Source organism: Crassostrea angulata, chromosome 8 (genome assembly GCF_025612915.1).
Source record: "Crassostrea angulata isolate pt1a10 chromosome 8, ASM2561291v2, whole genome shotgun sequence".
NCBI classification, from domain to species: domain Eukaryota; kingdom Metazoa; phylum Mollusca; class Bivalvia; order Ostreida; family Ostreidae; genus Magallana; species Magallana angulata.
Genome location: NC_069118.1, coordinates 28,676,683 through 28,798,578, shown reverse-complemented (window position 1 = coordinate 28,798,578; position 121,896 = coordinate 28,676,683). Strand labels below are relative to the sequence as shown.

At 33.3% G+C, this 121,896-nt stretch overlaps 8 protein-coding genes, 1 non-coding gene and 1 pseudogene across 11 annotated transcripts; 6 read left to right on the top strand and 4 right to left on the bottom strand.

The window, feature by feature from the left end:
* Nucleotides 1-2,754: 2,754 nt before the first annotated feature.
* On the bottom strand, nucleotides 2,755-35,794 carry LOC128158558 (GRIP1-associated protein 1-like). Its single transcript, XM_052821437.1, has 26 exons — nucleotides 35,730-35,794; nucleotides 35,493-35,559; nucleotides 34,144-34,205; nucleotides 34,005-34,031; nucleotides 32,967-33,074; nucleotides 30,091-30,247; nucleotides 29,640-29,705; nucleotides 29,351-29,421; nucleotides 29,146-29,225; nucleotides 28,992-29,039; nucleotides 28,673-28,772; nucleotides 28,214-28,291; nucleotides 27,520-27,654; nucleotides 27,003-27,098; nucleotides 26,185-26,331; nucleotides 25,607-25,720; nucleotides 25,031-25,174; nucleotides 24,584-24,658; nucleotides 24,131-24,187; nucleotides 23,708-23,813; nucleotides 23,419-23,470; nucleotides 23,001-23,067; nucleotides 22,596-22,706; nucleotides 21,758-21,851; nucleotides 12,246-12,397; nucleotides 2,755-5,016 (listed from the first exon to the last, which is right to left on the bottom strand). The coding sequence occupies exons 1-26, from the start codon at nucleotides 35,769-35,771 to the stop codon at nucleotides 4,924-4,926; spliced, it is 2,349 nt and encodes a 782-aa protein (XP_052677397.1). The 5' UTR covers nucleotides 35,772-35,794; the 3' UTR covers nucleotides 2,755-4,923.
* A 973-nt stretch (nucleotides 35,795-36,767) lies between these two features.
* On the top strand, nucleotides 36,768-38,403 carry LOC128158565 (leucine-rich repeat-containing protein 40-like). Its single transcript, XM_052821443.1, has 2 exons — nucleotides 36,768-36,812; nucleotides 37,011-38,403. Exons 1-2 carry the CDS (start codon nucleotides 36,807-36,809, stop codon nucleotides 38,364-38,366), a joined length of 1,362 nt encoding a protein of 453 aa, XP_052677403.1. The 5' UTR covers nucleotides 36,768-36,806; the 3' UTR covers nucleotides 38,367-38,403.
* Nucleotides 38,404-40,098: 1,695 nt separating this feature from the next.
* On the top strand, nucleotides 40,099-41,233 carry LOC128158566 (leucine-rich repeat and IQ domain-containing protein 4-like). The gene is made up of 2 exons (XM_052821444.1): nucleotides 40,099-40,141; nucleotides 40,246-41,233. Exons 1-2 carry the CDS (start codon nucleotides 40,136-40,138, stop codon nucleotides 41,137-41,139), a joined length of 900 nt encoding a protein of 299 aa, XP_052677404.1. The 5' UTR covers nucleotides 40,099-40,135; the 3' UTR covers nucleotides 41,140-41,233.
* Nucleotides 41,234-43,795: 2,562 nt separating this feature from the next.
* LOC128158568 (uncharacterized) lies at nucleotides 43,796-50,700 on the top strand. Of its 3 annotated transcripts, none has more exons than XM_052821447.1 (5): nucleotides 43,796-44,119; nucleotides 47,227-47,431; nucleotides 48,544-48,769; nucleotides 49,036-49,146; nucleotides 49,405-50,700. In XM_052821447.1, exons 2-5 carry the CDS (start codon nucleotides 47,315-47,317, stop codon nucleotides 49,815-49,817), a joined length of 867 nt encoding a protein of 288 aa, XP_052677407.1. In that variant the 5' UTR covers nucleotides 43,796-44,119; nucleotides 47,227-47,314; the 3' UTR covers nucleotides 49,818-50,700. The 3 variants fall into 3 exon arrangements, with proteins under 3 accessions (XP_052677407.1, XP_052677408.1, XP_052677409.1); XM_052821448.1 differs by lacking the exon at nucleotides 43,796-44,119 and adding an exon at nucleotides 46,058-46,196; XM_052821449.1 differs by lacking the exon at nucleotides 43,796-44,119 and adding an exon at nucleotides 47,050-47,073.
* A 3,083-nt stretch (nucleotides 50,701-53,783) lies between these two features.
* LOC128158567 (protein rolling stone-like) lies at nucleotides 53,784-59,614 on the top strand. Its single transcript, XM_052821446.1, has 4 exons — nucleotides 53,784-54,049; nucleotides 55,725-55,953; nucleotides 58,140-58,247; nucleotides 58,665-59,614. The coding sequence occupies exons 1-4, from the start codon at nucleotides 53,972-53,974 to the stop codon at nucleotides 59,132-59,134; spliced, it is 885 nt and encodes a 294-aa protein (XP_052677406.1). The 5' UTR covers nucleotides 53,784-53,971; the 3' UTR covers nucleotides 59,135-59,614.
* Nucleotides 59,615-63,217: 3,603 nt separating this feature from the next.
* On the top strand, nucleotides 63,218-65,174 carry LOC128160867 (protein PopC-like). Its single transcript, XM_052824175.1, has 2 exons — nucleotides 63,218-63,223; nucleotides 63,511-65,174. The coding sequence occupies exons 1-2, from the start codon at nucleotides 63,218-63,220 to the stop codon at nucleotides 64,861-64,863; spliced, it is 1,359 nt and encodes a 452-aa protein (XP_052680135.1). The 3' UTR covers nucleotides 64,864-65,174.
* Nucleotides 65,175-72,582: 7,408 nt separating this feature from the next.
* On the top strand, nucleotides 72,583-96,863 carry LOC128158570 (uncharacterized). The gene is made up of 20 exons (XM_052821451.1): nucleotides 72,583-72,861; nucleotides 73,381-73,461; nucleotides 82,475-82,584; nucleotides 82,820-82,891; nucleotides 83,946-84,071; nucleotides 87,425-87,502; nucleotides 87,703-87,784; nucleotides 88,384-88,445; nucleotides 88,860-88,930; nucleotides 89,131-89,200; nucleotides 89,581-89,869; nucleotides 90,226-90,325; nucleotides 90,671-90,782; nucleotides 91,450-91,522; nucleotides 92,990-93,057; nucleotides 93,446-93,506; nucleotides 93,638-95,089; nucleotides 95,292-95,488; nucleotides 95,668-95,714; nucleotides 96,227-96,863. The coding sequence occupies exons 1-20, from the start codon at nucleotides 72,795-72,797 to the stop codon at nucleotides 96,303-96,305; spliced, it is 3,297 nt and encodes a 1,098-aa protein (XP_052677411.1). The 5' UTR covers nucleotides 72,583-72,794; the 3' UTR covers nucleotides 96,306-96,863.
* On the bottom strand, nucleotides 73,660-82,450 carry LOC128158571 (uncharacterized). The gene is made up of 2 exons (XM_052821452.1): nucleotides 80,984-82,450; nucleotides 73,660-75,325 (listed from the first exon to the last, which is right to left on the bottom strand). Exons 1-2 carry the CDS (start codon nucleotides 81,258-81,260, stop codon nucleotides 74,838-74,840), a joined length of 765 nt encoding a protein of 254 aa, XP_052677412.1. The 5' UTR covers nucleotides 81,261-82,450; the 3' UTR covers nucleotides 73,660-74,837.
* Trnag-ucc (transfer RNA glycine (anticodon UCC)) lies at nucleotides 87,156-87,227 on the bottom strand. The gene has a single exon. It is a non-coding gene; the product is annotated as a tRNA-Gly (tRNA).
* Nucleotides 96,864-96,985: 122 nt separating the features above from the next.
* On the bottom strand, nucleotides 96,986-101,040 carry LOC128158564 (uncharacterized; annotated as a pseudogene).
* Nucleotides 101,041-121,896: the final 20,856 nt, after the last annotated feature.

The following is a 121,896-nucleotide window of genomic DNA, read 5'->3' as shown; positions in this document are numbered from 1 at the left end:
CCCCCCAACTTTGAACATCTGCATTAGTTCAAAGTCAATGTTTTAACAATATGGGATTTACACAAATTGAAAATATCTCAAATTGTAGCAATGTAGTTGTTGAGAAGATTTATAAACAATTTCTCTTTAAATATCTATGTTGAACATTGAACCCTAAGGCTTCCTGTTTCCCTTCAAATATCGGTTCGGGGATCACGGTTCGAGAAAATTAGAATCTACAATATAAAAAGACACTTCATACTTATTTCACATAGCAATTGCATTACAATTCTTAAGAATTTTTTTTAAACATTTATCTCCCCTTTAAATAGGGTTTGGTCCTTTTATCTTCCCTTATCTTATCTGATTATCTTCCCTTTGAAGAGGATTTGCATTGTGTCCTATGTTTTGATAATACAGAATCCGCATAACATATACGGAGGCTTTCCACTATGTTTTTAAAATTTATTCCAGAGAATTTTTAGAGAAGAATTTAAACATATGTGAAAAGTTAACAGATGGACGGACGAAAAAAGGTTATTGACCTTAGAATCAAATGAGCTAAAAAGTGTTTGTCCTCTCTCGACCGCAGGGTAAAAAGTACCAGAATCAAGGTAGAAATTTGGTAGACATTTTTTTTTCGAAATTTTACTTAACTAAAAAATTCTCACAGACCATTTTAACAAATCTGTTCAGGAATGGGGTAAACAAATATCTCTATAAAGATGGCCTAAGCATGAATAATTATGTTGAAATACAAATTCATTTTGGTGAGAGCAGATCGGAGCATACTCTTATCTTGAATTCTTAATTTACACCCCAGTGTGATTAAATATAGTATATGATGATTAAATATAGCATAGCAAATAACCCACCAAATGTTTTATTGCATTTTGATGCCAGTCATAAAAAACATTATGTAAGCTCTATTTATACACAAGTGCTTTCTACACAGTCTAATGAATTATAGGTTGAAAATGTTTAAATTCATTCACATCTGCTTTTAAAAATGTTTATATACTAGTACTAAAATCCCATTAAGAAAGCACATATGGTATTATATGGAATCTATATTGATCGATTTAAAGTTTTCTATCCTCTCTACTTCTCAGAAGCTGTATACAAATATCCTAGCTAAAGTGAGCTATTTGAAACTGAACATTTTATATAAAGGAACATAAAGATTTCTCTTTAAAATGGTTAGCTAATATTAAGAAACATGTATTAGCATATACTAATTATACACATATATATCTAATAAAACCATATTTATTCATAATTGCTTATTATTAAAGGGGCATGGTCACGATTTTGGTCAACAATTATTTTTTCGATTTTAATGTTTAAAGTGCTTCAGGAAGGCATTTTTAATAGGCAACCAACATTTGAGTGTCATTTGTTGAGTTATAAGCGAGTTACTGAGCTTACAATTCCTCGCTATGTAAACAAAGCTTTTGTTTACATTTTGAACGTTGAAGTGAAAATTCAAGTTTTAGACGAAAAATGAATGTGTTAATCGTTTGGAACTGTTTATTTATGCTTTAAATGAATAAGGATATAGACAAATCATCTTGAAAAAGATTTTTACTGGTATATTGAACCTATGGAAACAAAAACTGGGCACGAGCTCGAGCCTTGTTTACATGACGAAGAATTGTGAGCCCTGTATCTTATTTAAAACTCATCGACGGGCACCCAAACTTCATTTGATCAATAGAAATGCATACATAAATCATTGTAAATAATAAAAACAGAAAAATAAATTATGACCAAAATCGTGACCATGCCCCTTTAAGGATGACCTCAACTACCAAAAATGTGTTGTCTTCGATTACCAAAAGATTTTTTTTTTCAGAATCAAAAACTGAATCCACTTTAAACAAAAGGTCTAGGGGCCATCTCGCTCATGAGGCAAAATATCCATTAAATCTGCTTTATACATGTATTATCAAATACAAAACATCGGGACAATTTAGTAGATCTTGTTTACAAAGATTTTCAAATTTCTCCAAAGATAAGCATCATGCCCCTTTGTTGATTCAGTTTTTTTTAAAAGATTATTCTCTGGTTATTCCAATACTATAATTCAACCCTTCACTGTGGCCCAATCCTATCCCCGGGGATCAACACTTTCATAAATTGAATTAACACTTATTTGAGAATGCTTCCATACCTTTCAGCTTTTCTAGCTAAATGTTTTTTAAGAAAAATATTTTTTTTTAAATACCATCATATGTTATATGAGTCATCATTATCAATCTCTGAGAAAGGGCGTGGCCTTTCATTTTAACAAACTTGAATCCCCTTCACTTGAATCCTTTCCACTTGGGATGTTTTGAACCAAGATTGGTTGAAATTGGCCGTGTGGTTCTGGAGAAGGAAGACAAAAATTTAAAAGGGGTTCAGTTGGACGAACAGACAAACTAAAGCGGGCGAATAGGGATCAGAAGAGATCATATATCAAAGAAACTTATCAATGTTCCTTTTTTGGTATTTTGTAGCATCACTTGATCAAAACAATACTTTGATCTTGTTTTATCCACCAAGAGCAAAAAGTCGACAAAAGTGCGTGATACATGGAGTGAAAAAACCAATGTACAGTGCGGTATCATAGTCTAAGCCCAAAATTCCTTTGTGAGAATGCATTGTTTTCAGTATTCAATATTTAAGGGAAGGCCTCAACATCGAAACTTCGCCATTACTCGAGTTTTGCAATAAATTATTACATTGCAAAGACAAGCAATGTGATGATGCACAAAGAAACACAAATAATCTCAATATTTATTGTTTTCATACAAACTTAAAATATACAGAACATCAAAAGAGTATTTTTCAATACTATGCAGAATTCATTAAAATATTTATAAACATACAAACCAAAAACTAAAACCCCCTCTCTCTCTCTCTCTCTCTCTCTCTCTCTCTCTCTCTCTCTCTCTCTCTCTCTCTCTCTTAAATAGGAATGATAATAGCATGAATAAATATCAAAATTACGAATTTGCATTTTTTCCGAATACTTTCTGAATAGAAAATGCCCGTGGCTCCTTTTTACGACCTTTTAACAAAAACGTATCACTAGATAAATAAGCTTATTTACGGTTTTAAAACTGAGAAAACTGAGTTTGAAGGTTAATTCAAAGATTAGAGCTGACATGAATTCATAAATACGCATTATTTCCTTTTTTATCTCCGACTACCGCCATATTAATTGTCGATTTCTATTGTTCTGCCCATCGCTAAACAACCCCTATCAAAGACCGAGAGCGTTATTCATGCTTCACCGCATTCAGTTATTTCATACACCCGAACACAATACCTTGGACGAAAAGACGTTCAGAAACGCGTCTTGAACAAAAATGATATAACAACCACTACACTGGCAAGGAATATCCAATGAACGACAAAACAAGACAGACTGAAATCCAGGCACATATAATTCAAAAAATCCTCGATGATTGTAGACCGTTTTCCTGTGTATGTTATGACACCGCACTAAGGAAACCATACATTGTGGCAGATCGAGCAATGTCGCATGGATTTTAGAAACGGGACGTTTTTGCATAAACCGATGGAAACGATGCTAAGTTGTTACTTTCTTGGATTTTTTTATCATTTAGCTACTGTGTTGGATGTAGTGCCGCCGGGGTTTTCAAAAATATGCAGCCGCTATGCACTCTCTATGAACGACACACGTGTTCGATGTGCATGCGAAGTACCAGTAAGACAGCACTATCTGTGCCAAAGTATACGGGTACCTTGGAAATTCTCTCTACAAATACATGTAAATATATATTGAGTTTTATTGATTGTTGTTTCCTTCATTCTTTATTACAAACAATTTTACTACAATGTGTAGTTCATGCATTTAGAAGGCCGTGCAACCTGAATGCCTCGATCGAAAAACAACCGACCGTAACATTCTCAACCGGTTTACATACCCCAGTGGCAGTAGCGGAGCGATCGAAACTAATATGGTGACCAAATGCTTTTATGAATTCATGTCAGCTTAAAGCATTTTATATCTTCGAGATGAATCAAACGCAGTATTCTATAATGAGAGAAGAATACAACAAACATCTGAAATATAATCACCGCCTTAAACAATTTAATTAAAATTTAATTATTTTATTTAATGTAATTAAATATTCATAAATATGTTTATGGATATCTCGTCAGATGTGTTAAAATATTGTAATACAGCAAAGCTGTTTCTCAAAATCTTTGAAATATTATTACTATTGTGGATACGATGTGTACAAACTTTAAGGTTTCATTTGACTGATTGCATAATGTAAAAGTTCATTTTAAAGTATGCCGAAAATTGAATGTGTCTAACCTTCCTTGACTGGGATTCAATATAAGATAAACAACTGAAAGTTTTCTATTAAAAGTCAACCCATATACCATTTGTAAGCTGAAGACAAAAAAATGTTAAAGAAAGTATTTATGCCTAGTTTACGAACGACAAGCCAATGGAAGACAAAGTGAGGATAACAAAGAATTAAACAAAGAGTCTCTTTATGAACTCTGCTGAACATATTTCCATACTGAAAGTATAACAGTACAAGAGTGCATCGCTACAACCTGTAACCGTCGATGGTATTCCGTACGGTTTGTATAGTTTACGATTATGACCGTGGTTCATGGTTGTTTTATAGGATAACAAGTCAGAAATCTTCAACACTAGCATCAATAGCAAAACGAAAATTCCTGACCTGCAACCCATAAATATTCCCCAACATAGTTTGGGAAATAGTACATATTTTATCACCAATTGTTGGCTTTTTTATTCCCATTGCAAAGCATACCACAGATTCTTACCACTTCGCTCGCTTGTTATACATTTTAAGAGCACTATTTTCATATTCTTACTGTCTCAAAGCCTTTTTTCTCTCTGGCACACAAGTTCACATACATATCTATTGCACTTAGTGATGAAAAGGGTCACGACCCCGTTGCACTAGCACCAGATTCGTCCTTTGACGTCGGTTGTATTTTACTCAGGCGTACAACCTCTTGAGACATCATCTCCAAATTCTACAAATAAACGTTAAACAAACTTATGTCAATATTTTCATTTAATTTACCACACTACCCTTACATCCCCAAAATGACCTTAACACATAAAGGACAAATGATCTTGAATTGAGCAGCACTGTATAAACTTTATCATTTGTATTCTACATTAAACTTCAAAGTATAACACATGCACATGCAATCTACAGCAATGACAGGAGCAACTATAGCACAAGAAGCAAACAGACGATTGTTAAGGCTACATTTCGAAAAGTCGTAAGGTTATACGTCATTATTTCTACGGTAACATAGCTGCACGAATTATTCTCAGAAGAGTATACGCACACATAAATAAATTCAATTCTTACTATCTCAATTCTTACAAAGAAATATTGCACTATAATTCTGTATTTAACAAATCGGAATGAAAACAAAAATGAATATACTGGGGTTCTAGCAATTTAATTATTCATATTCCTTATCCAATGAGAGCCTCTTAAAGTATGCCTGTTTCACACCGTAATGTAGGTCTGCACGAATCACAAAGAAAAACTGACCTACAGACTACAATTGGACATAAAATAAGTTACCAACCAAGACAATCTGCGGAGGCTAAAAGGGTTTAACGGCTCGAGCCGATTACGCCGTACCGGGCGTTGAATCTGTAAGCAACATCAGTTAATTGGTATTCTCGCCTTTCTCCGTAAACGGAGGTGTTGCTTCAAAATGCAACGGGACAGCTGTAAGTTGATTAATGTAATTGATTTAGTCTCTTCTGCCCAATTTTGCCACCATTGACGGCCGGTCAGCAATGTTCGATATAGCCATCATCAGTGTTATCCGCCGTGAATCACAATTGGTGAGGGCTTTTCAAAGTTCAAGCGGATACTTTATTACGGCATAAAAAAAATCTTCAGCTTGTTGCTCTATTTATAGCACTGCCAATATCCAGCAAGAACTAGGTAAAGTGATCTTTTTTATCCGATTGTAAGGCCATGGGCTTTTTGGTGATATATTACATACAGAATTTTAAAAAAAAATTGAATATAGTTTGGTATACAAATACATTCAATACCAAACTTTTTTCAAAAAAAAAATATCCAACAGCCGAGAAAATGACTAAGAAACGAACAAGTACATCCCATGATCTCCAATTTCATCAAGAACTTTTTTTTCTCTAGTCGGGAAAACGCAAAAACCAAAAGAAAAAGATCAAGACAAGTTGGTGAGTTTATGTTTAATAAAAAGAGAGCGTGCTATATCTATGGAACTAAGCTGTGAATTAAGAGACCGTTAAGTGAAGCGACATCCATTTTTCTCGGGGCTAACACTGATGAAAGTGTCACTCTCCCGACAGCAAATTTAATCAAACTTTTTTTGGGCTCTCTCTCTCTAAAATGCCGCATTTCCAAATCGAAATCAGCATCGTCTTCAAACTCTGACGTGTCTTTTTTTATTGTTTCCAGTATCAATTGATTTCCAAAAAGGGTCTTCATCACGAAGGGGCTTAACCAACATCAGAATGCAATAAGGCAGTTCATTTATCCAGCAAGTTTGAAGTTTGCGTCTATGATGGAATACTTAATAAACTGAAACAAATACGTCAACCATGCTGCATTTGGAGAAAAAAAATAATGGTTGAAGAAAAATTGTCATTTGGAGACAAAATAAGTGAGGTAAAAATCGATGCAAACCCAATGCCGAGAAAACGTATAATATTTTATTCGTTAAGCTTTAATTAAGCTTGGTATCCTTTTTTTTCAAATAAAATCTATTCTCAGATATCGAAAAAATACGCTTCACGTACTTAAATTTAAAAATCGATGCCCCAACTCCACGTAGAGATCTGAATTTCAAAGACAAATAATCCTATTAGTAGTAACACACATCAAATAAAAAAAATTAAAAAAAATCAAAATTGAGTATGCAATAGACACGGGAGAGTGAGAATCATGCTACGCTAAAACCATATTGAGGTGTTTAGCAATTAAGACAGGCGCCGACGATGACAACACGGGAGTTTGTACCATAGGATAAAGAGAATGTTGACACTAAAGAGAGGAGGAGAAGGTGTTATAAGTGGAAACTAATTTAAAAGGAAAACAAAACTAATATGCTGTAAATGTGTTTGCCAGTGTCAAAAGGTAAAAGAATTGTTAAAAAAAAATTCAATTGTGTGTGCATCATGGCTTCATTCATGCTTTGTCAACACCGAAACGGTCTTATGGTATTGTTAACATAAGTAGCACATTACGTTTTATGGTGTTTTTGATGATGAAAAACCTTACGATATTCTGACCGGTACCTTTTCTTTCTTGCTAAATTTTACAATAATTTTTTTTTCTAAATTTAAAAGAAATCTCAAATCATGAACATATGCGGGATAACTCTTATTAGAACAATCATAGAAACCATCAACATGTGTGTGCACTTTAAAGTGTTACAAAACTGAGGTTTTACAAGATAAATCGAGTCATTAAAGAAGTAAAGATAAAATCATTTGGAAAAGGTCAGAAGTACGATAATAAATGTGTGAAGTAATAACATGTCAAAAGGAGACGAATATGTATTGGATAGAAGAATAATGACGTCATTGATTTCTTTGTTTGGTCTACGACTTATACAGATGTTGTCTTTGCTTTACACACCAATCATTTTTACAAGTAGCTATGCACTGCAACATAAATGATAGGTTCCTGAATTCTTTTTCCACTTGCAAAGAAACTGGAACATTCCAAAGCACCTCCTAAATAACTGCAAGAGCTCGCCTCCTCCATTGCAGCAAGGGAGTCGAGGGAATCGTAATGTAAGTGAAATAGTACCCACTAAAAACCTCCACTGATTAACAGGCGTCTGAATAGTTCATATTCCATTGCCTATTCAATCAGACAGCTTTTGAAGCATTGATTTTTTATGGATTTCTATTCGTTGTCGACCTTGCGCTCTCCTACCTCCTACAGTCCGAGATCACACAGAGAGAAGAGATTTATCTCAACTCGCAGTATCTGATAGGTCTTAATGAACATAAGTGTACCGCAGTCGACCAAGTAAGTAAGACGACAACGTGGATTGGTGACTTGGTTAACCATTCCCGATAGTAGCTTCCGATCCATGACCACAAAGCAAGAAAAGCCCTATATGCTTCAGAGAGGTCGATTTATCACTTTAATGAAGTCGTGTCGGACTTGGAAAGAATAGCGCCTTAGCAGACTCCTGCAATATGACATTATTAATCATTCTACCAGCAGCTAATCAGAAATGTCGTTACAAACGTCTGTCACATAAGTCTTCTCTCAGGATGTTCGAAAGGAAACTCGAGAAGAGAGATTAAAACTTCCATTTCTAAACATTGCATAACACTTCATCAATCTATGTTTAGAGTATTCTCCGTGGAACCTAAATGAATTAGTTTCTGTACGGAATTCGATAAAGGATGCAACTATCTTGCACTTCGTAATAGTGACATAACGAGAAATAACGGGAAAAACTGTTTTTCCGGTCCTTCTATTTTTGACATCTATTTTTTTTACAGGAAAAAAGCAAATTTTGTCTCGTCTGTTGGTCTGTTCAGCATAACATGTGACCGTAATTTGTACACCATCTTATGTCATATTCTTGTTTCATTTGACAAAACTGTTTAGAAACCATGGGACACGAAACATTTTAGTTGGTTTTTATCGCTGTAGTAGTTCAGGAACAATTTTGATGGTAAAGAGATTCCGAGTTTAAAGAAATATTATGCTAGTATCTCCATACATTTGAAAACATTATTTATTTCTGTCAAAATTCTTTACACTGGCTTTTAACACTTTAAATATTCGAAAAAATCTTTCAAACATTCATCGATTTTCTTGATTATTTTTCGATTTCGACCAGAACAATTATAGGCCTTTTAATACATGTATCGTGGTTTCATCCATTTTTGATTGTCTATTTTCGTGAATTTCGTTGTTAATAATAAGTTAAATTCCTATCAGAATTTGTAAAACTTATGACTGTTCTCTTGAAATTATTGTTACCTCTTGTTAAATCTATGATTAAAATAAAAAATGTCAGTTTTAAAAAATATTTTTAAAAAATCTAAATCTATATTTCAAAATCAAGAATTATATAAAAATGTCTTCTTTTTTTTACCCCATACAATGGAAAGCCAAACATTAACTCAACAATTCTATGGCGGTTAGTACATGTACTAACAAATCGTACGCAATCAACACGTGATCAACTTTCGTCGTTGTAACTCCACGTCATTATGCAATTGTTCGGATGCTTCAGTGCACCCTATCCCAACGATTGCATTTCGTTGTAAAGATCTTGAAAGAGGAAGGTGCCATTTCCTCGTAAGTGCCGATTTACATTAAAACTTTATTTCGTTTTCCATTCTTAATCGTTGTACTTTTGGAGTAATTAGGTCAGGTTTTGAGCTGCGATCGTTTTTCATATCAGCGTACGGTACGATGTTCCCAGAAACCAATTTTCAGAAAAATAGTACGTCCTACATTCTATTTGCTTCTGCATGAGTGACGTCATTTTTATCGTCTTTGTAATTCAAAGAGGCAATGCATTCTCTGCAATCATCTTCTATAATCGTTAACCGTGATAAAAACTTATTCATTGCGCCCTGTTAGTTTCTTCATTAAATCTTATCTTTTAAAAGATGGGACAAAGAGGGGATTAATGACGCATTCTTTCAATCTCATTTTACATGTATCACTTGTTTGTTATAGAGCGGTATTTTGGTCCTTATCATCTTGCACAGGCGCTTAAAATAGCAAAATACCCGAAAGAAAATAACTAATAAATTGGAAAAAGAAAGAGGTGATAATATCGACAGCTTTTCTTAGTCCCTTGTTCATCAAAAATGTACATGCAAGAACATTCTTGTGAATCTCTACGTACATACTTTCTAAACAAATTAGCTAATATTTTTTTGGAGAACAAAATAAAATAATTTACTTTTTTGTACCATTTTCCTCCTCCAATTACATGACAGATAACTCCGTAATGTGCTCAGGGACATTGTTTGGCTTTGCCATAACGCTCAATTTCAAAGAACTTGGTCATGCAATTGCGGAACATTTTTCGCTATTTAGGAAACGAACAGAAATAATTGATTTCCCGGTCCCGTTTCGGGTTCTTTGTAGTATTTGCTGAACACGCTACATGTTATCCAAAGATAAGACACTTAACATCATCACAATATAAACGAAGTTAATTCTTTTTTTAAAAAAATGTCTGAGTGGTTGACCGCGGCCTGGGTTTTGCAAGACCAGCACGTTCGCATCCAAGAACCTTTCATCAGAGACAAATATAGAAAATCGTAGAAAAAAAAGAAAGCCAAATTTAGAACTAATCATGATATGAGGCATTTGTTGCTTATCAGCCTGCAGTATGTACCATTTGGATATTGAGCGGTTCCAACAAATTATAGCATTTACTCTCGGGCCATTAAGTAATTAGTAGAATTGTTACGTCATGCACTTATGTGAACCACGTCATCAAATATTGGTGCTATGTAAAAAAAATGCATGTTATCTGGAAAATTTGTGATTCGCAATCACTAACAAAAATAATGTGTCTATGCTATATTAATCTTCGTTTTTGAAATCGACAGGCGTCGACTCATTTCAATGCACGATTGTTTTTTTAAGATGTCTCAGAAAACGAAAATCAACAGGTAGGGTGAGTGTCATAACACATTTCGAGTAAAACAGGCTAAACAATTCCTCTGTAATGTTCCAGATATTTTTTGGTCAAGTGGCATATCTTAATCAAGATTAAACTTTCATCAAGGCTACCTTTTTATCGATTTTTTAAAGAATATTGCTTACGAAAAACGACGGGAGTCCTTGGTATATAGAAAATTCTAGAAAGACAGTCTGTAAACGTGACAGAGACGACCAAACGCGCAAGTCTATAGAGCAAACGTAAGGATTCAATTTTATTTTTTTAAAATTCAAACCCTAAAAAGGGAACCTATATCTATTCTGCGTACTTTTACATAAACATTATCGAAAACCGGCAGCTATAAAATAGATCTTAGGGAGTCTAAATAAAGGCACATGACAGGGAGTTGTTTAAGATTGGCAGACGGCCGCAACAATGTGCTTCCGCCGTAAGCTCCGGTCGTTTCCGGACACAATTAGCAGTGATAGTCATAACGGGAAGCTTTAAAGGTCTTAAGGATGCTGTCTGACTGACAGATAAGATTCTCACCGCTGATGGATGAATTTGACCAAAGTATCACGTGCGTTGGTCGCCTGCTATCGATTCCCGCGCTTTTCACATTAGAGAATTCGACTTCTGCAATGAAGCATTTCTCATTACCAAAATCCACTTATGAACTTCCCACAACAGCAATTTCTTCTCTGTTCCAAGAATTCTGAACTCTAGCAAACGTTCCGTGATTTCGGGAAATGTTTTAATGGCAGGAAACTTTTGGACAGCTTGAATGTGATTCTAACAAGGGCTCCAGAATTATCAATTGATGATCGCTGAACGAACCATTTACTCTTCTGATGATGTTATACACTTATTTCTTGGTCCCAATCCTGACATGCATGCTTTATAATTTATTGAAATGTACCCTCCATTTAACAACAGCAAAAACAGAGAAAATGCGTTATGATGCCTCACTGAGAGTAGTACATATATATACTTATTCATCTTTCAATATGTTATTTCCTAATTAATATTGAATTCTTTCAAACAATATTCCTTCCAATTCTTATTTTTGTGAAACAGTAATAACAATTTAATACTATACTATAGTTTTCATAACTCTGTCATACTGTGATCACTTCACATATATTAGCCAATGAAAGCGGTTGCGTTCTACATGTATTTACAACTTACTGTATGAAAAAGAAATAGTAAACATTTAAGTTGACAAATATCATAAAAAATGAAAGTGCGTTAAAATGACCGATTAATAAACTAGAGGGGGAAAAATCTGTACCAATAAGCAAATGCACATTTTCAATGGATGTACTTCACGTGCACACTGCAAACTTGATCTGATTTTCATTAATTATAAAGCAGAGGAGGTAAATACGAAAATTGGGCTATTTCATAGCCAAATATCTTGAAAGGAAACTTATATTCTAGGAAATTCTCCAAACATGTTGGATAAAAAAAATCATAGAGGAAACAGAAGGAGAGAAAAAGAAAGAGAGATTTTGAGAAAAATACAATTACACTTGAATCAAAAGAAATTGTGCGCGATTGTAAATCTTGGATAACAACCTTACCTCTTGTAGATGCATGTTTTTGGTAAGTGTCTCTTCCAGGACATTCTGCAGTTTTCGATTCATCTCCTTCAGATTTTGATCGTCATGTTTGTTCACTAGGTCTATCACTTTTTTAAGAGTTAATTTGTCTTCCTGCACTGGTTGTTTGGTTTCTAGAAGACAAAATAACAAATTGCAACATGTCAGGTTTAAAATGGCTTTTCAGGGGTTCTTTTCCCATTCATCAGAGAAAAAACTTCACAAACAGCTAATGGTGGTTTGCTTTGGGTTCTTTTTCTAAATGCCTTTTATCTCCTATATAATTATCTTTACCAAAGAAAAATTATGTTCTTTTAATTTTCATATATTTCAATATTTGATTTTTCATAGTGATTTTTTCTTCATTTAATCAATTAATATAATTCAAATAATGTTGCTAACTGATTATGTCATCATTACGTCAAAAGAAATTTATTTATTTTCAGACGTCTAGAATTATTTTTTATTATTTCATATCGTGATTTTGTTATTTCTTTGGTTTTTTTTTTTTTGGTTTTTTTTTAATTTCTTTGTTTTCATCAACTGTCACAAACTGACAGTCATAGATAATGTAAATATATCACATCAATTACTATATTAAATCTCCAGTAAAACAAAACAAGAGGCCCATGGGCCACATCGCTCACCTGAGGAACAATAGGTATGATAAAATCAGCTCAATAGAGTCATAATACAAACTATCTGGACAATATACAATAATTCATGTAAATCCTGTATAAATAAAATCTATTTTCCCCTGGATATTCTTATGTTTATAATCATTAGTCCCTTTTCTAACAGGATGATTTTATAGTCATATCATGTGTTGAGTATTGCAGTTCTCAAAAAGATCCCTAACAATAGTTTATATATGGGATATAAACGTACAGTAAACTCTCAACCTTCTCGTGAGGCCAAAGAATTGTCCTGGGGCCAAAGTCTTAACAATTATAAAGAATCATCTGGCTGATTAGTTTCTGAGAAGATTTTTAAAGATTTACCCTATAAATTCCTTTGTTAAACTTTGACCCCCCCCCCCATTGTTGCCCCACCCTACCCCTGGGGATCATTATTTTCACAACTTTGAATCTACACTACCTGAGGATGCTTTCACACAAGTTCCAGCTTTCCTGGCTGATTAGTTTCTGAGAAGAAGATTTTTAAAGATGACTCTGTTTATTCCTATGTAAAACATCGACCTCCCATTGTGGCCCAAACCTACCCCCAGGGGTCATGCTTTTCACAAATTTGAATCTACACTAACTGAGGATGCTTCCACACAAGTTTTAGCTTTCCTGGCTAATTAGTTTCTGAGAAGAAGATTTTTAAAGATTTACTGTATATAATCATATGTTTAACTTCAATCCCCCATTGTGGCCCCAACCTACCCCCAGGGGTCATGATTTTCACAACTTTGAATCTTCACTACCTGAGGATGCTTCCACACAAGTTTTAGCTTTGCCTTCGAACTAGTTACTGAGAAGAAGATTTTTAAAGATTTACTGTATATATTCCTATGATAAACTTCGATCCCCCATTGTGGCCCAACCCTACCCCCGGAGGTCATGATTTTTACAACTTTGAATTTACACTACCTGAGGATGCATCCACACAAGTGTCAGCTTTCCTGGCTGATTAGTTTCTGAGAAGAAGATTTTTAAAGATTAACTGTGTATATTCCTATGTAAAACGTCGATCTCCCATTGTGGCCCAAACCTACCCCCGGGGGTCATGATTTTCACAAATTTGAATCTTCACTACATAAGGATGCATCCACACAAGTGTCAGCTTTCCTGGCCAATTAGTTTCTGAGAAGAAGATTTTTAAAGATTTACTTTTTATATTCATATGTTAAACTTCGACCCTCCATTGTGGCCCCACCCTATCCCCAGGGGTCATGATTTTCACATCTTTGAATCTACACTACCTGAGGATGCTTCCACACAAGTTTCAGCTTTCCTGGCCGATTAGTTTCTGAGAAGAGGATTTCTAAAGATTTACTCTATATATTCATTTGTTAAACTTCGACCCCCAATTGTGGCCCCATTCTCAGGTGAGCTAAAAAGGTTAAAGACCGGACCTTGGGTATAAATAGCAGCCAATCACGAAAATGGAGGAAATTTCAATTTTCTTGCCACCTTTCACTTCAGAGAAGACATTCTTGAATTTAAACTTTAATCAACAAAAAGCAATAAATAAATTTTGCTACAGAGCTAAAGTCCACTGAAAGGCATCTTTTGGTAGAAAAAAATCAATTATTGATATTATATTTCTTCTGAAATTTTCATTTAAAATTATGAAGTGATCAAGAAATTCAAATTTCCTGAGAATGATTGACAGATTCGAGAACCGGCATTATGTTTACATTTCTACCGGAAATGCTCATTGCTATAGACGCATAAAAATGGCTGACAGCATGTCTTACCTTAAAACTAAATACATGTAACACAAGATAATCCGTTTTATTGGTTTATTGCTATGATATCACTCTGCTGATCATAAATAAAGAGAACACGAGGAACATACACATGCTCCAATGATAGTTATCCCCGCGGATTTACTCCCATACTGATAGTATCAAGTTTCTCTCTGAACTATATAAAAGCCGGCCTTTGTTAACATTCACAGACAAACAATTGACTGCGTATAAATCACATAATTTAGAATAAAATCGTTTTCAAAAACACTGGGATTACTTCCAGTAATAGATGATCTATGCACGGCACATTATTTTGGATTATCAGGTCATAATCTTCGTATAAATAGTGGACCATCCCATCACTGCAAATGATATAGGCACTCAGTCTTTAACTTGGGTAAAATTTATATTAGTATCATAAAAACCCATCTGTGGCACAGCATCGTCCAGATTTGTAATGCTGGGTCTGTGTAAATAATGGAGACGTAACATATTCCTCAACATTCCAGAGCCGCGACCTGTCTTGGAATGACTGAAATATTTCTTCAAACTTTTCTTGCGAGTCATTACTTTTGTTGGTTAATCAGCATTTCTTCTATATTCCAATCAAAATGTTGATATCTTTGTAATTGCTTAAATATCCTCCATGTTAATTACTCCTTTCGATGTTTTTCCGCCATAATTTCATTTTGGAGGGAACTTTATCGGGACCGAGGCAATTCAAAAGGAAACTCGTTATATAAACATGCAACTATTGCATGTACAACAATCATAAAATAGTTATATCGTGTATTATTAAACAAACTACTAAAAAAAATTGGATAAAGAAAATATTTCTATGCAAAAGTTTAAAAACTTCAGAGTAAATAAATGAGGTAAATAACATAAACCTCTATGGAACCTCTTTCACAAGTTCCCAGACTTGGTATCTGATTTATTGACATTTGGCGGGAGGGACTCCCCACAAACCATGTGCAGCTGAAACCAACATAGGGGTGATTGATAATAAAGTTGACCTCAATGAAGTAAAATTGTGAACTTAATTTGATTTTGTAACACAACTTTTAATATTTTAATGTGAGAATGCTTTAAGCATTCAAAATTAAAACAATTAATTTACACTTCCTTTGAGCACATTTAAAAACATTAATGCAGGCATATAAATAATCACTTTGAACTTGATTATTCTTCACTCCCAAAGGTGGCCCATGTAGGTCACATTTTCTGGATTTGGAAACCAACCTCTGACACATTTTAAAACACAATTTGGCATGATGTCTCTACGATGATATACAAAGTTTCTATATCTAGGTCTCTCTGAAGTGCGCTCATTTTTTTCTGAATGTAATTAGGATGGTTCCAAACATTCCGATGGTACATCATAGTCCAAAACCTTTTGTACGTTTCTTTACGTAAATTTTTATTACGTGCATGACCTGGATGGGGTTCATCTTCCCACCAAAGTTGTTTGTTTACTACATCAGTAATGCATGGTTTGCAAAAGCAGTGCGGGCACTCATCGAAGTTCTCGTCTTGTTGAATTCTAAAAGGTTCATAATCTTCATGGTTTTCCTCAGTGTTATCAGATACTTCATCAGGTTTACATATTGCTGTTGTTTGTGTTTCAGCATCCACAGATGAACTGTTCTCATTAACAACCACACTATCAAAATCCCAACCAAAATGATAGAAAACACCTCTTAAATTATCCAATTGGTCATCACTTAATTGTAAAGTTATTTCTTTTGCCTGTGTCATTTTCTTATTTCCATTCCATATGTCAATTTCAAGAGTTGAGATAGGACATTTGGCGGGTAAATGCCAAACCAATGTGATTTAATGCCCATTAGCAGCTTTTGCTGGTGCAGATGCCTTACTGAGATTGAGATTGAGGTTTATACTCATACACATTGTAATACCAACAAAAATGAAGAGAAAATATAATTAAATTTATTTTATTTCATAAATTAAATAGGTACAACGTAAATATTTTGATCTTTATTTTTTTTGCAAATGAAGATTTATCAATTTGATGCAAAATTTAGAAAATACTTCATTACACCTCTATGTCCCTCAAATGTCAGAGGGGCGCAGCAAGGTTTGTGACTTGGTACATTTATCTCATTTTTCAAATAAATGGAATCAAAATTTACACTTTGACATTGATCAGAAATATTGAAAAATATTCTAAATATTAAGAGATACCTGCTGAAAAGTAGAAAGTAGAAGTATCCATTGAAATTTAAGTACCCCTGTCTGGACCTCATCAGTTCCTGAGAGAGATTTCCCGCACTGATGTCAGTTTTGGGCTATTTCATTATATGATCCAGGGACATTTACATGTATCAATTTGAAAAACCAGTGATTATTTCTGTTTTCCTACTGAAAAACAAAATTTGAAGGGAAATTCTAATCTGATATTAAACAAATCAATTTATGGCCTTGAAAAACACTTAAAAGATTCCACAAAAAAATATAAGTTTATAATCTGACCCCTTGTCCGTTGAATTGGAACATTCCATAATGGTCCCGAAACACAACATTACATGAATTTTTTTCTCTCTGTAAAGTTCTGAGCATGGAAGCTACTACGAAAAAACGACCACCATCATTTAAAATATCCATTCCTGGAGATGAAGAAAGGAAAACTTTGATACTTGGACTACTCAATGATGTTCGAGAAGTATTAGTCAGGCAATTAGATCATCCTGTATATAATGCGGATATTATTGAAAAATCATTGAAACTATTTTTGGAGAAGTTTGAAATAAGAAATGAAGCACACCACGAACCACTGGATTTTAACACCTATATCCAAGTTCCAGCAAAGGGGTCTGAACAGAAAATATTTTTGACAGCTGAAACGTCACTTAAACGTTTAGTGAAAGTTGTGGAAAATCACGCCAAAGTTTGTGATGGGAGTCTTGTCTGTAAAAAAGTGAATGAAAAAGGACATGTTGCAGCAGTGAGATTCAACTGCAGTTCCAACAAAACTCACAGTTTGCTTTGGTCCTCTTCACCCTACCTTCCTAATAATGAATACCTTGTGAACAGAAGAGTGATGCATGGCTTTGCTTGCAGTGGTATGTTACCCGTTCATTATACCAGATTTGTCAAAGGAGCAAAAATTGGCATTATACACCAAAAGAATAGAGATAAGTGTATGCAAAGTATCAACACTGAAATAGAAGAAGAATATAAGGAAAGCATTGACCTAGCTCTGTGGGGAGAAGTAGGATGTCAAGGTGAGGATGAGGATGGAATCACCATAATGACCGATGCCCGACATGGATGGCGTAAAAACGCAAAAGATTCAAGTGTGGTTGCAATTGGTGAAAAGACACACAGAGTCATCAAGTGTGAAAATGTGACCAAACAAGATGACATCGTCTCACAGAGACATGAAAAAATTGGAACAGAGAGAATTTATAAATATCTAGAAGATCAAGGAATAGCCATTAACGTCCACATTCATGACAGAAACCTATCCATTAACAAATTTGTCAAAGATTTGCGAGGCCCTGTTAATCAAAACGATTCCTGGCACGGAGTGAAACCAATCAAAGAAAAAATGAAAAAAATTTCAAGTGGACCAGCGTATTTAAAAGGTAAAAATTGGTCTGAACACCTTTACGACAAAATAGAACCTGTTGCAACCCACTGCCACTGGGCACTAAGAAACTGTGAGCAAAATCCAGAAAAACTGAAAAAGCTCTTAGTGAACATAGTTGAACACTACAAAAATAACCATTCTGAGTGTCATCATTCTTCGAGATGTAAGAAGGACAAAAATTACGAACCATCAAGACTGGTCATTGCAGACAAATTCTCAGAAAAATTACTGCTAGGTGTCATAACAGGTTCCAACCTCTACAAATATCCAGAGGATTATGTTTTAGCTAAGGACACCTACTATGTAGAAAGTTTTAATAACACTATGAATATGTTCCAAGATAAAAGGATAGCATTCGGTGACCAAGCCTACAGAACAAGATCATTTCTGGCTGTCTGTCACTGGAATGAAAATGTGGACAGAGCCTTTACTTCCGTTTGGAATCCAGTGAGACCAAATGCACCACGCAGTAGAAAGGGAAAAAAGGTTTATAAGGCCCCAATATATCATTATAGAGAGGGGATATGGAAGAGACAAATGGCTGTTCTATATTAAAATGTGTGTCCTGAGAGCTCTGTGTATTTAAAAATTAACAAACTTTAAAAGTCTTTGTTTTCTCTTTAAAATAATATGTATAATTGTAGAGTGTATTAAACAATCACTGCACTGAAATCTTATCAGTTTCGTCTGCTACAAAGGAGCACGTGTAGGATGCAAGCAATGCTGATAACAAGTTCTAAATTTAAACTGCTTCTGAGTAAGCCCTGCCCCTCTTGCCATATCGGCTTAATTGCTGTAGGGGTGTAAAATTTTCTAGGTCACTCTCGGCCTTTAAGTTTACAATTCGATAAGTTGGTTTCTGGAAGAACAGATTTTGAAAATTTTCGTAATAAATATTGACAATTTTTTTTACTTTTTAAAGCGCTAAGCATAGCTCAGTCCTTTATTGTCGTTAGACTTCAACTTCCGGTGCATCGAATAACCGCCCCCTCTAAGCAAAAGTATACATCATTTAAACTGGTTAGGGAACCAGTTTCAGGGGTTTATGCACATAATTGCACGGGCTATTGTGAATCTAATTTACGGGTTATTGTGAAATTAATGTACGGGGCTTACATACATCATTGCAGGGACTGTCATGCAGTGATGAGGAAATATAGTGCGTATACAGAAGCTGAAATGCTATATACATATATGTTATATACATACAGAAGCTGGGTTAGCGCTTTTCAGTACTATCAGTACTTTGATTTAATCTTTAGCTTTTAAGATCTGTGTACAAACATAGAATTGTTAGCAAATCTCTGTATCTTGCTTATAATTCGAAGCAAACACTCAAAAATGGTTAGTAAATAGAAATTGTTAACAATTAAACACAAGAAACATGCACTACATGTATAACAAATAATGAACACAATTTATTTTTTCGAAATGAATCATATATCTATACATGTATATACCTACATATTTCCGTAAGCGATATCAAACTCTATTTAAACTGAATAAACTAGAGAAAATGCCGAGCATCTCAACAAAAACCTATTGCAATAATCTACCATTACGCAAAAAATAATGCCGAATTACCGATAGAATGAATTGTATTTCAGTACTCCTACATCAGATTTTGCTTAATTTGCGCAGGTAAACAGTTAACGTAACTGTTTGATTTACCGAAGTCTCTGTTTGATTTGATACGTAAAAATCACGAAATACAGACGACAGTTTCCAGGTTACAAAGCATAAATAATGAAAACGAAACGAAAATTAGAACAAGCTAACATCAACGTCATGTGTGAAAACTGTCAACGCATTGAAATATTTAGCCTCAATTTACTTCACAAAATCGGCACCAATATATTTTTCATGTTTCAAAAATTTCCCTTCATACGCGAACTGTTGCACAACAAGCAAATTCATCATAGTCAGATCGACCCTTTTTCGTATAATGTCATGGCTGCTTTAAACAAAGAACCTCGTTTTAGAAGTATGGAATACGAGTCTTGGTAAAATGGGTAAGCAAAACCGGGCCGTGGCAAAATAAAAGCCGGGGCAGATCGGCAATCGTCAATTCCAAATACGCATTATTTTGCAGCAATATTTACAGCAAATACAAATATACTGGTCCATCAAATATCCTGAGATTTTAATGAGATTGGCAGATTAATAACTGCTTATCTTTTGTTTTGCCCAGGCCAAGTCTTGTCTACCCATTTTACCGGATGCCGAATCCGAGGCTATTAAACTGATTGAAACACGCCTTTCCTTTATCATTATTTTCGTAATAACTCAGATTTGAAACAGAATTAGACCTTAATTTTTGCAATTTATATTTTCCTTCCCATAAGGATAATTTATGCTAAACTACGTTGAATTGGAATAAGTAGTTCTTGAGAAGAAGATTTTTAAAAATGCACCCCCCTTTTTCTACAGTTTCAAGGTTTTCTCCGCTTTGAATACAGATCAGACTTTTATTTCTGCAATTTATATTCGCCCTCCCATAAGGATGCTTTGTGCCAAATTTGGTTGAAATTGGATAAGCGGTTTTAGAGAAGAAGTTCAAAATGTAAAATGTTTACAGACGGACAGACAGACGGACAGACGGACGGACGGACGGACGGACGACGGACAAAAAGTGATCAGAATAGCTCACTTGAGCTTTCAGCTCAGGTGAGCTAAAAAGATAGACAGAAGGTAATATAGAATACTGAATCCTACATAATCTGTACAAGTCTTTGACAAATGGAGGCTGACAGAAATTCAGTGTGATTGATCCCAAGAAAATCCACACTGGATCTCTCACAGTGTCAAAGGAATCCCCAGGTTCTGTGACATTAACACTAATTTAGACATTTGGCTTTGGACGTAATAAAAGCCTACAAGTTATAAAGCCTCGGAATTCTTTACCATCTTTACCCTCAGAACAGTACAAAGGCTCTAGAAAACTGCATGAAGGACATTACAAAAGATGAGTTATCTTGCCAAAGAGGTCAACATTTTCCTCTATCATGTAAAGAATTGTAGGAAACTTCATATTTCAAAGCATATATATAATTTATATATTTATATTGGTATATATACTATCTTAAAACCAACACTTTGCATTTTGATTCTGTGGAATCATTAATATTTGCTCCATATCCATGAATAAACATTCCAAATAAATTATCATAAGTAATGAAATACGGTCTTTATTTATGATAACACACTAAATTAAGGCCCCAAAAAAGAATGACATAAGGTAAACCAGATTTTATACACATCATTGTTTTTCAGGAACAGTTGATGATTGATTACAGTAATCCATGACCAATAACTTTTATGAGCAAGTATTTATATCTAAATTTCACTATATACAATAGATGATCTGAAATGATAGAAATTGCAATCAAAGTTTACTCATATATCTTGCAGATATTTACTGCAAGCATACTACGTGTATACATATTTTACAGTATTCTGTACCTCTCCTTTGCTCCATGACGTAGTGTTGAATGATCTGACTCTTCTGTATCAAATCGTCGGCCATTGCTGCAGTGCTGTTCTCTAGATGCCTCACCTAATGCCATGCAAGCAAAACTCAACAGTAGCTAAATCTACACCAGTTTTTCTCTCTAGTAAATAAGTTAATGTAAACCAACTTTTATTCGCGACAACATTTTTTCACGATTAACTGGATACAAACTGTTTTGCGACGACTAATTTTCGCGAGTAAGCCTTATACAGACCTGTTTTGTTATTACAAACACATGACAAGGGATGATTCACGGCGAGAAATATTCGCGACGACGAGGCTCTTGTGTACTTCGCGAAAATTTCTCACTCACGAATAAAAGTTGGTCTACAGTATAATGTTTAAAAACTTTCTGAATGAGTTGATAGTTGAAACACGAGAGGTAACTTATCTAGGGCCTTTGTCTAATCAGAGTTTTATCTTTTAAATAATTTGACCAAATATATTGTATGAATGTTTGACTTTGAGACAACCAAAAATGAAATGATGTTGATGACAATCTTAAAAGTTCTGAATACTGTTATAGAACATGTTAACCTGATATTCGGAATTTATTAATTTCTTTAATTTCTTTGCCAATATTCATCAACAAAATCTATTCTCAAACAATGCATAGTTATATGCTAAAATGCAGTCTGATACAAAGAAGTTAAATCCCTATGAAACCATTTCAGACCACAAATTAGTGAAATTTTCTATCCCCCGTGAAAATTTCAGCTTTTATTGTATTTAACATTGACACCCTTCTCTCCACCTTTCATCCCTCCCACTTTTTTCTCTCCCACAAACCTTTTCCTCCAGATACCACTTCTCCTGCTGAATGTCTGTCAGCCTGGCCAATAACTCGCTGTGTTCCTGGTCCAGCTCCGTGGCATCCGCTCCGAAAGACTTGTCAGGGCTCTAACAGGGAATAAAAGACTCTCAAGTTAAAAGCTTTCATCTTCTGCCTTTTAGGGAAAAATTTGTCATTGACATCAAGTCAAACATACATGTACATCTGGGAAAATCCTTAAAAAATAATATGACAGTCAATGTAAATGCTTGATGAAAGTATCACTTAGGTGAGGTAAAAAAAAAAATCAAATTATCAGACATTTAAAACGTATCACTTAAAGAGGTAGTGCAGTATAATACACATTTCTTGTTCTATGTAGAGCAACAGACGTTATTATATGCAAAGTCAAACTGTCAAACCTGTGGCGAGCTCAAGATACTGTTGTCCCTGACATTACTGTTGGCAGCACTCCATGAGGAAAGAGAGCTAATGGAGGAAAAAAACCACAACGTTTTATTCCAACATTTCCAGAACATTCCAATCTTTTCAATATAGCATACTATTTGTAGTGCAAAGAGAAACAAGAATATGGTCAAGATGTTGATTTGATCATCAATCTTTTTCATTTTTTGAAAGTTTTTCTGTCTTTAACCACCAACTGACTTTGAGGATCATCCAACTCTAACTTGCATAGTTTAAATGCATCTTTTCAAAATTATTGATTAATTCAAAAAATTACAATGATATCTTTCTCCAAGCCAAAAGTTGAGTTTCAGATCATATGTCATATAAATATGAATATGAGTACAACACAGAGTACAACAATATGATACAGACCTTCTGTCCAGAGATTCATTGCCATCGTTTCCAGCCAATAAATCCTCAACACCTGGTAATGAAAAATAAAAACTTACAATAAAACATATTTTTGGATCTACATGCACAAAGATATTTAAGAGAATATTTAATCAAATTGCCTAGTATATACTAATGGTGCAAATACAGATTTTTATGGTTCAGATAACAAATGAATCATTATGGCCATTTTGGTATGAAATATCTTTGGGTACAAAATGGTCATAGTACCAAATGACTATAGTTTGACATTGAAATCCTCTTGACCTACTTTTGGTACATGTATTGCGGCTGTCTGACAGTACTTCCTGAAGGCGATCCTGTAATTTCTCAGCTCTCCGTCTCTCCGACACTAGCTGTCTCTTCAGATCTTTCATCTAGTTTTAAAACAAAGGAAGTACAATGTACATGTGTAGCTAGATTATAAAACATATCAATCAAAATTTTATGTCAACAACTTTAAAACTTGTTTGTAAAATAGAGGATTCCATTTGGTAAAAATTAAGATTGATTAATATCTAAAGCATTTTTTAACAAAACATCTCATTTATGGGAACACTAACCCATCCTTTTTGGTAAAAAATGTTCATTATTTCAATTTGTGAACAGATGGGTCTTTTAAAAGAAGTCCATATCTTAATGTTTAAACATATTCATTTAATTAATGACAAACACTAAAAAAATAATGGCTGACCATAGTCTGTCCCTTCTTCTCATGCAACTTTTTATCTTCCGTACCATCTTTGATTTCCTGCAAAGATTATATGACATTGGAGCATTTAATTTATTTTAGATACTTATTCTGCATCAGTCCAAAATTATCTAAGAAATCAAATAGTTTGGAGCATGTGACAATTATACATAATTATTATATATAACTTGCATGAACCTAAAAAATTGTTTGCTGCTAAAGCAACTTTAATATCAAACATTCTTTTTTAATATTTTGTAATCGATTCATACATTATGTATATGTTTCAAAATATCATTCCTCTATTTACTCATATACAATTTTTTAAACGTAAAGTTGATTTTACCATACAAATCCAACTCCTGTGAAATACACAAGTCCCCTTTTAAAGAGAAATTAAAAAACGAGGAGTTATCTTTCTTTCTAGATGGTCAATTGACCTTAAACACTCGGTACCTGTTTAAGTTTGGAGACTTCCCCTTGACTTGCTGCTAGTTCCTGTCTGAGAGATTCTTCAATATCACAGCACTCCTGATTAAAAACAAAATGAACACATGTATATGAAATTTCTGTGTATTAATAGACTACTATTAAGTCATTATTTATAAAAGTAATACTCAAGTAGAAAAAATCTTTTATCTGATATTAAGCTTGTTAATATTAATGCACCAATTGTCATTCAAATTTTCAAGCTGATGCATTTTGTTTACAATAAAAACCATTTGACTACAAGATCTACATGTATTATACATGTATGACTGAACTCACCAATCCCCCATATACTAAGTCTATTACTTACATACATGGCACATGTATCTAATATATACTTTCATATGAACAAGACACTATAGCCCTGGGTATTTTTTTCTAAGATTCTAAATAATACATATAAATAAAACTTACCTGAATTTTGGCTTTATGTTCATTTGACATTTCTTGCATTTTTTTAGAATGCTCTACAGTAAGTTTTTCCACCATCTCCTCATGGTCTTGTTTCAGTTGTTCTGTTTTCTTCTCATTCTCTGATAAGTGATTTTGTAAAGACTCCTGTGAGTTAGAGAAAACATTTTGATAAATATTCACCGCTCAATATTTACAAATTTCACAGCTCTCGTCTAGGAATTTCTTTTTTTAACAAATCATAAATAAATCAAAGACTTAATTCATTTTTTCATGCAGTAAATTCAGAAAATGACATTCCCATGAACCTGAGGAAAAAATCAGATTCTAGGAAAACTGACTACAAATGCATATAAATGTTTCCATGTAGTATGCTACCCATGAGAACTTTTTATTTTCTAGATTCATTCAAATTTGAGGGTGCCAATTTTTGTTAATATCCTATTTTTTTAAAGTACATGGAGACATAATTCAGTAGTATTTTTTCAATTTAAAATGAGTAAAGACTCTATTGAGGGATGTAAACTTGTTGCCCCCATGAGAATTAATGATTTAACAGTATAACCCCCGTCCGTGTACCTCGGTCTCCTTGAGGCGGCGCTCCAGCCAGGACTTGGCCTCCTCCAGAGACAGTTTGTCTTTCTTCACCTCCTCCAGTTCCCGCTTGATTTTATCAAGCTCTGTATTTCTAGTCTGTAAGGAGATAAATATTGCTTGATACCCACATACCATACTAATGTGATGCAAACATTGCAGCCATGAAGTTGAAACAAATTAACAAATTTTTTACACACATTTGTTGTACCCGTATCTCTTCTACAGCAATTTACTGGTAACCATTATGATTAAAACAATTCAAATTTTATTTTCGATAGCAGAAAATTGGTGATAAACATTGTACATCACAATAAAGTTTCTGTACACAAAGTTATTTTGCTTCTCTTTTATATCATCTTATTTAAAAACACCCTTTATTTATTATTACTTAAAAGAGAACTGGACTTAATGAAACAAATGAATGTATTAAAAGACAAACTTTGGTAAAAACTACATTAGGAAGAAAAGGTAAAATATGTCATTGGATGACATAATCAAAAGGTAGATTTACCCCTGCATTATAAATCATGCATTTTTTCAGTTAACTTGAGTTGTCTGACCTTTTCACTCTCTGCGGCTTCTCGGAGAGCCTGTACGTGAGCTTGGTTCTCTTCCTGTAGGAGGCGGAGCTTCTCTTGATAGCCTGCATTATCTCTCTGATACGTGTTAGCCAGCTCGTCTAACATCGTCTTCCTCTTCTCTGCAACCTGCAAAAGGAAAACATTGAATTTTGTTTAATGAAAAAAAAAATTAGACTTTAATAATATAATGTGGCAGGCAGGTATATTTTTATTTTTTTTCAGATCAAGATTTGCAAAGGGAATTCTGTAACTCCATTTTTAAAATTTAAACTTAAAATTTCAAAAATTGAGTTATTTCCCTTTTCAATACAGCAATGCAAATAATCAATGAGGAGGCATTAAATTGACCTGATGCAGCTCTGCCTCAGTACCTAAACACTAGGTTTTTTGGCCTTACTGTTTTGACTGACTGTAGGTTTCTAGCAAGATGCTAAAGAATTTGAATTCAATGATCATTGAATCTACCATGCAATGTACATGCATATTTAGGCTTCTTGATTAGAAAGAAACATCTAACATACTTAATATTGTCAAATTGTTTTGGTTTTTTTGTTGTTTTTTTTTGGGGGGGGGGGGGGGGGATCATGACTCCATTTGTAGGGACCATGCCTAAAAGTTAAACCATCAAACCATCAAAAGTGGAATCACCATGACAAAACAAGTCATTGAGATTATATATTAAACTTAAAAGCAATGTCAAAACATCTCTTTCTAAATATAATTATTTTGAAATAAATAAATTCTATTTTTATTGAATCAGTTTGATACTTGTCACATATTTCTACTATGGTACTTACTTTGTTGATTTCCTGCCATTCTTCTATCCTCTTGTCTCGTTCTTTTTGTAAGGCCAGGAGTTGGTCTGAGGTTTCTTGTTGAGCGGTTTTACTTGCCTGTAAAAGTGCAGACAGAACTATCAGATCACACTCTCTGATAATGATGATAATAATACATATGGCATCACAAACACAGTACACATTAAGAAAATTGAGCTGAAAACTCAACATTCTACAAGTCACTCAAAGATTCTCCATTAATTTTTGATATATGCAAGTTAAAATAAATATGAAAATTTCATCACAACTCTTCACACACACACAAAGAAACTTTCTCTATCTTTAGACCCTATAATGCTCTTGTTCTCTCTTGCCTTATCTCTCTATACTTTTCTCTCTTGGCCAATATACATTTGTTTAACATCTTTCTTTTTTCCTGGCCACTTAACTATACAAGTTTTTTTTATCTCTCCTGGCCCCTAGACAATTATAAACGATTCTCTCTCTCTCTCTCTCTCTCTCTCTCTCTCTCTCTGACCTGTAGCTGCACGGAGAGGTCATCCCTGGCCTGGGTCAGACCCAGCACCTGCCCCTGGAGCTGCTGTATCTGCTGCTGTAGTCTGTCTGTCTGTTCCTTCACATGCTGACTCTCCACAATATTAGCTGCACTCACCTACCCAACACAAATAAAAAAAAAATCATATTCACCAGTGCTAGAGTATATTAATACACTGTGATTCATTAACATTTGTGGACTTATATTTTCAGTTTTCAGTGAGAATTTTAGCTTCAAGAAATGGCCAATGATCCTGTCAATACAATAAGTTATATGATATTGCACTTCAATGAACATTTAATATCAAGGATCAACTGAACAATGAAATCCAAGAATATTGGTAGTGAACGAATTTTGATGAAACTACAGCATACAAGTTATATACCATGTACAATGTATATATCGTAGAAGGAATAGGGACATTTTATGAACAAATCATTGGTGTGATAAATTATGAAAAGTACAGTTGAATACATAAAATGTTCATCATCAGATATACATTAAAGGAAATTGCAAATTGATCTTCATTTAACCTAACACCATTTAAAGATGCATTAAGATAATCATCAACCTTTACTCTAATGAATTTGCAAACACACACACAAAAATGAGTGAGAAAGACATAAAAGGTAAGATTTTTTTTTAAAGAGGTGAGACCACCTATTCTTGTACAGACCTGTTGCTGTAGAGAGGCAATGGTCTGTTCCGATTGGGTTCTCTGTTTACCCACTTCCTCTTCTAGCTCCACCATGGACTGAAATCATTACAGGAAATACAATTTATCTACCATCCACCAAAATACTGTGGATTTCTAATAAATCACAAGGAATCAATATCCAAGATTAATTGCAAGAAGCACACCTTGCAGATATTTAAAATCTTGCTTTGATTTTTCTGATAGGTGTGAACTATATGAAACTATGGTAAAATATTCCCCCATTTACATTTCAATATTCTCATGATCTGTTGCAAACTGCAGAATTGCAAAAAGAAATACTTGCCAACAATAAGGATGAACATTATTATAATTTGTGTTGATAATTTTGCTCTTGACTTTTCTCTAGTCTTTGCTGTAATTTACATATTTGTTCTGAACAGTACATACTTATTCTAATGTAATAGAGATGATTTATACCTTTTTACTTTTCTCTAATTCCTGCTGGAGTTTATTTATCTGTTCGGTATAGTATTTTTGGTCCCTGTCTCTTGCACCTTGGAGATCTTCCAATTTCTTACTGTAAATTAAATACGAAATCATCCAGTGTAAATGTAAAAGAAAAATCAATTCTAAATCAGGAATAGTAAAGTTATATACCGTGTCTTGAAAACATCATCCTTTATTTATCTTTGCCAAATCTCTTCACTATGAATTCGCTGGAGACAATTTTTTAATACTAGATAACATCAGGATGTAAGTTAACTTTAAAATTATTTTCTTACTGAAAAATATTTACCTATACTCAGTGAATACACCCTCTTTTTCAGCATGTAGTTGCAAGTAACTGAAAATATACAAAACAAAATCAAAATCAAATTTCCCTTTGAAATATCAAAAAAAAAGTTTCATGCATGTTATTTTCAGTAGAATTTTACAAGTCTTGGAGTTACCTCTCTTGCTTTTTCTTCAGTTTGTCTGCACTTTTTTCAACCTCTTCCTCTAAGCCCTGGATTTTTTCTTTCAAGGATTTCTACAAGACAAACCATTTCTTTATACAAAAGGAATCCTCATATTGTTAGAGAACTAGCTTCTAAATTTATCTGTAAATTTTATTCAAAGATTACATCTTGCAAGTCTTTTAATAATAGTAACTACCTCCATGGTAGAGAGTTGTTCCTGTAATAACTTATTCTCCTCTTTCTCTGTGGCCAGACTCAGACTTAACTCTAGCAAATAAAAAAAAAAAATCATAACTCTGAAACAGTATTCCACTCTACTGGCATTCACTAAACACACACATGAGCCTAAAATTTTCTAAATTCAATTTTTCATTTATAATAACATAACAAAAGCAGCTCAAAGAAATTACTCATTAAAGACATAATCATACCCATGAATAGAGTAATCAGACTGTATATTTAATGTTTGATAGCAAAGCTTATACCATTAACATTGGGGGCTCCATCAGTAGTATCCTTTGCTTCATCACCCTCACCCTTCTCCCCGGAATCTGTTGGAGGAAAATGTGCATGTAATTACAGTATTTTAAAATATTGTGATTAAATTACATTAATGCAAACATTAATGCAAAAAAACCACATCATCTTAGATTTGTTGGAAGTTGTATTTGAACAATTTTATTTCATAAATTTACAAAATAGTTTTACAACTATGGTTTTTAATTTGTCTTTTGTTGTATATCTACATGTACATGATTGTATCTACGTTGTTTATTTTAAAAAATAACGAAAAAGGCAAAAGGAGATTAAATTACATGTACAATATGATTTACAATTTCCTTCAAATGTGTTTTCTAATTAATTTATTCTAATACTCAATACAATACATTTTTGTTTTGCTGCTAAATTTTGTAATTTGTTATCAAATATGTATACCTGAACATTTTTTCTGCAGGGCTGCATTTTCAGCCTGTAGCCGCCTGATCTGACCCTCAAGCTCTGCCCGGTCATTTTGTTTCCCAGAATCCTCTAAGGGTCTATTCTCTTTTAGAGCTGTGATTTCTTTCTCGTAATTCTCATTGGCTGAAATAACCTGAAAAAATAAATATCATGAAGTTCCATTACACCATATTTTAAGAGCTGCCAAGTAAATAACCATAACGCAAAGAAGCATTTATCTATTTTTAAAGTATCAAATTTGCAAAATTGTCAACTTGAAGATCTCAGTCTTTTTGTCAATTCTTTTCTAATAGCTTAAAGAGGATATTGCAATGTGGAATCTCTCTCTCTCTCTTTCTCTCTCTCTCTCTCCCCTTCTCTCTCTCTCTCTCTCTCTCTCTCTCTCTCTCTCTCTCTCTCTCTCTCTCTCTCTCTCTCTCTCTGACTGGACCCTAGCTGTGGTAAGCACTGCCACTGCATGCAGCACTGATACCTATGAGTCAATCAAAACATCGGGTCAGCCACCAAGACTGAGAAACAACAAAGTCTCAAATACTCAGCCACATGAATCATAAAAGTGAAGTAGGATACACTAAGACCTAAACAACATCCTGAGTCTGCCTCTAAGTGGGATTTCTATTTTGGTCACCAACTTTCATTCTTAATGTTTTTAGGCAAGCTAGAATGAGTTTATAAATATATACATAACATAAATCATTTTCCCTGGTCTTATTTGATGAAGTTGGATGTTTTTAAAAAAGCAATATTACATGTACATGCAAGAATGAAAAGTACTACACTTTGAAGCATATGAAAGCAATGAAAAGAATTTAAGATTATGAATAATTTTCTTTTCTCTTCCCATGTTTGTTGACATGTTGAGAGTAGTGTCTGCAGTCATGAAGAGTAAAACAGTGCAATGTATTGTGCAAATCTGTGTCACCATAGCCATATTAAACTTAAAGAATATGAGCTGTATTTTTTAGAATTTTATTATGCTGCAAAAACCTGCTAGTATGATAAGTCTAATGTAACTTAAACTTTTATGATAGATAAGATTTGAAAAAGTCATTAAGTTCTGCCAGAGGAAAGATTTCTATTATAAGGAATATATAGCAGATCAATTTTTGTACAGGACGACAAAAATTCACTTTTGCTCAAATAAAGGCTTCTAACCGGCCTTTTCCACAAAAATACAGCTAACAGAAATTAAAAAGCTTCGATATTTTTTGTCATTTTAGTTGAAAATAACATTTTTGTAAACAAAATTTCAACATGAAAATTGCAGCTCATATTGCTTTAACCTTTCAAGAGTCTAAATACACATTTGACCTGCAGTTTATTATTTACATTTCAGTTCCCTGTTAAAGTACAATAATGTGTACTTTACTTTTATAACTTTCATTTACACATGCAAAAACATGGGTCTTTAAAATACTTGTGAGAATACTGTATACTTATCTTATTTACCACAGCAAAAACATCATCATGTAATACATGTATTGAATACATGTATTACATGATGATGTTTTTCCTGTGGTAAAGAAGATCAGTAAATGTTGTGTAAATGTATTTGCATGTAACTTGGAATGGGTTTCCATGTATTTAAAATATGTAACATAATTACAGACATAAGCCTCAACAGATTCGCTGTGAACCAATAGATAAGGGACTATATAATTTTCAAAATAACACTTGAACAAATAGTCTATACTGCTATACTGTTTCTGGATGTTCAGTAAAAATCTTGAACACCTAGTTTATTTCCTGTGGAGAGCTCCAATCTTATTAAAATTAGATTCTTCACGCTCTTGTACTTGATATGTCGCTGTTTTAATTAGATTGTGGAAAGCTCCTGCATGTTCACTACCAATCTTTGAAGACCAAAATCACTTACAGTGGAGAGTTCCTTCTATTGAACAACATCAATTTAAGGTACCTCACTACACCTTGAAATAGTTTCTCAAATCAGCAGAAATTTACTTGATTACGATAGAAAGAATGTTGGATAAGAATTATATATATCAAAGAGGCGAGAAAATGTACAATTTTAGATAAAAAATGATATTTTCAAAAATGTCATTCAGTAAACATGAACAAAAGCCCCAGGTGGATTCGAACTCATGACCTGCGATTCACAAGCCTGATACTTTAACCACTAGCTGAGCTATGACGATATACATCTGAATCGATTGATACAAACAGATTAACAAAACATTTAAATCGCCATTTCGTGACGTAGTGTCTTAAAAAGTATAAGTCTCGGTGTAGTGAAGTACCTTAATGCCCATTTAACTTTACACTGTGGAGACACTGGAGAGTTCTTGTAAGTTCATCAACAACCCAGTGAACCTGGTTCACGTACTGTTGAGAGAACTTGAATGTTTATGAATAACACCTCAATCGTTTACTGTGGAGAGTTTCTGCATGTTCATCAACAACAATCTTAAACACCCCATTTGTTTACTGTGGAGAATTTCTGTATGTTCAACAACAACAACCCTTGAACACGGATAGCACGTTCATCAATAATCATGAACACCTGGTTCACTTACCGTTGAGAGCTCCTGCATGTTCATCAATAACTACGAACACCTAGTTCACTTACGGTTGAGAGCTCCTGCATGTTCATCAATAACTACGAACACCTAGTTCACTTAAGGTTGAGAGCACCTGCATGTTCATCAATAACTACGAACACCTAGTTCACTTAAGGTTGAGAGCTCCTGCATGTTCATCAATAACTACGAACACCTAGTTCACTTAAGGTTGAGAGCTCCTGCATGTTCATCAATAACTACGAACACCTAGTTCACTTATGGTTGAGAGCTTCTGCATGTTCATCAATAACCATGAACACCTAGTTCACTTACAGTTGAGAGCTCCTGCATGAGGGTCTGGTTCTGGAGCCTGAACTCCTCCTCCTGACTGTGGAGTTTCCTCTGAAGCTGGTCATTCTCCTGGATCAGTAACTCGACTTCCTGGTGAAAAAATGTAATCAAGTAAATTTATTTTCATAGAACCCTTTCAAAATTTTCTTTTAAGAAGAATATGCCATAAGATAGATTGATAAACCATTGTTCAACCTCGAGCTCTTTATGAACATCCATGATGTAAATAAGCCCTTTAACAAAATGTTAGGCAATCTCCCTTTTTTAAAACATAGTACATTTGTATATAAATCAGCCGTTTTACAAAATTTTACACAACCTCACTTTTTAAAAGATTACTATTCAATATCAATAATCAGAGCACTAGAAGCCAAACATCTTTTATTACATGTATGTTTTATAATAAAGGTAATTTGGAGCAATTTTTTAAAAATATTAACATAATTTACACATTCTGAATTTAATAACTAAGCCATATATATGAATAAAAGATGCACGAGAAACCTCATTATATAACAAATCCTGTTATAATTGTATGCTGTAAACCAGCTTTTTTTGGCATGCGAAAAATTTTCGAGAGGTTTGCAAGGGCAACATCGTCATGAATACTACGGTATTTCTTGCGATGTTGTAACAGCAAGGCTAAGGACTTTAATATAAAAACTAGTTTTTGTGAACCAGTTTATCCCAAGTAAATCACAAAATGAACTTGTCATGAATAAAAGTTTACAGTTACTGTATTTAAATGACATGGTATCTGAATACTGTAAAGGCAGAAATATTCGTTGAGAAATTAATTTCGTTGTAAATTTTCAACTCGAGTATCAATGAATACAAAGAGACGAAATCAAATGCCAACAAAATTTCATTTGGTTTAAAAACGACGAAATTGTAACCCAACAAAAATATGTGCTTCAATCTACAGTATATTCAAAAACAGTGCAAGTAATTTGACTTTAAATGTGTGCTTATATCAGTAATTCAGAGAGATATTTGCATCATCACTTCCTATATACATACTTTGGCCTTCTTGCTTTTCTGAATGGCCTGAAAAAAATAAAAAAGATTTAGTAAGTAAAAGATTATTCTATAATCTTGTGATTCATTTATTAAAAAATTTAACTTAATATGTTTGTAAAACAGAATTCTCAAATCAGACCTTGTTTGCTTTCTGTAACTCTTTGTCCAAGGTTTCAGTCCTGTCTCTCAATAATTGGTTTTCTATATGAATATAAGACATGAACAAAATTGATACATCCAATTTAATGTATGTTTATATACATGAAGGTAAAATTTTATTATATAAATCCTCAAATGGAAACTGGACATGTGCTATTCATTGTGAAGGTATCAGGTTCATTCACACTAATGTACCTTTTCCCAGAGTATGTTCTGCCCATGATAGATACTGATTTTCTTAAGGGATGAAAAATAACTTGTTAGATAATAGATCTCTGACTATCCAAGTTTTGTATAATGTGAGGTCATTTGAATACTGTAGACGTACTTTTGTCCGCGTGGTATTAATTTACGCTATGAACGCGGGCACAAATTTTCTGCGGAATTTTTCCCCAGTGTACTTAAAGTGCATTTTGGAATGAAATTTTGAAATTGCATTACATGAATAAGGATAATCGGAAGTTACTACATTATATAACACTTGCATATACGTGTACCCAATGTTTATCGTTTTTATCTATGCAAACTGTCAAACAAATTTGTATTGAGAATTCACATAATAAATAATTTAATCTCCTAAAGATTTGAATTTTCCGTAAATTTACTTGCATGAAATTTAAACTTCTCCCAGCTTGAGATAACGGCACGTGTCTGACAACAAATAGCCCCAAGCGGGTCTGTCTTTCAATGACCCAATTAACTACCCGCTAAGACCCGTGTTTTTACTGCAATTTTTAGATCCCTTTGTGCTCTGACTTTTAAATGATAAAACTGATCAACTCATAATTTAAACTACATGTGAACCCATAAATTGATAGTTAATTAAAGATGTGGTGTTTCACAAGACGATTTAAGCGAGCATCGTAACATTTTATCGGCTAACTAATGACTACCGATCAGTGCACATCTGATAATCACTGTTCACTGTGAACCATCCTTACAATTTAAGTCCAAAGTTGGACAAATTCTAGGTAATAAAAATCGCTCAGAACTAAATTTAATAACTATTATTCAAATAATTTCTTTTCATTCAAAGAATCCGCGTAAATTTTTACCCTGCGGATTAAATTGATATTGTGATTCCGCGGAATTATGACCCCGTGGAAAAAAATACGTCTACAGTATTTGATGCATGTTGTTTCAGATGGGAGTGAAAAGGCCCTGGCCTTGATTTTTAAAGCAAGTAACGTCGAAGAGGAATTTTTCCAAAAGTTTGTTTTGAATGTATAACATTTAATACTGTAATGATTGTTGTGTCTTCTGTACATGTAGTTTACTCAAGCAGTCAAAAACTAGATTTAAAAAAACTAAGATTTTATATAAACATACCTCTTTCTTGCTTTTTACATTGTCCATCAAGTTCATAATTAGTTGTTCTTAGTTCCAACAATTGAATCTGTGAAGAAAATCAAATTTGACAGTTGGAGGAAATTCGAGTAAAATCTCTATACCCTTCAGCTACACACAAACACCAAAGGCACGCCAACCAATGTTGTGCGGACGATTACATAACCTTCGTTTATGCTATTCAATATATAGATATAGCAAAACATTTTGAAATTATACCTGCATTCGATGAAATTCATCTTCGGAAAGGGAGGAAGACATTGTTTTTCTTACATCCTTTGACCTTATTAATAAAAACCGAGAAATCCGAAAGAAATTGTTGTTAACCCGTTCGTAGAAATAACCATACGTTTTAAATCCAAATGTTTTTTCTTGAGGAGTGAAAACTTTTGATTTATGGCATTAAGTTTTGGGTTATTTAAAAAAAAAATAATCTGCATTAAGTCAAGATAGTAACGCACATGAATCATTACGTCACAGTGTAGAGAGCTGGAAAGGGGGAGGGATTCTGAGGTTTAGCTTAATGCACATTCTCCAAAAACAGATATTGAAATCCTCTTTTCCGACCCCATGAGATAAGGATCCTCTCGAAATCCTCAGTGGACAAAATGCTCAGAGCGCAACTATACCTTACTATTAATATTAAAATTTGAATTACGACAAAAATTTAGATTCTAAATTCATATTGATCTATTATATAAAATATGTCTTTTTCTTTTTTTTTCAAAATTCAACACTAGTTTAATTAATGATTTAATTTATATGTATGTACTAAGGTTCGTTTACTGCATTGTTATAACAGAGAAGTTACACAGTAAAAAGGAATTACCGGTACACATTTGTTTGATTGCATGCACTTAACTTGATTTCTAACCGAGTAGGAACCCCCGAGACAGACTTGACATTTTACATGTACTCATTTTGTAGGAGTACGTGAAAATAAAAGGGGGAACTTTATTTTTAAGATTATGATAAATGATGTACCGTTAAATTACCACGCCCTCCCACTATGGATTAATTTAATTTTTCATGACAAACTTTGTGTTGGGCTTGTCAAGATTTTGGGAAAAGTATCTTCTGCTGATAATAAAAATGTTCTTGTATGACATTATATTCAATTGATTCAATAACGATCGATGTGTCGATCTTCTACTTCAAATTTCTACGCGACAAAATATGTAAATGTAGAGTTGGACCTTATTGTAGGACAAGCAAGATTGCAAGAATTCAATGTTGGTCGAGATAAAGATAGAGCATTCGTATGTAAAAGTAAATATATGTAGGTCACTTTAGAATATGAAGGTATATTCTCTCTCTCTGTCTGTCTGTCTCTCTCTCTCTCTCTCTCTCTCTCTCTCTCTCTCTCTCTCTCTCTCTCTCTCTCTCTCCTTGAGATTTATTTAAGCAATAGATGTACAGAGAATATGAAATATGAAATACATGTATATGTTATATGTATACTATGTTGTTAAACAATATATATTGAAATTAATATTACAGGCACATCCGGTACCCATCTACGCATACGTTCTCCTTCCGCTCCTCATTTCCTGTTTTGCTTGTCCGTTCCCGCCACCATGTCAATGTTCCTTCAGGTACCCAAACGCTCTCTGTGTTGGTCTAAATCTAACATCGATTCCAAAAATCTTCCCGACCCCTTACGGCGGATGGGGTGTGAATTTTCTGGACAACAGATTGAGGCATATACCTGCAAATGCATTTGAAGGAATCAAGTTGCAAATGTTGGTACTAAGTGAAAATGTAATTGAAACGATTGATGACCAAGCCTTCAGTGGGAGTGAAAACTCGATTACTGATTTAGAGATAGTGGGAAATAAACTGACGTCATTGCCGACAGCTTTTGGCAAGCTTCAGAACCTACAGGCACTATCATTATCCAAAAACCCTCTGCGCGATTTTGATCAGGAAATCATGAAAAACATTTCGAAATTATTAACCTATATTGATTTTGGATCACGTGAGCTCCGACAATGGCCAACCGGAATGAAGTATCTCACAAAGTTATCCATGCTCGTCATCACAAATACATCCTTTGATAGTCTTCCAGGCGACGCTTTCTCTTCGTTTAAGGCCTCTTTGCAATATCTTGAAATCAACAATACACCTTTGAAAACGCTTCATTATTCTTCGATGAATAAACTTTACCATCTCCAGGAACTGAAACTTAATGGAAACACTAATCTAACCGCAGAGGCAATAAATGATTCGACGAAGCCTGATGGGCTACCGGGTCTTGTACAAGTCACCTTCCAAAACAATGGTTTGACAACGCTTCCAGACGTTTTCCAGAACGCCAGCCAACTCTACAGCATTACTGTTTTAGACGAGCCTATTGTGTCTTTGGATGACAACTTGTTCACATCAAACTTCAGCAGCGAGTTCCAGTCTCTTACCATGAATAACACCAAACTGTCCCATGTTCCAAAGTGTGTCTCCAAAGTAAATAGTATTACTGGGCTTCAAATAACAAACAGTAACATTTCATCCATAAATGAAAACGATTTTTTTGGCATGATGAATCTTCTCAACTTGGACTTGTCAGGTAATCCAATTTGGAATGTTTCGGACGATGCTTTTCGAAAGAACAATGCACTGAAGTATTTGCATTTTGGGAACACAAGGTTGCAAGATATACCTCGAAGTATTCAAAACCTGAAATCTCCGAAATATCTGAGTTTATCAGGTTGTCCCATTGTGTGTAGCTGTGACAATCTTGGATGGATCAAGAATTGGAAAACTAGACCAGAAAGTCTACAAATAGATGGCAAGTGCATCAATATCAAAATGGACTTGATGGAGTATATAAAAAATGAAATTCCAAAATGCATCGATTAATTAATGAAATTAGAAAACAGTTAATAAATATTACGGTCGGGAAAGTTTTCTTCTTTTATACTATTAGCAAATGCAAGACGCAAATGTAAATTTACCATCTGGTAGCACGTATAGCCAAAGTTTGCCTTATTTAAGGAATAAAAAAAAATTCTTTGAGTATTATGAGGTCATCAAATTGGATACGTTCGAGGGTTATCAAATCCAATAAAGTCTAAAAGGCTTTATGATATATATAGTTTTGATCGTGCTCAAGCATATTTGATCACCTCATAATATTTAAAGAATTATTACTTGTTACTTATATTTATATTATTACCAGCAATTGTCCGATTACATAATCAATTGCAAATTAGTAATTGATGACATGTATTGGAACTTGTATTACACAATCGATTCGTAGTGTTATCACAGACAAAGACACTGAAAAATGTAAATGTTAAAGTATAAAATCACAAAAAGTAAGCAGAGAGAAGCACATGCGTAAAATGAACAAATCAAAACTAAATGCAGCTCTGATATATTCAATTTGTTTAAAAGGGTCGAGGTGTTAAAATATAGTATGTGAATCGATAAAACATCTAAATAATTGAAAGGAAATAAATCTTTTGGTTTCCGCGAAATGGAATTCAAATTAAAGAGAACCAAAATCATTATAACGGTATATTATATCTAATTTTCCAATTTAATTTTTCTAATATAATTTTTTTTAATTGGGAAAATAAATAGATATTGATTGTGTCGTTGTACTGAATGCAAGTACATGTATGTATAGTGAACTAAAAACACAAGCAGTTTTATCATTCTTCTTGTTATCTTGTTAAGAATTTTCAGTGGATATAATTCTTGTATATATATAAAAATGCAATGCAAAACTTACTCGTATAAAAGTACCACAGTGACTGTCTTTGTTGTATTCTTATTACAGACAGAAAGAAGAGAACTGCAAACAAGTTGTTTTTACTTAAAAATGTACATATGAATATAAAATTATAATTTTTACACTATTCAGAGTATATCAGTGTTAAATGTGTAAAATTTAGATACTAGTATTAAGCTATACATTTTGCAAATAATTGGATTTGCCCTTTTCTGTATATAGTAAATAAGAGTCACTTATAGAATTTTTGAGAAAATAAGCTGATATTGCGAATCAAAGATTAAAAACCTCTTCTCCAATGTCTTTAATAGACTAATATTGAATAAATTTGTTAACTTTTTCTTTTTTCTGAATACCGGTATTTAGACCTTTTTAAATTATAATGACACAATCTGAAGTTATAACATATACATTTTACAGAAATAACAACTCCTCCTTTTTTTTGTAATTAAAAATAGTGTTCGCATTGTCTACAGTTCGACCTGTTCTTCATAGTTATTACATAAGAGGAAATAAAGGTCATATTCGAATCCAGAATACAAAAAAAAAAACTTTGTGGCATGCATATCAAAATGAGCTATTCCTGCATGTTTCGGGGCCCTATTTTAAAAACGTTTTATCTTTTCCCATGTCTGTAAATTAAAGGTTAAATTATACTCATTCAAACATAGGAAACAGTGCTATTTCTCAAAATACACACACAAACACCTCCAATCTGACTACCAACCAGGCCATTTTTATATGCCACAAAACGTTAAAGAGGGCTAAAAGTAATAGATTGTAAGAATCTAATGTGTTGATAGAGATAAGGAAAGTCAGGCAATTCGTATGCATTACAATCTTAACTACTGTACTATCAAAGCAAAGGTGTCAAGCTTTCGTCCACTGGATAATGAAGGTTTCTTTCTCTTTTCTTCTTTCTCTCTCTCTTTCTCTCTCTCTCATAAAATTTAAATTTACATGTAGCAATATTATTGCACTGTACTGTGATTTATATTTCAGGCACTTGCGGTATCAATCTTTGTTCTTCTTTCGTTCATCATTTCCTGTTTGTCTTGTCCGTTCCTGCCACCATGTGAATGCGACTCCAAATCTTCAACCGTGTACTGTAGAAATCTAAATCTAACCTCAATTCCGAAAATTATGCCGACAAACGGTTCATGGACAGTATTTTTGAATAACAATAGATTAAGGCAAATACCTGGAAATGTATTTATGGGGATAAAGTTGCATATGTTGGTACTAGATAATAATGAAATAGAAACGATTGGCGATCAAGCCTTCATTGGGAGTGAAAAATCGATAATCTTTCTAGACATGGTGGGAAATAAATTGACGTCACTGCCAACAGCCATTGGCAAGCTTCAAAATATAATGTCGCTCTCTGTATCTGGAAACCCGTTGCCTGATTTAGATAACGAGATCATGAAGAACGTTTCGAAATCTTTGCTATTTATAGATTTTGGATCACGTGATCTCCAAGCATGGCCAACCAGTTTGAAATGTCTCACAAAATTAGCCTCGATAGACATTTCAGGTGTGTCCTTTATTAGTCTGCCAGAAGACGTTTTCTCTCCGTACAAGGACTCTTTGCAACATCTTGGAATCCACGACACGAATTTGACAAGACTTCCTTCTTCGATGAATGAACTTCACAATCTCCAGGATCTGAAACTAGATGGAAATACCAATCTTACCGCGGAAGCGATACAGAAGTCAATGCCTGAAGGTCTACCGGGTCTTATAGAGGTCACTTTCCAAAACAATGGACTTACAAAGCTTCCAGAAATTCTCCTGAACGCCAGCCATCTTTACAGCGTCACAGTTTTGGACGAACCTGTCGTGTCGTTTGGTGAAAACTTGTTCACATCAAACTTCAGCGACAGTTATAAATAACACCAAATTGTCCCATGTTCCAAAGTGTGTCTCGAAAGTGAATAGCATTACACAACTTCAAATAACCAGCAGTAATATTTCATCCATACACGAAGACGATTTTTATGGCATGAAAAATCTTAATATCCTTGACTTGTCCGAAAATCCTCTTTGGAATATCTCGGACAGTGCTTTCATGAAGAACAATGCGTTAAGGTATGTAAAATTTGTTGGGACGAAATTGGAAATTATACCTCGAAGTATTCAAAATCTGAAGTCTCCTCAGTATCTGGACTTATCAAGGTGTCCCATCCTGTGTAGCTGTGATAATCTTGGATGGATCAAGAATTGGAAGAGTAGACCTAGTTATTTTCAAATAGCCGGAGAGTGCAACAATCTCAAAATGAACTTGATGGCGTATATTAATAATGAAATTCAAAAATGCATCGGGCATGATTAATTAATTGAGAATAAATAAAGGAAACAATTTTAGAAGAAAAAAAGCATATACTTTACAAATTCAAAAAAGGGCTCTATAGATCAGATGGTATAAAGCCCAACTCGGTCATATAAAAGAGTAAATAACAATACAAAAACAAAAAGCACGTTGAAAGAACAACAATTGAAATGAACTAAAACACTTCTATATGCAATTGTAAAATATTTTTCTAAAACGGCCGAGATGTGTAAATATTGGATGTGAATGGTAAAATATAGAAACATTTCATGTGCAAACAACTGTAAATGGTTCTGAGTTTTGGAATTTCGTCCATTTCAAAATCGCATAACAAAGCTTCTCACGATGATTGTAATTTACGTATATTACGCCAATACTCATGTTGGTAATGCTGAACTTTCTTTACAAATTAATAGAACTACAGGGTACTAAATATCAAGAGTTGCTTTCATTTATATTTTCATAGCTATTAGAATATATCAGAGTTTGGGAAGAATGCATTACATTAATGTGTTACTCCTCAATGAATAATCAGTAATATAAAATGTAGTCACGGAAAATAATTTTGAATGAATTAAATATGAATTTATTTACTATGATTTAATATATTTCGATGTATAGGATAATTATCAATATTGATATATCGCAATGCAATAATCAATATAATTTTGACCTTGTAAACAATTCAGTCGGAAGCAAATTGAAAAGCAAAGGGCTAAACTTATAAGAAATCTTGACAAAGCAAAAAAAAAGTCTCTAGCCCTAAGCCCACCCCCCTCTTTCCCCGGTTCCGACGCCTATGAAATTAACAAAAGATTTTTTGAAGATCATGCTGAAACATTATAAAAAAACGTGTGATTTTAACATTTGCAAACATTTTTAAAAAAATGATACCAATTTAATTATCAATAGCGAAAGCGTTCATGAAAACGAGTTTGTATTATTATATTAGTAAACATTAACATGAATATATGTGCTTATGCGAAGAAATTTAAGATTATATTGTTTTCACCTAATCAACATTTTTCTTTTTATTGAAGAGAAAAATATATAACCCATTTTTTTTAAGCTTCAATATTCGATAGACTGCAAATACATCGGCCATAAAAGATAAATTTTGAAACAATTTCAAATATCTATTTGATACACATCATATTTTGTATAGGCAAATATATTTTTCATGCATGTGTACAAAACGTATTGATTTTAACAATGACTATAATTAAAAGTTTTTCAAGAATATGTACTTGTGCCTGATTTAGTGACAATTAAAAATTGTGAAATACAAGTGTCTGGCTGTCTATCTCAAGTACACTTTAGAAAATGGAGTATATAGGCAGTGTCTTTTTTAAACAATCATGCATTTTTATTATCAGTTTTTGGCAGAAATTATATCTTCTATTCTCCATTCCATTTTTTTTAAGTGAAAGGATTACCGAAAATCTTAAAATTTTTATATGATCGCATGAATCATTGAGGTTCGAAAAACTTTAAGACCAATTATTTGAATAAAGTCATGTAAATATCAGCACGAATCTTAGAGGACAATACGTCTTAGACGTCTTATCACCAATAACATTACAAATATTCTTGTCAGATATGGAGATAAGAATACGAGGAAAATACAACAAGAAAACCCCACAACCACGGAGATCTGATATCATAGATTCTTTTATTTAAAAGAGCCCCCCCCCCCTCCAATATAAAATTAATTGTATTGTTCAAGTTTGCGAAAGTTTGGGTAAGATAAACGGCGTGATTCATTTAGGAAAGAAACAATGCATGATCGAGTAGAGCCAGTGCTCCTTTAAGTTTCTTCCTCAGAATGAGACAATCTGATAGTATCAGCCGTAGTCTGTCCACAGATCTATGATCTAATCTGTAAACGACCAATCGAATAATTACACAGACAAAAAGACAACAAAAATGTGAAACATTGTCACCACGACCCACTATATACAAAGCCCACTCCAGCGAGCGGAGACCCCGGCACTGTGTCATTCATCGTATAAATGATGACAGTGAGTCAATCAGGTGTAAAACGTGTTTATATAGATTATTTAAGGAAGGATTCCATTCAAAGTCAAGACTTCAAAGACTCATATTTGATCTGAATTTAAAAACTATGAACTTTTTAATAATGAAGATCAAGTGGCGATTACAGTATACATTTAAATATCCGTACCCCCAGGTCATATTAGTAGTAATCCTGTCCTTCCTTCTATAGGTCACAATATACTTTTTCTTAGTATGAGTTTCGTTCGCGTTCTTCTTAACCGCTAAATCCGGAAACGAATCTCCACCGTTTTTTGAGTGTGTAAGGCGGTCCTTGCACTATAAGTATTATATAAAGTTCCTCGACCCCCTTAATTTTGCGTCAGTTATCGAATTATTTGCACATCTTAAGTATACTATAGTTAAATGCTGCGAGGGTTTGGAGGTGTATATATAGACATATTTAATGAATGAATGACAATTGCGTTTTTAATGCATACCTGTCAAGAGCTTTAAGTGGATAGTAGCTATTTTCGTCTTATGTACAAGGTAAGGAAAAATGGTTACTTTTAATATTATGATTTAATGTACTTGAATGACATTATGTTGTTCTAAAAGAGAAGAAAATGTCTGGCATTTAATTTTAATTACCTACTTTTTGATACTGAGAAATGTTTGGTACACTGAATCTGTAATAATTTAACATGATTGGAATGTATTTTGATATAAGTATTTGTAATGAGCATCTATCGTATTCGAATCATTAATCAGGGACTAACTGGTCATTTTTAAGTCATAGGAAACAATATAGAGTACTTGATATACTATATCTTTCACAAATATTCAATTTTAACGGCCATTTGGTGTTGATTGATAATTTCTCATGTATAGTTTACGAAATTATATTTAGAAGAGAAAATCTGTATGTTCGATGAATTTGTATTAAGAAGAAGACTCTGAATTAAAGTTAAAAAAAACCCAGAATGATATTTTCAGATATTTTTGAAGGACATAAAAATTTAAAAAAAACCCCCTGATTTAAGTAGTTCAAACACATCCGAATCAAAATTAAAAACATCAATGGGTTCAGTCATGAAGTAAACGTGAGGCATTGCTCTACATTTCAATCTTTCATACAACCCTCTCTGTGTGTGAAATAAAATATAAACTTTGTAATATAATCATTTCAATAGCTATTTACTAGTGGAATTTCTAGAGCAGAGAGAAAGAGGGCAATTAAAAGCGAATTTTGCACTTTGATACGTGTACAGTCGACACTGTATTAATTATGTACCACCAAACTGCATTAAATGTATAAAGCTTTGCTGATGTTTTTCACTCCCAGAAATAAGTTTCTAGCTACTCCAGAGCATGCAGTTGATAAATTTTATTGCACAAAGTTTCGCGGAATGCGTTGCTAATTTTAACAAAAATCAATGGAAAACCTGTAGAGAATATGCGTTTGCTTATCTAAAGCAGTCAGACTGGAAATTTAATAAAAATCTTGAGGGAGAAAGTTTTCAATTACGATAAAACCTCCCGATGATGGGTTTATCATGAAATTCATAAGTCATCTCTTTCATTATTGGCTTCTCTTCTATTTCTGTGCCTATTAAACGGACTGAATTGAAGACTGACAGCTAATTAGATGCCACATCTCTCTCTCTCTCTCTCTCTCTCTCTCTCTCCTGACCGGGGGGAGCAAAATTAAAAATTTCAGTAAACTCTCTATAGAAATAGAGGTACAAGGATGAACAAAATCCAACGAAGTCGTATCTGGTACTGAGTATATAAGTGTCGATACGAGACACTAGTTCTAAATCAGGTCAAGTTAAGTATAATTGTTTACATTTACATGTTCTTATGAATACTTAAATTATATATATATATATATATATATATATATATATATATATATATATATATATATATATATATATATATATATATATATATATATATATATATATATACTAGTTTCCTACATAACTAAATACTCGTACAAATGATTGGACCAACTCTATGCAACTTGTTTAAAATCTGCTTCGGATAATGATTGTGTCTACTCTTCTCAAACAAATGCAAGAGAGTAGGGAAAAAAAATAAAAGGTGCATGTACAATTGCACGCAATTTATAAATGAAGGGATCACAACTTGGATAATGTACTCTCCTTTCGACTCAAGTTAAAAACTTCAATTGCGAACGCCTAATTTAATCAAAAGATTCGCCCCTCCTTTGGCAAATTGGATACAGGAGGTGATACATCATCTGGAACTAGCTTTTTCACCTCTTGAACGCATGTACAAACGTCCATTGTAAGTTAATTCATACCAATTCATCTCTGGATTTCTCTTTCCCTCCCAAACATTTCCCCTTGACCACCAAATGACCGTGTAATTGATGTGCATAATTAGAGAGCATTTCCTCAGCGTCTTCTATTGACGATAGACCATAAATTTCACCGGGATGGATATGTGTATATATGTGGGCAGCCCTATATTTATTTGGGGGGAAAAGGTAAAGAATGAGATAGATCATGCCTTCTAGGTGTGGGGTTATTAGAATGTTAAGATACTCCGCCTTTTCCGGACCAAATCATTACTTGATCGATCACAACACTTTTTGGTTTGTACATTTTTTTTCTCAATAGCATTATTACTAGTTTTAGTTGTTTAATAAGAATTAGTATTTTTGATAAGCTAGCACTTATCTTGATTAATTGATGAGAAGTATCATTTTGTTTCATTTTTAAATAATTATGGTTCGGACAACCAATGTAGATGTCAATTGGATTTCATTGTTGGGCAGAGAAGTTGATTATTTGAAAATAGTTGGTCGGGGTGCATTAAATTTTGATAAACAACTTAAGTTTGTGAGAATTTTCGAAATTACAACATGACCTGATTTTAACTGTTTTGACGGAAAAGGGTGTTACAGAAATAATTATATGAAATACTCGTGTTTCTTCATTGAATAACTAAAATTCCATTTTGTCCTTTACTAATGACGTTAATGCAAAATATTATTCAATTTTCTTTGTTGATGTTGTGAAACAACGTTAATACATTTTCATAATACACTTATTATTTCATGATATGAATACTTAGGCTAAAGTCTTAGGTATAGGGAAAGTTTTAAATTTAACCTTTACAATTAAGTATTAATGGATTAAAATATAAAAAGCCGGAACAAAGCCCCAGTCATGATTACCAGGTGGTTAGGAGTTTTAAAGAATTCAATTTAAAGTTCATTTGTAATACGTTGCATAAACAAACAAATATACACCATGTCCAAATAAAATATTTTACGTATTTATAAATCGTGCTTTAAAAAGATATTTAAAAAAAAACCCACACACTTTGATCTGTAACCGTCTTGATCAATGGTAAAAGATGATTTAAAAGTAATAAAATTGATTTTAAAACCACGTTGCGAATTACCTAGTTTTTACTTTTAATAAAACATAAATTGGGATTGAACAGACGGCGGCGTGATATATCGGGTAGTTAAAACTTAATTTTGGGAAAGAATGACGTCAACTATTTTTTGAAAATTTTAAGTGTATTGTATTACGTTTGATCGGAAACATTAAAGAGTGTTTACCGATCTCTTATGACTTTATATCATCCTTTAAAAATCTCTTTTTTCCAATCAGAGAGTGTAATAGTGAGCGACCCCAAGCGGAATTTCCCCTACAACACAGGAAGTGTTTCCACTCAGCAGACGATTGACGAATTGACGAGATGCAGACGACAGTATTGTGCGATAAGAGTGACGGTCGAGTCACGTGCTTCAGGAAACTCCACATCAAAGAGTGTGGACTGGCCCACAGGAATCCCAAACGTTTTGTCGCCCTAGAAGTGAGTATAACCGAATTTCAACTTCAAGCTTTTAAAAGAAAGGACTTGTAAATTATGTACTTAAGACCTCATATAACACTAGATTGGTCAACGCTACTTCCTATTTTGTTGCTATAAAAAAAAATCCCCCTTAAATTTGAATAAATACAATACTTAAAATATAATATAACTTAAGAATTGATAAAATTTACTTTCTAATTTGCTTGTCATATTTTCTTCCTCCAAACATCGAAATATTTAAAGGTTATACAATCAAACACTGTAATAAAATATTTATTATTTTACATAGTAAAAAAATTATAAAAGATAAATGAATGTATGCTGTAACGACAGCAGGAAACATCCAATGACATTGCACATTCTTTTTGAAACACGATCTTTTTAAAAGTGCTTGCTCTTTTACATATGAAACTCAATTTAATTAAGAAGTATCACGTCCTCTTATTTTTCCATACAATCATGGTACATTGTCATTTTGGTTTAAGTTTCAATTCATGTATTTAACGTCGTAATGAAAAACTGTAGCATATATACGTCTTCAGTTCTTCTCAAATTAATTGAAGTGACAAGAATGAGAGATAAAAACGTATACCAAACCCCTGAACTATTATGTACGTATTGATAAATGATATACCTTTTTTGCTAGGACACGCAAAAGTTTTTTTTAACGATGAAACACGATACCCAGATTAAGATGTAATGGATGATAATGTACATCTTAACATAATATAACATTAAATCATTGTAACAAGAAAAGCAGGAAGGGAAATAATTACCTTACACTCCAATTTTAGCACCAGACCTCACTTAATTTTTTTAAAAACGATTTGTTTAGCTATTAACCGTGATATTTAATAAGGAAAAGTTCCATAAGTTTTAGCGTTAAAATCTAAGTGTTTGCCTATATTTTTATACAAAGCTCTTTTTATAAAGGAGATTTATATAGTGTAAATATGGCCACGTCCATGCAACCCTTTTAACAACGGAAAATATCCAGTTAAAAACCCATCAAAATAAGTTCTTCGCAAAAAATATCAATCAATGATCCATTAGGTTTTTTTCCATAAGTGAAGGTTTTTAATTGGTCACACTATCAATTTTCTCTCATACAGTTTGGTCGCCCCATTCTATACCTACCATGGGCCATCTTTTGGGCGCTCTATCATTGTGTGTGGATCGCGCTGGAGGCTTACTGGTGGTCCTTGAAGACCCACCGAGCACCACTGGAGTGGCTACTAAAACTGACCAACGTTGGATACATCCTTTTGACAGCGGTGGCAGTTACGGAATGCATAAATGCTGTTTATACCTACTGTTTTCATACTTCGAAAGAACTAGGTAGGTCATGAAGATTTTAATGTAAAAATCGTTCTTTAACCGATCAAGGCAACATTATATAAATAGTGCCTGTTTGGGAGGGTAACAGTTGAAATTGACACCCCGAGGAAACCATTGTCAACCGACGCGAAGCGCATGGAGATCTAGCTTTAATATAATAACTTCTAGTGGTGGAAAATCGTAATCACTATCTTAAATTAGCACTAAGATAATAAGTTATGTTTAGCGATATCTTTGTTCATTTTTTTTTTGGTTTATCTCTTTAGAAACGAAGACAGGCATGCCCTGGTATTATAAACTGTCATGGGTTCTACACAATATGTCGCACACCACGGCATTGTTAATCGCATTGTCATATTGGACCATCCTCGCAGGACGTAAGTATATTTGGTTATCCATTGTGTGTATGCACAGGTTTCATCCGACAATGAACAGTACTTCCATGTATATGTGTACACTTTACTGTGATTTGTTTGGCATGTAGCATTTCATATTTCTATCTTTAATTTTCATAAAATCAAATTTATTAAAATTATAATATATATTTCTATCAATAAAAGATGAAAGCTGACGCATGATGGAAACATTATCATGATAAATAATATAATGTAATACATTCATTGCTTTTATTACAGATTATACAATCAAAATATGGACCATCAATAAACATGGGGTGAATCTACTGTATACTCTTCTAGTCGTGATCTTGACCACAAAACCAATCAAATTTCAACACGTGTACATTCCAATGGCATTCAGTTTTGTCTACGTCTTATTTACATGGATATATTTTCTTGCCACAGACGAACTTATATATTCGTTTCTAAATTGGAATAAGCCAGGGAAATCCATTCTCCTCACCTTTCTCTTTGTATTCGTCTGTACGCCTTTGGCCCATTTCTTCTTCTTTGGACTCTATAAACTAAAACAATACATAAAGCAATCTTGTTCATCGAAGAGAGATTTGGAATCTACAGAAAACAGAGACAAGGAATCAAAGGAAGAAATGTTAAATCACGAGAAAACCAATTTGAAAGAAACGCCCTGATTGTAATGGAGAGATATCATCACAGTGGCGGAACTACCGTGATCACTTGAATCTAAGAAAACACAACAGTTTATTGATTACGGGCAGATCGAGTCGATGAAAATTGCAAATTTTCTAAAAGTAGACCACTTTCCATGTAACTTTGTTACTTAGATCTAAAGTGAGGATACACAACAATACACAAGAATTTCTTTGTTTTTCAAGATTTTTTGACTTGTCTTTATAATTCTATTTTATGACTTTTATGACAAGTTATCCGGCGCATGTGCATGCATGTAGACGGCGTAATCATTTATGTTACAAAATCAGTTTCTTTATTCTGTGAATATTGTATCATTTACCGTACAAAAGTCTAGTACATACCTGTACATGTCTATGGTTTGAACGCATATGTGTATATATATATATATATATATATATATATATATATATATATATATATATATATATATATATATATATATATACACTATGCGGCGGTAGACATATAAATGTAAATGTTGAACGTTGTATGTGTAATACTAGGTTGTGATCAGTATTTCAATGCATATATCGATTGCTTTCAGACAATTTAGTTGTCTAATTGCATGTTGTATATTTAATATGTGCAATAGCTTTGAAAAGCGCCTCTGCAATATTGATAAACACCTTCTATTGATATTTATTTTATTTATTTTTATATACAAAGTTTTCACGACATAACAATTAATGATGTCTTATATTTATTGACAATTGTAAGAGAATTACTTTGTATGAAGATGTACTTGTACTAGTATGTTAAATTGTACGATGGATATAAATTTATATGTACATGAATTGTTGATTCAACACATATGAATAGAATAATTGAGAGAAATAAATCAAAATTACCGAATGAATTTCATTTTATGTGATATATACTTAAATGTAAATCAATGAACTGTTGGATGATATAATACACTCAACTTGGGCGTCTTTCAAAATAAAATCCCTCCCTTTATGAAACGGTAGCTTAAAAATAAACCGATATGTGAATGGAACACCCTTGATAGTATGACTAAATCGCTTCTCAGAACTTTAATTGGTAATATTCGAAAACGCCCATTTAATACAGAACTTCCTGTCATGACTTTTATTCTTTTTCTTATAGAATACACCTACAACAAACGTTCAATTTGAATTTAATGGTTTATCGTCAAGACGAATGCATTCATAATACAATTAACGCAAATACAAGCCCCCAGAATATTTCTCACACCTAACAAATCAATAAAGGTTGTTCTCTGTTATTTATATTTGCAAATCACAGGTGTAGTTACACATGAAATATGAGTGGAAAAAATATTACTCATTAAGAATTACTACATAAAATTCTGGAAAGATATATCGACGTCATTTGTAATGGAACGATCTTAGCTCTTTAAAGTATTTTTAATGGTTGAGCAAAGAAGTAGGACATAAAATTTGAATAATACACTGCATTTAAAATCACCCCAGACCGCCCCCGCTCTCAAAACAAAAATAACCCAAGAAATAATAATAAAATGGAAAGAAAACCAAAACAAACAAACCACACACACACAAACAAACGGGCAGATAAGAAATATTAAGACATCGGTCGATTAATGCAAGAGAAATGCCACTACCACAACATTGACTCCATCCTATGTATATACCATATACCGGCGGCGGGGGGGGGGGGGTATTACATTTTATTTACTATGTACTCATAGCTTACATCAGGAAACATTTTGCAGTTCTTATTTTAAAATATTTTCGCATTGAAAAAATGTCAAATGTTAAGATACTCTTTTCAATGAATTTCAGAATTCAAACATTTACATACTAGTAAGCAAAATTAGATCAAAACGTTTTTGAAAAAATATAAATATTTTATTTTTCTATGAATCGATATGCTAAATTTATCAATTAATTTGTTTCAATGTTGATTGATTAAATCAAGATTGTTCTTTTTAAACAATGAAAGGATGAGTGTTCATCTAAAAATATCATAATTTTTTTATAACAATGTTATCATTTGCTATCATTGTTATCTTAAACAGTTGATATTGTCTATTCCAGGTAATACCCCGATATCAAACTGATAAGATCAAATATCTATTAATTGTCCATTGTTACAAGTTGGGTTTCAGTATTAGTTTCTCTGATTGTTTGTTTTGTTTTCTGTATCGTTTTTTTGGTCACTGATAATTACCTACCTTATTAATTAATTGACCCATTTTATTACAGCACGACACATAAACTTGAGGCGTATATTATAATTATATACACGCAAGCATATATCTCTAGGTTAACGGATAAGTATTAATTATGAAGACTTCGATTGAAGAAACCTTTATACATGGACAAGTATCACTGCGAGCCCTATCAAATAATTTCTGTAAATTCACATTTCAAAGGGATGATGGACGCATTGTTCATTAAAAGTGATATTTTGGACAGAAGAAATTAATCAGCATTATTAGTTGTGTTGGTATACATACCTATGTGGCGGCATGCTTATAATAAGATGTTGGTTCATCGTCAGGTCAGTGAGATACAGTTGTATGGTATAGGTAAAGAATAAGCAGATTTTATCTCACGTAAGTACTAAAAATACTAATAACAACCGAAAGTGAAAACTGTTACAATCGAACAATATTATCCAAAGAGATTCAGTTCCTTTGGGGTGAGGGGTGGGGTGGGGGTGGAGGTGGAGGTGTGGTGGGACGGGGTTATTCTTTTTATTTGGGGGGGGGGGGGTTCAAATTGAACATGTATGTCAACATTCTAATGGGTTTTTTTCCTTTAGAAAAATTGGTTTAAAAGAATCAATATCAACTTCTCCAAATAAAATTAAGTTTTATTTCTGTCATATTTTAAGCTCAACGTACCGGTAATTATCATTACTTAACGAACGACAAGATCCTCACAGAAATTCATCATAATTAACTAAAGGTTTTCACCTTGTTTTAACCCATGATAAAATGCGTATATCATTTAGAGTTAAATTTGATTTATAGTCAAAGAAATATTTCTTTATCGGATAATGTCATTTACATGTATGATTTTTTTTTTTTGCGCCTCGCCTAGGTTATATTGATTACATATAAATACATGTAATAATAGATCCGTGTTATGAATAAAGGTCCATTGCAGGCCATATTGGTGAAGCCAAATACGCGGGCAATAATTATAAGGTAAGAAGTAACGTAAAAGAATAAAAGTTAATTTTAAAGTATGTTTTTACATTCACAATTAAGACATTTTTATGCTTGAATTTTTAATTCTGTTTGTTTTTTGCTGTAGCTTTTATCATTATCATTTGGTTTTATTTATCTTTTGGATGGAGAGGGGTTGGTGTACAGTTTCGGGGGGGGGGGGGGTCTCAGGGAATGCAGAGAATGTATTTTTGAAAAGAACAATGAACGATTGAAAAATGCACGTATTGTACAAATACATAAAGCCTATTTATATTTTGACATTTTGGCAGATTTTACAAACTTCTATTGATTATTGAATATATAAATATATATATATATATATATATATATATATATATATATATATATATATATATATATATATATATATATATATATATATATATATATATTTATATATTCAATAATCAATAGGACATACATGTATTTAGATAAGAACATTAAACTAACAAATAAAAAAAACACTTCCTTGCACAAAATGTTCATACCAACCATTTCACCTTATCACAATGAACTTCCTCAATGCAGAACTTTTTGCGCTGATATAAATTCAATAACCCTTGTACATATACACATATATTTTCAAAAATTCATGTATTTATAGAAACACGTTACAAATGAACTTTATTACAAGTGAAGACTTACTAATGAAATTAGGGAAGCGGTGAATTGGCAGAGTTCTTGACTTCCCACGATCGGAAGAAAAATCCCACACATATTACTGAGAGAGAGAGAGAGAGAGAGAGAGAGAGAGAGAGAGAGAGAGAGAGAGAGAGAGAGAGAGAGAGAGATGTGACCTGTGTACTCTCCTCTGCTTGTGGTCTTTCTGATGTGTCATTTCATTAATGATAATAACAAGGGGATATCAAATCGAAGTGGTCTTCCCGGAAAACCAGTTACAGTATAATACTATGGGTATGAGGAGGAGGCACAACAGATAAAAATGCTAGGATGGCTTGTAAACAACACTTTAAGCCGAGAGAGTTTGGACTTTCTCATGGATTCCCGGGAGCTTTCCTGCGACTCGAGGTATGTAGCACGATTTGAAGAATCGATATGCAAAAATTGAAAAGTTTTTTTTTTTTATTTTTTAAAAAGGAAGTTCTTGTTTTGAATTATGATTATTTTCCTCCAGCTTTTTTGTCAAATGTTCGAAAGGCTGAATTTAAGCTACATGGAAAAATTTGAATTGATAACCTGAATCTACGTTGAAAATTGTGCATGACTTTGAAACGATATATATATATATATATATATATATATATATATATATATATATATATATATATATATATATATATATATATATATATATATATATATTGTAAACAAAACTTTTTAGACATTACTTAGTAACAAAATGTGTACAATGCACGTCGGAAAATGATGAAATTCTGTTTGATCTCTGATAAAAATAAACTTACGTATATTTTGTACATGAGTAGTTTGTTGTTGAAAAGTTCTTTTCATCGCATCTTTCAATTTACTTTGTATGTATATTTTGATATTAACGTTGTATTCATGCATAGTTTGAACTGCATGAACTGGTGACATGCACTAGTACATTATATTGGTAAAAAAGTTTAAAAACTGTAACCAGTATTTTATTTTCAAAAGAATAGTATAAACAAAAGTTCCTTTTTTGGTTTTTAATAGCAGGGATGTGATCATGCAAGCAATGATGTCATTCAATAGATCACTCCAAAACTCACAAAACGTCGTATAATTAAAACACCAGAAACATCCATATTATATAATCATATTACGTGCGTATATAACTTGAATTATTTATGTAAACATTTAAACATTGAGGTATATGTACATGTATAATGACTCTCTCCCTCATTCTCCGTGTACATCACTTACTAAGTCCATGTATATATACATTGGCTATATAAGTGTTACATTGGCTATATAAGTGTTGGATTAGCAGTTTCCGGTCTGTATTGTTCACCGGAATCGATAGTCTCAATCCCGGAAGTGGCCAATGTGCCCTGAAGAGGTATTAGGTCATTAGACTGCTCTTATAGAGCTCCCAAGTACTTTGATGTCCCATCGCCATAAACATGTGGGCAGCCACAGGTCAGAATACAACTTAAAAAAGACTCACATGTATCATCGTTTCCTCTAGATTCGGGTGAATTTGTAGATGGTATACCTTCTGTGCGTTAACTTAGTTTGTTAAGTTCGTTAAATAATGTTTCATGAAATTACGTTTACTTAGTGTTAACGTTAATTGCAAATATTCAGCCACGGTACCCATCTTCAGACGCTTGACGTGTGCACACACTGCATGTTCCCTCAAACCTTAAAAGTTGTATATATGACAGTTTAGTTTATTATGTTGCAACATCAATTGTCTGTAACGTTTTGTTATTAAAAAAAAGTGATTTAAGTTGTTGTTTTCTCTAGAGAGTGTTGTTTAGTTTTGATGAGCACATAGACACATGTGTATTTATAGCGTAAAGTAGTGTTAATATTCTAAATAGTGGCTCAGACAAATATAATAATATTGTACAAATGAACATCATCTGGTTTTTTATCGATAAAACAATTTTTTGCAAATACTATTTTCTACATTTAAGGCATGCCGTAATCGCCGGAATAGGGACGGGATAAACAAAAAAATATTTTATATGATCATAAATACAATTTGATTATAATCAGCTGTATGGCGATTTACTAATGGTTTGTCTTCTTACAGTTTGGTCGCCCGCTCTTGTATTTGCCGTGGTCTGCAGCATGGGCCCTCTACCACTTTATCTGGGTGTGTCTCGAGGGGTACTGGTGGTCACTGAAGTCTCATTACGTCACGCTCGACTGGTTCCGGCAACTCAGCAACGTTGGTTACACTGTTCTGACGGCATTCGCCCTCGTCGACTTCTTCATTGCGCTTTATGCGTACTGTCTCGCGCCTAGATTAGCACATGTTGGTAAGCAAACTCATAACGCACGCAATCAAAATTCTAAAAACAGAAAATAAAAAAAAAACCAAACAAACAACCAATCAAACAAAACACAATTTAAAAAAAACAACAACAAAAAACATGCAGATCCTTAGTGCAATATTAAAAAATGTTTAAAAATTCGTACATGTAAACTTGTAGATCAGAATATAAAATCGTGTTAGCGAGTGAGTATGAGTGTGAATGTGTGTAATTCTGATCGTGTAACCCATAAAAATCAGGCATTAACACTCTAAAGTTGACTCGTAATTACTTATATAGACCTTCAATCTAATTCTCCTTACAGCTTTAAGATGTTTTATTTTTGAATTTTTTTACAGTTTACTGCATTTTCTGAAGTAGTACAGCTGACATGTAAGAAATCAACAAATGTAAAGTTTACAAGTTTTTTTTTTTGACGTAACCTCAATATGGAAACAGTGATTGTATATAAAAGTATGCCGTAATCGCCGGAATAGGGATGGAATAAAAAAAAAAGATATATTAATCATATTACAGTTTTATTAAAATCAGCTGTTTTGATACGCTACCGGTAGAACAGCGGAATTTCATCAGATTGATCATATTATCTCTGAATAACACTATATGTTTTAGAAACTACGATTTTTCAAAAAAAAAAATTATGAACTCGTTGTACATTATATCGGGTAAATGTATACAAAAGGTGCGAGTGAAGTATTCGGTCGACAGCTGATATACCGGGTATCTTCATAGATCTGGAAAATGTTATATATGACTCTGTTTAAATTTTTATCTTCGAGTACATGTAACAAATTGTTAAAGTATAGAGCATACACGAGTTCGGCTGAATAAGTAAAATATCACCAAATTTATCCTCAACGCTACCACTATGTTGGAACCTCCACTCACTCACAAATTTTTAGCATTCAGAAGTAATGATGCTACATGGGGCCTCACGGCGGTCTCCAAACCCCATGTCGCTCAAGACATATTCACACCCATCATTCATTTATTGATTCGTCTCATTTCTACAAAAGAGTAGGTATTCAGCTTAATATATTTTTCAGGTTGAATGACATGTCAAATTAATTTTTTTTAAAGATATTAGATATAAGGCATTTTTTTAGTTAAAGTTACCCCTTATCGTTTTTAAATACCATTGCAATTTTATTACAAAAACTAGCCCATTCCCCACACCAGCATCGATTTTTACTTGCACTTCTTAATATTTGGTGAAGTTTTAATCATACCTCAATATCGTTTTCTGAGAATAATAATTTCAATCTAAAGAAAATAGTGTTGTTCATTTAAAGCTTATTAAAACAGTTTGACTGAATATTACATGTATATTTATTTTGGTCCATTCCGGCGACTACGACATGCCTTTTTTCTGCAGCAAGCATTTGCCATACATGTTTATACATGTAGGATCATGTCAAAGTTCGATAAACTTGTAAATTGTAGACTTAGTTTTTTTTTTACATACCGGTATGTGGATTTGTAACTTGCCAGATGAGCTAAAAAAAATCCTGCAAACTGTGCATTATGCGAAGAAACTGAGTCAAGTCTGATGTGTTTAAGCCTGAGTTTTATAGGTTATAAAGTTTATAGAATTACACAATCATGTATGCAGGCCCACACATCAACACGACTGCATGTTCGGATTTACAAGTTAATATGTCTGGTCAGTTTGAACACGATTGCCCTCAATATGTGCAATGGCCATTGTCGTATCAAAGTTGGTATTTGCCAGTAGGACATGTATTCTATGATTATAGATCCATTATAATTATGAAGAATATTGAAAATTTCCGTATTCTAAAATTATAATTATCTGTTTGTTACGTATTATTTGTAGTGTATTCAATTCCTGTTAATAAAGTAAACAGCTTAATCTTGACTTTATAGGTAAATTTTTGAAATACTAAAGTCAAATTATATGATCAACTCATTTTATCTATTATAAAACCCTACATTTATGTGTGATTTTGTAAAAATAATATTCTCATGTGAATGTCATGATTATTATTTTAAAAAAAATTTCACAAGAATTCAACAGCTGCACTCTCAATAAAGTGTTTAGGGAAAAACTGTTTTTAGCTATCGTCCATCATATGTTTTGTATATCAAATAATTGCTATAAACAAAGAATATTGCTGTAGGAAATGTCCCTCTTTTTTCCTTATTTGCAGAACCGGAAGTCATGCAGTGGTACCACAAGTTTTCCTGGGTTTTGTACAATATTACCATAACTACCGCATTTTCGGTCACCGTCACGTACTGGGCGTTTCTTTCTGGAGGTAAGTTTGCAAAATATTTTAAGGAGGCTGGGTTGTAAACATAATTGCGGTCCTTATACCACTTTTACTTCATCAACTTACCGATCACGCATTACTCAATGAATTCAAATTAGTATATTGGCTCAGTAAAAATAACTGGTTAACTGCTTGATTATTAACTTAATTCATTATGATGTAGATATATTAAGTTAAAATCTTCTTTTGCTCTAAAAGGAGAAAAAAAAATCATAAATTGGATGCGACCATTTAACTTCCTTATGAAGACTTATTGGGATATACTAAGTCTAATACAATATTTTCTCTTTATTTTTTTTACTTTTTCATAATATTTAAATGCATTTATTGATTTTAATACAACATTCATTTTTTATCAGTAATTGTTTTCATACTATTATCGTCATATAAATATGATTTCAGACGGTTCAATGAAGGGAAGTACTATCAACAAACATGGCATAAATTTTCTGTACTCCATATTAATCATCATTGCATCCAGAAAGCCCATCAAGCTACAACATGTGTACATGCCAGTCCTGTTCAGTCTCTGCTACATGATATTCACAGTGATTTACTTTGCTGCCACGAAAATCAAAGTATATCCAATACTTGACTGGGATAAGCCAGGGAAAGCCATTAAATGGGTTGTTTTATATACATTTGTGTGCGTACCGATCGTGCATCTGCTGTTGTTCGGGTTATACAGGTTAAAACTATATCTAAAAGACAAATTGTCGAAAGCGAAAGACAAACCCAACGACGCTCAATCTCAACGGCCCGGAAGTGACGCAAATCAGAATGAGATTACCGGCGAGGCCTCCACGGCTCAACTTTTGCCGGTCTCAAGTGATAATGATGATCAGGGACTGACCAATCTTAATAGTGTCTAAGGAAACTATCTATTTATACATCACCTCATTTTCATCTTCATTTGCTGTTTCTTAATATATATTTTATATCTTATATATATGACAAAGATTTTTCATGTTTTATATACATATAATAATGTTAATATTTAAATGTCTAATCTCCGTATCGGAGTATAATGTCGTCATTACGATGCTCATTTTTAATTGTATGTTTTAAGATATATATTATTTTGTTTATTGTTTCTATTTTGATCAGTAAACGTTTCAATTTTTTTAAGTCTGTTTTTAATCCAATTTATCAATGTTGCAATATGTGAAAATCCTGTTTGAAAAGGTCATTCAATTAATTTTTTAACCTTATGTCATAGACATTTGAAGTACATTTGTATTGTCTGGTTAAAAAAATAATAACACAGAAACGTTGAATTAAATTGTACACGATCAGATAAAAAATCTCATTAACATGATAATAATTAATAAATTTTAATTCTGACATCTAAATACATGTACTTGTATTTTTTTTCTGCTAAATACACTACTGGGGTTTATATTAAACGATTCATTCATTTGAGTGTCAAATTAATGCACAATGAATTCAAAATAATAATTTCCGACATTTAAATCCAAGCTCATATCGCTTTGAACAAACAAACTCGTTTTGAAACGATTTCTATTTCTAAAAAACGCGGCCGCGTGTTTTGATTTAAAAGTTAAAACTATAATCTAAAGTGACACTTCCTGAATTAACTTTGATTATTTTTAAATAATTGATTTTAAAACCGACAGTTATCGAGCACGTGTTATTGAAGTATAAACAATGTTGAATTTCCTTATAATAAATAAAATCAATTTTTACTAGAGATAATGAATAATCCAAAAGTTAGTTTTGTTACAGTTACTCGTTTTTAATTAATGGATCCTAATTAATATCTACCACATAGATATTCATAAACTTGATAATACCTTGTTGTTAATCGATCAAATCATTTACTTATCTTTATTCTATTGTAATGCTAGAAGTGATTTATTTTTCATCTTTTGGTCCGAGATCTGAGATGTTCAGTGTGAGTTTTGGAGTTTGATTATTTATCACATTATTAGCTCCATGTGCAGAATTTTATTGTTACAACGTCGTTCACATATTAATTTACAATATGATGTGTCTTTACTGATTTAGTATGCTTTATTTTTTGACACGATCTATTAAATACTATTCGTTTACTGAAATTGTGTCGTTAAAAAAATTATTTCCTGGGTTCTAATTGGAGCTTTTAAGCTTTACATGTGTGTGCTCGAACCCTGAAAAGTGGGAGCGGACATGGCCTTTGATGCTCATGTGCTCGACATTTCGTCCGACACTAATTAATTTTCTGTATTTGAACATGTTTTGACATTTTGAAAAAAAATGGGCTTTAAAATCAGACTACCTAGACTATACAATTTCATTTGTTTAATCAGATGAGTTTTCGTATGCATGTATTTATCATAGTGATGATCTACGAGTATAATATGGAAGGGAATTACCGCCAAAATTCTATGTATCTTGCTTTTATTCTTATTATGCTTACTTCTTTATTCTTCAGTACATTTAGATTTGCATGTCACTTTATTGTTTTCATATTCATGCTTATCTAATTTCACTTTGATTCTCTTTAATTCTTTATTGCTTGCTTATTTCTATGTTGCAATATTTTCTTTTTATTCGTGTAAATTCTTTCTTCTATCTCTGTCATAAACGTGAATTCAAACACGCAAACCGTAAGGCACTTTCAATAAAGACGAATACAAGTTGTATGAATTGAATGCTGCATTATGACGCCAGGCGGCAGTGTGTGCGCTACAATTGCTGCTCCCGAAGATTTATTAAAATGAAACTAACAAATGGCATAAATTTAATAAATTCGTGAAAACATCTCAAATTAAGGGCTTAGTATAGGAATATGAAATACATGTTAATATAGTCAACTTTTAACAAGCCACGATATACGCAGACTCAAAAAGATACGGGTTTATTTGTATACATGTAAAATGTCTCCGCGTCGTTTTAAAAAAAATCATAAGGGGGGGGGGGGGGGGGAGGGGGTCTGACAGATAATTTTGTATCAATTTTTTAAAATGATTAAATAAGTGTGAATTTTCCATTGGGGGGTGGATCTGATCTCATTCTAGATCCGCATTGCAATGTATTATATATATATGCAGTAACAATTTTTTTGCAAATTATTTGCTGGAACGGTTAATTTTTAGAAGAGGAACATGTCATTAGTACTTGTCGACAGGACTTTATTTTCACTTGAGGTGAAAAGAGGTGGGGTGATGCACGGTTCTGTCCAGAGGTACTCGTGGAACATGTAGATGAAAAAGAAATAAATTTAAACCAATTTTAAAGATTTTTTGAAAAACAGTAAAAGTACTGGGATACGAAATGCTTAGAAGTAGCTTTTCCTGTACTCTAGTACGTGTGAAAATTATCACTTGCATGAATCACTATGTACCTCTCGTAAGGCTACAGTACTGTGTACCCCTGATTAAATGCGATGAATTAATATCCACGTGAAATTCCAGGTTAAAAAACTTAAAACTGCAGGTTTTAAAATCATGGCTCACTTATTTTTCTAACAGCTTTGAACTTGTGATATGAAAACAAAGTTTGGTGCACGCGATTTTATATTCTTGCGATTCGGCACAGAACGGTGGAATCGCAGAAGTAAATATACGTATACGCGGTAAAATTAACGAATCTGAATTATCAGTGCCTAATAATTACACAATAAGTAAACGAAAACAAATCAGGCAAAGAGATTAAAATACGGTATGTGATATATAACTGTTTATACGTTTTGGTTTAAAATCTAAATCAAATCTTAATAAAAATTAATAGAAATATTTTTTTCTTTCCAAAATACAAAACATAAATAATGTATGCTTCTTATTTACACAAATTTTCGAAGTGATAAAAATGTGTTTGTATCATTCACAGCCATGCTTATTGTAGGTTAACTTTGTTTATTTTAATATAAATCATGTACATGTAACTGAATGTCCATGTTTAGATTTGAAGGTGTTTATATAAGCTATGATACATGTAACTTAGAGACATGAACCTCATACATGTCTACCTGTCAACTGGTCTTGATTAAATGAAGAGTTGAATTGACCGACTTCCATATCAAGCTTGCGATGATGATAATTATGATACGGGTGCTAATTATGAGAACTGTAAGATTATATCGTCTCATGTAAATAACTGATGCGCAGACTTAGAATTTTATTTTATTTTAGGAGGGGGGTCCAGTCACCCCACCACCCTTGAAAATTCAAACTTTTTTAAATTCACATAGTAAACCTACTGAAAATAGAACTCGACCTACTCCCCCCCCCCCCCCCCCCCCTCTCCCCGGCAAACAAAATTATTAATTATCCCTTAGTACATAAACCTCCCCTCCATTTCTTGATCTGAACACATAAACATTGGAGCGAAATGTCATGGTGCGAAACATCCCACATTTAGCAAGCTACGTTGTTTTTTTTTCAGGGAGCAGCAATTGTAGCGCGCATACTGCCGCCTGGCGTCATAATGCAGCATTCAATTCATGCAGCATTCAATTCATACAACGTGTATTCGTCTTTATTGAAAGTGCTTTATGGTTTGCGTGTTTGAATTCACGTTTGTAACAGAGAAAGAAGAGAGAATTAACACGAATAAGAAGAGAATGTTGCAACATAGAATTAAGCAAACAACGAAGGATCAAAAAGAATCAAAGTGAAATTAAATAAGCAAGAATATGAAAACAATAAAGTGACAGTGTAAATGTAAAGAAGAATAAAGAAGTAAGCATAATAAGAATAAAAGCAAGATACATAGAATTTTGGTGGTAATTTCCTTCCATAGTATACAGTAACTCTTAAACTCTTATATTTTTTTTGAAATAAACAGTAAATGAATTTTACAGTGTAAGGTTGAAGTTAGTAGAGGTTCATTTTATCTGTATTTTAAAAAAAACTTACGATCAACTCGATTCGGAATAATCTTCATCGATTTCTCGCCACAGTACGGTTGCCATTATCTATTAAAGATAAGCGGTCATTGATAATAACAGAACAATGCGTGTACGTAAGTATATAAATTATTATTATGCACTCATATTCCATTATCTCGATTTTGACTTTCTGAATCATCAGAAAACCTAAGCATAAAAAGTAAACGTACTAAAGATAATGCCACGGATGCACATACCATGCATGCTTCAAGATAAAAAAAATTGCGCACATGTTTTGTTGAACAGTGGAAAAATACATTATTTGTTGCATATTTCAATTGTTTTCAACTATTCACAATATTAACCGTTTAAAAGTAAAATGTTCTTTACATATGCTTTTTATGTTTCCTTAAATAGATCCAGTATCTAACCTTTTTTCTGGTATTACATGTGAATCCCTGCGTGCCGTCTGGTTATGACGTCATTTGTCCACTTCCGCCGCCGTGTGAATGTGACAGAGATGACCCAATCGTGTACTGCAGGGATAAAAACCTAACAGCTGTTCCCACCGTCACAAAGGCGGACGGCTTGTGGACATTTTATCTGGGCGCCAACCAAATCAGACACGTTGCCTCGAGAAATTTTGTGGGGGTAACACTTCAAATGTTGATTCTTGACAGCAATAAAATCGACAGTATTGCAGACGACGCGTTCGCCGGAAGTGAAGATAGTCTGATTGTCCTGCACCTCCACTACAACCGATTACAGGAACTACCCGTTGCTGTTGGTAATTTACGTAAACTCATGGGGATAAATTTGCAAGGAAACCCCATGCCAGATTTCAGAAAAGATGTGCTGCAAAATGTTTCTTCTTCTTTGCAATTTATAAGCATGGGGTCTGTTGAAATGCCGAAATGGCCCAGTAATTTGAAATACCTGCCCAATTTGATATCAATCGATGTTTATGACGTCACTTTTCCCAGCATTCCAAACGATGCTTTACATATGTACAAGGCGAACTTGTCTTTCTTTAGCCTTTACAATACAAGTTTAAAAGCTCTGCCGTCTTTAGATGGACTTGATTCTCTAGGAGACTTGCTATTTCAAGGCAATAAAAACCTTTCAGCCAATGCAATATCAAATGCAGCCAAGAGCGGACTGCCGAACCTGATGCACGTTACCTTCCAAAACAATAATCTGATAACACTTCCAAGCATATTCATGAATTCTCCAAAACTTGGTGCCTTGTCGGTTTACTCAGAACCTATGGAAGACATCCGCGAGGACGTGTTTTCGCCAGGTTTATTTAAGAACTTCATATATTTGTTCATAAACGACACACGTCTCACTCGCATACCATCCTGTGTATCTTCCTTAGCAACCGTTACCCGACTTCAGATCACCAACAGCAAAATCACGGAAATCAACAGCGAGGACTTTAGCGGAATGACAGGACTTACCTCCCTTTATCTCTCTGGGAATCCCATTTCACAATTGTCAAATGACGCATTTATGACCATCAACCAGTTGGGTGATCTGCGATTGGACAACACCATGTTGACTACCATCCCAAAAGCTGTGCAGAATATTAAAGCATTGCAGGACGTTGATCTTTCTGGTTCACCTGTTGAATGCAGTTGTGCGAGTTTAGGTTGGATGAAGCAGTGGAAAACGAAGCCCCCAAATCTCCAAATATTCGGCAGTTGTGCCAACATCCATATGACTATTATGAGTTTTGTTAGCTTGGAGGTTCCTAAATGTGCAAACTAAATTTTTCTGCGTGAATGTAATTATATGATCAATGTCCTTGCACAAACATTTTCTTATATACATGCAAATGGATATAATTAGATCTTTATCACATTTATTTTTGTTTTAAATTTGACATGTACATGATATAACTTAACTAAAACACCTATACACTGTATCAAGCCTATCTTGAAATGTTCAAATACTAGTACATCAGTGTATGCAATCCGATTGACATGAACGTAAATGTACATTTACTGTAATGACATAGATTCTAGTAGTATTTATTTAATCATGTTTGAGCATCCAAAAACTTTATAATGCATATTAAAATGAATTATACATAACCCTGTTGATTGATTACTTTGGGCTAAATTCAGTTTGAGAAAAAATAATCTCGTGCTCTTTTTATTTGAAATCTACTTTAACTTTGCATTTTAGCACGAATTTTAAATTGAAAAAAAAAGAAAAAAAAAGAAACAACAAACATAATACAAAAAATACCCCCACCCACCCAAAAAACCCCCAACAAAAACATCGGTATTTTTGTTATAAAAGAACGGTAACTCTAATCCATTAATATTATTTCTTTGGGTAAAAGATCAAATCAATTTGTGGAGAACATTTCATTTTTTGTTTCTGGAAAATTTCTGTGTACTAGTATTAGAAGCAGCAAGTTCACAGAAATCTTCTACTTTGCACGTGACCTTAAATTGTTTAAATTATCTACCAGATACAGAAGAGAACACAACATTTATTTCTAATTCAGAGTCCAGAGCAAATAAGTATGACATTATATATTATAATTACAAGAGAATAAAGACATGCCAATAAATAGATTAAGTATAACATTATCAAAGTATAACAATAATTATAGTAAATGACAAACAATATTGTATTATTTTAGTTTAAAGAGGTACCATAGCATGTTATCATTCGTAAATTTACCCACATTGGAAAAAAAAATTCCTTGTTTTCAATATTGAGTAACCAAGAGTTTTTCTTCTTCATCTAAAGCTGAAAAAGTTGGACATTTGCTTTTAATTAACTGATATATTTCTTTTCTTTGGTGGTCATATTTTCCACATGTAATCAAAAAAATGATTTTCATCATCTATATACTGTTAGAATTACATATATTACATAATCGATCTTTTCTAGAGATGTTGGTAAATCTACCAACTTCAATTTTCAATTTGAAAGGAAATTCTTAAATCAATTACATTCAGATTTCCTGTGGTCAAAGTTTTTAACTATTGATAAATAATTTTCATAACCCCAATTTTGTTTGAGTTTTACGTACATAATGTGCTTAATATGTCATCAGTATAGCTTTGTTGACTTGTATACCATTTTTTTTTACATAATAATCTAATAGTATTTTATGACAGTCTGACTTCAATTTATGTTTTCCATAATAAATCACTTCATATTAAATATTCAGAATTGTTCTTAATTTTGTACAAGAAGATTTTTACTACATTCATATGGACAAATTTTCAAATCTATACATGTTCCAACTTTTGACAATCTGACAATTAATATCATGATGCAAGGCCTCGAGCCTTCGTAATTCAGACAATAGTGCAAAATTTGTACTTTTCCTGTGAACACCAAGAATATATTTACAGAATTTGAGGTGAATTCTTTCACAAGGTAAATTTCTAAAACAGTCGCCACTTCTCGCATTTTAGGAATATTTTAGTAAATATATTGCTTGCATCCCATTGACCCATTATTCTGCTTTATGTATAAGAATTACTTTAATGGTGGAGTCAAATACATGTATACTGGTTTTAATTCCAAGATTTAAATTAATAAAATCATTTCTCAATTTGTACAGACCCTGAAACGTGCTACTACACCAGTTGCACGGTTCGGTTCGTTACGCTTTTTGAACGGTACGGTTCGCTTTGTGAACGGTACGGTTCGTTTTGTGAACGGTACGGTTCGCTTTGTGAACGGTACGGTACGCTTTGTGAACGGAACGGTTCGCTTCTTGCACGGTACGCTTTGCTAAAAATAGCTGCACGGTTTGTGCGCTTTATTAATGAGGTAGGCGTGGCCTGCACGCTTTGATTTTTCTCGATATAATTTTGTTTAGTTTTTGCCCGATCTACTTCAGCATGGTGGTAATTATGACAAGCATTTTTCTTTATTTATATGATTTATAAAAAGTATTTCAATCGATCTATTTAAAATCAGGACTTTCATCCGTTCCCCCGTTTTTGATACGTTGCGCGAAACGTGTACTCAGTGACAACCGGGAAGCGGGGGTAATTTTAATTTCGATCAATCTGTTATTATAAGTATTTAATTTAGATAAATGTAATCATTAAGATAGATTAAAAGAACTGTTTGACTTTAATCCGATATATTTTTGTTAATTCAGCGAGCTGTCGATAATTTTACAAATCGTCTTAAGTTTTTATTTCTACACATGTACTTGAGTTGAAGTCATTAATTTAAAATATTTCTAATCCATTAAAAATTTCTACAAAAAATTGCCCCAACTTTATTCCGATATTTCTTTAGTTTCCTTTGTCGTTGTCTTGATTCTCGGCTAGTTGTTATAATTCATAATTCGTATGATCATTCTTTATTGCGTACTACTGTAGTACTACTGCCGATCGCCGATTGCTTAGATGTAAAATTAATGATAAGATAAACAATGAATTTCAGATAAGAAATCTTGAATTAAACTGTTATATAGTTTTTTGACACGAATTTTATTCATTTAAATATTGATTCTATGATTTTCTGCAATTGTTCGTATACACAGATGATACCTACATGTAACCCGTCATCGCTTCTCTTATCTGAACTAAGATCGCGTGTATAGTCAAAATATGACAATTAGTTTTTGTTTTTCCGTTAAACTATACATGTACATGTAACATATTCTTACGATATGTACACAACTGGATATACACAACAAGTCAATAACTTTTATATATGTAATAGCGATATTTATCATTCTGTTGAACAAGTGTCCGCTCTTCACTGTATGCATGCGATTTAGCTGACGTTTTACAAATGCTGACTAACCTGTTTATATTTTATTTACCTTTCTACACACAAACTTGTTGTAAACAGGACACGAAAAAATACCCAGTAATCAACAAATGAATGTTAAAAGTGATAAATATATCAGAATTTATCAAGTAACAAAATAATACGACAGCGAGGGAAAACGACTCTGATCGCCAGTACCTAAATTATAATCATGAAATCGGAAAGAAATTATTGTTGAATAATTTAAAATAGGAAAACTCTTTTCAATAGGGATTTAAGAAAACATAAAACAAAAATGTTTCATTCGATAATTTTCCTCTAGCCCTATAGGAGGAGCCAAGTAGCACGCGGCGCATGGCGTGATCTGTACTGTTATACTTAAACTGATTGACAGGCGAAGCACGTGGAGTCCTGAGGTAAAATCCCGCTCAAATGAACCAACTATAGAAACTTAAAGCGAAATAATAAAGTTCAGTAATAAAACTTAAATTTAAGTATTATAATCAACACACAAGTTCTCTCTCTCTCTCTCTCTCTCTCTCTCTCTCTCTCTCTCTCTCTCTCTCTCTCTCTCAATTTGAGGGTGTATGTGATTGTGTGCAAACAATTTTCAATTATTAGATTTTTATTTGTATGAATTGAATTCATTTATTTTAGACTCATGGTTTTCACAACGATTTCAACACAATGACTAAAAGTGTGTACAGTGGACGATGTACATATAGATTGATCTCGACGGTTAAAATTTCGACGCTATTTCACATCACAGATATTAGATTGAAAATAAATTTAAAAAGAGCTGTGTTTGTGCTTACATGTACTTGTTATCTCATTCAACTATTTATGATGTAATTAATCATTTATTGATACATTAATGTACCCGGTGAATGATATTTTATCGCAAGTTAATATGTAAAAATCCCGCATGTACAGAGTCGCTGAATTGTTCTACGGATCCACGCGCCGATAGTCTTACGTGTAGTTGCTTGTGTTCATTTCTACAGACAGTTCTTTTGTTCTCTAGAGATTAAGAAAAGCCATGAAACTAACAAAGTATAAGTAAGATATATTTAGACTATACACACGACAGATTGTGATGAGTTACCTAACAGGTGACCGTGGAAAGGTGTGAATACCGGCATCTCGTGTACACCTGTTTAAGCGTCCAAATATACAGAGTTAGTTGTAAAGTACAATAACTGCTAAAAAACAAAGAAAGACAATAACACCTGTTGTGTATAGAACCAAAGATCAGCTTCTGTACTGTGTTTCGCGCGAGTGATTTTTGTTCATGTGAAATCACGACGCCATTACCAGTTATGCGGGAAATAAAGTTGAAAGTTATTTTATGGAATGCGTGTACTTTTCCCCGTTCAATGCTTGCATTTAATAAAATTATTTAATAAATATAATTGTGTGAACGTTAATAGTTTACAATGTTTAAGAAATCGGCGATGCAAGTTTTGTCGAAAGACAAAGAAATGATTACGGTCTAAGAAAGGAAATATTTTTGTAACTGTTTTAATAAGAATAACAGTTTTAAATCTTAGTATATGTTATCTTATCTCGTATAAAAAATCTAGCTTAATATTGAACTTATCTGGTCAGCGATAATCTCCGTCCGTACTCATCTAAAGACATTAGGTCAATAAGCCGTATATGGAAGTTGCACGCTTATTGCACGGTACGGTACGCTTTTTTGTCCGTCTAGAGGCGGGTCTTGCATAAATTATCTTGCACGCTTTTTGCACGGTACGGTTCGCTTTGTGAACGGTACGGTTCGCTTTGTGAACATTTTTTGTTTCTGGAAAATTTCTGTGTACTAGTATTAGAAGCAGCAAGTTCACAGAAATCTTCTACTTTGCACGTGACCTTAAATTGTTTAAATTATCTACCAGATACAGAAGAGAACACAACATTTATTTCTAATTCAGAGTCCAGAGCAAATAAGTATGACATTATATATTATAATTACAAGAGAATAAAGACATGCCAATAAATAGATTAAGTATAACATTATCAAAGTATAACAATAATTATAGTAAATGACAAACAATATTGTATTATTTTAGTTTAAAGAGGTACCATAGCATGTTATCATTCGTAAATTTACCCACATTGGAAAAAAAAATTCCTTGTTTTCAATATTGAGTAACCAAGAGTTTTTCTTCTTCATCTAAAGCTGAAAAAGTTGGACATTTGCTTTTAATTAACTGATATATTTCTTTTCTTTGGTGGTCATATTTTCCACATGTAATCAAAAAAATGATTTTCATCATCTATATACTGTTAGAATTACATATATTACATAATCGATCTTTTCTAGAGATGTTGGTAAATCTACCAACTTCAATTTTCAATTTGAAAGGAAATTCTTAAATCAATTACATTCAGATTTCCTGTGGTCAAAGTTTTTAACTATTGATAAATAATTTTCATAACCCCAATTTTGTTTGAGTTTTACGTACATAATGTGCTTAATATGTCATCAGTATAGCTTTGTTGACTTGTATACCATTTTTTTTTACATAATAATCTAATAGTATTTTATGACAGTCTGACTTCAATTTATGTTTTCCATAATAAATCACTTCATATTAAATATTCAGAATTGTTCTTAATTTTGTACAAGAAGATTTTTACTACATTCATATGGACAAATTTTCAAATCTATACATGTTCCAACTTTTGACAATCTGACAATTAATATCATGATGCAAGGCCTCGAGCCTTCGTAATTCAGACAATAGTGCAAAATTTGTACTTTTCCTGTGAACACCAAGAATATATTTACAGAATTTGAGGTGAATTCTTTCACAAGGTAAATTTCTAAAACAGTCGCCACTTCTCGCATTTTAGGAATATTTTAGTAAATATATTGCTTGCATCCCATTGACCCATTATTCTGCTTTATGTATAAGAATTACTTTAATGGTGGAGTCAAATACATGTATACTGGTTTTAATTCCAAGATTTAAATTAATAAAATCATTTCTCAATTTGTAAATATGCTTTTAACGCTTTTTATAGAGCTAGAATCTTGCTTCATGAAAACTTCGAATTCCAGATACGGTAAGGTGGACTCCAATACAATTGTACGTGTATCTGTTACACAGTCTATCATGCTATTTTGGAACAATAATTTTTGCGAAACATTACAACCAGCTTTATTAATTAAATTAAGATCATATACTTTAGTTTTCTAAATGTTTACCTTTATAGACACCAATCAGAAGATATACATGTATGTTTGAATCTATCAAGTGATATTATGCAACTTTCTGATGAAGTACTGTATCTATCACCATATGTTCAATTTTGATGTTTGATTTTCCCTTATATTACCGTAGATTAATAGATTATCATGGTTAAGCTACCGTAACGGTAGAGCTAGGTAGTTTTTACGACCTTGGACGCAGCCCTGATAAACTCTACATTTGCATTGTCCTCAAACTATTAAAGTACATGCATGTACCACCCTCGGGGCCCGTCTTGCATCAAACCTAGCTTAGGACAATGTTGTACATCAATTTTCTTTCATATTCATGTAGATACATCTATATGAAAAACTGGTCCTCTGTCAACAATAACATACATGTATTAATAAATGTCATAATTACTTGCAGTCCAAGAACTGTTCCATGGGTTGATACTATATGATTCATAAATCTATTAAGTCTGAAATTTCAGGGCAGGGCAATCGACAATCCTTGACCGAATGTGCTACGATTCATATACCCACGTTGACTATATTTCGCATAATTAAATGCAGTCAATGTTAATTAATCTAAGTGACACAGTAGTATAAAAATACAGTCACAAAGATATTTGTTGCTAGCTGTTTAAAATACAAAGATTTATATGCTTTGTCCCGTAAATTCCACAAAGTTAATTGTACTGTGTAAATCAATTTTATTTTACCCGAGATGATATATTCATACGTGCATATTAATTTTATATGATGCACTTATATATGCGACACATGAGAATTCATGTAAGTATACTGTGTTTTCGGTGTATATTCCACCGGCAGTTTTACTGATGTGAAATAATTTACTAACTATAAAAATTTGGATATTTTGGAATTTCTGTACTGGCCTTTGTGGTACAAATGTTTCTTATGTTAAACATAAAGCCAATAGTGAAAAATAATATAATTTAATTAATTGTTGCTTGACAGCATTCATCATGTTTTAACAGGGGCGTATATGTACATCCATCTTCGCTAGCCAAGGGTTTTCGGTCCGCTTTGCTCCCCATAAACCCTTGGGTCTACGGGGAGCAAAGTGGACCGAAAACCCTTGGCTAGCGAAGATGATGTACATAATATTCCCTGGTTTTAATAAATTTTGCGTAACAGAAGGACTTCGCATCATGTTTTTGTTGGTGTAATTGATAAATTAACCGCTTGCAAAAATCATCTCTCTTTCTCTCTTGAATAAATATATATCACGCTTGCATACCCAGCAATTTTGTGTTTGCACTTCGTCCAAGGTCTAGATTTAATATCGAGCTCGGAATACAGTGTCTTATTCTTTTCGTTCCTTGAACTCAAATCTTTAAAAAAACTATATTCATTCACTTTATCTCCACGATGTCTACGTAGTTCTCATAAAATTTCACTGTCTTGCCGAACAAATACGGCAATTAAATTAAATGATTTAAGGTTCAATATTGATTCGACATTTTTAATTTTTTTTCGTTTTAACATTTTTTTTCATTGTTACAACTTTCAACCACTTCCGCTTCGCATACGTCATTTTCAGCAGAAATTGGGCTGGCAAAACTGACGTGGCATTGACAGAAAAATCCTATTTACGTTGTCACAGAGACGAGTTGTGTACTAAGAGTATATTTACATTAACTCTAAGGCATTTTCTCTCCAAATCGTTCAATTATTTTGCATTTAAAATCGGATTTAGGCATTGTGGTTGAAAATGGGACTGACCATCTCCAGTCTGTTCAATCGTCTGTTTGGCAAGAGAGCCATGAGGATCCTTATGGGTAAGGTTACCTTAAATGCTCGGTACCCGATGTGTTGTCGTTTTATTTTTTGTTACCACTATAATCTTTAGATAGCCATTGCTGGAAGATTTAACCTGTTGATGGTGTACCTTTATGAAGAAAAAAACGGGGATGACAGCTTTCATTAATCATAGACTCTGGGCCAAATTTTTTTTAACAAACTGTGTATAGGATTTAATTTCTTCTCAGTAATCATTACATTTTTTTTAAATTTTTAATTAATAATTAGGTAACAGATTCGTCTCAAATATACAAAGTTGGATCCGTCTACATATTTTTTGTAACATCAGCAAGCTAAAGTGATTATAAGGTCATATTAGTGATATTACTTTTGTTGGTTTTAATTTTAAATGTTAAACGAGTCTTGAGATCCATATTCCATTTTTTATTGATTTGCTTTTAATATTTTGCTACTATTTCAATACATGTAGCTTTGCTGTGTTTAGTTGCAATATTTTGCTGTTAATGAAATAATGTATTTGTATTCATTTTTTTTAGTCGGACTTGATGCAGCTGGAAAAACAACAATCTTATACAAGTTGAAACTTGGAGAAATTGTCACCACTATTCCCACAATTGGTAACTTACAGCTATCATTTTTCTAAAAAAACTTCAGTATTCTCAAATGTCATGACTCAAGTGTTGCAATACATCAAAATAGTGTAAATATGAATGATGAAATGTTATTCTTTTATTGACATTGTGAAGTTTGAAAAAAATATTCAAAGGAGGAAAAACAATAGAAGTTTTACATGTGTAACCGGAACCAGTACGACAAGGGCAATAACTCTTGTGATCAAAGTAACTCTAATGTCAAATACTGGCTCAGATAAAAATCAACCCAGGTAAGGGGATTCCTGAACTATGGTCAACACTTGTAATGAAAACACCAGTAAGATTTAACACAATTTATTAATGTTTATAGAGTTGATTTAAGTCAAGGATAGCAACAAGAATTTTATAATAATAGACAAAAATATGGGAATTAACAAACAGAAATACTCAAAGGGAAAATTACTCTGAAAATATGTATAATCTGAATTTATAATGAACTGATATTACAATGGATACTTGATAATTGAATTAATTTCTACAATTAATAAAAAAATAGGAAAATGCAAAAATGCCAAATAATTGCCAAAAATCAAAATATGCTCCTACTGGGCCACCATAGAATCTAAAAATAGATTTAATAATAACAGACGAGGAACGATGAATAAGGAACGAGCTACATCTCTATAAATATTAAATTTCTCCTCTATGACAAATAAATGTAAAAATGACTAAGATAATCCTCCTTATAAAAATAAGTTATCTACAACACCTTAAACCAGGACTGGGAAAGGGAAAACCTATCTAAACTTACACTCTAAACCTTAAGGAAAATCTGTATTATAAAAAAGAAATGCTTTAAACCCTACAAAAATGAACTAAATCCTAACTCTACATAAATCATGCTTTCTTATACTAAACCTAACTCTAACCTATTCATAGCTGTAAAACCAAGAGGTTTAAGTGCCAAGAATAGAAAGGGAAACTTACCATAAGGTAATCACTCCCTAACCCAAGTAAAGAAAACTGACCGAACACTCTCTTATATATACTTGTATTCTATTCACTAATTTTAACCAATGAAAACCAAAGAAACTAGACTAACTTAGCCAATCAGAGAACAGGTAACTTTATAACTTAGGCCAAAGTGACAACATGGATACTATTTCCTGTAGAAATGTAACTATAAATAGGATAATTTTTAACTTGTTCAAAATATGAGAGTAGAAAGAATTAAATGATCAACAGTAAGTATTTGAACCTTAGGAATGACAATAAACTGTTTAAACTGTAAAAACTTCAAGAAAAATGCAAACTGAATAATGAAAATAAACAAATTTGTTACATTCCTCCCCCCTTAAAAATAAACAAAATCACAGATTTTGTTTAACTACATATAAATGTCAAAAGTGAAGAGGTTTCATGTCCCTAGCATTATAAAATGTTGGGAGGTTAAAAAGTGGTGTAGAAGAGGCTGATGCTCGACGTCTGGCTTCTGCTGCCCTGTCCCTGGCGTCCCTATGTATAGAAGGCAAGGGCATATCTATCTGTCCAGGATTACAGTATCTTGGGTTCTTAATGTTCCGACACAAAATACACCCCTGAAGTCCTGGGTGTTTCTTATCCCAATGCTTACGGATTGGCGAAATTTTAAAAGCTCTGAAGGAGCATCCTTCCTTAGGACAATGATACACCGGCACAAATTCCTTATGAAATTTTATGAAGTGGGCCCTGTACGATCCTATTTTGTGAAAGACGTGCTCCCCAGATGGACAGCTAGGAATGGAACACGCTTGTCCATCTGAGGGCCACTCCTTAGGAAAAGATGTACCAAAGAGCTCCTCCATCTCCTCTTGTTCAACTGATAACTGTAAAACATCGGCCATCCTAGCTGAAAATAAAAGAATAATCGGATAACCCAGATTAATGATAGAATTGCAAGCATTTCTCAATTGTAAATAACCTACTCCGAAATAACTGATGATAAAATCTTAAATTCTAAGACTTTATTGTAAACTGTACTATATAAAGGGTAATTCAATAGCTATCTATTCAAAATATGTTTTCTCCTATAGAAAAACATCTAAACTAAAAGATGCCTAAATGCATCTCTCCCTATAGATAAACTATATGAAAAACCGTAGGGTTGCTTCTAGTTCAGTACAAGGGAGATAAACTAAGGATCATCTACGGAAAGCATTAATCTAAGAATGCTAAACTCTCAATGATTCGTATCTATGTATTACCGATACTAGATATTAAAAATATCTATCATGTACTGTTTTGACTTCTAGATAATTATATTAGAAGATACCATCATGTTTTAATAATTAAAACACTTAACTATCCTTTATCCAATAAAGTTCAAATACAGTATAACCTGAAGGTTAATTTCAAGAGCAAGAAATAAAACAACTCAGAAACACAAACAAAACAACCAGCAATCTAGATGTGACTAGTAATTTATAATTAAACTTTTAATTTTACCTCTATGTATCAGTAATGTTATGCTATCCTGACATACTAAACAAAAATTTAATCAACTCTATAATTGTTTAATGAATAATAAAGAAAAATATAAAAACAGACTATGTACATAAGGCATAAAAATAATAAAATATGCCTAGATACTGGTTCAAGTTGAGTAGACAACTGGAGGTTTAATTCTTCTACCCCATCTTGACTGTCTGAAAGGTTCAGCACTGGGCACAGTAAAATCTGGTGAAGCAGAATCTATCTCTGCATCTTCAGGCTCAAAAGACTCTGAAGATTCTAACCTGCTAAATTCAGGGGGTTCTATAGACTCGTCTAAAAGGGTATCTACTGGTAACCAGTTTTTAGGTGGAAGTATACCTTCATAGGGTTTAAGTTGGTCAACATGAATTACTTTCAAAGGACTTTTGGGATCTCTCTGTATTTGATACGTTACATCTGTGATCTTTTTGGTCACTTTGTAAGGTCCCGTCCAACCCAGACCTAATTTTACACCTGCTGCTGGTGGATACCACCTCCAAACAAAATCATTTTCAGAAAATTCTCTGGGTTTAAGACCCCTATCATAAAATTTCTTTTGTTTGACAGCTGATTTTCTTAAATTTTCAGATACAAAGCCATAAGTATCGGCTAGAACTATCTGTAACCACTCTACATATTTAATAGGGCACACCGGAGTTGGAGAAGAAGGAGGATTTCCTATGATAAGATCTACTGGGCTTACTGTCTCACGTCCTAACATGATTCTATTCGGAGAACAACCAGTACTCTCTTGTACAGTAGACCTATAGGCTGTAAGGACATAGGGAAGATTATCATCCCAATTATCTCTATTCTTATTTGCATAGGAAGATAGCATTTGCAATAATGTCCTATTCATTCTCTCAACTAAACCATCTGACTGTGGCCTATATGGAGTAGTGCGTGTCTTCTGAATGCCTAATTTTGAACACAGAACACTAAAAAGTTCCGACTCAAACTCACGACCTTGATCTGAGTGTAACTGTTTTGGACAACCAAACTTACAGAAAAACTCTGTTACTATCTTGTCTCCAACTGTCAATGCAGTATGATCAGGTACTGCCCAAGCTTCAGACCACTTAGAGAAATAATCACAGAGAACTATAATGTACTCGTTACCATTATTTGTGCGGGGTAAAGGACCTACTATATCTATGCCTACTCTGTCTAAAGGAGCACCAATGACTGACTGATGAAGAGGTGATTTACTAAAACCTGGACCAGCTTTTGCCCTAGCACAAACATCACACTCTTTACACCACCTTTTAATGTCTGTAGACATACCAGGCCAATACACTCTACGCTTGACTGCCTTGATGGTACGGTCCCTGCCTAAGTGACCAGAAGTTCTATTATCATGCAATTCATGCAATATCTTGGACCTAATTTGTCTTGGAGCAATTAATAACAAAGTCTCCCTATCATTTGGTCCAATCCATCTATAATACAGCATGTTGTTCTTAACTATCAAAGATTCCCATAAACCATAGTAGGTTTTTAAATCAGGAGCTGCATCCAAAACCACATTTCTAGGGGGTTTTACAGAGTAATTTTCTTTCAAATTCATGATTTGTCTAATTGCAGGCTCTTGATGTTGCCAAGTTCTTAATTGATCAACTGACCAAGTATCTAACCAGTTAGGCACTATTTCTGAATCACAACTTGCATCATTGTCATCCGTAGAATTGTCAGATTCTGACTCCATCAAATCGAACCTTTCTATGGTTCTAACGGAAACAATCCCGGCGGGCAAGGACAATGTATTACTGTCCATTTGCTCGGGCACTGTAACTGTTTGACCACCAGAATCATGACAATCCCCCCAATGACAATCAGGACAATCCATGCGCTTACAATAACTGGGAGGTCGTCTAGACAAACCATCAGCATTACAATGCAACCTGCCTGGCCTATGTTGAATGGTAAAATCATATGTCTCTAAAACTGAAAGCCATCTAGCCAATATCCCTTCTGGATTTTTGAAATTTTTGAGCCATATAAGCGATGCATGATCGGTTCTGATCGTAAAATGTCTACCCCACAAGAAATGTCGATATTGCCTGATAAATGTAACTACTGCTAACAATTCCTTGTAAGTGGTACAGTATCTGACTTGAGACTTGTTTAATGTCCTACTGGCATAAGCAATAACCTTCTCCTCACCATTTTGTATCTGTGATAAGACAGCACCTATTCCTGACATGCTAGCATCTGTATCTAGAATAAATTCTGATGTGCTATCTGGATATGCTAATATAGGAGCTGTACAAAGAAGTTCTTTAAGTTTCTCAAAGGAGTTCTGACATTGAAGAGTCCAACAAAATTTCTTTCCTTTTCTAGTCAAATAAGTTAACGAAGAAGCAATGGTAGAAAACTCAGGGATGAACCTCCTATAATATCCAGCTAAACCCAAGAAACTTCTAACATCAGACACATTTTTGGGGACAGGCCATTCCTTAACTTTTTCAAGTTTACTAGGATCACACTGAATACCTTTGTCTGAAACTATGTGACCTAAAAATGGCACTTCTTTCTGAAATAAGACACACTTGGAAGGTTTCAATGTTAAACTGGCTGATCTAAGTCTATCAAACACTAGCTTAAGATTTTGCAAAGCTTGGTCAAAAGATTTTCCAAAGACAATGATATCATCTAAATAACAGAGGCATTTTTCCCATCTAAGACCTCTAAGAACTAACTCAATTAACCTCTCATAGCAACTGGGAGCATTACACATGCCAAAAGGTAATACTTTGAACTGAAATAACCCCATGTGAGTAGAAAATGCTGTTTTATGGTTATCTTTTTCCTCCATTTCCATCTGCCAATACCCAGAAACTAAATCTAATGTGCTAAAATAAGAAGCACCTGTTAAAGAATCAAGGGATTCATCAATCCTAGGCAAGGGATAAGCATCTTTCTTGGTAACTGAGTTAAGTTGTCTATAATCAACGCAGAATCTCCATGACCCATCTTTCTTAGCAACTAACAATAATGGAGCTGACCAAGGACTTTCACTAGGTTCAATCACATCATTTCGAGCATCTTTGCAATTTCATTTTCAACAATTTCTCTCTGAGAATATGGAAGTCTACGAGGTGGAATCTTGATGGGTTTAGAATCCCCAGTATCCATACTATGTTTGACAAGATTAGTTCTTCCAAACTTACCATCAGGTCCAACAAAAATATCTTGATATTCTGTCAAAAGCTGTAACAACTGACATTTTTCTGTTTCAGACAACTTGTCACAAGATCTTTCATAAAGAGACTGTAAATGCAAAGGGAGGACTGAAGCAACATGTTCACCTTCAGGTGAATCTGACTGCACAATATCAACCTCATGTACAGAAGCTACTGTCGTGTGTTTCTTGATTCTTACAGGCCTATTTGAAATATTTACAATTGAAAACAAAATCTTCTCTGGATTTACCAAAGTTCTAGCGACTAACAGACCCTTCTGAGACAAAAATTGAAATGGCTCAAGCAAACTATTTACAGATTTGTCAACACTTCCAACTGAATAAGCAGGAACTACTACTTCACAATCAGGGGGAACAACTATGTTTTTAGCAACTCTGACTCTTGCACAAACAGGACCTGTCTCTCTTTCTAACTGGATAGACTGACCTCCAATAACTAAGAGACCTCTAGATATCTGAAATATCACATCATTGTTCTCTAAGAAATCCATTCCAATTATTCCTCTCAAATTTCCTAATTCAGCAACAATGAACTCATGACAAAACCCAATCTCTCCTATTTCAAATTCTAAGTCAATCTTCCCCAAAACTTTCATATCTCTACCATCAGCTGTTGACAAGGACAATGAACAAGGTTTCAAAGGGGGTCTTTTATCTAAAGTCATAAAAACATGTGCATCTAATAAACAAGCCTGTGAACCAGTGTCAACTAAAAACATATTTACATTCTGACCTAGCACACATCTGACACTAAAACATGACTTCTGTACTAAATTCACTTGAATTCTCTGAGTAGCCCTAATATCACAAGAATCAAAGGTCACACTATGGGCTTCTAGGGTAACCCCTACTTGTTTTCCTGAGCATTTACAGACTGGGATGAAGCAGAGTTAGTGTTATTTTGATCCTCGTTCAAAGGGACATAAGTGTTTGGAGCTTTACAATATTTTGCTATATGACCCAACATTTTACAGTTGTAACACTTTACAGCTTTTCCTGACTGGCTTAATCCTCCTCGATGTCTATTAGACAATTTGTTAATGCTAATCTCCAAAGACTTTATTGCACTTAACAACTCATCAGGGGACTTAACTTCACTAGACTGTACAGAAGAAACATAAGGTTTAGTGATGGAGAGTTGTGGCCCCTTAATTGCTTCGAATTCTGTAGCTGAAGAAATGGCACTCTCTAATGTATTAGGGTGATGTAAAATGACATGCGACCTAATGTCACTATTCCCAATACCATTCATGAATTGCTCTACAATGATTATCTCCCTATTTGAGTAAGACATGTCCGGGAAAGCTAAATTTCCTAGTCTCCTGAGAGCATACCCATAATCAGAGGGAGTTTCACCTGATTTGCGAGAACGAGATCTAAACTCTACTCTATATGCAACTGTACGTTCCTGTGGACAAAACCGACTTGCTAAAATGGACCTAAGTGAATTATAATCCTTCAACTGACTCCGAGATAGGTCACCTAATATTCTTTGTGCCTCCCCCCTTAAGGACATAATAAGCTGTTGAGACATTTCCTCATAGGACCACTTGTTCCAAAGAGATACTTGTTCAAAATGCACTAGGTAATCTTGCCAAGCTACACTTTTACCATCAAATTTGTCTGGCTCTTTCTCTTTTCTTAACCTGTGCCTATTGGAGTTATCTCTGGGGAAGGAAGACAAAGTTGTCTCTAACCCATCTTGAGCTCTCTCATTTCTTTCACTCTGTGCCAAGTTTATTTGTGCAGGTGCTCGACTCTCATTCATTTCTGTCGCACTTGCTAGAGGAGTCTCTGTCTCTCTTACTTGCTCATGCACACCTGATATATTACCAAATGATATGTGGCGTCTGCGTCTTATGGTCTGCTCAAGCTCTGCTCTGCATCTCTGGTAGTCAGATGTAAGGTCTTGAAGAGCTTTCTCCAAATCTGAAATTTGGGTGTTAATGTGCTCTCTTTCACTCTCACTCACTCTCTCTACAGGAGGGGATGTTGACTGTCTACTTCGTGACAAAAGTTTACTTCTAGCACCTTGTGAGGGATTAACATTAACTCTAGGAGTAGATGTAGCTCGCCCTACACTATCAAAAATAGAATTAAGTGAAGCCATGGTTTCTATTCAGGAATCCTGGTCACGGCACCAAAATTATGTAACCGGAACCAGTACGACAAGGGCAATAACTCTTGTGATCAAAGTAACTCTAATGTCAAATACTGGCTCAGATAAAAATCAACCCAGGTAAGGGGATTCCTGAACTATGGTCAACACTTGTAATGAAAACACCAGTAAGATTTAACACAATTTATTAATGTTTATAGAGTTGATTTAAGTCAAGGATAGCAACAAGAATTTTATAATAATAGACAAAAATATGGGAATTAACAAACAGAAATACTCAAAGGGAAAATTACTCTGAAAATATGTATAATCTGAATTTATAATGAACTGATATTACAATGGATACTTGATAATTGAATTAATTTCTACAATTAATAAAAAAATAGGAAAATGCAAAAATGCCAAATAATTGCCAAAAATCAAAATATGCTCCTACTGGGCCACCATAGAATCTAAAAATAGATTTAATAATAACAGACGAGGAACGATGAATAAGGAACGAGCTACATCTCTATAAATATTAAATTTCTCCTCTATGACAAATAAATGTAAAAATGACTAAGATAATCCTCCTTATAAAAATAAGTTATCTACAACACCTTAAACCAGGACTGGGAAAGGGAAAACCTATCTAAACTTACACTCTAAACCTTAAGGAAAATCTGTATTATAAAAAAGAAATGCTTTAAACCCTACAAAAATGAACTAAATCCTAACTCTACATAAATCATGCTTTCTTATACTAAACCTAACTCTAACCTATTCATAGCTGTAAAACCAAGAGGTTTAAGTGCCAAGAATAGAAAGGGAAACTTACCATAAGGTAATCACTCCCTAACCCAAGTAAAGAAAACTGACCGAACACTCTCTTATATATACTTGTATTCTATTCACTAATTTTAACCAATGAAAACCAAAGAAACTAGACTAACTTAGCCAATCAGAGAACAGGTAACTTTATAACTTAGGCCAAAGTGACAACATGGATACTATTTCCTGTAGAAATGTAACTATAAATAGGATAATTTTTAACTTGTTCAAAATATGAGAGTAGAAAGAATTAAATGATCAACAGTAAGTATTTGAACCTTAGGAATGACAATAAACTGTTTAAACTGTAAAAACTTCAAGAAAAATGCAAACTGAATAATGAAAATAAACAAATTTGTTACACATGCAACTTATGAAAATGATTTATCATTCAGGTTTCAATGTGGAGACCGTTGAATACAAAAACATCAGTTTCACTGTATGGGACGTTGGTGGTCAGGACAAAATTCGACCTCTATGGAGACACTATTTCCAGAATACTCACGTATGTTCTCAATTTTTTTTCTGAAATTTAAAATTTATAAAAATTAATGTGGAAAAAAGAAAAAAAAAAATACAGCAAGTCATACCACATTGAAATACAGTTTCTCTTATCTTTAATTTTGAAGATAATCTAAACATGATTCTTGATATGTTAATATACTAGAAATTATGGCATGTTAACATACCAGTGCTGTTAAGTTTTTGGCAGCAATTATTTTTGTGATTATTTGTTTTAGGGCCTAATTTTTGTTGTGGACAGTAATGACAGAGAAAGAGTAGAAGAAGCTAGAGCTGAACTGAAGAAAATGGTAAATTTACTCACGAAAAAAAAAGAGATGAAAATTATTCAATTACATGTACATAATATAATGATGCTGATATCGAATGGTCATTATAACTTAATGAAAGGGGATTGTGTAATCCCACTTGGTGCCATGATTTGAGACGGGCTCTTGCAATGATGTAGTATTGTGTAAATTTGCTCATTAAAAAAAAAGAGATGAAAATTATTCAATTACATAATATAATGATGCTGATATCGAATGGTCATCATAACTTAATAACGAAAGGGGATTTTGTAATCCCACTTGGTGCTATGATTTGAGACGGGCTCTTGCAATGATGTAGTATTGTGTAAATTGTCAAGTGAAATGTATGACTTGTCATTTTCAATTTGGTTTTCTGTGCATATTATTGTCTGATTGCTGAATACAAGTAGCTTCAAATAATTCCGACTTTTCAAATATGCATGTAGGGCTCAATTTTGTTTCAAGGATTTTATCTAAACTGATATATTTTTCTTTACTTCATAATGTTTTGTACAGGGTTGTCTCTAAAAATTGAAGTAGATGGAAGAAATAAAAAAGTAGGAGGGGGTCTAGGGGTCTTGCTTATAGCTACATTGTGTTGAAATGCAATAATAGCCAGGTAATTAAGGCATTATATGTGAGGGAATTCTCCGCCTCCCGGGTCTTAGAGACAACCCTGTTTGTAATTTAATCCTATTCTCTGAGATATCAGCATTCAAAGATTTTCTATGGTTACACTTTTATAGATTATGATAAAATTAATTTTAAAATAATTGAATTTGACTTACTTTCATCTTACAAACGATGATTTATTAAAGAAATTTGTGTATTCTAAATTTCAGAAACCGAAAAAAATAAGACTTCATAAGAATGATTAAATGTAGTTCTCACTCCACAGTGTAAAGCTAAAATCCAATAGATTTACTCTAGTAAACTAACGTTAACTCTAGCATGTCTAGTAGTTTACTGAAAACATAAATTTTCAGAGGTGTTATTTCTTCTGTATTAATGATTTTTGGAAACATCTGTAATTTCGATGATTTTGTTTTAATAGCTGGAGGAGGATGAGCTCAGAGATGCCATTTTATTGGTGTTTGCTAACAAGCAGGATCTTCCTAATGCTATGTCAGCATCAGAAATCACAGAGAAACTGGGACTCAGTGCATTACGAGGACGAAAGGTAAGCCTTTCATCAAACAGAACATCTACATTTACATATTTTATGAATGAGAAGCTAAAATTGAAGACAGCATTCAGTATTATGCATTTTTCACTCCAAAATTTGTAAATGAGAGTTTTGAAATTGATGTTTAAATTTAAAATAGTTAAGATCATATTGAAAATAAGTACATGAATGTAAAAATAAAAAATAAACCTCTATTCAGATGACGTCATAATGTAGAAATGATATCATGAAGATCATCTTATTTTTAAAAATTAACATATGCCACAAAAATTATACCATTAAAGGCATTAAATTTTTTTTTCCCACAGTGGTATATTCAGAGCACATGTGCCACACAAGGAACAGGATTATACGAAGGACTTGATTGGCTCTCGAATGAGCTGTCTAACCAATGAGAAGCCGTGTTGTGTGAGAAACAAAAGAATTTCCTTGCAGATTTGCATTTATTTGTTCTAGCATTCAGCCATTAGCCATATTACGATCAGAACAAAAGTGTTGTCAAAAAACCTTGTGGGGGAATTTTATGTACTGTGTACACTGGAAGATCATTCGGCAAACCCTTGTGTCTCCTTATAGGAGGGACAGGGGTCACTTGTGTCATCATTATTAACGATAAAAAAAAAAAAACTTAAACAAGAAAGGATGTTGCTGTATAAATTATTAAATTATGTTTGCATTGTTTGTATATGAGACCTGCATTAATGTGTTTAAAGCTGTAGATTTATAGTTTCGTTTTCCTCATTCCAGAATGTTTTTCTTAGATTCTGTGACCAATATCTATTGTCAGGCCCTTCAATGTAATTACAGTCAAAGTGCTTTGTACATTTTGTGTTGAAAACAAATAGCTTACACATACAATAAGACATGTACATATCCATTTAAATGCAGTTCCTGGACCATCTTATAGTCCTGTTTCATTAATACTATTTTACATCAAGGCTATTTTACGTTGTCACTACATGTACTAGTCTGTTGATATCTGATACATGTTATGATATCAAATGCCATTTGATGTACAATTCCCAAGCAACAAATCTTGTTTAGAAATTAAACTTCAAACTGTTAAGTTGAAACTGTATTCACTTTGACTACAAAACAAAGATTTCACAACGCGTGGAATTTTCAGAGAGACTGTTGTCTTGTTCAATACTTGTAGTACCGTGTGAAAAAAAGGGGCATGCTTTTAAAAGATACATTTGAAAATTCTTTGTAAATACATTTACCCGGTACATAAAAAAGATAATGTGAAAGAGCAAAGCTAGAGCACCTTGCTGTGTTGTAGTATAGATAGAATATGGTGTTACGAGTGCTTAAGCCTTCTGACAAAAATCACACTTTCAGCATTATGTTTCATTACACATTCTATCACAAATGGATGAACTTGTTTTGCATATTTCTTATCTTTTTTTCTTCAAAGGTGTATGGGAAATGGTTTTTCTAACTTGTAAGCAGTTTTATGCAGATTTTTTCTGGTTATATGAATTTTAGTACATGTTCCTGAATTTTGTTTTTAAATTTTTGAGAAATAGTAGTAGTTATTATTTATTATATGATGTAAATTTTGTTCTGACCTGTTGATTAATACATGTAGTTCAAACCCTTAAAGGTTAAAATGATATCATAAAGTGAAATAAGTATTTTTCTTTGCCTATATTTTCCCCCCATTTCTATGAATGTATTAAAAATCAATTTGAACATGCTTGTTTGACAGGCCATGGTAAGAGGGAGAGAGAGAAAGAGATGGAGAGAAAGGATGAAAGATATTTTTTTATGGAGACACTCTGTTCTCTGTAATGATTTAATATATGAATAAATTGTGATAAAAAGGCAACATGATTTTCCTGTTTATTCACGTCACCTAGATGTAAATTCAGAAAATTTCATCTGAAAACAGAAATCATGTATTCCACAATACATACACCTCTACATGAAGCTGTTCAGTATTAGTCTAGAACCATTCTATCAAGACCTTGGACTTTTGGTAAGACGTTACTACCTATTTCTTGTATTAAAACAAATAGAAGATGATGCTGGTTTTGACTGAAATATACACAGATTGCGTAATCTTAGCTCAAAAGCAATAAAAATCTTGTTCAGAGAGCCATGGCTGAGTGGCTAAAGATGAAATAGACAGGCCTACATCACATAGCTGTTTGACACAACTACGGTACTCAAAGTCCAAGCTTTTGTTGAAATGGTTATACCTCATGCATGTCATGTACTGTATACATAATGATAGTCTTGTGTGATATGCAGCACTTTGGAGTTTTATATGGTAAAGAAGATTTAGTGAAGAGGAATTAGCTATCGGTTGTTGTTCGAAAAAACATTGAGGGTCATATTCAAGTCAAAATTATACATGTGACATACAGATGATGAATGGACAACTATGAAACAATGGTAAAAATGAGATGATATCATTATCTTAATGTGAATAAGTATCCAACCTGAAGACGAGTCTGATCTGGATGAGTTAGTCATAATGAATAGGTTGCAAAACTGTACAGCTAGTAAATTGTGTTAGCAAACTGGGGGTCTGAAATGAATTTTCATCTTTAAATGATCAGCTGCTGATACAGTGTATTAACATGATTGTAATCTGAATCACAGTAAATATAAGTAAAAAAAATACATACAAAATGCAACAAAATTTATGATGTGTTTGATGATATACATATGTATCATATCAGAGACATAATATAAATTATGTCTCTAATCATATGTAATTTCGGTATTATATAGGACACCTCCATATTCTTTTGTGACATTCTTAATTCCTGTCACAATAAAAAATAACATAAAGAGTAATTTTATGATAACTTCCATAGTTGTTACCAAACAGCATAGTACAATTATTACCATGAATCTAAAGTCATGAGTTTGAGTCCTGCTCATTTTCTTTTTCTATAAAGAATTTTTTTTATATATTTTAGGTTAAATGGGGTAAAATTTGAAAATTCTAAAATGATGAAAGCATTTTGATTACAGTGTACTTTTTCTACCTAAACATCAACAGGTGTCCCATACCATATTAATTGCTTTACAAAATAAATAAATAACCTCTTAAAAAAAAAAACCTGCGTCGGCCGGGAATTGAACCCGGATCGACTGCTTGGAAGGCAACCATGCTGACCATTACACCACCGACGCTTGGTAAGTAAGGTAGTAAACACTATGATATTGTTTATTGTACATGCGCAGCCACTTTCAATACATTCGGATAATGGTCTCTTTCCCCATAAAGAGGTCCCGGAAATTACCGAGAAGTTACGAGTGTTAAGGTGGAAATACACAAATGGCGGGAAATACATAGCTCTTGTTTAGTGTATGGCAGTAATTTTTTAAAGATGTTGTCCCCGAAAACTCTTAAAAAGTTACCTAAAACCGTACATAGTCCAAAGGACTGGAGCTACCTTGAAATGAAGGTACGTATGATTAATGATCAACTTAAAGAATTTCATCGGTTCATTTTACTTCGTTCAGTGAATGATTCACAAATCTGCAAATCTACTAACGTTACCTAGCTTGCCTATATCTGTATACAATAGTGTAAGTTTAGGCTATTCCTAATTTTCAATTCATAGGAGTTATGAAGTAATTCGTTCACCCTTATTGACTTTTTAAGGAGATAGACAGCCTTCTCCGATGTCCTATTTGTTATGACTTCATGCACACTGCCATGATATTGCCAGAGTGTTCACACACCTGTAAGTACATGTACTAAGAAGACTGCACACAATATCTGAAGTGATTTAACAAACCAACAGGTAGTGTACGCTTTAGTCTCTTGTTTGTCCCAGTTACATATACCTTTTGAAGACCACATGCATGCAGTCAGCTGAAAATAACTAACCTAAAAGATTTAAAAGATTTTTCTTACTCTTGAGCATTTTTTGAGACAGACTATACATTTAACAGAAATTTTGAAGTTTTGTTGTAAAGGCAATAATCATGATGATAAAGTGGTAATTAGCAAGAATTGGCCTAAGTCCATTACAGTCGTAGAAGTTGGCTTCACTAGAATTTGTATTCAAAGTGGCTCAAATCTTGGCCTATTCTTTACTACAAGTCCAAAGCTAGTATCCTAACCAAGATTTGCATTGAAATCCATGCAGGACCTAAATTGAAAGTTAAATATTTTACTTTTGATTTGTTAGTTTAGTAATGTCACTAAACAATAGATATTCTATCTACAAATATCATGAAAAACCCATATATATCTCAAGATAGAAACCAGATCCATTGTCTTATTTGGAGAAATGTTTCTATACTGTTAACTTCATATTTAACTTTTGTTTTTGTGCAGTTTGCTCTTTCTGTATAAGACAACATTTGTCCCACACAAACCAGTGTCCAGCCTGCAACCATGTAAGTAGGAAATTCTACTTAGATCAGGCCCCGGGGCCATAAAACTTAGACGAGTTCACATAATGCAGTCAAGTAACCATGGTTTCTTTAAATGCAAATGGAATCAAATACACACCGGTACTTAGAACCATTTTATCAAGACCTTGGACTTTCTGTAGGATGTCACAATCTTTTTCTTGCATCAAAAAAAGTAAAAATGATACTGGTTTCAAGTGAAAGATACACAGATTGCGTATTTATAGCTCAAAAGCCAGACAAATCTTGTTGATTTTAAAGAGCCATGGCTGAGTGGCCAGAAATGATTTAGACAGGCCTTCGTCACATTGCTGTTTGACACAGCTACTCAAACTCCAAGCTCCAGTTAAAATGGTTCTAAAAAATATCTGTCAAATATTGAACATTTTGTATCTGTAGGGAGCTTGTGAAAACAACTTGAGAAACAACAGACTGGTTGACGATTTGATTATTCAGTTCAAAGCTATCAGGTACTATACTTGAAATATAGTGTGTTGAATCATATAAAATATTTTATATTTTACATGTGAGTGGGGAGGAGGGTTCAATGTGTTATGTGTCAAAGATTAATCCTTCTTCTTTGAATTAAATAATGTCAATGTATCTTTGGTATAACTGCCGATGTGAATGTGTTACATATTTTGATCAGTCACTAAATATTGTTTTCCAGGTCACTATTACTGGAAATTACACAGAAACACTCAAATGAAAGAGATAGCTATTTGAATCAAAGTAATGAGGTATGTGTATTACTGTAAATTCCTTATTTTACGCGGTACTTAATTCTGTGATTGACCCGTTTTGCATCAATCGCGAGGGTATGAAATCGCGAACGCCAAATTTTTTATCATAGTTCTCTTTAGTTTACATCTGTTTGTAAACAAACGCAAGATTTTGAAATCCGTGAGGGGTACTTCTCGCGATTTTACGCGAATGAAAATTTCTCACGATTAATTAGGAATTTACAGTATTGTAGAAACCCGTCATTAACAATTAAAGTAATACTTATATCAAAATGCATGACTTGATTTGAACATAGTTTTATAATACAGTACATATACATTAATATGAAAAATGTACTGCCACATGTATATTACATACAATTTTCATTTACTTTCAGACTGTGCTGCAAGAAAGCAAGACGCAGAAAAATCCACCTAATTCAAAGACAATTACCAGTAAACCTACTACTGTTATAGATGATGTCATTGACCTCATTTCTGAAGACGGTGAGGGGAAAGAAGACGATGTGAGTGAGGATTGGAAACTGAGAGAGAACAAGGAGAATCAAGGTATCTCCACCCCCGGGAAGTCGTTACCTGACAGAGATGGGGGTGGGGAATTGTCCACCCCGAGGAATCAGAGGTCATCCCTGCAGAGCATGTTCTCTCCCTCCCCAAAACAAATGGGTATTTCAGCATTTTGTATTTCAGTATTTTGTACATTTTTTAAAAATAGATTATATGTGTGTGTGTTTAATGGGCATTTGAGAATTTCACTGTGTACTTAGAGAATTTTTGGTATGATTTTTGATCATTTTAAATTGTTTGAATGTTCAAAATTTGAGGGGTTTTTCCCAAACTTGTTTATTATTTCATAAAACTAAAATGCTTTAATTAGTACATTGTAATTAAGTAATAAAAAAATGGATGTGTATCTTTCTCATCAATTTCATTACATACATGGTTCTCATCAGTTGGCTTTTGTGTACTGTATGGTAATCAATTGTATATATGTGTGTAAATAGATGTATGACTGATTTCAGTTTCCTGTCCTGTCTGTGGATTATCTCTCAGAGAGGGGGCCATGAATGACCATCTTGACTTGTGTCTTGGGGGAGAAGAGAAAAAGTCTGCTCTTAGAAAGTAAGTAGTCGATAAGGTCTGACATTTTAGTTTGACGTGTTCAAAATTAAAAACATGACACTGCAAAAGTCTATATGAGTAAAAAATTGGTAAATGTTTAATATAATCAAAGAATATTGCAGGCATACAGATTTTAATGTTTTGATAATGCTGCCAGCTGAAAGTATTTATTTTAATTCAGATGGAAAATTTTGTATTTTGATAACAAAGAAATATGATTATATTAAGTTTGTACATACTGTGTACACCACCTGTGATTATGCTACTATACAATATAACCTGAGACATTGATGGATAAGCCACATTCATCATATTTGGGACTTGATTTGAAATCAAATCTTTCAGACCAACTCCAAAAAGGAAACCAATGGCTAAGTTAGTCTACAACCTGATGTCAGAGAGAGACATCAAGAAAAAGCTGAAGGAGGTGGGACTGTCAACAGCTGGGGACAAGAAGGTATGGTAGATGAAGATGTAGGTAGAATGGATTATAAATGGATAGAGTTTCAGGGACGAGTCATGATAATTTTATCGCAGTCGGTGTCAGTGTGACCGTCTTGCACTAAAAATGTGCAGAATATTATTAAAGGTGTTCCTTTTTTATTTTCTTATTTTTGTATGTAAACTTACTGTTTTGAAAGGAAAAAAGAACATTTGATTTAGCTTTTAAAATAACCAAGAAAGTATAAGTCTCAAGTAATATTTTTCAAAAAGTATTTTTTGGTTTTGATTTTATGATCTTAACAAACTTCATTTACCAATGTACTTACATTTGAATTTAAAATAGATTTAGCATAAATCAAATTCTAAATCTATACATGTATAACACATTTTATACACATACTGCTGTAGATTCCCTATATTACGCAAGTACTTAATTCTGCGATTTAACCATTTTGAATCAAATGGCAAGAATATGAAATCAGGATCACCAAATTTTTAATTTGCGTTTAATTAGGAATCTACAGTACTTGTACGACTGTACAGAATTGCATTTTGAAGATCGAGCTTGATGTTTCATTTTTGATTTCAAGAATACACTTCATTTTTATTATGGCAGTTTGTTTAGATATGAGATTTGCAGAGACTAGGAAGCATTGGAATAATATGGTGTTTATTTGCAGACTCTGGTCAGAAGACATCATGATTTTGTGATGCTGTACAATTCTGAGTGTGATGCACTAAACCCCAAGTCAGGTATGTTTAATTTTATATATTATGCATTTATCAGTATACACAGATTTGTATTTATTAGCTTCTCAGTGACAATGTGTGCGTCAATCAGAAAATACTATGTCTAGCCTCTTGAAATGAAAGAAGTGCCCAGGACCCCCCAACTGAACCAAAATAAAAAGAAAGTTGAATAATATGCCAAATTTTCTAACACCAAGTTTAAGTGTTTGTTGTATAAAGACCTCATAATTGTTACAAAATTGAAATAAATGTGCATGCACCAGTTATCCAAACTAATACAGGGGCTGACAAATCCGATTGCCCGACGCCCGGGGCAAGTGGTTTTTCCGATCGAGCAAATAAAAAATCGATAGGGACTTGCCCGTGGGCAAGTGACTTTTTAAACTTTCGCATATGTACTGAAAATGAAAGTACCGTATTTTGCTGAACATAATACTCACTTTTTTCTAGAAAATTACGATCTAAAGGTGCTTAAATTATACACCACAATAGGATTTTGACGGAGTTTTTTTTTCAGGTGCAGCATAGGCTATATCATAATGAAATAAAATTCTAACTACTGTTCTTCAGATCGACTGTTCTTGTGTTTGTTTATCATAATGTTTAAAACTAATTTAATCTTTGTTAAAGTGTTTAATTGCAAAAACTGTTTTGATTATAATTTGACAATTTAACATCAATTTGAGCTGTTTATTCTATGTTCGACTTCTTTGAGCTGTGTTCACCGACTCCATGTACGCCGCCATAACTGATGTTAAAAATAGATGTGTGCCCGTTATCACTCACTAATCATAATCATAGCCTAGAACTTTTTTAAAATTTGAATATCAGGCTTAATATGATTAGATACAACTCCTAATGATTCATTTCACCTTTATTTTTAACACCTCTGTGGCCTAAATGAAATCATGGCCGTGAAGACGTGTGCGCTTGTGACCTATTATCTCGGACATTCACCTAAGGTGACAAAAATTATCAAAACACCCAAAACTGTTTATAAAATGTTTGTTTTTTACCTTTAAAACAAATCCAACTAAATATCAACATGTTATGTGTTGATTTTTTAACACACTGTCGAGAAAACCAAGAGGAAGAGATGTTGAATCAAAACTATATATTTTATGAAGAGTACTCATATTAAAAGTGGAAAAATTTAAAGTGAAGGGCAAAAACAGCGTACGGTATGTGTATTGTTATTTTTAATCACATAAAAGAATTTGGTTGGGCTAGTAGATATTGAGGTAGGGCAAGTAAATTTTGCCTTGCCACTTGCCCGAGGGCAAGTGCTTAAAAAATGTATTTGTCAGCCCCTTTAACATTAACAGTGGATTTATTCTTTATGGTAAAATATTTTAAACCCGAAAAATTATTTGATGAGCAAAGACAACTCAGTAACTTGGTTCATTTCTGCACCACATGTTACAGTCTACTTTTAGATTTAATGATCCCCATTTCCACTTTTATTTTTAGTGCAGGAGATAGTGAAAGAAGTGGAGAAAACGGAGAACATTAGAAACAGGAGCAGGACAGACCACAGTGTAAGGAAGCGTGGACTCCTTAAACAGTCCATGTGTACTCTTTTGTTATTCAGTGTATCATATTTTACATTAGATTATGAACTGCTATATGCTTGCTTAGTAAAAGTATATGTCATATTTAAAAGATTCTTTGGTATATTTTTCATTACATGCTTATTTTGATCAAAAGTTTTCTTATACCCATCTTTTTTATTATTCAAAGAAAATACATAGACATGTGGTATGTGTATGTTCAATGTTGCTGCATTATGAGAAAGAAGCAAGCAGCTGCATTTTGATTAGAGGCATACAAAAACATATGCATCTAATTCATCCTGTGTGTGAGTACCAGTGAGTAAGGTTTTAGGATAAAACCATTTGTATTAATGGTACTTGTATGTATTTTCAGAGGCTTCTTATTGAGAAAAATAGTTCACCTGCCACTATAGAAAAGGCCCAGAAGATTTACAGTAAGTATTCTAAAAAATAACTAGGGATAAAATGATTGCTACTTTTAATTATACTCGGTATATATAAGATTTAAGATTGCTGTATGTAGGGTCACTTCAGCTATAGTAGTTTAACCATGTTATGATTTCAGTGAAAAAACACAAGTCCCATTTCTCTGACTTGATAGCCGAGACAAAGAAGAGAATGAGAGAACAGAGAATGAAACAGAAGAAGTCATCAGACGGAAAAGATCCAGGCCTAGAGAGTGAGACAGAGACTTCAGTGACTGAGGCCAGTGACACGGGGACAGTGGGGACACAGAGCGAATCTGAGGGGGAGGGGAGGAGGATGTCCAGTAGGAACAGGAAGAGGGCAGCGATGGGACAGTGTGATGAGGAGGAGATGTTGTCAGTGAACCAGGATATTATTGAGATGTCCTCCCAAAGCGAGACTGAGGATGGAACTCGGAGGAAGTCAAGCCGAATGAAAGAGAAAGTCATCAGGGAGGAAGACATGGAAACAGAGAACTCAGGTGGAGATGGGAGTGAATTGGAGGTTGTTTCCCTGCAGAGTGAGACAGAAAGTGAAAGTAGGATATCGGTGAGGCATCAAGGGAAGAACATGTCAGATCAAGGGAAGACTGGTGGAAGTTGTGTGGAGGATGAGAGTGAAAGGGGGATGAAGAAATCTAGAAATTCAAAGGGAGCAAAAAAAGAGGTAGCAGAAGTAGATGAAGATTCTTACCAAGTCTCTCAGATTGAAACCGATGGAAAATTGAGGCGGAGGTCAGTGAGGAACAAAAACAAAATTGAAAGTAGCAAAGGTAATGAAAATGAAAGCACTGAAGATAAGGAACAAAATAATCAAAGAAGAACAAGAATCAGAAACACTTCTGTGAGTGCAATGACTAATTCTACAGAAGAAAGATCTAGTGGACAAGAAAGAAAAAGGGGAAGAAACACAGGTGATGAACCGGAAGAAAATAGATCTCAAAACCAAAGGCCTAGAAGGGGTACACAGAAATTACAGTCAGATCCAAATTCATCTACAGGCAAGAAGGCTTACTGTGAGGTAGATGCAGGGAAATCTTCTGAAGAAAAAGTGACTGAAATGGAGGTGGAATCAGATTTTCAAGAACAAGATGAATGCTCTGCAGAAAGGAATGAACCTGATTTGTTGAACATGGTGGATAAAGCTGACATCTCGTCGACTCTTCTAGGAAAAAATGGCCCTTCTAAATCCAAGTCATATAAAAATGAGGGAACTTTAAAAAGGAAAAAGAATTTAAAGCGTAGTCAGAATATTGATATTGAAGATGAAATGGTGGATGAACATGGTATTCATGAGGAGAAAAAAGATGTGGAACTTGAACCGAGTACTTGGTCAGATGATAAAGAGAAGGAAATGATGAAAAATGAAAATCTGATAGAGAGTTTGAATGGAGAAAAACACATCTCCATTAAAAACCAGACAGACAAAAGTGGTGGTTTTGTGGCTGATGGGTCTGGTTATGCATCATTGCAGACAACACCAAATGGGAAAGTGAAATCTGTAACTCCTGACCAACAAAATAAGGCAGGAAAATCTAAAAATCCAGAAAAAGGTACTAAAATCTAGTAGTGTCAGTTATATAATGTACTAATACATGATTAAGAACAGATTAGTAAATATATATGAGTCATACATTGTAGTGTCCAATGCAATGGTTCTCAGAGAGAGACATTTTATTGCATTTAATGTCTGTATTTGTTAGGCTAATATTATCTTTATTTATTAATTATTACATGTATTGCAATGTTTGGTAGATGACAGTCTCCATATAGATGAGACACCAGTGAAGGAGTATGATGTGGATAACATTTCCACCTTGTGGCCAGCACTAAGTGGAGAAGTGGATGTCTCCACATCAAGGACCCGTCATCTCTCCAGCATCTCCACCAAGAGTGACAAGTCCAACTGTAGTGATCTGTCCGCAGTCTTCTCTCCCATCAAAGATCTGAAGGTGACTTCTATTTCCTAGCACTGTAGCAGTACATATACAGTATATATGTGCAGCATATTTATTGTATTTAATTGGGTTTTTTTTAAATATTGTTTATAACATATTTTTTTTTTAGATATAATAATTTTTGCTCCTAAACATATAAGATACAGTTATGTTTTGTTCTTACCTCCACTTAGAACATGGAAGGGGAAGATGAAAAAACTGAAAGACTTCCTGTTAAAAGGTTTGAATTTGTTTCTTTTTCAATGTTTCTGTGTTTTCCATGCATTCAAATTAATATATGAAGCATGTGTTAACAAAAATGGTACTTATATTAAATTTAAAATAGCTTTCATCATATTAAGCACCTTTTGAACTGCCTTTGACTGATTGGATTGTGATTTAAAAAAAAAAAATTTCACAGAGGCTTGGCTTAAAATGCACTTACAGGTATCTTTAAAACACGCTGATTTACATGTAGGTGCCTTAGTAAAGAATAGTTTTTTTTTGAATTTTGAATACAATAACTTTATACACCAACAGTAGTTGGTTGATAATGAAAAAAAATACTTTTTTACCTGTACCAGGTATATGTTTGATTAAAGTTAAAATAAAAACCACATTGGGTTTTATTTATTATAATATTAGTTTAGAAGCACAGCATCACCAGGATGATCAAAAATCTCATTTTGGATGAGATAACCTTGGGGTTATGTTGAATGATTATAATAGTAATTTTTTGTCTTTCATGCATAGGGAGATTTCTGGTGACTTTGAGAACAGGAAGAGGAAACGACTGAGTGAACCAGCGTCCAGGAAACGCAGACGGACGTGATGGCTGCTTTCCTTTAGAAAGTTGTTCCAAGTACAGGACATTATGTGAACATCAGATGTTCTAATTAGTTATATTTAATTATAATCTATGAACTTTATCTCACAAGTACAATAACATATATTTATATATATATTAATTGGACTAGGTGCTTTTGTATATTTAAGTACATGTATTATTTTGTAAAAGGTTATAAATAATTATGACATATAAATTCTTCTCAATTTCGCATTAGTCATTCATTGTTAAAACTTTAGTGCAATACCTATAGAACACTATTGATGCATGTATATTTTGTCAAAAAAATCATATGCATTAAAAATATTGAAATGTTTTAATTGTTCTGTAGATCCCAAGTATTGGGAAACTTTGGATTGAGTTTTTTTTTTCTTCAAATCTTAATGTTTTGAAGATTAAGATACAATATATGTTGACTTTACCAAAAGTAAATGGGGCGTCATTTTCTGTTTTATAAGGAAGCATTGTTTTAATTATCAAATGCAATATGTTGGACATTTAGTTGTAAAAAAAGAAAATCATATAAAAACAAAAAAAAACTCAACTTGCTCAACAATCATGTATTATATCACGTATATAATATGTAATATAAGTAATGAGGAAATGGTGACTGGATTTTAATTACCTGTTCAGTATACCTAAGTTATAAAAAATTACCAAAATAATGAAAATGGTTTCTGCTTTATTTTTTCAATCACCAATTTGGTGTCTATCTTAGAAATTTTATTTTCTTTACATTGCCTTTATAATATTCACACACAAACAGATTGTCATTATTGTCCACACATAAACCAAAAGGATCCTTCAGATCACAGTTATCAATGAAACGGAGAAACTGTCCATTCTGATCCAGGATGTGGATACAATGGTTGTAAGTGTCTGCTGTCAGGATATGACTCTGACTGTCTGTTGTGATGCCACAGGGTTTAAATGGTTTGTTCTTGGTAACTGAGGGATGACCGGAGTATCTCCATCTGAGTTTCCCGTCCTGATTAACCACCACTACTGCACTAGCCTCAAAGTCAGCTACACAGATTTCATGGTTTCTGTTCTCTGTGATATATTTAATGTTACCATTCCCTGAGTACAGAGGATTACCTTTATCATCAAATTGAATTGTTAGTTTCTCTGTAGATCCTGAGAAACGGACAACTTTGGATTGAGTTTCATCATCACTGAACATGGTAAGCAGGAGGTCACCAGTAGAGGTGACACATAGATTACCAGGCTTCCATCCCTGTAATCTGATCAACTCTTCCGTCAGTCCATTCTTTACTTTATTCACTATCCTAGTTTTCAAGTTAGAGTATAGTAGATCCCCATCACTGTTTACAGTTATATCATAAAGCCATTTTCCTGATTTTGTCTGTACAGTCTGGAGGAGTGAACCTTCAATGTTAAAGCATTTGATTTTGGTAGTCAATCCATGCGTCCATACACCGTCTTCATCTAGACAGGTAACACCGAGTAGTTGTTTATACCCAGTCTGTATTGTGGCAACAAGCTCTGGCTCATCCAGTAGTTCTCTGACTGAAGTGTTGGGTTGGTTTAGTGAGAAAACATTTTCTTCTGTAGATAATGGGGTAATGTGTCCAAACAAACTATACAGCTTCTCCCTGTCTATCGGTTTTGGAATGTATGTTGGCAGTTTGACTTGAAGCTTGTGTGGAAGTTTGCTAAATTCTGTGATCTTTGAGTTGTATTCAATGGTAGAAGCTTCTCGATATCGTTTAAGGCAAGTAATGTTTGTTTAATCAGAGACTGTATCTGTTTGATTTTATCCAAATGTTTCTGTAAAATGTCTTTGTGTTTCACTTTTATCTCGCTGATTTCAGTTTTCATCTTGTTGATGATGATGTCGATTTCTTTGTGCCATTCTTCTCCTTGTTTGGTCATTTCTGTTGTAAGTTTTACATATCCTCCATCCAGGTTGGCAAGCTGATTTTCCAAGTCCATTGCAATTTCTTCATATTTAGGAGAAATAAGATTTTCTAATTCCTCTGTGTCTTTTTCGATATTGTTTTTCTTTGTCTTGTAAACCTCTGTAACATCTATAAATAAATGACCGCTGTGTTGTTCAGAGGCAGTACAAGAAGAACAAACAAATAGGTTGTTACAATTCTTGCACAGCAAATCGCAATTTTTTTGTGGATGCGTCCTACATTTTGAATAAACGAGGATTGATCTTCGTTCCTGGAATGGAACTATTTTATGTTTGTCATATTCATCTAATATATGATCTAATACAGTGGCGGATCCAGCGCCGGCGCGCCGGGCGCGCGCCCCCCCGTTTGATTTTTTTTTTTTTTTTTTTTTTGTGGATGATTTTTTTCTGATCATATAAAGTCATGCTTTACTTTAATATTAAATTCAATTTGTAAAATGAAAAATACAAAGATTTATAATTTGTAGGCATATTCATGTAGTAGTGTTATTTCATTCGATAAAGTTTAGTAATTAAAAAAAAATAGGAACGGCTCAACTTGTGTACGAGTGGACTTCTTGTGTAAGACTCGGTTTATGTACGACTGACTTTCGGCTGCAGCGTCTGCAAATTGAACATGGATAACATGGAAAATTTTGAATTACTTCGGCGGTCTGTCCTAGATCGTGACAAAAGTCAGTGTCAAGTCATTCATGCACAACTTATCAACGGTATTCGAGATATCATTAGAGATTGTCCCAAAATAGAAATGCTTCAGAGATTGAAATGGCTGAATATTGAAGAAGCCCCCACAACATTGTCTACTCTCATACAGGCAACAAATGCAAAACTGTTCGCTAATATTCACAGAATAATTACTCTTCTATTACTTATTCCTGTGTCGAGTGCTACTGTTGAACGAGGAAACTCAGCAATAAAACGTATTAAATCGTCCCAGAGAAGTACTATGGGACAGGACCGGTTAAACGCCCTTACTCTTCTCCAAATTCACAGAGATATTCCCCTAGACTACAAGAAAATTGTCGACATCTTCATTAACAAAAACCCAAGAAGAATGGTGTCTAACAATCCATTTAAATAAAACAGCTATAATTGTGTACGATATTTTGAAGTATTTCTTGTTTTTATTTATTTTAATTATTTACGACCGACAAACTCATTGGTGCAAATTTTCTCCTGGACAATTATGACAAATAACAATATTATTGAGTAAAATTGCAAAAGCCTACAAAATCAACAAAATTTAGTTAAAAGTCTTATCCCAGATACAATGAAATAAATACTTCTTATTTGTAAGAGCTCAATTGAAACTTTCTGCAGCTTTTGTTACTTCAAAATTAAATGTCTCATAACATTTTGGTAACATTTCTAGTGACTAAAATGACGGGAAAATAAGTAAAAATTGGCCCTCCAGACAACATGATTTTGCCTTTCAAAATATCTAGATTTCAGGAGCTTCCGGGGGCTTCGCCCCCTGAACCCCCACCAGGGCTTCGCAGACCCCAGACCCCCTGCCTTTAACTGCGCCCCCCCCCCCCCGTTTTCAAATTCCTGGATCCGCCACTGTAATATACAGGGTTTACAGAGGTTGACATGACAGAAATCACAGTAGCTGTGTACTATAGCGGTCTCACAAAGGTCACATCGGTGCACATCCTGGGCACTAGAATGAGGATCCATAATTTGTCTAAAAATTAAAAAAATCAAACTGAATGTTAGTCAGTGATCAAGAAAAATAAACACGAAATAATATTACAGATTTAACTTATTTATTATATAATATTAAATGATATTTAAAATGAATATGAAATTCTTTCTAAAAATACATGAACTATTATACATGTATTTATATTTACATCTACCGAGTATATTTTCCTTTATTTCTTACGGAAACTTATAGTTAATTCATAGCTCTATCGAAACAGCCAGACTGAAATCAACAAGCCCCGTTTATCGATTGGTCTAAATCTAAAGCGGCTGAAACTGACAGGATTGAAATCTACACGCACTGTTTATCAATTTGTCGAAACCTACCGGACCTACATGTAATTAAGAAAAGTCACGGACTGTACAAAAAATCATGATGATGTCAGACTCAAAGTATCACAGGAGACGATTGACTGTTTCTTTTAGCTATCGTCACTGATATTCATTAGCAGTAATTTAGTGAATTTTAATTACTTTTTATAATCAATTTAATGATTAGTTAAAAGTAAGATGTAAATAGAAATAATAAAATGCTTTCATGATTCATGCGGGATATGAATGTAGCGATCATTGCAGAAAAAATTGACAGAGCCCGCTTCCGCAGGTTATGTATCTTTTCTGCTAATGAATGTAAAATACAATTTTGGTGGTAAATAATTATTTAATAAAACTGAATTTAAAACGAAAGTACTTTGTGATAATTGTATGGTGTCGCTCTGCTTTCATCAAAGATTTTGCAAAGAAACAATAGTCAAATAGAATAATCGACTTGTATTAATTGATAAGCGTTTGAACGTAAAATTCATTTTTTGGTGGTATGATAATCTAATAAAACTGAATTTAAAACGAAAGTACTTTGTAGTTTAGTTTAAATATTATAATGTAAAACAATAACACGTCGGCATCTTAATTTTTCATATATTATAATAGATTAGATTAAGTTTATAAGGAATGCTAACCTTGTTTAAGTTGTTTATGATATTCATGGAATTGGACATCCATCAAGTGTGGAGACGTTCTCAAACATGACTGAGCCTGCACCTGCTTTTATGGAATGTGGTCACCTGACAGAAAATTTAAAACAGAGTTATTCCCCGTGTATTGTAATCCTGTATCTACAACACCCCCCCCCCCCCCCCTCCCCGGTCATCCGTTCGATGACTTATTTTCAATTGTAGTACGTGTTTGTAAGAGTTTTACAGTTTTTGGCAGACATAGTCAAAATAAATCAACGCATAGTTTACAGTAAATCTAACTACATGTATCATATGTTGAGGATGAAATCCAATGGCATGTACAATTCAGTGATCCCTTGTTATATATGAATGAATATATAACATCTAAAATGCTGTAGACAAGACTTAATAGAGATTGGATTAAATTGACTGATCTGAAGAAAGGAAGAAAACCGTACCTTATTGCAATTATATATGCAAAATTTGTATATTCTTGGAATTTTAAACGGTTAAAATGAGTTAAACGGATCATTAGGTATGCGGAGATCATAATTGTGTCAACAGTACTATAGTGTACAGCGACTACACCTAAATAAAGACCCTGTAAAGAGTACATGTTTATATCTTTCATATGTTTATTTTTTCACCAATTTGATCAGTGATTACTATTCTTTCAAGATATATTACCATAATCTGGTACTCTTCACACAACTGCTCTGAAAAAAAATTAGTTCCATTCATAATCAGCAGATACAACATATTACAACAAATGTTTAGAATATGGAATAAAATCACCTTTCCACAAGAAATGTAAATGTGAAGTATTTATATTCCTACGAGTCTTCTCCCGAAAGTCCTATATATATGCGGTTCTTCGTTAGACATATTTTTTTCACTAATGAATATTTCTTATATTATTACAACAATTATATTACTTTCATGATTATTGTTTGACGGAATAGTTATGCAATTCCTGCATCATATTTCTGATTGCACTCGTGTTGACTCTTTTTAAGCAGAGATGTGTGCGTTGTTTGCGAGTGACCCAAGACTGGAGGCAGTATTTGCTACGGACATGAAGAACTACTTAGAGACCGACTGAGCACTGTGAAAATTGAAGTAATTTAAAAGTCGAATGTTTTGGGTATGGGGTAACCCATATGTATTCTTGTTTAAAATGTGTTTTTTCATGGATTAAAAATATATTCCATGCGGGTACATGTATCATAGAATATGCAAAATAAAACTTGAATCCCTGCTAATATGATAAATCTGCATATAATTTTAACTTTAATGATAAATAAGATTTAATAAAATCATTGATTTTTGTCAAAGTAAAGATTTCTCTTCTAAAAAAAGATATAGCAAATCAAATTTTGTACAGGGCGACAATAATTCAATTATTCTCCAATTAAAAGATATTTAAAGACCATGATATTTTTTCATTTAAGTAGAAAATAACATTTTCGTAAAACAAATGTCAACATGAAAATTGCAGCTTATTTTGCTTCAAATAAATGTGGTGTATATAGTCTTACTGTGAGAAAGATCTCGATAAGGGACCTCTTATTAAAATTAACAATAAGGGTGTAATCCGATTTTTCAACGACGGAATAATGATTGTCGGAAAAGGTGATAAAGATTTGCTAAACAATGTCGATAATGCTAACATATCTCCTACTTTTCCATTAAGGATTCACTGTTCTAAATTAAAGTTGAACAATACCGAGGAATGCTCAAAACTCATGTGTGCAAGACCAGATATTGAACTTTATAGTGATGGGAAAAGTATATAAACTAGAGACGAGCTCGTTGCAAGCAACGATTAGGTTTTCCGTCGTAGCTGCGTCATACTTGTGACGTATTACAAAAAAATTATAGCTGACCATAGTACAATATTAGATGTAAAAACACTGAGAAACAAAGTATCTTATTACCTAATCAAACGGATTTTGTTGTTTTATTACCAATTAAATATTTGCGTCTATTTTGAACTGCCGGTCAATAGACTGCGATCTATTAGACCGCCGGTCAATAGACTGCAATCTATTGGACCGGCAACGTACTTCAGAACGCGGGTATGTTAATGTTACATCCTTTCGATAGTTCTCAGGGAATGTATATTCCTTTACATAGACGTTGTTTTTAGTACTTGGTGAAACCAAATTCAATGTTATCAAAATGGAGTATCAAATAATCAACAGCTTTAAAGCCTCAAATAAGGTAAAAGACTATTTAAAATCTAATGGGTTTAAGCCCCCCTTCTTTTGTTTAAACTACTTTTAAATTGAGATGTTGTAATGCATGCAACAGGTTCTGTGCATGTAAAAGATGGAAAAAAATATCTTAGTATATTGCATAATGGCACGAAAACCATCTGCAATATGCAAATTGTAAACCCCGAAAACTAAAAAAGGAATTAGGTAATAAAACAATTATTTAATGCTTGAGCAGTCAATAGACCAGAATTTGTTTCCCTTGGTGCAGGGAACAGCTCAGTATGATCTATTGCCCTCGGCCAATAGATCATACTTAGCTGTTCCCTGCACCTCGGGAAAAATATTCTGGTCTATTGACTGCTCAAGCATTAAATAATTGTATAATATTTCGGTGACCGCGTAGATTTTACGGTGCTAGAGAATTCGTCTGGATCTGCATCGGTCGTGTGCAGTACGAACCGGGTGAGGGAATGACACTCTGTCTCTTTGAAATCACATATAAAGTCTGAAAAGTGGAAATCACTAAATAAAAAAGTAACTTTGTAAGAAATAAACTGTGAGAAAAAATCATACGAAACAGATGTTGAATTTTACAAGTAAAGTAAAAAAAAAATTATAATTGAACAGTGCATTTTGCACGATGATACTACATGTTTATAAGCAACTACAGATCTTAACACGTTGTCTCTAGCTTGATTCGCCGCATTTTATTCACAGAGTTGGACTATGGTTATGCCCGGTACGAAGGTAAAAAGACCATTGGCAAACGTTTTACACGCATTTTTATCGAACGCAAGCGCCAATGAATCTCTTAGTATATATGCGAATATCCTGGAAATTTTACAGGGGGTTTTGAAGAATAATTTTGTATTTCGAGGAGGGGGAACATGCGCGGATCAGAAAATTTTTCCTGGGTGGGGGTTGAAAAGTCAGACGGTTTTTTGAGTTTGCCAAGGGATGTCCGAGGCATATTTGGTAAGTTTATAATGTACACGTAATTGAAAGAAATTTCGATGGGGGGGGGGGGGGGGGGGGTCTGAAACCCTTCCCCTTCTAGATCCGCGCATGGAGAAGACCGGTGCCGGTAATTTTACTGTAATTTTAACCATTTTTATTTAATTATTCATGTTCATAATTATCAGAAAACCAATATTATCTTTCAAAGCACTTAAAACTTAAGATACGAACCATTTAGTCTCGATGAGTATTGCGTCCGCGTACGAAAGAAATGGCAATTTTCAAGAAATTCGGATGGACGATCTGTGTCCTAGGTCGTCCATCCGATTCTTTTTCAGACTAAAAGCTACAGACCTGCAGTTAGAGATTGTCAAACTTTTATTGATTATGTCAATTTGTTTGTCTCAAAGAATCATTTTTTAAATCAATAAAGTTTTACCTTAAAAAAAAAAAGAAATCGGGCACAATTTTCAATGTCAGCATTTTACAATTTTATGGTCTAATAAAATTTCAAGAAACAACTCTTCATTGGTTTATCCGAAATATTGCATGAAAAAAAATTACATCACATTTTTTAAATTACAAAAGGATATTCAAAATGAACTTGGATTAACCGCTAACAAACAGGCATAAAGAGAGACTGAAAACCAATTTCTTCTCTCTTTTTTTTTTTTTACATCAAAAGAAATTAAAAAATAAATCAAAATATATTTTTTCTTTGTATGCGTTAATGAAAATGTAGATCAGCAAGGGGTTCTTTGTCGTGCAAGCACCTACTTAACAGATTGTTACACGGGTCTACAACGATGACAAATATCGGAAATGCAATATTGTGGGTGATGGATGAATGTGTAGTTTGTTTTTGAAGTTTATTTTTGATACATGTAATTATATTTATCTGGATCGGTTATGTTTGTTGGTTTGTTTTGTTTATTAAAGAAGGGAATAAAGAAATGAGTAATTTCCAGACACGTAGCATCGTTTTTGAAAGTGGGGGGGGGGGGGGCAAACTCATCCAACAAATCTTGACAAGCAAAAAAAGAAAAAAAGAAGAATTTTGATTTTTTTCAAAATTTCACCCATAATTTCATGATTTTCATACCATTTTTTTAACATGCTACCAAAATAGGAGGGGGGGGGGCGGCAACTCCATGATACTTCAATTTTTGTATGTAAATTTCTAAAAAAAATAGTTGCTGCGAGAAAAAGTGGGGTGAGGACATCTTTATGTCATATAACATGTGAAACTGATTTCATTGCACCCACAAGCTTGAAATAATTTTAATGAAAACAATATAAATAGACGTCATAAATCCCATATCAAACGACATATTACCACTTGATTCTGCGCGTCTTTTTAATGAATTTATAAACAGCGGCAAATTCTAAAATATATTTTTAAAGGTAATGTAAGCTGCAAGTGTGTAGACCTTGTATGAAAAATTTCGGATGGTAGTCAATTTTTCCGGGATACAGACCGAGCGTGTACATGTACTAATCCTTCTTCACAATGTAATTTTTGTATATATCTTCTCTACACTGTAAACACAGTTTATTGAGAATAAAGTTCATTGTCATTGGTACATATATGCAGCTAAGGTAACTAAGAATGCTTCCAATAAAATACTAAGTTGAGTAATGCAAGCTTTTAAGAAAGCAATACTTATATTTGTTTAAAATATAACACCCCCAATACTTCGTCTTACATTCGCTATTTGTAGAACAAGCAGAACCAGTATCAGTCCGACCGGCCTCACCATATACATTGTTGAAATTTAATTGTCCTAGCATCGCATTGCTCTGCATGTACACAATTTCTTTTAAAAATTAAACACTTAAAGTGTTCATCTATATGGCTACACATAACGTACACACGTGATTCAAAATAACGCAGACGGAAAACGGTAAATAATTCAGTCATTAGGTCTACATTTTATAGAACTTGTAAAAAAAAAACCCCACATTGCGGGTCTGAATGTTTGTTGATATGTCAATCTATCAATATACAGTTTGTTAATTATTTTCGATTGCTAAGGCTACAGCGTATTTGATGAACATTGAACAACATTTTTTCCATGCCACTTTTTTCAATGTAAGATAGCGAGTACAAGTATAAAGCATTTATAAAATTTATTTAATTACCTCTTTAGAATTGTGTATGGAATAAATAATTTATAAGTTGCTGCTGAAGGTTGTTTGGTATTTTCGTTTGTAGATGTTTTGCAAGTAAAAAACGTGAAACGCGGAACAAGTCATAATTAATATCCCTAATAATCGTGACTTAAAACTAGCGGCTTAGGATTCAAATATTATCGTATACGAATATTACATTCACTTTTTAAAATCATCTCCACGATGATAATTATATTATGTCCATCGCAAATCAGTATTTTTTGTTTTTACTTTAAAAGAAATGTTCTATCGGGAGCAATCCCGCGTTCGCGTACATTTGTCATGTCAGTAATACACATTGTGCTTTATAAAACGGCCGTGTATACATATTGTAGAAAATTTGAGTTTAATTACCATGTATTGGAACCATTTTATTAACACATCTCCCAGTACTGAAACAATTCAAAGTAACACAGTGGGGCGTTAAACGTGAACGTCCAGCTCTACAAGCACATGCACTGTCGTCTAGGCGACGGCCATGAATACAGCTAGCGACTCTCCTATCGATCGGTTACCTGAGTCTCGTAATGCATCTAAATATAGACAGGGGCACAGTTATGAAACAAACAACAAAAACAAGGTCAGAGAGGTTCATCTTTATGAAATGAAAATGTACATATGAATAAAAACATTTGGGAATTTTATGTTGAATTATTTTTGCGCGCTACATGTATCAGTTAGTGCATTACAAGAAGTCCTTTCATAACCTCATAAACGTGCGCACCCCCACAAAAATGGACCGAACTAACAACAATTGTTTCTGCAAATACTGACTATAAATTAGGAAAACATTAAATTGAATACTATGGAAGGATTCAAAATTAATTTCTTTACAACTTTGCTTCAATAATGCATTAGAAATTTTTATTCCTTTTTAAGTTATTGACAAGAAACTTTGGACGCCTCTAACTCCCTAATTATAGGGGCCAGCCCCTTTTTCTGTATACCGAATGAAAGGTCTTTTAACTTGTAAAAAAAAACCCCACATTGCGGGTCTGAATGTTTGTTGATATGTCAATCTATCAATATACAGTTTGTTAATTATTTTCGATTGCTAAGGCTACAGCGTATTTGATGAACATTGAACAACATTTTTTCCATGCCACTTTTTTCAATGTAAGATAGCGAGTACAAGTATAAAGCATTTATAAAATTTATTTAATTACCTCTTTAGAATTGTGTATGGAATAAATAATTTATAAGTTGCTGCTGAAGGTTGTTTGGTATTTTCGTTTGTAGATGTTTTGCAAGTAAAAAACGTGAAACGCGGAACAAGTCATAATTAATATCCCTAATAATCGTGACTTAAAACTAGCGGCTTAGGATTCAAATATTATCGTATACGAATATTACATTCACTTTTTAAAATCATCTCCACGATGATAATTATATTATGTCCTATCGATCGGTTACCTGAGTCTCGTAATGCATCTAAATATAGACAGGGGCACAGTTATGAAACAAACAACAAAAACAAGGTCAGAGAGGTTCATCTTTATGAAATGAAAATGTACATATGAATAAAAACATTTGGGAATTTTATGTTGAATTATTTTTGCGCGCTACATGTATCAGTTAGTGCATTACAAGAAGTCCTTTCATAACCTCATAAACGTGCGCACCCCCACAAAAATGGACCGAACTAACAACAATTGTTTCTGCAAATACTGACTATAAATTAGGAAAACATTAAATTGAATACTATGGAAGGATTCAAAATTAATTTCTTTACAACTTTGCTTCAATAATGCATTAGAAATTTTTATTCCTTTTTAAGTTATTGACAAGAAACTTTGGACGCCTCTAACTCCCTAATTATAGGGGCCAGCCCCTTTTTCTGTATACCGAATGAAAGGTCTGGGTAAGACCAAGAACTTTTAAAATACATGTTATAACAAATTTTTATCAGGTAGAAAACTAACACGGAAAATACGCGAATTTTTTTGATTTTTTTTCTTACCTTTTTTTCAACATCTATACCACCCCTTTTATTTGCATTTAAATAATAAATGAAATATATCTCGCACAAATTCAATGTATTAGCTTCCAAACCAGCCCATCTTTGAGACTCTGCCAGTCATCGTTATAGCTAAACCCCCCTGGACAAAAGAAGTCGTTAAATTTTACTAAAAGGGGAATAACTCAAAACCGGATATGGATTTTCCTCAACTAAAATATGCAACGACAACATCACGCGGCATGTTATCAGTCCTGAATATTTCAAAACAATCGGTGAACAAACGAGCGAGATATTAAGGATCAAAGTTGGCGTCTAGAAGAAAAAAAAAATAATAAGAAATTTGAAAAATTTTCAGAACTAGAGCAAAGCTCGTTGCAAAGCAACGAGTGGGTCTTCCGTAAATGTCGAAAGTAAAGCTGGAAGGTCCTGTAAGAAGCAGAGCTCTTAAACCAATAACAAGAGTAACTAAAATAAAAAGATGGAAAAAATCGAATTATTCCTGGTACGACTTAACAAAATCCGAATGATTTTAAGTACGAATTTACAAAAACCTTTCTGATTTCAAGAACGACTTAACAAAAAAAAATCCGAATGTGTTCAAGTACGACTTAACAATTATTTTTGGTACGAGTTAATTTTACTTTGAACATTACGCTATTTTTTAAACCAAGGACGCGGAATCAAAATTTCCGGAAAAATCAATTTTTAAACCCCGATATCTCTGTAATGCATCATCTGATTTGAAAACGGCTTTCAGTGTTAGATTCAGCTTAAAAAGCTCTTCAAAACACATTTTCATTTTTGAATTGATCAGAAAATTCATTTTTTCGAAAAATTTGTTTCACTTCCGGTTTCGACCGGAAGTGACAAAATACATTTTTTGGGTCAAATGCCATAAGTAAATCCGCAGATTTACAATCACAGAAAATTTCAAGTCTTTATAAACAACCGTTAACGAGAAAAGTCATGGACAAAATCACTTTTTGAAAAATTTTAAAATGACGTAACTAGAAAACGGAAGTGATTTAATGACTGAAACTTTAAAAGCTCCAAGGGACAAGAATTTAACAGAATCCCTGAAAATTTCTTGCAAATCAGTTGAATAGTTTTTGAGATATAAAGCAAAAAAGAAGTCAGAAGGAAAAACAAGAAGAATAATAATAATAAACTAGAGCAAAGCTCGTTGCAAAGCAACGAGTGGGTCTTCCGTTAATGTCGGAAGTAAAGCTGGAAGTTCCTGTAAGAAGCAGAGCTTTTAAACCAGCAACAAGAGTAACGAAAATATAAAGATGAAAAATTCGAATTATTCCTGGTACGACTTAACAAAATACGAATGATTTTAAGTACGACTTAACAAAAACCTTTCCGATTTCAAGAACGACTTAACAAAAAAAATCCGAATGTGTTCAAGTACGACTTAACAATTATTTTTGGTACGAGTTAATTTTACTTTGAACATTACGCTATTTTTTAAACCAAGGAAGCGGAATCAAAATTTCCGGAAAAATCAATTTTTAAACCCCGATATCTCTTTAATGCATCGTTTGATTTTCAAACGGATTTCAGTTTCGTGTTCAGCATAACCAACTCTACAAACCGCATAAACATTTGAAATTGAAACGAAAAATTCGAAAAATCGAAAATTTTAAAACACTTCCAGTTTGGACCGGAAGTGACGGAAACTAAATTCCAGCCTTATGTCCAAATAAAAACGATCAATGCTTCAACACAGAAAATTCCAAGTTTCTATCTTGAAGCGTTTTTGAAAAACGCCCTGGACAAAATCACTTTTTTAAAATTTAAAAATTGACGTAACGTAAAAACGTAAGTGACGTTGTACTTAAAAATTTAACAACTCTGAGGCACAATAATGCTTCATAATCCCTGAAAGTTTCATGTAAATCTGTTGAAAACTTTTTGAGATATTAAGCTTTGAAAAAGTCAGAAAAATAAAGAAAAAGAAAAAAAATAATAACTAGAGCAAAGCTCGTTGCAAAGCAACGAGTGGGTCTTCCGTTAATGTCGGAAGTAAAGCTGGAAGTTCGTGTAAGAAGCAGAGCTCTTAAAACAACGGCAAGAGTAACTAAAATAAAAAGAAAAAAAATCGAATTATTCCTGGTACGACTTAACAAAATACGAATGATTTTAGGTACGACTTAACAAAAACTTTTCCGATTTCAAGTACGACTAAACAAAAAACATCCGAATGTGTTCAAGTACGACTTAACAATTATTTTTGGTACGAGTTAATTTTACTTTGAACATTACGCTATTTTTTAAACCAAGGACGCGGAATCAAAATTTCCGGAAAAATCAATTTTTAAACCCCGATATCTCTGTAATGCATCGTCCGATTTTAAAACGGCTTTCAGTGTTAGATTCAGCTTAATAAACTCTTCAAAACACATATTCATTTTTGATTTGATCAGAAAATTCATTTTTTCGAAAAATTTGTTTCACTTCCGGTTTCGACCGGAAGTGACAGATTTTCATTTCCGGCCTTATTACAGATGTAAATCGATTAAATCATAACCATTGAAAATTTCAAGCCTCTATCTTAAAGCGTTTTTGAGAAAAGTCCGGGACAAAATGACTTTTTAAAATTTTTAAAAATGACGTCACGTCAAAACGGAGGTGACGTTCTCTTTAAAACTTTAACATTTTTGAGGGACGCCAACTTGCAAAAATCTCTGAAAATTTCATCAAAATCGGTTAAAAACCTTTTGAGTTATGAAGCAAAAAAGAAGTCAGAAGAAAAGAAAAAGAATAATAACTAGACACGATCTCGTTGCGAGCAACGAGGAGGTCTTCCGTCCGATTTGTAGAAGGTGAAATGACGTCATCGACTTTAATTTTCGACAACAAAACATAATATGGAAATAGGAGTAAAGTACTAATGCTTTCCTATAATGCTTTTTCTAAGTTCTCTTTCATTGCTTGTTTAAATACTTGCATTTCTTCCAATTGAAATAGAAAAGATTAAACTGTTTTACCTCAAGCCCCTTATATCCCTAGTTAGGTAACGCATGAGAAAACCATTATATTGTTAGGATATATAAACGTCTGTCCCAAGATATTTTTGCCACACATTTTGTTAAATTATTCGATATTTGTAAATATCTCTTGATTCAGACGACGTTCATTCGATAGTATTAAAAAAACCCAAGATTTCCCTTTTGTAACGCCCCCTCTAGCTTGTCAGGTTTCAATACACGGCTAAAAAAGAATGTCGACGGGGATTTTGCATTGCATCAGCCATTATAAAGCTCGGATGATAACGTTGAAAAATTGTGCTAGATATTCCGAGAGACTTCCGAATAGAGAAAAGATGTAAACATTCCTCATTATAAATCTCCGTAGGAAATCTGTTTTCGATCCTGTTAATGTTTATGAAGGAAAAATGGTAATTTGTGAATGAAGTTTGACCCCTAAAAACGTTATTACCTAATTACGTAACACATGATAAAATCAAAAGATTTCTTGGATACATAACAGTTGAGATCGACAAAAAGTTTAAAATTTTGTTTAATTCATGTGATTTTGAATGACAACAGTTGTGAATGGAATTGGAAATATTTTTTTTTTAGAAAAAGCAGGTATTGAAAATACTTTGTGCACATGATCATGCACATGATCATGCACATGACAAATAAAGTGTCTTACACATGTAAATTTTAATGCTAAAGCTGCTTGGTCCGAGTTTCAATAAAATAGGTGTACGCTTTTAAACGATGGTTATGCTAAGTACATGTATGTGCGTAATAATACACGTTGCAGTAGTTTTCCCGGTCAATTAAGCCATATTTCAATGCGAAAATTATGTACATGTTGAAACTCGTTGAATCCGGATGTTGTGTATTACGGCATGCTGCCCAATCCGGGGACATTATTCAGCCACTTGACATTTTTGCATCACTTTTGTTTAAAAAAATTGTGCAATCCGGATCCGGTCTATTCTTTAAACCGGCGCAATGAAAAAACCTACTGCTTATAATTAGTGAGAGTTATCTCCCGTAGTCCGTCCACTTATCGATCGATCGGCCTTCTGCGAGATATTAATGCTCAATTATCGACCAATTTTTCTGTCGTTGCTATTGATTTAAACAACTGTAAATATAGACCTAAACTAGCAACTCATTTCAGTTAATACCGTAAAGTCTTGTTATGTACTGCAAAAATTAGATAATTAGATTATAGTTCACCCCATTTTTTTCAGGCCGTGATTCAGTATACTTTGAGAGTAAGACTGCCGATATCGTTTGTTATCCCCGTTGTATGGCTACAAGTGAAGAGTTGCATATTATTCTGTCAAAATGCTCAATTCTTTTAAAGTAAAATTCTCATTTATATTTAATATTTATCCATTGTTTCCCTGCATCAACAGTTCTCGCCATCAGGTATTTCAGCCACCTGTTGACTTGTTATTGTTTTGTTTAACAATTTACGGTTAAGCATGCACTTTTCAGGATTTATTGTTTAAAAAAAATTTTTAAATGAAAATTGGTACCGTAAATAAGATCGATGAAATCTAATATATTTCAGAACAATTGAAAATTTTGCAAGAACACACGATCTGGACCTACTGCATTAAATTCTACAATTAATCTGCAACAATGTCCTCTAAAATGGTTGTTGCCTAATCTGGTAATTTTTGTTTCAGAACCACCTTCCGCCGGATTAGACAAGTTTTGCTGTAAATTCACAAAATAATCGACATAAAAGGGTTTTCGTTATTTCGCCTCGTGTTTAAACTGGCCCCTTACGTCGAAGATAGTATGATTGTATTACGACTTTGACATCTGTCTTTTTTATATAATCTATTATAACATATAAAATATACAGCATGACTATTTAAACAAAAATCAAGCAGTGTACATTTGTTCATAAATAGTTTTGGTGTTTACGTTGTTAATAATCATTACAAAACATGCAGGTGGAATAAACCCAATCATTCGGAAGATGAAACCCAACGGTTTTCTTTTTTAAACATTCCAATGATGTATTTTGGGTTTTTTTTTGGTATGCCCGAAATTTATTTTTATTTACTTTGAATATTTCTAACGTTGAAAGGAGAGCAATTCCGTGTAAATACGTCTATAACTTTGTAAGATCATTCATTTGGTTTGCAAGGAAAATTATTTGATACTGTAATGGCCGACAAATCGGTAAATGCAGCTTAAAGAAATTTCTCACTTTATTATACCTCGAAACGTTATTTCAAATCAGGCACCAAACAATGAAGGGAAATGGAAATATTCGGCGGATCCAAATGTTAAAATATTCTTATGATAAAAATGTGTATTTATGGCAAACATAGATTCATCATTTTTTAACTCCTACAAGATGTAATCGCACCTGTGTTTTGTATCTATCACTTATAAACTCTTTGTAGCTTTGTAGCCAAATCTGTCAAAATTCATGGTCGTTTCACTCTCTTGTTGTAATGTTCACAATCGATTCGCTGTTGAACGAAAGACTCGACTAGAAAAACTTGCTGCATGGGCCGTCTAACATTATTAATTTTAATGATGAATTCAGAAACTTATAGATTTCAAAAAGTGTCATTTTTTGATAGGTTACAGGAACATTGTCATTCATGCACATAAATTTGTACAAAATAAGTTATATGTTATTCAACCAGTGTTTGAAATTTAAGACCGTTCTTGAAATATTTGGGAAAAAAATTTTAGGGGTCATCCTTTCATCTTTTTATCGGCCCCGTGTAGCAAAAGTTGAGCCATTTCCGAATAACTGTGTGCACAAAAATCGTAAATAAAGAATGCAGGTAACGGGAGCTTTTAACAGGGGAGCAGGGAGTGCTTTAAAATTCATATTGACATGTATTAATTTACCGTGTAAAAGTATCAATCATAGGCATTAGATAACTGCTATTGCCTGATTGGCGAATTTGATTTGCCTATTGACTCCATGACATCTACAATTTCGCTTAGTTAAACGATAATTTTTTAAAAAAAAAACATATATAAGCATGTACTCCAATCAGGTGTTGTACTTTACAGAACAGTTAAAAAATTACGCGATTGCCGAGCGCTTCTTTTTTGGGAAAAATAGTTCTAATCAGACAGCAAATACATAATACAGCATACAGACGTTTTTATTAATATATATATATATAATTTATGTATTAACTATTTAAGTGCGCTTGAATATGCAAATTTTTAAGCCAATTCGATTTGTATTAGATAATTTATCTACTAAGTAGTATTTTTAACCATGTGTTCTCTACTCGATTTTTAACTGTCCGAATACAATCAAAATATTTACAATGAATGCACATGTACATAAACTTTTTATAACACATATTCTTTCAGAATCAAAAATAGAAATAAAATTTGATAAATAATAAATTAATAAAATCAGCAATGAGTATGCTTTTTAATGAATCTGACCACCATTGAGAAGAGGTTATTATACCAATATTGTGACCCTTATTATACGGCCTGAATGTAAATAATTTTTCAACTTCTTTAAAAATGGTTAGTTTTATCGTGCCCACACCTACCGCAAGCATGTAACATTGTACTTCTTAAGCTACCTTATCTCGAACGCTTTTTAAATATATTTCAACTTTTACTTACTACATCCTGCTTAGCTCTCTCTCTCTCTCTCTCTCTCTCTCTCTCTCTCTCTCTCTCTCTCTCTCAACTCATAAAAAATTCTAATACTTTGTTAGACAAATGAAGAATCACATTTTCATAGATTACAGATACTTATGTGAATATCGCCAATATTTTGTTGAAATTGGTAGTGTAATGCATTTAATTCTCGGCAGCAAAATGTCACAAATAGAAACAGGTGAATTCATTTACATTTCAAATCGTACGACTGTAAAACGTATTATATTAATTGATGGCAGTTTTTTCCTTAATTTTACGAACTATGATTTAAATCAATGGTTTGATGCATCGTTAACCGATATCATTGGAAATGAAAATAACAACGAATCAAAGAGCATTGAAATGTGTGATAACGTATAAACAGGAGAAGCGTGTGTCCTACAGCGAATCGGCTGTCCACTAGCGCGGCTTCTCCATGGCCCGTGTGATGAAAATGTACACTCAACGTGGTGGGTTTGAAATGTTTGCAGTTTGATAACTAAATTTTATTTTCTAACAATAAAACTATTTCATGACATAGACAAGATCACAAAGAACGCCCCTTTTTCAATGACAGTCATACAATCTATTTTTTTTTATTACGAGAGCAAAAAAGCATTACTTCGTAGGTAATGGTATAATCTTTTTCCATTTACTCTTTAATATCGTTTAAATCTGAATTCTTTGTGTTTGCAGCAAAATAAATAAACATGTGTGTGTATTACAGCAAGGCGCATATCTTGTGTATTGGATAACGGTAGACCGCTCGCTAGTCCAGCCGCGACCCATTTCCTCGGCCGCGGGCAAGGTTCGGATACGTATAATTGTTTACATACATGAAGCTCGGAAAACAGCTAGCTAGATTTTAAATGCGACTCAAATACATTGCATAGAAGTAATTCTTTTACCCATAATGTGTTTCCCCTGAAAAGAATTAAAATGTTTCAACACTTTCCGAATGCAAGCTAGTACACTGTCTATGGTAGTAGGTAAAGGTATAATCTTTTTTTATTTACTATTAAAATCACTAAAATTGGAAGTTTTGTGTTTGCAGCTACATATAAAAATCCATGTGTGCATTACAGCAAGACGCAAATCTTGTGTATTTGATAACGGCAGACCCGCTCGCTAGTCCAGTCGTGACCTACTTCCTCGGCTGCGGGCAAGGGTGGATACGTAACTGTTCACATACACAGCTCGGAATACAGCTAGATTTTAAATGCGACTCAAATGAATTGCATAGAAACAGTTCTTTCATCCATAATGTGTTTCACTAGAAAATAACTAAAATGTTTAAACACTGTCCGTATATAAACTGGTATCCTTTATGTCAGTTATACGCACAAATACCCCGTTTACTTGCCAAATAAAACACAAATACATGGTAACAATTCTGGCTTTTTACACTCATATTACGCAATACCCGAACAAAATATTATTGTTACGACATTAATAAGATCATAATGAACAACTTTTGCAGCGACAGCCATATTGAAATCTTAACCAATTTTGAGTTATAAAGTGAAAACATTGAAGGGTTCTAGGCCCTTCATTTGAGGGGCCAGCCCCTTTTTCTAGGTGTCAAACAAAAGATCTTGTAAATATAAATTTTTTTTCTTCTACATGTCTTAACAAAATATTTGTGAGAAAAAAGATAATCTAAGAAAACCAGGCAAAATCACAACACTTTTTTAATCTCATTTTTCGAGCCCTACCGAGCTTTAGCGCCTTTTGTCCCTGAAAGTGATTAATGCCTTATTACATATCTACAATCTTTTGTCTATCATTCCTGAAAATTTGAACTAAATATCTTTTATACTTTTTCATAACTCTCTTGGACAAGCCGTCCCTCTGAAAATCAAGAAAACGTCGATATTTCAAAAACGGAAATGACGTCATCAACCAAAAAAATTTCCGATCAAGTTTAAATTAATATCAATAAGATCTGAAAATTTTATCAAAATCGATCAAGGAGTTTCCGAGTAATCGCTGACACAAAATCGGTAAGAAAAAAAAAGGAGAAGAATGAGAAAAAAAAACCGAAGAAAAACAATAAGGTCTTCCGTTGGAAACGGAAGACCTTAATAATAACTAGACACGATCTCGTTGCGAGCAACGAGGAGGTCTTCCGTCTGATTTTTGAATTTGAGATATATGTTCGATCTTGATTTTGCTATTAAACAGCTAAACATGATTTAGAATAGAAAAACAGGGTCTACATTCTAAGGGCCAGATACTATTTTGTTTCAGGGATAAGAGTTTTGTTCAACAACTGTTTAGAAACTCGTCACCGTTCTAGAGATATCTGAGAAAAATAAAGTTTTAGGGGCCAGTCCCTTATCTCTGTATTGGAGCCGCTGAACTAAATTTTGAAGGTTGCATTTTGTAAAGTACATCAATTTGAGCATCTTTTCATCTATACTGCATTTCAAAATATTTTCCTTTTTTAGTGGTCATAGTTTATTGACTCTTGACCCCTAAAAAATCCTTATTACATAACACATGAATAAATCATTACATTACTTGGATACATAACTGTGAGATAAACATATTTGCTTCTATAGCCTTTCATTAAATTTCCCTCAGTAAAGAGCTACTGATGAAAGATTTTAGAGCCCTTTAGTTCCCTAATTTGAGGGACCAGCCCGTTTTTCTTGATATGAAATAAATCATTTAAATCTCAACACATTTTGTTCAACAACTGTTTAAAAATGTGTTACCGTTCTTGAGATATATAGGAAAGAACGTTTTAGGGGCTGATCCCTTAACTCCTTATAAGGGCCGTTTAACGAAATTTTGAAAATTGCATATTATTAAGTACATCATTCTTAGTATCTTTTCTTCTATACTGCATTTCAAAATATTTTTCCTTTCTGAGATATTGGTAATCAAAATTCTGGAATGTTGGCCCCTAAAAACCCCTAATTACATAACACATGATAAATCATTACATTGCTTGGATACATAACTGTAAAATAAACATATTTGCTTCTATAACTGTTCACAAAATATCCCTCAGTAAAGGGCTACAGATGAAAGACTTTAGAGCCCTTTGGTCCCCTAATTTTAGGGGCCAGCCCCTTTATCTTGATATCAAATGAAAGGTCTTGTAAATATATACTTTTTTGCATTACATGTGTTAACAAAACCGTGAAAATTACGACGTTTGTCGAGCTTTAACGCCTTTTGAGCATGACAAATATGAACATCTTTATGCACATCTACAATCTCTTGTCTACAATCCCTGAAAGTTTGAACTCAATATCTTTTACTGTTTGGGAGAAGATCCCTGGACAAGCCGACCCTCTGAAAATCGCTAATACGTCATTTTCTCTAGAACGGAAATGACATAATCAAAATTAAAAAAATGTAGATTAAGTTCGGATTAATATCTATTAGATCTGAAAGTTTCACGAAAATCGGTTGGAAAACAGAAGACCTTAATAAAAAGAAACATTACAATCACTATAAGGTCTTCCGTTGGAAACGGAAGACCTTAAAACATTACAGTGTCTTACACATATAAATCTTAATGTTAAAGCTGCTTGGTCCGATTTTCAATCAAATAATTTACGCTTTTAAACGATGATTTTGCTAAGTATATGTGCAATAATATATGTTGCAGTAGTTTTCCCGGTCAATTAAGCTATACGGTAATAGTCGATGAAAAAAAAATTATGTAGATTTGAAACTCGTTGAATCCGGATATTGTGTATTCCGGAATGCTGTCAAATCCGACAACATTATACAGCCCCTTGACATTTTCCTCTCGTTTTTGTTTAAAAAATGTTGTGCAATCCGGATCCTGTCTATTCTGTAAACCGGTGCGATGAAAAAAAACCCTGACTGCTGATAATTAGTAAGAGTTATCTCCCGTAGTCCGGCCACTTATCGATCGATCGGCCTTCTGCGAGATAGTTAATGCTCAATTAACTTATCGAACAATTTTTCTGTCGTTGCTATTGATTTAAACAACTGTGAATATAAGTCCAAACTAGCAACGGATTTCAGTTTATACCGTTAAGTTTTGTTATATAAAATACGCATTTTTTGGCCAAAATTAGATAATAGTTCACCCCATTTTTTTCAGGCCTTGATTCAGGATACTGCGGGGTTAAGACTGTCGATATCGTTTGTTACCCCCTTGTATGGCTAGTATTGGCTACACGAACAAAGTTGCATATTTTTCTGTTAAAATGCTTCATTTTTTTTTTAATTTATCATTTTTAATTTTTCATTTATATTTCGCCATTGGGCATTTCAGCCACCTGTTGACTTGTTAATGTTTGTTTAACAATTTCCGGTAAACCATGTACTTTTCAGGTTTATCGGATGTTTTAAATATTTCAAATAGCGATGATTTGATCGAAAAAAGTATTTCTATCGTATGTATTTCGTTATGGATTTATTGCCTGGGTTTTCCAAAAAAAAAAAAAAATGAAAATTGATACCGTAAATAAAATCGATGAAATATAATATATTTCAAAAGAACTGAAAATTTTGCAATCAAGACCTACTGCATTTAATACTATCGTTAATGTGCAACAATGTCCTCTAAATCGGACGTTGCCTAATCCGGCCATTTTTTTTAGAACAACCTCCGCCGGAGTAGACAAGTTTTGCTGTACAATGTACAAATTTATTTTTAAAATAAACGACATAAAAGGGATTCAAGTTATTTCGCCTCGTAATTAAACTGGCTCCTTACGTAGCTAGTATGATTGTGTTACGACACTGACATATGTCCTTTTTATATGATCTATCATAACATAAAATATTCAGCATGACTATTAAAAAAAACAAAATTAAAGCATTGTACATTTGTTGATTATTAGTTTTTAAGTTTACGCTGTTTATTATCGATGCTAAACATGCAGGATGAATACACCCAAATATTCGGAGGATAAAATTAAAACGCTTTTTATGAATATATTTCAACTTTTACTAACTACACCATGCTTAATTCATGCTCTCTCTCTCTCTCTCTCTCTCTCTCTCTCATAAAAAAATCCAATATTTTGTTAGCCAAATGAATTGCAGATTGCAAATACTTAAGATGTGCGATTGGAATAATCATGTTGTGAATATCGCGCTTTTTTTTTTGTTGAAATGAGTAGTGTATTCCATTAAATTCTCGGCAGCAAAATGTCAGAAATGGACATATATATTTATACATGAATGTATATACATTTCAACTCGTACGACTGTAAAACGTTGTATTATAATCATTGATGACTTTTTTTTTTCTTTTTCTTTTTTTGAACTGTGATTTAGATCAATAGTTTGATACATCGTTAAACAAAATAATTGAAAATTGAAATGATTTAAAAACGAATCAATGTGTGATAACGTGTACATGTAAACAGGAGAAGCATGTGTCCTAGACCACCGCAAATCGGTTGTCCACTTGCGCGGCGTCTCCCCGCCCGTGTTTTGTAAATGTACATTGTACATTAAACGTGATGGATTTGAAATGTTTTCAGTTTGATAACTGAAATGTTTTCAGTTTGATAACTGAATTTTATTTTCCACAATATCTCATGACATAGAAAAGATAACAATGCACGCATTTTTTCATTGACAGTCATACATGTACTATCTATTTATTTTTAACTAAGAGGCCAAAACAGCATTACTTCGTAGGTAATGACATGATCTTCTCTCATTTACTCTTTGAATATCGTTAAAATCGGAATTCGTTGTGTTTGCAGCTACATAAATAAACCCATGAGTGCATTACAGCAGGGCGCAGATTTTGTGTATTGGATAACGGTTGACCGCTCGGTAGTCAAGCCGCGACCTTTTTCCTAGATCGTGGGCAAGGGATCGGATTCAAACAATTGTTTACATACATGCAGCTCGGAATCCAGCTAGATTTTAAATGCGACTCAAATGCATTGCAAAGAAGCAGTTCTTTTACTCATAACGTGTTTCCCTAGAAAAGAATTAAAGTGTTTAAACACTTATTGAATGTAAGATGGTAGTAGGTATAATCTTTTTTATTTACTATTAAATAAAGTCGTTAAAATCGGAACTTTTGAGTTTGCAGCTACATAAATAAACCCATGTGTGCATTACAGCAAGACGCAAACCTTGTGTATTAGGTAACGGCAGACCGCTCGCTAGTCAAGCCGCGACCTATTTTCTCGGCCGCGGGCAAGGGATCGGATACGTAATTGTTCACACACACAGCTCGAAATCCAGCTAGATTTTTAAATGCGACTCAAATGCATTGCATAGAAGAGGTTCTTTTATTTATAATGTGTTTTACTAGAAAATAACTTAAATGTTCAAACAATTTCCGTGATGTAAACTGGTACCCTTTATGTCCGTTATACGCACAAATACCCCGTTTATTTGCCAAATAAAACGCAAATACATGGTAACAAGTCTAGCTTTTTACACACATATTACGCAATACCCGAACAAAATATTTTTGTAACGACATTAATAAGATCATAATGAACAACTTTTGCAGCGACAGCCATATTGAAATCTTTACCGCTTTTGAGTTATGAAGCGATAACTTTCAAGAACTCTATGTCCCTAATTCGAGGAGCCAGCCCCTTTTTCTTGATGTCAAATGAAAGATCTTTTAAACATAAATCTTTTTTGTTCTACATGTCTTAACGAAATATTTTCAGGAAAAAAAATAAACTAAGAAAACCATGCAAAATCACAACGCTTTTTATATCCCATTTTTGAGCCCTACCGAGCTTCGGCGCTTTTCGCGCTGAAAAATTAAAATTACCCTATTACATATCTACATTCTTTTGACTATCATTCCTGAAATTTTGAACTCAATATCTTTTTTAGTTTATGAGAACCTTCGTGGACAAGCCGACCCTTTAAAAATTGTAAAATTGCTAATATCTCTAAACCGGAAGTGACGTCGACATTAAAATAAATTTCCAATAAGGTTCAGAGAAATATCTATCAGATCTGAAAGTTTCATGTAAATCGGCCGAGTAGTTTCTGAGAAATCGTGTACACAAAATATGTAAGAAAAAAAAAGAATAGGGAAAAAGAAACCGAACGAAAAC

Bases quoted from the DNA above. Each gene is read 5' to 3' on its own strand.
- LOC128158568 (XM_052821447.1), top strand. From the start codon at position 47,315: ATGCAGACGACAGTATTGTGCGATAAGAGTGACGGTCGAGTCACGTGC. The intron at 47,432-48,543 runs GTGAGTATAACC...TCTCTCATACAG, and splicing joins AACGTTTTGTCGCCCTAGAA to TTTGGTCGCCCCATTCTATA. The intron at 49,147-49,404 runs GTAAGTATATTT...CTTTTATTACAG, and splicing joins TTGGACCATCCTCGCAGGAC to ATTATACAATCAAAATATGG.
- LOC128158558 (XM_052821437.1), bottom strand. From the start codon at position 35,771: ATGTCTTCCTCCCTTTCCGAAGATGAATTTCATCGAATGCAG. The intron at 34,032-34,143 runs GTCTGATTTGAG...TATTTTTTTCAG, and splicing joins AGTTACAGAAAGCAAACAAG to GCCATTCAGAAAAGCAAGAA. The intron at 22,707-23,000 runs GTTTGACAGTTT...ATTCCCTGTTAG, and splicing joins GTATCTTGAGCTCGCCACAG to AGCCCTGACAAGTCTTTCGG.
- LOC128158571 (XM_052821452.1), bottom strand. From the start codon at position 81,260: ATGGCTTCACTTAATTCTATTTTTGATAGTGTAGGGCGAGCTACATCT. The intron at 75,326-80,983 runs GTAATATATCAG...TTTTATTTTCAG, and splicing joins CAGACGCCACATATCATTTG to CTAGGATGGCCGATGTTTTA.
- LOC128158567 (XM_052821446.1), top strand. From the start codon at position 53,972: ATGGCTTGTAAACAACACTTTAAGCCGAGAGAGTTTGGACTTTCTCAT. The intron at 55,954-58,139 runs GTAAGCAAACTC...CCTTATTTGCAG, and splicing joins GCCTAGATTAGCACATGTTG to AACCGGAAGTCATGCAGTGG. The intron at 58,248-58,664 runs GTAAGTTTGCAA...ATATGATTTCAG, and splicing joins CTGGGCGTTTCTTTCTGGAG to ACGGTTCAATGAAGGGAAGT.
- LOC128158570 (XM_052821451.1), top strand. From the start codon at position 72,795: ATGGGACTGACCATCTCCAGTCTGTTCAATCGTCTGTTTGGCAAGAGA. The intron at 90,326-90,670 runs GTAAGTAGTCGA...CAAATCTTTCAG, and splicing joins AAAAAGTCTGCTCTTAGAAA to ACCAACTCCAAAAAGGAAAC. The intron at 90,783-91,449 runs GTATGGTAGATG...GTTTATTTGCAG, and splicing joins CAACAGCTGGGGACAAGAAG to ACTCTGGTCAGAAGACATCA.